The sequence below is a fragment of the Tiliqua scincoides genome, chromosome 1 (assembly GCF_035046505.1).
Source record: "Tiliqua scincoides isolate rTilSci1 chromosome 1, rTilSci1.hap2, whole genome shotgun sequence".
In the NCBI taxonomy this organism is placed as follows: Eukaryota; Metazoa; Chordata; class Lepidosauria; order Squamata; family Scincidae; genus Tiliqua; species Tiliqua scincoides.
Genome location: NC_089821.1, coordinates 171,098,162 through 171,226,249, shown reverse-complemented (window position 1 = coordinate 171,226,249; position 128,088 = coordinate 171,098,162). Strand labels below are relative to the sequence as shown.

Here is a 128,088-nt window from a genome sequence, read left to right as displayed (position 1 = left end):
ACCTTAACTTTGCTGGTCTGATGTTCAGCTTAGGACACATTCCTAACCCCTTATGTCAGTGCTTTCCAGCACTGGCATAGCGGTGCCAATGGGACGTGTGCTGCATCCTGCAGTTGGGTGTCACTCATGGAGGCCTCCTCAAAGTAAGGGAATGTTTGTTCCCTTACCTCAGAGCTGCATTGCCCTTATGTCAATGCTGGAAAGCACTGACATAAGAGGTTAGGATTGTGCCCTAAAGGATATAAACCATGCAGTTAGTCTGTGGAGAAGACAGAAGTCAAAAATGGACAAAGGCAGGAATGGTGGGGCCAAAAAAAAAGAGAACTGTAGATGAGCCTTGGAACAGCGGTAGCTATGTTTTGAGGACAAGAAACGAGACACTGACACACCAGATTTCATATATTGCTTGAAACTCAGCAGACAAAAAAAATTGTCAGTCTACAATTATATATTGACTTATAGTAAAAAGGAGTATTATTCTGATTGCCAATAAAAATAAAACATACCCAATCTTATGGATGTTAACTAGGGAAGAAGGTCTACGCTGCTGAGTGGAGTTTACTTCTGAGTAAGTGTGCATAGGGAAGCAGTTTTAGCTATTACCTAGTATTTCACAAGAGTTCCCTCCGAGCAGAGTGACATTCTTTTAAACATCTTGTTTGGTTAATTTCTATAGCACAGTCATCATACTGAACTTTCTCAAGTACCGATAGAAAAATATAAAATGTGTTTTAAATATATTGTAGATAACTTTATGAATCATGAATAATGGTAGAACACTGGTGTATAAAATGCCATTGTAAAATCAGGTATGTATGTGAAACTATTGTTTTGCTTTGAAAAATTAACAAATTTTCTAATATGATAGGATTTAAATGTTTTTTTTCAGGCTTGTTCCTGAAATCTACCATAGTTTTTAATATTTATTGATGAATAAATAATATATATGTATATTTAAAGTAATATGGTGAAATTTTTAATGCATATTAATATAATTTATTAATATAAATGTAGTTTATATGCTATATAAATATTTGTTAAGAATAATATCTAAACCTTGAAATAATGATGCAGTCTTTCTGTGCATAATGAAGGGTAGCTGCTTGAAATGCTCTGTGCTATGTCATATACGATATCCAGCAGGTGGCAGCAAAACAAAACCCTTCTGCACACATTTTATTGGGTGAAATGCCATTATTGTAAATAGCTGAATATTAGGTCACATTTTCTTGGAGATAAAGAAGCAGGCATTCTTTATCTCTGGAGCAGTGCCTTCCACAGAGATAATCTGCTCATCTGGGCTTTTCCTATCAAAAGTCCGATTAAGTATCACTTAGAAATATCTATGTTTAGGCCTTGGATGATCACAGATGACCTAGGTCTAATTTAGATGTTATCCTAGGTATATAGTTTCCACCAGAGTTCCAAACCACATGGTAAGGTAACTGCAGATAGGCACTATGCCACAGAAGCAGCTGCATGGATCAAGTGATTTTTTTTTAACTATGCTAGAGATACCTTCTTGTTATGAGGGGTTTTCCAGCCATGGTTGAACACTGCTTGAATTAGGTCAGGCCACTTCACATGCTGTCTAACTGCACTTGTTAAGTATTTTTTTGTATCATTTGAACATTTTGTATCATTATGAACCTTTTCTAGCAGCCTCTGAAACAGTGATTCTGAAAACTGGGTGAATTTAAAGTTAAAGAACATGATATAGGGGCCCCTGTATGCACGGTTTCCCATATCTGCAGATCCCATATCCACAGTTTCACTTATCTGGTGTTCCATGAATGTGGGAGCCCCCCTCCCTGCACACCCATTAGTCTTTAAATTAAGACCCTGCATGTCCCTAACTCCCAGCAATCTGGTCACTTAAAAAAAATAATAGATGGGGTAACAGAAAGCGGAACGGAACCTCTTCCTGTTAGAGTTTTTTTTAATGACCAGGCTGCCAGGAGGCAGCCTAAAGGTCATTATGACCAGCTAAGCTTGTAGCGACTTTGTTTAAGCAAGAATCTGCAGCTGCATGGGGTAAGTCTTTAACTAAAGAGTGTGTGCAGGTGCAGGGTGGGGTGTCCTGAGTATCTGTAGTATCTGTGGGGAGTACAAGAACAAACCCCCACGGTTACCAGGGCATCACTGTATAGAATGGGTTTGGAATTCAGGGATCATGATTGCAGACAAACAATGGCTATGATGAAACCTTCTGAGAGATGAACCCACCAGAATAGTAAGATCAGCATAGTTATTGCACAAGCATACCATGTGTTTTCAGGCTAGCACATGTAGATGGGGTCAAGATACATCCACTGACTTCATCAGAATGAAGCCTAAATTACCAATTTTTAAAAAAGTTTAACTACTTTCCAACAAATTTCTGATACTGTAATTAAGATATATTTATTCATTTTTTTACAGCACAATTCTGTACATGCTTACTTGGAAGTAAGTGCCACTGTTTAATGGGTTTCACTCTCGGGTAAACCTGTATGTGATTGCAGCTGGGCAGCACAATCCTAACCCCCTCTCCTGAGCATTCACAGGTCCTGTGTACTGGTTTCGGCTATCGCAAATGTGCTATAAAGCATGTTTGTGCCAACTTGGGAGGAGGTGGGGCTGGCGCTCAGATGTACGCTGGCCTGGCTGCACTGGAGCCATTCCAGGATGGGGTAAGTTTGCCAGCGGTGTACCACCAATGCAGGGATTTGGAGAGGGTGTTCCAGGGGCGTTCCAGGGCAGAGGGAAGGCAGGCAGGTCAGTGGGCAGACCGGGCCCAACGGGGAATGGGACCAGGATCTGGCACTTGGGTCGGATCCTAACCCCATTCCCAAGCAGCCTGGCATTACATGGACTGCTCAGATCTGCACCACTGATGTAGGTGGCACAGATCCAAGTAGCCCCAGAGAGCTGCCTGGGAAGTTGCTCAGAGTAAGGGGAAATAAATTCTCTTACTCCAAGCTGCGTACCAGCCTGCACCAAACCAGCATAGGCCAGCTGGCCTGCCTGTTCCAAGGCACGTTAGGATTGTGCCCTTAATATCATATTTCTGCCCCCAAAAAGGTGTTAAACATGGTATGCACTATAAAATTAAAATATAAACAATACCAAATTAAATATCAAACATTTGTATGAAAAATACACTAACCAACCTAAAGAAATAGTAACTACAGATCACAGCAGGAAGAATACAAGTTATAGGACTAGAACTCTTAGAACAAGCCATGTATACGCACAGTAAGAAGAGGATTTTCCAACACTCTGAAAGCCAATGACAGAAGGGGCAAGATAGGCCCCTCCCCAGCAATTCCTTGGAGTTGGAAATGCAGCCTGCAGCGGGAGGGAGAGATTTCTTCAAACCAAATGGTGATGTGGGGGGTTTAGATGATATCAGGCCTTGACCAAGAGTGACTTTTGGCATTCACAGGGGTGAGTCAGCAAAAGGAAATGCATCATGACTCCAAACTTGCAATCAGTGTATATATTAACAGTGAGGGCCATCTGCACCTTGCCAACAATCTCACAATTCAAGAAATGCAACACAAAAAGCAAACATTCACGTTCTTTGGCAATACCAAAAGAACACAAAACAGGCAGGCAAGCCAACTTTTAACAGCAAAGAGAAACATACAAAGTCATAATGAAAATGTCATCTATGAATATTCCTATTTGTGTTTTCTTTATACGTTTGCAAGGTCTGAGTCGCAACATAAATGTTGTTGAATCGACTTTTGTGTTTTGTGAATTAGATACGAGTGCCCAAATAAGTACACAGATTTCCCTTCTGCTTCTTAGCATTTCGCCCTTTTTCCTGGCAAACAACTCTTCAGTGGAGCAACTTGATACTCTCCCACAGCCATTAAAAGAACACAAGCTTTCCACTGCAGGGATCATGAGGAATTATTTCCTGTAGGATGGTGGGTAATTGCAAGTCTTTGGGGAGAGTGGTACTGAATGGGAAACATGCCATTTCCACAACATACACCTCCTTTTCTGATATTTATGTCTAATTTTTTCTTCCTAAAACTTTTAAAATTATCTGGTGTTTACCTGGAGTGCTTGTGATAAAGCAACAGTGTCTAAATGACAAAGCGAGGTATCTAAAGTTTTTAACAGTTCAGTTTAACAAAACAAAACTCAGACAACTAAATGTTCCATTTCAGCCATAATTCCTGGACTCTAAAGACACAGTCAAACCATAAACTCAGAAAGCATATTGTGCTTTTTGCCATTTTGTTTAAACCACACAATTTTTTAACAATGTGAAGATTTAAATAAATATTCCATTTTTATCCTTGCCCTTAGACAAAGTGTGCATCTGTGATGCAGCCAGAAGATCATATGAAAAGAACTAGGATTATAGTTTTTATAGAAGTTTTGTAAGCCTTTGTTTTTTATAGGAGCTTTTTTTCCCCCAAAGCACCGAACCAAATCAATCCATGGGATTCTTCTTTCTGTCATTATTTCACATGTACTGCACATTGTAATTCTGCATCACTGAAGTTGTTCAGCCAAAGATAGGCGCTTAGGATAAGCACTTACAAGTACCTCTTAATGGGAGGTTTGAGCTGGGCTTAACTCTGTTCCATTGAAATGAATAGGTTTTAGAAGTGGCTAGATCAACATTTCTCAACGTTTGTCCCCTGTTGTACCACTACTCATGGCCTACCTATTTGAAGTACACTGGAAGTAACTAGCAATGATGTCATCACCAGTTACTTCTTGATTGGGAGACTAAATGCAGTATGACAAACACTAGTAAGAAGTTCAGGCCAGATGGGAAGGCTTTTTTCAAGTGTGCAAAAAGTGAACACTGGAGCTTTGCCCTCCTACTGCTGCTTGTCGCATTGCTTTGCAGGTCTCTCTACCAGGTAGTGGGAGCCTCAGGTCCTGTGGGTACCACCAAACACCACCGCAAGTACCACTGGTGGTACGAGTACCACTGGTTAAGAAAGAGTGGGCTAGATTATGCCCATTGACTGGAAAGGCCCATAGGAAGGGAAGTGTTCGATGTATGGAGCTGCCACACATTTGCTTTCAATGAGAACCAAGGGGCCTATCTTCATGCAGTAGTCCCCAGACTGTGCTACCACAACATTTATCTCCAAATCCTTTTCAGTGGGCGGACTTCATAATGCTTTCATGAAGGCTCTTCTTTTACGTTAATCCCACCATTGAGTAATGACTTGGAAACTTCAGTAAAATCTTGGACTGCTGCTGTTCCATCAAGAAGAGACTTTGATTTTGCTTTTTATTCCTATACTATTAACACTTTCTATTACATCAGCTACTAGCAGGCCCTGTAAAGTACTTAAAACCACTTTGGTATCAGAGGTTGGGACGCCAGAAACATTGTAATTGGAATTTTTTTAAAATCTTATTTTATGTCCCTGGCACTATTGTGACATGCTGTTTGTGTGGCCTTTGGCAGGATATTCTATGTAGTTCATGGAAAGACAAAAATAAGACTTCATTGGGCCTTGGGGTTATACTCCTGAATGTGTTGTACTCCATGTGTGCACAAGTCACATTTCTTCATGCCCTGGAAGTTTTATGTCAGTTTCCTGTCTAACAGATCCTCATGTTGAGCTCCTGAGTTCTATCATATCTCAAAAGTTGAGGAAAGGAATGTTCAGTACAGAACAGGGTGCGGCTTTCATGTGCCCTGGTATTCATGGGGTTTCCGTCCTGGAACCCCCTATGGATAGCTGAATCTGCAGATATCAAGGACGCCCTCCGGAGGTGAAGGGAGATGCATGCCTCTCACCTCTGGAGGGTCTTCTGAGCCTGTAGAGGCTGTGTGCATCCACCTGCAGCCGTTGTGGGCCTCAGAATGGCCATTTAGGCACAAAAAAGTCACTTCCGGTTTTTTCATAAAACCAGAAGTGACTTTTTATGCCTTTAAAAGGAACTATGAGGACCGAGAAAGCTCTAACTGAATCCATGAATAGGGGAGCTGCAGATATGGGGAGCCCCTCCCCCCATATGTCTCGGTATATGCATAGTGAATTTCCTTTTAACATACATTTGGAAAACAGAGCCACATGTAGCAGCATAAATGGAATGAAGTGAGGTAGGAAGACAGAGGATAATTCAATGACACATCTTTAAGGAATAGCCAGGAAACAGGGTGGCGAGAGAGGAGAAACAGGTCAAGGAGAAGGATTGTGTGACGTTGACCCCCCCCCCTTTTAGAGACTCCCTGCCTCTTCTTGTTCATGCGCCAGTTAGTTGTGCTAGTGGCAGCTACAGAACTGGCACAGGTCTGAGGAGACCCATTGTAGAGTGGGAAGCTTACAGAGAGGCAAGGAGAAACAACTCTCCTTTCGCCTCCTAAGTCTCCTGATTCCCCCCCCCCCACTGGATACAGCGCATCATTTTTGGAGCAGCTGCATCAGTGGGGAAGGATAGAATTGGGCTCTAAGAAATGATACTTTGGCCGCAATCCTAATCCACTTTCCAGTCCTGACATAAGGGCACTGCAGCTCCTAGGATAAGGAAACAAACATTGCCTTACTTTGAGGAGGCCTCCATGAGTGCCCCCCAACTACAGCATATAGCACACGTCCCATTGGTACAGCTATGCCAGTGCTGGGAAGTTGGTTAGGATTTGAGACTTTGTGTGATATGGCCAAAGATCAAGCTATATTGATTTGTTATTTGTATACCTCTTTTTTGGTACGTAGAGAAAGTCTGTACTTATTTTTAATTTGGACTATGTTACAAAATGTATAAGAACGTCTTAACCATTAATTTCCTATGAAAGCAGAGACAGAGACTAGGAGGAAAGACGAATGAAGTTTGAGCATTACATTTTCCTAACAGGAATTGAGAATTTTGCCTTCAGTGTGCCAGTGGATGGATTCTGTGGGAAGTTTCTGATACATATCCTAAGTGACAGCAGAGTATATGATTTTTTTGTGTATATGATTTTGGCAAAGTTTTGTCTGCGTCACAGCTCAAAATATAGCTCAGCTTGGAAACTTGTTTGTCATGCCAGCGAATGTCATTTGTGTGTAGAATTTTTTTTTTAATTTATAAACAAGCAAATGTCTTTTTCACACCATATAATTAGTCTATGAACCTGTGATTCCAAGTATACAAGTGCAGAGTTTAGTTTTCTAGCAGGGGCATTGCGGCTGGCTGCTACTCTTTCAACTGTGAGAGTAAATTTGAAAATGTGTAGACTTTGAAATTCCATGTACCTGAGATGGTATATGCATGCACTGTATCCTGTGGTGGATGGGCAGTCATGGAAATCTCCTCAAGCTAAAGGAACATCTGTTCCCTTATCTTGGGGCTGCATTGTGGCTGCATTGGCACAGGAAAGTTGGATAGGATTGGGCCTTGAGACAGTTTGTCATATGGTAGTAGAAGCCTGCAATTCAAAGCAGTCAGAGTACTTGAAATAGCTTTTTAGATGCTGGCCTTGGTCTATAACTATTTCATATTAACAAACATAAGAGTGTTTGTTAATACAGCAATAAAAAGAAGTCAGATAAGTGTAGATCTAAATTTACTTGACCCATTTAAAAGTCAGTGTCATGCCTTCAGTTCTGTGAATGGGAGAAACATACGTAGTCATCTTAAGGAAGTTTGGAATAAGAGTTTTGAACTGGCTTTTAATTGCATATTTGTGAATAAATGGCCAGATTTTGCAGCTGCCTTTCACATTTGTAGCACTGATCTGGCATACGTGTAAGTCTTAGTCCTCAAGTTGCTTATTGGAAGGAAGATATCTTCGCCACCCTATAAAAACCAACCACAGGGACCTTGGCCTACTTTTCAAAGTCCTACAAGCAAACAATTTTGTTTATTTCTTATTTTTATCCCACTCTTCAAGAAGCTCAGACATAGATGGTTTTTCTTCCCACCCCTTCTCTTTACAATGAGCCTGTGAGGTAGGTTAAGCTAGGAAACAGTGACAGGCCCAAGGTTACCCAGTGATCTTCATGATCATGTGGAGATTTGAATAGGAGTATCCTCAGGTTTAGACCAATGTTCTAACCACTAAACCACACCAGCTATACCACTATGCCTCTATAGCTCCCCTTCTCCCAAGTGGAGCAGCAGTGTGATCTATACCGTGGTCTAAATTGGCAAAAATGATTCATTCTATTAGAGTGTAACACATTCCACTGTAAGGTATATACCTAAGACCTGAAAGTGTGAATTCAGTAAACATGTATTTGGAAAAATCTGAATCATGCATACACACTTGCAAGGGAGTGAAGATTGGCCACAATTCCTGGGTTTGCACCTGCATAGTGTGTTAATGAAGAATTGAGTTGGAGAGATCTGACATCCACGTTCCAGGTACACCAGACCAGGGATCTCCAAACCCCAGCCTGGGGGCCAGATGCGGCCCGCAATAAGTCTCTGTCCAGCCAATGGCAAGCCTCTGGTCCCTGCAAGCCTTTGGCATGCTCAACCAAATATGACCAGAGCTGTGCTCCGGTTGCATCTGGAGAGTGTTCTGAGGGCCAGGGATGCTGTGCGTCTCCCCTCAGAATGCCCTCTAAAGGCCTAGAAACATCACTTCCTAGTTCTCCTGAAAAACCAGAAGTGACTTTTTGGGCCGTCTGACAGCCTTCGGCTTTCTGAGGCTGTCTAATGTATTTATTTAAACTTTATATTTAAAATTTATTTATTTTTCCGGCCTTTGACACCATACCAGATATTTGATGTGGCCCTCTGGCCTAAAAGTTTAGAGAGCCCCGCACCAGACTAATATAAAGCCAAGCTTACATTGACATATCTGCACCAGTTTCATTTTATTCAATAAGTATGCACAAATCAGGAGGACTAAAATATATTTTAAGCATACCGAAAAGGAATTATGTGTGTATCAGTTCCTCTCCGCTGGAGTATGTAGCCCTCTGAACAAACTCCTAATTCTCTTGTGCTTGTCTGTTTCCAGGAAGTTTCAAATCTTACCAGTGGTGTGGGAAGCCCTGAACCACATAAAACGGATAGCTCTTGAACCAGAGAGTTGCCTTTATTATATTTTGATCCTGCTTTTCAGACAAACAGAGTGGCTATCTGAAAGTGACAGCAGTAGTGTCCCCAAGCTTACAAAGGCAAAAAGTGCAAGCTAAGGCTCTGGGGCTAAACAGCAGAGGAGGGAGATTGTTTGACAATGTCAGAACGAAGTGACAGTAGGCCTGTTCATCAAGCTGGGATGAAGCTAATCTTCCTTTGTCGGAGTTCCTGCCTAGGCAGAGGAGATACAGTTACCCAGTGGCTTTTCTTCCTCTGGTCAGCGACACTGGTCAGTTTCCTTTCTTTTACATCTGTAGTCCCCGAGCAACTCCCCGAGCCATTCACCAACGAAAGAAGTCATGTATGACCCAGCAGCTCCCATTTCTACCAAAAGGTTGTTTATAGGCTGCTCTATCTTTACCCCTGACAACAATGTAGCCCACATTGCTTCAGCGCTCTTTTAGACGTTAAGTAAACACTTAAGCTTTAATTTGGCTTGGACTCACTAGGCCCCTGAGATAGCAAATTCAAAAGAAAATATCTCTGGGCTGAGTGCTGGGAAACAAGTGGCATCTAGGGATCAAGGTCTTGGACCATAGGGCACAAAATCATAAGCGCCCCTGCCTAAAATAATCTACTATCTTTGATGGAAATTGGCAGGAAAACACTTGTTCCTACATGGCATTTGTTTTTATAAAAGCCAAAAATGATTATTTTTTTTTTAAACGCTGCAAATATTTTCACATTAATTTCTTAGAAAAGTGGAGGGGCAGTCCTCACATTTACTGGCTTGGTGATAATACTCAAAACTTACATCAGACATAAAACAGAGAGCTTGGGTTTGCTTTTCAACTAAGTGTCCTTCTCAAAAATGAAATAAAATCTGACATGCTCCTTTATTCCAGTAAATCTGAAACTGATTAATGACTATACCAGCCTCACAATAACAGTTCTTTATAAGCTTTTTATACAATGCAGGTTACTATCTTTGGATAGACCTTTTTGCTGTACCAAGAGTGAAGGCTGCAGTTATAAAATATAGAATAAGACTATTGCAAAAATGCAAGTACTATCCTACTATTTAAATTGCAAACCATGGCAGAAACTGTTACCCTGCACATGCCGGATCTTGTCTGATCTCAGAAACTAAGCAGGGTCAGGCCTGGTTAGTACTTGGATGGGAGACTGCCTGGGTATACCGGGTGCTGTGGGCTTATACCATAGTCTTTTGAGACTGAAGGTTGCCAACCAACCAAAATTGCAAACCAAATATTAAATTGATGGAACTACAGCAGCCCAACAAAGGCATGCTAATCTGAATATTGATCAGTGATCATCTCTTTTCTCTGGTCATCCTTAACCCATTTCTGCCCAGCCCACAGGTGCACTTATTTGATCCCTGTTGTGTGCATGCAACAATGAGCAGAAATGGCTTAGGGCAGAATACGAACTCACTTTCCAGCACTGGCATAGCTGTGCCAGTGGGACATATGCTGCATCCTGCAGTTTGGGGGCAGGCATGGAGACCTCCTCAAGGTATGGCAATGTTTGTTCCCTTACCTTGAAGTTGCACCACCCTTATGTCTGTGCTATAAAGTGGGTTAGGCTTGCACCCTTAATCTGATTTCAGTCAAGATTTGACACTGCAACCCTTCTGGTTACCTCCTCATCTCTGGCTCCCAGCAAGAGTGTCTTGCCCTTCATCATAGGAGAAGTTCTTTTTTCTAGTACAGTATGACTCAGATCAAGCATCCATGCACAGTGGAGAGTCCAGCAAGCAGTGGGGCAAGCCCCCGTGCACATGGAATAAGGCAGGGTCTGAACTATATTACCTGGAGATTCCTTCAAAATACTTGCCTTAGGTGGCAAATACATAATTTCATCGCCATCTTTTAACCTGAAACTGTTGTTGTTGTTGTTGTTGTTTTTTTAAAAAAAAGGCACCTGAGGGCCAAATTAGATAAGATGAACACACTTTTGACTACATTGCCAACATTTTAAAAGTGGAGAGAAAAAAAGGTTCAGTCTTCTTCACCATCACCAGCAACCCATCACCAGCAAAAGGTAGTGCAGGGCAAGTTTAGGAAAACTGCTTTTTTCCCATTAAATATAACAAAAGCTGTTGTTGTGAAATCTTCCTATAGGTACCTCATTGCTTTGCGCCCAGTCCTATTCAGCACTGGCATAGGTCTCCTTCAGCACAGGCTGGAGGTCTCCTTGGGGTAAGGAAACTTCTTCTGGTGCAAGTCCAAGAATGCCTATGTAGGATTTTCAGGCCCAGGATGGGAGTTAGGATATGGTGGAAGAGTTCTCCACTTACCCTGATCCCTCCCAGGCCTGATCCACCTCCTGTTCCACCCTGGCCCATTATGCCCCCTGCCCATCCTCCCCTGCTCCTGTGCCACCCAGGACAAAAGTTACCTGCACATGGAATGACAGTGCAGATCTTCCTGCTGGTGCTCTTTACTCGAAAGTTATCAAAAAAGTGCTTTATGGTGCTTATACGATGGCTAGCTCCATTGCAGTAACTGCTGCACTGGTGGTAGCAACCCATAGGATTGGGATGATAGTCCCCAATTCATCAGGCAATGTTAGTGATGGGATTCTCATTTGCTGTTGGGTAGCCAAAGGCCAGGAAGGTAGTCTGTTTTTTGTGGGGGTGTATGGTTAAGATCAGGCAATGCAGGGTGAAATAAATAACCCATCCTGTAGTGCCATTGCTAACATCAAATTTGGAGGCTTTCCCACTCCCTACTATTGCTACCAGTGGCCAGGTCTGAGGAGGGGGCAGGAGGGCAAAATCCCTGTGATCTGGGCTTTCAGGAGGCCCAGGCCATGACAAAATGTACTTATACAGTACAAAACAAATTTAGGAAGGGGGATCCAATTGGACATCTTGCTCCAGGCTCAGTGCCAGCTCTCGGCAGCTCTGCCATTAAGCCATTTCTGATTTAAGCAATTTCTGCCCATGTACACAACAGGGACCAGATGTGTACATCTGTGGGCTGGGCAGACATGGGTTAAGCCTAAACCAAAATGTTGGGAGTCTAATGGCAGTTGTCCACCACCGCATGTAATTTGGACCATATTGTAAAACTTTTCCCATTCTCATCTTGAACCTGTTGGAAGATGGGTTCCCAAATCTCCAATACCAATGACAAACTATTGCTAGTAGCAGAGAGCTTACTCCATCTTTAGTGCCAAGACGTCAGGTAAAGAAATATTGCAATTTGAAGGAATGGGACTTCCATTTCCAGGGGAAAAATATTTGAACTCATTACCGTTTATAAAAGCATAACAAAATGTTCTTCCATGTAAAATGCTTAAAACAAATGTTTCAACAAATCATTATCAGTTGCAGTGCCCTGATGGCTTTCCGGCATACAAGTGTTGACAAATTAAAATATAACTTACATTGTAGTTATGATGGTAAGAATTAGTTTCTGGGAACTGGTGATGTTTCAATATGTCTGTAAGAGTAAATGATTTCTTTTGTGTGGCTGAGTTGTGAAACAGCCTACCTCATTTCCCGCTCAGGTTTAATGTAATATATTTATTGGCTCTTTGAATCACAGTCCGAATCTCATATTTATCAAAACTAGGGAAAGCTATTTATATAGCAGTTTTAATTTGCAAAGTGCCTGAAGAATTGTTACTCCTTGTAGGAGGTGCAGTGATATGGGGTGGGGAGGGCAGGGGAAAGACAAAAAACATAGTAAATAACATATTGCGAATGCAAAAAATTCTGTCAACATGTTCAGTTTTGCAATTCATAGCTAGCGTGCCAAGCAGGGGCTTGCCTGTCATTGGTGCTTCTGAAGTCCGTAACTTGATGCTTATTTTTTTGTTTAAGGCCAGTCATAAAAATGAAACAATCACAGCCTAGATGTCATCATGTGCTTTTGATACGTCTAATGCAATTAGACAAAATGTTAGCACATGTACAGTTAGAGATAAAATGCAAAGTGTCTTCAGCTCATATGGTTGCTTAAGGCTTTCTGTGGAAAATATTAATGTACCACAGTGAGGCAAAGGGGGAAACAAGATTTATTGCTTAAAGATGTTCTCTTTGAGACTTTTTCAGGAGAACTTGGAGGGTAAGACCAGTATTTTATACTTGATGTGGATTTGCAGAACACAGGGGTTTCCAAATGTTCCATGGAGAAAATGTTGTTTACTCTTTTTCAGCAGGGAGCAACAATAATTCCGGCAGGAATAAATAGCTTGAAATGTCTTTAAAGCAGGAAAGTGGGAATGCCATCTGGCCTAACCGGACCTATTTTGCCTAATGCAAGGATTTGAACATAATGTTTCTAAACTTCAAACCATACTGTTATCTGAATATGACAGTGTATGAGCATCACGTCTTTGGGCCTAGTACAAGTTCTAACAACATATTCAAAGCAAGGCCAACCAAGCTAATCAGCATCACAGATCCTGGAGGTTGTTCATGTGATGTTCGTATCATCTTGTACCTGCTGACATCATCATGAGTGTTTCATTCAGGGCTGGCCCATCCATGAGGCCACAGGGCCTTAGGTAACAGATTGATGAGGGTGCACCCACCTCTACCTGCCCTCTCACCTCTGCTGCCCCTGTTACTCCCTGGGTTCAAAAAGAAAGAGGGGCAGAGACAGAGGAAGTGTGAAGGAGAGTGGTGAGCTAGAGTGCTTCAGCCTACCAGATCGCTCTCTACCACCTTTCCTCTTCCATGCGATCCCCCTCTTCCTTTTCCAGTTTAGGGTGTGAGAGGAGCAGAGGTTGCCACATCAGCAGGTAAGGAGGAGCAGTCAGGAGGTCATGGCTCAGTCCTGATTTCATTTGTACAAATCCCTTTTTAATTTGCCATTTAATACCTTGTTGATGTGAAAGTATTTATAAAACATTTCATCCAGGTCCCTGAATATCTGTCTCTAGCTCCTGGGGCTTTGTTATATATTACAGTTGTAAAATTTGAATTAAACTATTGTAAATCTCCCACTTTCCAGCTTTCATACCACCCTCAAATGGCAAAACTAACAAACAAAAGGGCAAAAAATTGGCAGCCTTAAGCGTTAGTGTCATGCCAAAGTTAAATATTGCTGTCTGCATCATTATTCTTCACAAATTAATTTAATGTGTTTGGATTGTTTTGACAAGCATTCAGCGGCAACATTTCTGACCGGTAGCCTGGATCCTTTAGAACCCATACACAACTGTAAAGTTCTCTATGTAGAGCTGTCTTTGAAAAGCCTCCGGAAACTACAACTGGTACAAAATACTGCAGTCAGGGTTGTGACCAAGGCTGGTTTTGGGAGGCACTTAGCTCCATTACTGGAGCAGCTACAGTGTCTTCTGAGCCATTTTTGGGTTCACTCCATGGTGATGGCAAATTCCTTTCAAAATTAAAATGACTGTTCAAGCCATAATTGGCTTGGGCTCAATTTACTTAGGGCCCAATCCTATTCAATTTTCCAATGCCATTGAGGCATGTGCTGCAAAATGTGGTGGGGAGGCAGTCATAGAGGGGTCCTCAAGGTGAGGGAACATTTGTTCCCTTATCTTGGGGCTGCATTGTTACTGCACCTGTGCTGGAAAATTGGATAGGATTGGGCCCTTAAAGGGCTATCACCTCCCACATGAACTTGCAAGTCCATCAGGTTGTTTACCTGACACCTTTGTTTTATCCATGTGCTTGGTGCTGGGTGTACACCACACCAGCATAGCCCAGACCAGTCTTGCAGTTGTTTCCTTGGGCTGACAGCATTGAAGAATCAGATCCCACAGGCCTTTAGGGAAAAAGCCAAGCTATGGTTCTTCAGAGCACCCTGGTAACACTTTTGTATTCGTATTCGTCGCGACTTGGATGCCACATTGACAATGTCTGTTGATGTCCCCTTGGCAACTGCTTGTCCAGTATTGTGGGATTCTTTTCAGCTTGTGCAGCCTGAGGATGTGGACAGACTCCTTTGGAGTGTGAGGCCGTCTGCCTGCCTGCTTGACCCTTGCCCAGCTTGGCTGATTAGAGCGGCCCGGGGGGGACTGGCTGAGTGGACGGGGAGGGTGGTCAACTCTTCTTTGATGGAGGGGACATTGCCGCTCGCCTTGAAGCAGGCAGTGGTTCGCCCCCTCCTGAAGAAGCCCTCCCTGGATTCCACTGTGTTGAATAACTATCGGCCAGTCTCCAACATCCCGTTTCTGGGCAAGGTAATTGAGCGGGTAGTGGCGTCCCAACTCCAGAGGGTCTTGGATGAAGCGGATTATCTGGATCCTTTTCAATCTGGTTTCAGACCGGGCTTTGGGACGGAAACTGCCTTGGTCGCCTTGGTGGATGACCTACGCCGGGGACTGGACAGGGGGAGTGCGTCCCTGTTGGTCCTGCTGGACCTCTCGGCGGCTTTCGATACCATCGACCATGGTATCCTTCTGGGCCGATTGGCCGAGTTGGGAGTTGGAGGCACTGTTTTGCGGTGGTTTCGCTCCTACTTGGAGGGTCGGTCCCAGATGGTGGTGCTGGGGGATGCCTGTTCGACACCCTGGCCCTTGAGGTGCGGGGTGCCGCAGGGTTCAATTCTGTCCCCCATGCTATTTAATATCTACATGAAACCGCTGGGAGAGGTCATCCGGGGGTTTGGAGTGAGGTGTCATCAATATGCTGATGACACCCAGCTCTATCTCTCCTTTCCTCCAGACTCCAAGGTGGCGGTTGAGGGCCTGGAGCGCTGTCTGGAAGCAGTGAGGATCTGGATGGGGGCTAACAAGCTGAAATTAAATCCGGATAAGACAGAGGCTCTCCTGGTTCGGAAATCCTCGATGCAGGTGCTGGATTATCGACTTGCTCTGAATGGGGTTGCACTCCCTCTGAAGGAGCAGGTTCGCAGCTTGGGGGTCCTCCTGGATTCGCAGCTGCTCCTGGATTCCCAGGTGGCGGCTGTGGCTAGGGGGGCCTTTGCTCAGCTTCGGCTGGTGCGCCAGCTGCGACCGTACTTGGATCGTGCAGACCTGGCCACAGTGATCCATGCCACGGTGACATCGAGGTTAGATTACTGTAACGCGCTCTATGTGGGGCTGCCCCTGAAGACGGTTCGGAAACTACAATTAGTACAGAATGCGGCGGCCCGTGTGGTCACCGGAGCCAGGCGGTTTGACTCTGTCAGCCCGCTTCTCCGGGGGCTGCATTGGCTGCCCATTCGTTTCCGGGCCCAATTCAAGGTGCTGGTTTTGACCTTTAAAGCCCTATACTGCTCTGGGCCAGGATATCTTAGAGACCACCTACTCCCGTACAATCCGGCTCGCCATCTCAGGTCATCAGAGAAGGCCTTTTTGCAAGTGCCGCCACCCAAGGAGGTCCGGGGGGTGGCTGCAAGAAATAGGGCCTTCTCGGTAGTGGCACCAACATTATGGAACTCCCTTCCCCTTGACTTGAGAATGGCTCCCTCTCTTGAGAGCTTTCGGCGAGGCCTGAAAACACTGTTGTTTAAACAAGCCTTCTGATTTCTGGCCTTCTTAACTTTTTATACATCTTTTAGTTTTACAGGCTTGATTCCTTGGTGATCTGCTCTTTTACTCTTTTAATCTGACTACTGTTTTTATGGCCCTGTAGTGTGTTTTTAAATGTTTTTATCTGTTTGTATTAATGTTTTTTAAATTCTATTGTTTTTAATATGTTGTTAGCCGCCCTGGGTCCCGTTAGGGAGAAGGGCGGGATAAAAATAAAGTTTTATTATTATTATTATTATTATTTGTGCCTCCTACCTCCTTCACAAGTAAGGCTAATCAGGGCATTTTCTGGGCAGTATGTAGGAAGTGGACCACCCTGGCACAGGAGACCTGCTTTGCTCCTTCCGTGATCATGTTTTGCTGCCGGATGAAGACCTAGTTCTACCAGGAAGGCTTTGGTGTTTCTGCCTACTGGTTTATCTATTAGGCACAGATAAGGAGAGGGTCAGAACCAGCAGAAAACAGCTAGTGGGATTGGAGGATAAAAGCAAGCTTTAAAATTCCCAGTGCATTTTGCTTGCAAACAATCTTTCACAAAGGAATACTGTACTGTAATCACAATAATACTGTTGTTCACAGTATTCTCTTAAGAAAGATGGTTTGCGGTTGAGAACATGTCAGGAATTAAGACATACCCTCCAATCCCACCAGCTGTTTTTTGTTAGTTCTTATATATCTATTCTCTTAAGTAGTTTTCTGTGTCATATTCTCTGGTTTTAACATATGTTGGTTGTTTTTATATTACTGTCTTGTTGTCTTGTGTGCTCCCTGAGGCATTTGGTGGGCCACTGTGAGATACAGAAAGCTGGACTAGATAGGCCTTTGGCCTGATTCAGCAAGGCTCTTCTTATACTACTACTAAGTAACTTTATTGTACTATGCCACCATGTTTATTTTCAAAATAAACAGAAATTATTTCTAATTAAATAATGGCCCAATCCCATGGGCCACTTATGGCATCAGATCTAGTGATTCACTGTCAGAGGTCACTTTGTGATGGTGCAAACTTTGAGCTGGCATTGCACACAGCAGAGCCACCGCAGAAATGGCCAGAGGCTCCATGCACACACCCGAACTGCCCGATGCTCCTTTTGTGCAGGTAAGGTGGTGGAGAAGGTGGTTAAGGGGAGAATTGGAGTTGAGAATGGGCTGAACCTGAGGGTGGGAGGGGGTAGGTCTCCATGGCAGTCATGCATACCAGATCGTATCCTCCTTTCCTGACCTGGACTTACACCAGCCAGATAGTGACTAGATGGCCTACTGGGATGTAAATAAACAATATTTTTATTTATCTCTTACTGGTCATCTGATAACCCCACCCCATGCATGCAGTGCAATATCAGTGCAGCTACATGGTGGAAGATCATGGGAAATAGGATTGGACTGTTATAAAACTAAGGGCGCAAATCAAACCTGCGCTGGAGTAGGCAAGCCAGAAGGTTTGCACTGCATCCAACGCAGGTTCATTGGCTGCAGTGGCTCAGCCAGAGGCGAGGGAAAACTCTTCCCCTTACCCCTGGATAAGAGCTGCTGGCCCCAATGAGTCTCTTCAGACCTGTGCCACCTCTGGAGGTGGCGCAAGTCCAAGGAGAGCGGAGCGGCTTGAAGCCTCTCCATTCTCCACTGGGACAGGGGTTGGGATCCGGCATAACGGCCGGGTCCCAGCCCCCGGGTCTGCACATTGCCCAAACTCCCTTGCCCAGAAACATCTGCCTCCTCCCTGCCCCCTCCACGCCTACCATTGCCGCTTGTGCCAGGCTCTACAAACCCTGATAAGAGATCTCTAAGACCTATTGTCCTGATAATCCAATTGGTGTGTTCCAGGACACAGATTTGCACCTATGCCCACATAAGTTAGTGTTTCAGTATGACATCGTGGATAGTGTGTTGGATCTTGAGCATCAGGAAGTGCCTAGTTCAAATGCCTCCTCAGAAACAGTACTCACCTGATAGTCATGGCAAAGTTGCAACTTTTTTGCCTCATGTATCTTACAGGGTCATTGCTCAAATGTGATATGATGCAGAGGGAAGAAAGATGGGAGTACCAGCTGCCAAACTAGCATGCATGGCTGTCTTCACATTGGCAGCCTGAGAAGGGGAAAACACCATATAGTTTACAGTAGCTTGTCAGCTTCTTGTGGCAATGGACCAATCAAATATCTATTACAAACCCGGTACAGAGGTTTCTATGCCTCCATAATCTGCGTGGTGTAGATTGTGCCCTTCCAACCTACTCTGTGAAGTCACATGGGGCAGGACAGGGTTTGGTTCATGCTGGGCATATACGGAGGCTACCAGCGTTTCTGAACCTGCTGCAAACAGCTTCTCAATGCAAATCAAGTCTCCAGACGACTCTTTCTAAGTGGCAGCAAGGGGTTAATGTGAGCTTGCAGAATTCAACTCCTTTATGCATTGCGGACCTCATTAAGCCATTTCTGCCCAACGTTGCATATAGGGTTGTACACTATAGGGTTGCATATAATGAGTACACCTGTGGGCTGGGCAGAAATGGGTTAAAGTGCATCAGAGCTAAAGGCTTTGGGCAGGATGAGGCCTGATGGACTATGGTATGAACCCTGTTTTGTCCAGAATCTACCAAGCCTCCACATTCCATGGAATATTCTACAGGATTCTTTTGGATGGGTTCACCCCTCTCCAATTTCATCTTGACATCTTAACTTTGCCTTTCTTCCTAATTGTTCAAACATATTGATTAAAAAAAACAAAAAACTAGAAAGTTGCTTGAAGGTATTTTGTTCCAAGAACTTTAAATTCCAGGAATCATCTCCTATTCTGCCAAATGATTTGTGCAGTGTGTCGAACTGGAAAAAAAATCCATGCAGCGGAGACAGAATTAAATGGCTTCTGTGTGCAGCTGATCTTGAGGGATTCTGCTTTGAAGCCTTGATACTAATAGAAGCACCACATGTCCTGGTTGGCAAAAAAACAAACACAAAAAATATCTTGTTGCTAAGGCCCTTGCTTTTGGAAACTGACTTTCCTACCTAATGTGCAAACATCTCTCCTTGTTTGTAAACAGGGAAAGCAAAACTGGAAACTCCTTTGCTAACAGTAATTATTTGTGGCCTGGGTATATGCATTCAACTGCTTCAGCTGGACATCAGCCTGGTTCTATAGGGCATGCTTTTCAATTAGAACATCATTCACAGTCTTCAGCCCAGAAGTTTAGTTTGTTGAAATATTTTCATCTGTGGAATATTGTCTTCTATGAATACAGTTCCCTGATCTTTTGGAGGCTTTCGACGCAGCACTGAGAATGATGCAATATGGAGCGACCTGGATACCCTGTCAAATTCTGATTGGAACTGGAAAGGCCAAGCAATGCTGTTAGGTGTTATTGTACAGGGCTGTGGAGAGGAATAACATAACTGAACAGCAAAGCCCTTCTTCTAGTCAGTGACATAGCTGTGCGATCTGGCACCCAGGGCCACAAAACCTAACACTCCTCTGGGCCTCAGAGGGCTTTAGAAAGGCACTTCTGGTTTCAGCAAAAAACCAGATGTGCCTTTGTAAGGCTGCCAGCAGGCCTCCTGAGGCCCAGCAAGGCTGCATGTGACCTTTCCAAGCCTCAGAAGCCCGCTTTTCCCCCTCAAAGAGGCATACTGTGCTTGTGACATAACATGGTGCATACCATGGGCGCCGTCAAGGGGGGCACCAGAGCTTGAACTCCAACTGCTTCCCCATTGGGAAGCAGTTGGAGTGCATGCGCCCTGTCAGCAGCTGGTTGGGTGAAATTGCCTGGCCGGCTGCCAAGCGCATGTTCATACTCCCATTGCTTCCTTGTCGAGAAGCAGTTGGAATGCAAGCGCACTTATGATGTCATGACACTACCTGGCATTATAACGTCAGGCATTGCCCTGGGTGCCAGAAGCCCTGGGTACACCACTGCCCCTTCAGGTTCACCATTGGGGATGAAGGTTAGCACCTCCTTAAGGTGTGGTAGCCAGGATATTGTACTCCCCATGTTCTCCTTAGCTGCACCACTGCTTCTAACCTACTAGCTCTTGTGGGGATACCGGAGAAACGTACCCCTTTCTGATATGTCCTTGAGTCAAAAACATGAATGTACAAAAACATGAATGTAACTTAACATTCCCTTCTTTTAAAGCATTTATGACCCACCTTTCCCCTTTAAGAAAGGCAGCTGACAACCTTAAATTGTCAACAATACCATACAACAAAAATATAATAAGCAGTCAAAGAAATCACAACCCATTAACAACAGCAGCAAGAACAACTCAAAGTGGACAGAAACAGAAAGTCTTCAAAACCCACTGGAACACTAATAGCCCAATCCCAGCTAACTCCCCACAGAGAGATACAGGGTGTCTGCTGTATCCCACGTGGGAGTTTTGGCCTCTTGGGGCAAGAAGGCACTTCAGTCTAAATTCACTGTAACTGTCAACTGAAAAGATGGGAGTCCACACAAAGCAAAGGAGGTCAGAGGAACAACAGCAATCCAGCAGGACAGCTTCATCAGTACTAATGACGTGCCAAAACCACCACCGGTAGGGAAATGAAACTGAATTGTCAATCTGTTGCCAATCTGCCAATTTGCCAATTGCCAATCTGAATTGCCAATTCTCATCTGGACTTATGCAACAGTGACCAACAGTTGATCTACCCACCCTCACAAGGGATGAGCAATCTCAAGCCTAGTATTTGGGGGCCTTGCCCTTGTGACATCTCAGAGGGACAACTTCAGTGGTGACCTGCCACTGAGGGTCAGCCCTGGGGAAGACCTTTGCCCTGAGAGTTGTTTAGTCCAAGGGGTGGGGTAAGGGCTGCCTCACAAGGGTGGATGTTTCTGCTGCTACTGCCATCCTGCTCTCTCTCCCTCTTACCCAGCACACTGAGGCCCAATGGCAGAGCTCCTGGAAGGTTGCAAGTTGCTGGAGAGGGGCTCTGCTGTTTTGCAGGGGGCTGTGGGAAATATTTCCACCCTGGAAGTGGTTCAACCCAAAGATGGGGCTTCCTCACCAGGTCAGGTGATGTCACTTGTGCTGTGGGGGCTATTGCTGCCATGAATCTGTTGCTCTTCCTCCTTCAGCATTGTTCTCTTTCCTTTTCTGAGTGGTAGATGTATCAGGGATGCATGCCTGGCCCATGTGCTGAAATGCACATTTCTCAGGCAATGCCATCTTTGCCATGCTTCAGCTGCTATGCCCATATAAAGACTGCAAACCAACCAAATAATAAGTTTGAATATGAATGGGAACTAACTTAGACTGCAAAACTACTGGACATCTACAAAATGGGAAGGCTGTAAAAACCATCACTAGTGTTTTGAGGCATCCGTAAATAGCCACTTGGACCTGGATGTGTTTTATTGAAAGAAGCATTTCATAAATCATGTACTCGTTTTCTTGGAGTTCACATGGGGACAGAAAGACAATGCAAGGGAAGTCTCCCAGAAATAATAAATGTCAAAAGTTGTCTCCACAAATTGTTACCAGAGCTGTTTGAAGGGCTCTGTGGTCTGCCAGGGATTTTATTTTTCTCACCTGTTTTATTCAGTCCAATGACCCTTTCATTTCTCTCTATAAATGGACGTTGAATGGAGACTCCACAAACTGTTTGATTGCATTTTTTTTTGTCAGAAACTGGGAAGTTCTACATGGCTGAGTAGAAGATTTATAGAGCAGGGGTGTCAAACATAAGGCCCGCAGGCCAGATGCGGCCCCCGGATGTAATTTCTCTGGCCCCCATTATAATTGGGCTTTCCCAGTTTGATAATTGGGCTGTCTCATCTCTTGAAAATATGAACAAGATTTCCACATTTTTTCTTATTTGCAGCTAATGAGTTTCTATGTGAGAACAAAGCACTTATTTCTGGCCATCATCTGCTAAATGAGGTCACTTTCTTCTTAATGATGCCACTTCCACCCTCAGCAGGGACCATGAATGCTCACTTCAGCTCTGTGTATGACACAAGGTTGACATCCCTGTTATAGAGAGTCCTTCTACCCTTGTCGTGAGAGATCATTCATCAGCCAATTGTAACTCAGGGCCTGATCCTGTCAACTTTTGCACCAATGCAGCCATGCCAACAAGGCATATGCTGCATCCTGCAGTGGAAGAAGTAATCATGGAGCGCTCCTCAAAGTAAGGGAATGTTTGTTCTTACCTTAGGATTGCATTGCAGCTGCATTGGCTCTGGAAAGTTGGGTAGGATTGGGCCTTTAGAGAAGTTACCAAATTCTGTCTTTGCTGGATTTGGGACTGGATTTCCAGGTTCTGGTTGATAAAGATGGGTCCAACCTTAGACCCACAATTTTGGGTAGGTATTAGATCTTTGAGAAATATTATCTGAGGAGAGATCTAGCCTGGATTGGGGATATGCTAGGCCTTACCTTACATCTCCAAGACCTACAATATATCAAGGTTTAGTTAGTGCCCAGCCTGGCCAGACCTTGATGACATCCTGGCTATACACAACATACTGTGTACAAGAGAGGTGCTCACCTTTGAAAGGCTTATTTTATCCAATAGGTTGCAATTCTTGAATAATGGAAATATTTTTGACTGTAAGGAAAAAAAAACACACCTAGAAATAACACCAAAGTATAATGTTGAAAGCCGTGCGTAACTACATGTAATATGGAAATAAAAGTCATTCTTGCCCTTGGAAATGTTACACTCTTCCATCCACTGGCTTTGAAATTGAATAACTAAGCGGAAAACTGGATCCAATAGATTTTACAATGCAGAACTAAAGGAATATACCAGCATAATTGGCTGGTTCTTTGTGGGTATTTTTTTTTAAAAAAAATTAAATAAAGTGTTACTGTTTACCATTGCCAACAGTTGTTTTAATCCTCCTCTGCCAGTCTGTATACAGTACTTTACTAATCAAGGTCAAATAGGCTCCAATTTAGTCATTGTTTCTGAAATATGTCAAATTTCAAAAAAGTTAATGTTTTTTAAAAGTGTGAAATTGTGTTAAAGGTTATTGATTACCATATGGGTATCGATTACAGTATGGGTTGAAAATATAAAAGATAGTCTCCCGGACAGTAATGATCCACAGTGTTAATTCTTAAGGTTAGAGCTAGTATAGGGATGGGCCAAATTGGGCACAGACCTGATGACCCACCTGTGATCTGGTTGACCACTTACAGTGAAGGTATGGTCAGCGAATAGGCTTTCACAGCTCTTGTCAGCCAATGAGAGCATTCTTCAGGCCCCTGCATCATTATGAGACCTCTAGATGAGGTTCTCATTGGCTGATGGTACCGGCAGGATAATTGCCATGCAAGTCTCAATTCATGTTCTGTTCTTTTGCCTTACCATCCTTGCCAGCCAGTGGGCTTTCTCCCAGGCCCCATGTCATCACAAAGGCTTGGGAGAAAGCCAATTGACTAGTCTAGTGAGAGTTGGGGGGAGCAGTGAATAATTTTCTTTGCTCTCTCCCTCAGAGGGCTGGAGGGGAAAGAACTGCAGATTCCTCCTGCCTGGTAAGTTCTGGAGGAGGAGTGCAACATGAAGGTGCCAAAATGCTGTTGGGGGAGGGGGCCTAGCATTGTATGGCATCGATCTGGCCTACCAGATCTAACACATCCCTGATGTCAATTCAAACCTCTTTGAAGCACGAATAGATTTAAACACACACACACACACACACACACACACACACACACACACACACAGCCAGACAACTTGCGTGAATGACATCTCTTTATCTGAACTGATAGTAGCACCTGTGTTTTTAAATAAGATTGTTTACCAGGCTGATTTCGCTTGTGTAGGCGCTTGTCTAAGCACCTTGGGCAGGCAGTGTTCTACTTTCTCCCTTTCACTGTGCTTAGACTCCAAAAAAGTGCCTTGACTTTCATGTGAGAGCATAAAATGGAACTAGGGTGCCATTTCAAACAGTGGAGGGCCATTGACCCCTTTGTTGTAAGCGTACAAAGAGGCACCAGTTAGGGACAAATGTTTTACACACTTTTAATACCACTTTGCAGTCAGTTATGTCCCGAAAAGCTTAGGAGAGCTAGGCAAAGTGGTAGGTTGGCATAGCTACAGTTGCAAGGCTGCTGGAATTCTGTTGGAAGTTCATGCAAAAGTCCAGAATGATTTGGCCTCTGAGGCATATGGAGAATACATGTATACATTGGCTTAAAATGAATCGTTTCCATTGCCTTCCTACACAAGGTGTTTTGGCAACTTTTCTACTGATGTTAGTAAAAATCTTATTTTTCACTGAGAAATCCCCACAGGTCACTGCTTATTGGCTTAGCAAAAGAATATTCAGCAGTTCGTCTACAGCAACAGAACAATATGTACTAAATGTGTTATTTTACATTTTTTTCAGGGGCAGAATTGTTTGTGTACTTTGTATTAAGGAAGGGGCAGCCAACGTCTGGAGCCTGGGTATTGGCCTTCCCTGGCTGACTTGCTCATAATTTGAACTTTCCTTAGTTGGCTATGATGCCATCACATATGCATCATGGCATCTGACACAACATGGCTGGGATTTCATCTTTGCCAGAAGTGGACGACAGCATCCCAAATGGCAGGACGGCATGCTTGTGTTACATAGCTCACCCAGGCAGTCTTCTGTTTGCAGCACTACCTTAACTTTGCTGGTCTGATGTTCAGCTTAGGACACAATCCTAACCCCTTATGTCAGTGCTTTCCAGCACTGGCATATTGGTGCCAATGGGACATGTGCTGCATCCTGCAGTTGGGTGTCACTCATGGAGGCCTCCTCAAAGTGAGGGAATGTTTGTTCCCTTACCTCAGAGCTACACTGCCCTTAAGTCAGTGCTGGAAAGCACTGACATAAGGGGTTAGGATTGCGCCCTTAGTTTGTTTTAGGCTATAGTCAATTTAGAAGCAGTGACAGACAATCCTTGGACTCCTCTTCCTACCGATCAGTAAGGGTTGCATGTGCAAAGTTAGAAGAGGAAATGGTACATTTACATTGTTGAGGAACATTAGAAAGGACTAAAACACACTTCCTGCCAGGTTCTCACCAGCACTTAGAACCTGCAGGGAGAGTCCAGAGATGATGTGTGTGAGGCACAAGAAAAAGAAGCATCTTCTCCTTGGGCTCAGTGGCTGCACCAGGATGGCCCAAGCCCTCAGCCAAGGGATGTCAGGACTGCTACTCACCACCATCCTTCCCTTGTTCCCTTGATCTAGGGCTGGGGTGAGCACATACTTGGGACACCCCCACTCTTCCTACCAGGTTGCATTGGCTTCTGGGAGTAAGGGGGAGTGTCTGGTTAGGTACTTTCTCTTCCTTCCCTGCCACCAGAGATCAATTGGATGCTCCCAAATGACAGAAGATCCACTACTGGAGAGCACCCTTGACCACAGTGGCCTCTCAATTATGAGAGGGAGAAGGAAATGCCCAAGCTGATATTTCCTCCTCTCTCCCTCCCTCCTCCACAGGCCAAATAAAACCTAGAACTACATTTGGACTCTACGTTTTCATAACTTTATATGTGGAACTCTAGATATTTGGACTTGGGGGCATTTGGGAGTCAGCAGTGGGCCCTCAGGAGTGCATGGGTCCTTGGCCTGTGCTTGAGCTGAGCAATCCCTGACACCACCCATGTATGAACCCCTGGTTGGTTATCTCTGTACGAAGTTTTAAAGGAGCCCAAACCTGAGTTGTTTCCTTGGAACTTCACACTGCCTGGAGAAGTAGATCATGAGCATATCACAATGTTTTTGCATGGTTTATAAGCTACTGTTACATTTTTAATAGGTTTTCTGATTATATCTAATGGTAAACAGCAGTGGTGTATTGTCTGTTGTCATTGAAATTGGCTGTGGTTTGCATGCCCTGAGGTGTCTTTTTTTAAAGTACTGGGAAAAAGGATGCTTTCAATAGAAGTACTGATTTCTGGAGTCTCCAGGCTGATCCTGACCAATTGTGGACTTTCAGGAGTTGGCTGGTGGTATCTGCTTGGCTGATGGTGTTGCAGGGGAAAGAGGCAAATTTGAGGGTCAAAATAGGGATAACTTATTTTCTCGTAGGTGAAGGAAACCGAAAGTTCCAGATTCTGGGGGAGCAGGTTGAAAATAGAACAGTAGCTGAGGAAAATCTGGGAATGATTGTGTGCAATCTTAGTTGTTAGTTGAAATGTACAGGAAGCTGGGAGAACTGCAGATAAGCTGAGAGGTGAGTGAGGTGTTGGTGGAAAGAGTGTGGCAGAAAGGCTGACTGAGTTGGGAGGAGCTGATGGCAAATGTGGTTCTGGGCTTAGATCAATAATAATAATAATAATAATAATAATAATAATAATAATAATAATAATAATAAACTTTATTTCTATCCCGCCCTGCTCCCTAAAGGGACCCAGTAGGTTTAATCAAGTAGGTTAAATCACATTGCTGGAAAATTCTTTGGAGGCTGCTTTTGAAATGATTTATCTAAAAATAAGCATCCTGAAACATGCTCAAGGAGCCAAATGAATAGCCCAAGTTTCATACAAAATACAAAATAATATTGTACAAATGGAAGAGTCGGCTACTAAATATTCTAAAGTAAGGATTGCCCTCTAGTGTAGAAAATATGGAATGACTGTTTTGGATTTACTGCAAAAGAAAGTAGTACTGTAGTAGGTTGAAGTTTACAGTTTCTTGAATCAAAAGGGTTTGAACTGTATGTATAGGAACAGCTGCCTTCTGTTTGAGTCAGATCTAACTTAGGCTGCAATCCTGTGCACACAACTCTAGGGGACTGACCTCTGAGTAGACCTGCAGAGGATTGCTCTGTGAGTATTGTCGACAAGGGCTGGCAGTGGCCCTTCCAGATTTCAGGCAGAGGTTATTCCCAGTCCTAGGTGGAGATGCCAGGGATTGCATTCGGGCACCTTCTGCATACAAAGCTCTGCAGGCAGAAAGTCCCGATTCAATCCCTAGGAAGGGCAGGGAAACAATTTTGAAATTTGGAGAGCCACTGGCAGTCTGTGTTGAATACAGAGCTGGGTGCATGAATGATCTGACTCAGTGTAAGGCCACTTTCTATGGATTAGTTTTTCATGATGACTGGATTTAAGACTGTACACACACATATCCCCTTAAAGATCAGTAACTAGTGTTGTCTCATGGGAGCTTCATCATGGCTAGGGCTGTTCTTGCTGACGCAGTAGAACACTGTGAGCCACTCATCGTGATATTGCATGTGCCCATCCTAATGAACATGAGGCTCTAATTAAGGGCTAGCTATCTAATTACATCTTTTCAATCCACTACAGACTTCACAGTTCAGACCCCGTTCATTTACATGCACAACAAATCTTTAATTTAGGAAATAAATGCTACTAAATTACCCTCTTGGGGGAAAAAAAATCAGATGGGAATTTGTCTTTGAGGCATCCTGGTTTTGTTTTAAATCAAACTAACTTGTCTCTGCAATTAACTAAGTGGCTGTTGAGATCAGATTTGGCAGGGAATTTCATCTCTTGGGACCTTGGGTACCCTCTCAGCCCCATCTCAGTGTTTCCGGTGAAGCAACATAGAAGGTTATTGGGTCAGGCTATACTCCTACTAATGTTTGATACTGATTTGTTTAGTTTTTCTGTCAAGATTTGTTTGCCTTAGCATAATTACTTCCTTGGTTGTCTCTGGTCACGGCTCACATTAGCTATGACCCCCTTCGGTAATGTTATGTGAAAATTCCTCAGTGATTGTTGTTTGCTGTGCTCTGGTGTGGTCTTCATTACAAAATTCAATTATATGTTTGAAAACTCATTTCAGGGCAGTCTTAACTTGATTTTACAAGTGGCTTCTTGTCTTTTTTCTAGTTCACTGAAATCCCCTAGGCATGTTCAGTGTTCTTCTATCCTAATCTAATATTGTCAGCTTTCTGCTCAGTTTGAAAAGATGTTGCTAGTGTTCCCTACCTTTATATCTCACAGTGTATCTCACTGTTGTGAAACAGCTAAATGGAACTTCCACATACAGTGATTCTGTAACTCTGATTAAGAATATACTTGCAGAGACAAATCACAGAGAAAACTCTCTTCCTTCATGCCCTCTCTTATGAGATTTCAGAAAAACTATGGTTTCAGACATGCATAGGATTGCACTGTCCTGTGCAGGAGTGGGATAGTTTAATAGCCCAATCCTAAAGGTGGTAGCGCTGCTGGGTGCAGCAGTGCCAAAGTGGCTATTGTTGTATTCTGCGACCCCACAGCAGCTGCCAGAGGTTTCCTTGGGAGGCTTTTGTCCCTCCAGGGAAAGCTCCAAGCCCTGCAGTGGGGCTTCTCAAGTCTGTACTGGCTTGCCTTCTGGCCCAGCATGGAGTTCAGGATCCGGCAGAGCATAGCTCAGCCAGTCCTGCCCCTCCTACCCTAGTTTCTCCCCCCCACCCCGCCCTCCTCCCACCCTGGAATGCCCTCTACACTCCCAAACCCCCCATTGCTGTTCAGAGCTCTTACCTAGCTGCAGGAGGAGTCTGGCTGGAGCTGGGCCCAGCACTAACTAGTGTTGGGCCAGCGCCAGCACTGACTTGGTGCAAGATGTTGCGGGCATACCTTACAGTACGTTTGCAACACACGGCACTGATGCTGGCCCAGCTCAGGGTTGGATTCTAAGGCTCTAGTCCTATGTACACATTCCTGGGAGCAAGCCCCATTGAACAAAATGGGGTTTACTTCTGAGTAGACATGCATAGGATTGGGCTAATACTGTATTGAATTAATCAATCAATTCTTTTTTTATCAATCAAACCTTTATTAGGCATAAACTGTATTGAATCTATCTGGGGAGATCATCCATGGGCAGCCCAATTCCACCTAAGTTCCCCTGTGGCAAAGCAGCAGGGCCGATGTGGCGTCCACTGGATCCCATTGTTCTCCATTTTAGAATTTCAGCTGCTGGAGATCTCCTTGAGGTAAGGGGACATTTGTCCCCTTGCCCTAGGGTAAGTCCCAGCAGCTGGAATGGGTTAACTTGGACCTGTGCCAGCTCTATAGCTGTTACAAATTTACGTTGATTTGTGTTGACAGATCCAGCTGGTGCTGCTGATCCCACCCCCTCCCAGGCCCAATCTATGCACCTTCAACCTCTGTGGCCATCCTTCTCCACCCTTACACCCCCTCCCTTCCCGAGTTTCACAAACTAAGGCATTGCAATGCTCCAAGCAGGGAAATCTTGACTCTGGCCCCTGAACGGGCAGGGGGAGGGCAAAGGCAGCAATGCGATCAGGAGGATTGTGTCACTGCCAGGGTTCAAAGGGGCTTTTCCTACTTATAACAAGCAGTGCTGGCCTCCAGGGGTGCAGGGAGCCCCACGGAGCCCTCTGCAATATTCCCCAACCCTTAGAAAGTCTAAAAATAACAATCACGACCCACTTCTCATTTCCAGAGGCTGGCGCTACTCAGTGTAAGTAGAAAAAGCCCTTTTACTCCGGGTAGCAGAGTGATCCTTCTGATCACACCTTTGCCCCTCCCCTGTAAGAACATACCCCCAGTTGCCAAACACCTGAGGAGTTTGGGAACTGCTGCTCTCCCTGCCCTTCCCCTGCCCTTCCCCCACTCCTGTACTGCGTTTACCTGTTCCAGTGGTCATTGCCCTGGGCACTGTAAGCCAACAGTAAGCATTAGGATTGGGTCACAGTCTTTAGGTATCTTGCACATTTGGAGGGATTAATCTCTGGAAGAGCAACTAGCTAACCAACTGATTCTGATCCTGATGAAGCGTTCCAAGAGGATCCTGGGTCAAATGCCCCCTTCATCTGTTTTTAAAAAATACAAGTCCTCTAGATAGATTCAAATACAGTTTAATGGATTCAAACTGAAGGTTGGAAGTCTGCAGGCAACTTCTGAACGAATTCTCTCAGGAGGTTGTTGCACTCCGAGGGTGAAAGGGGGAATTGATGAAATCAGTGATAGTTGTTGAAACTTTGTAATGGCAGGAGGTCTGGTCTAGAAGGTAGAGCCTCCATTTGCCTGAAGATAACATCCGAAGGTCGCCAGTTCAAGGCCACTGGCACCGTGCAACCTTGAAGCAGCTGACAAGCTGAGCCGAGTTATTCCATCTGCTCTGAGCGTGGGAGGATGGAGGCCAGGATGGAGGCCAGATCAGAACGATACATCTGAATTGTTGTAGCTCTTGAAAGATAGAGCCTTCTTTTAATTGTAAAAATCCCTATGGGGATTTAATAAGCCTGCCTATGTAAACTGCCTTGAATAGTCTTGAATAAAGACCAAGAAAGGCGGTATATAAATACCTGTATTATTATTATTATTATTATTATTATTATTATTATTATTATTATTATTATTATTATTATTATTATTATTGGTTCTTAATGGTTCTTAGGTAATGTGGTTGACACATCTGGTGCGGTATCTAAATGTTTGTTGATCAGAATTTTGCATGACCGTGTGGCCTGACACTGAGCTCTCAGATTCTGCAGCAGCTCCAGAGCTGCCGTGGAATCAAATAGCTCCATTGCGGGGCTACTTCCTTTACTCGGAAGAAGGGGATGAATGTCCCCTGCTCGCAAAGAGGCAGCGGCGGCTGCCCAAGGTGTGCTGGATGCGGTGGCAGCTGTTTTGCCGCCGCAGCAGCCCTGTACTCCGGGCAGCTCAGGACTGAACTGAACACAATGGGCTTACTTCTGAGAAAAGTAACTAGCACTGTTTTCAGATACCTCTACTGATAAGTGTTTGCTTTCTGCTGTTAGAAGTAAATTTAAGCTCCAGCTCTGCATTTCCAAAATTTAAGCTCCAGCTCTGCATTTCCAAAACCTGTAAAAGTACAAGTGGTATTAAGTAGCATTCTGAACAAACTATTTGTTTTGTTGTCCAACACTGAATTTTCTGCCTTATTGTTCTTGAATGATTTGCATTGCTCTTTCTGTAGACAGTGGTGCTTAATGGATTAAATAAATAATGTTGTTGCATTTTCTGTTGTTCACATTTTCTATTCCTGGTGTACGTTTTGTATTTCACCACTGAAAAACAGTTAATAGTACAGTTCAGACATGTAGTATATTTTAAATGTTTAGGCCCCCCCCCATGGAGACCAAATTCCGTGGATAATGAAATCTGCAGGGGCGCCGCATGTTATTGCAATTACATACCTGGGGGCTGCACCCTGCCCTCTGGAGGTCATGAACCAGCCTCCCCGTGCGTGGCCTCCCTCTATCTCAAAATACCTTCTGGACGCTACTAAAAGTCACTTCGGTCATAACTGGGAAGTCTTTTTACTGGTCATAACTGGGAACCCTCCAGCTGCAGGTTCAGCACCTGCGGAAATTCAAATTTAGGGCCGCTTTATAACATATGCTACAGACCCTGCACTAGCTTTATCTGGCCCTGCCAGAAAGCTGTGCCCCAATTTTATTTATTGTGGTGATGGTTCAAGCTCTTCCAATGATGGGTGCTCACTTTGATCTCAGCGGGTTTGACAAATACTCTACATCTTTATTTGTAAAGTATTTGCCAAACCCGCTGAGATCAAAGTGAGCACCCAAAGAGCTGCTTTCAGAAAATTATTATTCATGGAGCTTGGAACTTACTTTTCAAGTTAATCCAGTTTGAGATTGTTCCTTACTGGACTTTGTTTGGCTGGTCGAGCAAAGTATGTCCCAACGTAGCTAGGGACACGAAGTTGCCACAAGTCTTATCAGGAGTCTGTAAGGATAGGGGCAGAACTGGTGGAATTCTTCATTGATCTGAGAGAAAGCCATTCACCACATCCAGCAACTGGTGTCCTTTGCCAAGGGCCAGCTAGGTTGAGCAAAGCTGCTACTGGAGTTCAGAGGGAGGAGACAGCAGCTGGTGGAAGATCCAGCTTGGGATGTGGATTTGCCCAGAAACTTTGCAAGAAGGTTATAGTGAGTGAATGAACAATTGAATGAAAAAGTGTAACAATTCCAGACTAACAACCATACACACTTGATCTGGAAGTAACCTCACTTTTTGCAGGCTGTGGTGAGAATGTGAGGTTCTGAACAGAGGAGCACCATCTGTTTGACTATAGTAATTTGCTGTTTATCCACCTTTGAAATAATGTTTCCTTCAATTAAGGTGCTGGCCTATTAGAGGACAGAAGAAGACTCAAGTCAAGTGTGGGACATTTATTTCAACTTTTCAAATGGGAATGGGGTGACATTGAACTGACAGTATTGTTGAGACCCAATGATTTAAAAGAGAGCTCATTTTCTTAGCCTGCAGATTAGTTTGTACAAGACCTAATTTATCCAAACCCATTCTGTCTGATAGGCTGTGATGTAGGAAGAAGCAAACACAAAGACAACATTAAGTTTTGTATGGTATTGCTAAAAGATCCATTTTACCACAATCCTGGACCAGGGTTCAAGAGTGCCAGTGGTTGTATCAGTACTGCAGCTAAAGCACATTAACAGAGATGGCTGCTGTATTGAGCTAAAAAGGTTGAAATTGTTTGCCTGCTCAACTACAAAAGCCTTTTTGGAATGAGAGCCATGGTCTAAACTAGTTTAAACCATGGCTCTCATCCTGAAAAAACTTTAATATCCGAAGGACTTCTGAAGGTCACCAGTTCGAGGCCACCGGCACCATGTGAACTTGAAGCAGCTGACAAGCTGAGCCGAGTTGTTCCATCTGCTCTGAGCGTGGGAGGATGGAGGCCAGAATGTGAAACCAGATCAAGAAAGAAACATCTGAATGTTGTGGTTTCTTGAAAGATAGAACCTTTCAAATTGTAAAAATTCCTACGGGGATTTAAAAATTGCCTGCCTATGTAAACCACCTTGAATAAAGTCCAAGGAGAAATCTGAGGACCAAGAAAGGTGGTATAGAAATACCTGTATTATTATTATTATTATTTCTTGCATGTTGAAAAGGTGACGAAATGTTAGCCTGTCTAGAAATCACTGCTCTGTTTCAGGAAAGGCTTTGTTTGCCCTTTGTGATATCACCACATAGTGAAATCTGGTTGGTTATATAGAATCTTGATGTCGTTTTCACTGATGTTCCTTCATTGGCTAAGATCACTCTAGAAAGAAACCCTAGCCAGGAACAGTAGCAGCACACAGTTGTGAAAAAAGGTGAACGTTCATATAATTAAGGGGGTTGGGGGAAAATATTTCTAAAATATTTTCAAAACAGTTATGCAGTGAAATAGCGCTAAATTGAGGGGTGGGGTGAGGTGGGGGATAGAACCACATGGCCTCAAATGTTTCTTTCCTGCATGAGGGACCAATGATCATATTGTCTGAATCAGCCTAGAGCCAACCCAATTCCAGAACTCCCTAGCACAGTGGTTCTCACACATTTAGCACTGAGACCCACTTTTTAGAATGAGAATCTGTCAGGACCCACCGGAAATGATGTCATGACCGGAAGTGACATAATCAAGCAGGACAATTTTTAACAATCCGAGACTGCAATCCTACCCACACTTACCCAGGAGTAAGTCCCATTTACTATCATTGTTAAAAGAATGTACATAGTAACTTGTTAAAAGTACAGGTCTGTAACACTTTCAGAAATGCAGTCATGTACCATGGTAGCATCAAATCTAATATATTAAAAGTAAAATATTGAAATGAATGGGGACCCACCTGAAATGGACTCGTGAACCACCTAGTGGGTCCTGACCCACAGTTTGAGAAACACTGCCCTAGCAGATGTTGTTGCGGGCTTTGACGGCTGCTTTGGTTAAACTGTAGGAAACCTGGTTCACTCACTTTCAGCACAACTGCTCCCAGCTTTGCCTCTAATATGCTGAGATGACTAAAACCCAGGAGGTCCACAGTTTGAACCTATCCTGATTGCAGCATGGATCGTTTTGAAGGAGTATACCATATCACGGGGTGCTCAACACGTCGATCCCAATCTACCAGTCGATCGCGAGGCAAAATGAGTCGATCACGGAGCCCTTAGTCTACTCTAGTCTATAGACTAAGGGCTCCGCGATCAACTCATTTTGCCTTTAGCTGCTAAAGGGTTGGGCTTGACTTTGCAGGACAGCCCTCACTAATCGACTGCGGAGCTCTAGCTAGACCTCTCCCAACCGGGCCACGTGGGAGTGGAGAGGTTGCTTTGGGGGCAGCAGGCAGGCTGCGGATTTCTGCCCCGAGGTACGTGTGGGAAGGAGCCTGGCTGGGGCTGCAGTGCTAGCCACTTACACAGGAATAAGCCCTGTTGGCTCTAATGGGGCTTTCTTCTGAGTAGACATGCCTAGGATGGGGCTCTGAGGCTGCAAGCTTGTCCACACTTTCCTGGGAGGAAGCCCCACTGGCTCTAACGGGGCTTACTTCTGAGTAGACATGCATAGGATGGGGCTCTGGCTTCGTGGAACTAAAACTGAGCCACATATTCAATTCAGTCCCAATGGAACTGCGAGGTTGCTTTGTACCATCACTTCACACTTCCCTGGAGGTGAATCCTTTGAACACAGATTTACTTCTCAGTAAACATGCAGAAAACTGTACTGTTAATCGCTTTTTCCCCACTATAACTTTTTCTTTGTATCCCCCTGTGCATCTGTTTGCTAAATGCAGACACTTTATGCATCTGATAAAATGGGCTTTGGAGCCCAATCCCATGCATGTCTACTCAGAAGTACATCTCATTATAATCAATGGGACTTGCTCCCAGGAAAGTATGGATAGGATTGCAGCCCTACAACACAGTCCTATGCTTGTTCTACCCTGAATTAAATTCCATTATAGGCAATGGTGCTTACTCCCAGGTAAATGTGCATGGGATCAATCCTATGCCTGTCTACTCAGAAGTAAGTCCCATTATAGTCAATGGTTCTTACACCCAGGTAACTGTAGTGGAGCTAAACAAGGGTTGAGCTTGACTTTGCAGGGAAGGCTCGGAGCAGAACTTCGGTTGTGCCTTGGAGAACCTGAGGAGTGTCTCCAGAAGGGCTCGGGACTGTCTGGAGGAGTTGCTTGGGGCCACTCAGAAGTGCTGCTGATGCAGGGTGGTGGCAGCCTCCGGCTGGGGAAGTTCAACAGCAATTGAGAGATGCAGGTGCCCAAGGCTGAGGTCCTCTCCTCACTTACCCGGGAGTAAGCCCCATTGACTAGCATGGGACTTACTTCTGAGGAGACAGGCTTAGGCTTGGGCACACAAGCTGCAATCCTCTCCACACTTACCCAGGAGTAAGCCCCATTGACTAGCATGGAGCTTACTTCTGAGGGGGCATGCAAAAGATTGGGCTCTAAAGCAGGGGTGCTCAAACTTTCAACTTTAGGGATGCTGGACCTTTAACAAGTGTATAGAAGAGAGAATTTCAGCAGGTGCAACTTGTCATCCCACAGATGACAAGCTGCACCTGCTAAAATTCTCTCCTACACAATTTTAAAGGTCCAGGATCCCTAAAGTTGAAAGTTTGAGCACCCCTGCTCTAAAGCTGCTATCCACACTTACCGGAGAGTAGTCCCCATTGACTAGCATGGGACTTACTTCTGAGTAGACACCATAGGGTTGGGCTCTGAGGTTGCAATTCTGTCCACATTTACACGGGAGTAAGCCCCACTGACTATAATGGGATTTTAAAAAAAACTCTGGTAGATCTCCGGGCCTTGCTGGGTTTCAAAGTAGCTCTCGAGCCAAAAAAGTGTGAACACCCCTGCCATATCATGGTAGAAGTGAAACTCTGCTTTCTTGCCCTGCATTTGCAAAAAGACTATCCAGTGAAGCTCTTCCAGGTGCTGAATTCCTGGAATGTTCTTACTACCCCTGACCGAAGGTTGTGTTCATCAACTGCAGCCATCTCTGGGACAATTTTGCCATCTACTTTACTGGTATAACCATTCATGTTTGACTGAAGCTTTTATCTACTGATTTTAAATTTGAAACTTTGCTTGTTTCAACTTTACCTATTAGTAGTGGGTGAAATGTAAGATTCCAGTTTTTAGTCTTTAGTTTTCAATTTTTAGCTTTTATTTGCTAGTTTGAGTTTTTAGTTTTTTTTTAGTTTTTACTCTTAGTTTCAGTAGCAGACCTCCCCAGCCCCATGCCTGGGGCAAAGGTCCACGATGGCACCCCCCCCCAAGGCTACCACTGCCCCCGCATGCAGAAATCCAACCCCCCTCACCTGAGGCTCACGGAGCCTCATGTGACCCAAGAACACGTCGGAGAAACCTCTGTGAGGTTCCCTGACATTTTAAACTGTGTTTTTGGAAAACTGGAAGCACAGTTTCCACCCCAGTCGGTAGCCTCAGAGAGGTTTCCGTGGGGTTCTAGCGCCTCGCGCCTGGGGCTTTTGCCCCATCAGACCTTATGGTAGGTTCGCAACTGCTTAGTTTGTTAGTTATGTTTTTAGCGTTCACTTGAGTTTTCAGTTTCAGTATTAATCCTTAGTTTTTAGCTTTGAGTGCAGTTTTAGCTTTTAGCTCTTTCTGTGTTTAGTTTTAGTGTTACATTATTATTTAGACCAGGGCACTTAGCCTGAAAATCTCTGTTTTAATTAACATGGACTCCAGCTGTGAAAGCCTCAGTGTGTTTGCTTGTTTCATATCAGTTCTTTTGCTTGCCATACTTCACTGCTTCTAAATGATTACAGGGTGGGCTTGCCAATGATGTATCACAAACTATTCTCTTGGTTATCATGACTGGTTAAAACTAGTTAATGGTTGGTAACTGGACTCCCTTTTGGCTGTGTATAAATGTATCTTTCCGAGTTATTACAAGGGCATGCGTGCGTACACACACACACACACACACACACACACACACAAAACCAGGTTCATTGAGTGTCGGAAGTGAGGCTGAGGCACACAGCTCCATCATACTCAGTGCTAGACACCCCCCCCCCAGTTCTATTAGGTACAGGGGCTGTTGCGATGGTTCACAAAAGAGCACAGGAGCCACTGCGGGTGGGTTGGTCTAGCCAGCAGTGTTGTCTGTTGTGACTGTCTGTAACTTTTTAAATCCTGCTCACTTATTCTTTTCACTAAATATATCAGGGAGTCTCATAAGAACATAAGAACATAAGAACAGCCCCACTGGAACAGGCCATAGGCCCATCTAGTCCAGCTTCCTGTATCTCACAGCGGCCCACCAAATGCCCCAGGGAGCACACCAGATAACAAGAGACCTCATCCTGGTGCCCTCCCCTGCATCTGGCATTCTGACATAACCCATTTCTAAAATCAGGAGGTTGCGCACACACATCATGGCTTGTACCCCATAAGGTCTCCCATGGACCTTCTGCATGCAGTGCATATAATAGAATCAGATTGCTGGAAGGAACCCACAAGGTCATCTAATTCAACCGCTTGTCTGTAGCAAGAAATCTTCCTAGAGTAGGGGTGGCCAAACTGTGTCACAAAAGCCGCATACAGATTGATATATAATGTGCAGCTCTTGGAAATACATTGACTGAGTTCTTTTTTGCATCATAATTTCTATGAAAGGTAAATAAGAAATTTTCAAGCTTTATAATTATTTACTGTATATAAACTGAGAGTCCACTGGATTAAAATGTAAATTTTAAACGTTCATGGTGAGTAAATATATTTGAGAATTTAAATGCTTCTTAAATATTGTGGCTCTCAAACATCTGAAATTTATTGTGTGGCTATTATGTTAAGCAAGTTTGGCTACCTATGCTATATCACAAAGAATGAATTCCACCCACAATAAAAATAACAATATTTATTAACAATAGACAAAATATTGAAGATGTGTAAAGCAATCTAGAGAAACAGTGAAAGTGGTGTATGTTTCAAGGCCTATGGGGACAGTTTAATAGTGACCCTTTGATCCTGTCTGAAGATCTTGGTCTGGAGATACCCCTTTCTCTGTGTAAAAGTAGTATTCAACTCCATATTGGATCTTGAGGGATTTCACTTAGGAATTAAAATGGTGAGCCCAGCATGCTTCCACTGGAAGAAGGAAGTATCAAAGCAGCTTCTTGAATGACATTGGTAGGCTGTATTGCAGGGACAGATCCCTTTAAAATATACCTCTTTGGTCTGAGCAGTTTTGCTCAGCTGATTTTCCATGTTGCAGATACACAGTTGACTTTGCTTGCTTCCTGGTCGTTGCCCTCTGACTTGGCAGGAGCCAAGTCTGGCAGTTCCCTGCCATCAAGGCTTCGGTATATGTGAGTAAGAAATCGAAGTGAGGCAAGTAAATAACAGTTGCTACTAATGATTCAGTGAACCTCTCATATTGGACATCCTTTCATTTATCTGCCTTTCTTTCCTGACACGAAAGCACTCACTAGTGCCTGTTTCCATTTCAGCTGCCTGTTTTCAAAGGAAGATGGTAACCAGATATTGCCTGGGATCACTAAAGGCAGAAGGCTCACCTGACATTAACCTCAGATGGTTGTTTGAAACCTGACTGCTCCAGGGAAACCACAGCTGTGACGAAAGTGGCAACAGGAAGACCGACATCTAGCAATGTTCGTTTCAAGGGCTTGTCTGGTCTTTGTCTCTCATTCAGGATTAGAGAGAGTTCAACAGATGGTCAACAGACTACCAGCATTTAAGCGAGTGAGAAAATGTCAAAAGAGCATACTGGATATATAAGAGTGGGCCAATACAAGTGTTATAAGTTGATTACAAATAAAATACATAATTGGGTGGATATAAAGGCCATGACTTAGGAGAGTCAATTTTCTTCCACACCATCACTTCCTCTCATGTTTATTTCCTGCATCTGAATCCCAACCTGAAGGATCTGCTTGGGTCTAAGTGAAAACAGTGGATAATTTTGGTGCTTTTTGTGGAAGGGTGGAGAAGTTTAGAATTCTAATCCCTTGACACTGACACATAGTCAGGTAGTCCACACAGTTCTTTCCTTGTAGTTCGGGGATGTTGGTACTACGTTGTGACTCTTTTTGCAGCCTCAATCAGCTGTAGCTTCTGAATCAGTTTTTCTTGAGATCAGCAATGTTTTTCCTTTCAACAGAGAATAGATTCTGCCATCGCTCTAAAATGGCCTCCTTTGTACGTAGTGATTGACTTTCTGACAGCATCACTTGCACTTAGGACCTGTAAAAATTCTTGCATCAATACCATTTACTGGAGATAATCTGGTTCAGTCTTTTTTCTGCTCCCTTGCTTATTGTGGAAATAATCATCATCATCATCATATTTGAATGGGGAAAATTGCTTTGCCTGTTGTTAGTGGTGATGCCACAGGAACTATCCAGTAGGTATCTGAGCCATTCATACAACCCTATTCTACATAGGACTCACTTGTACTAGCAAAGTGTTGAGAGGGGAAAAAAAATCCCAATAACAAAATATTGCATTTTGAGCACTTATGGGATGTATCTGCAACAGATAGTTTTCTTCAGGAAAGATGCCTGGATCTCGTGCCACAAATGACAAGCTGTCTGTTTATCATGTCAATGTGCACATGTGTACAGGTGAAAGTAATAAAGAGCTATAAACCAGTGAACAGTAGGTGGCAGAAAATGCTTGGGACAAGAGCACGAAGTTTCTTTTCAGCAGAAGAGTGAAAGCATTGTTAAGTTGTTTCATTCCAATGGCTCACATTGATGAAGTGGACATTTTAGAAATGACATTGGGCCATTGGTACAAACAGAGACTTGTACAAATCACATGAACTTGTACTCAGAATCATGCAGAAAGATATTCATTCAGTTTGTAGCCCTGATCAACATCGGTCTTAGATTTTTTCCCCACATCTGGGTATGGAAGGTGTATACCATTTTCAAGCTATTTTCTTGTGAAAGAAAAATCAGTATTAATTAGATGGGAGGGGAGAACTGGGAGCAGGGTGAATGCCAAGTTGCACCTGGAGCACACACCCCAAGGCCCCCTTCTCCCTCCCACCACCCGGACTTGCAAGTTTTCTTGCCTGTAACTTACAGGTCCAGGTAGGACCTGGTAGGTGTCTCCCATGGACCTTCCACATGCAGTGCATATAATAGAATCTGATTGCTGGAAGGGACCCAGCAATTTAACCGCCTGTCTCTAGGTCAGGAAATCTTCCTAGAGTAGGAGTGGCCAAACTGTGGCTCAAAAGTCACATACAGATTGATATATAATGTGCAGCTGGTAGCAGCCTGGTAGCTGAGAATGTACTTGTGTCCAGCAAAAAGGAAAGAGGTAGTGTCCGCATGAATTTGGCACACTTGTAGTTCCTCCTCCATTTCTGTTTCTCCCAGATGGTGGCAAGTTGCAGGACAGCAATGACTGAAGATAGGTAGGCTTGTGGGCTTCCCAGAGGCATCTGAGGGCCACGGTGGGTGGGAAATGGGATGCTGAACTAGGTGGACTATTAGCCTGATCCAGCAGAGTTTTTCTTATTTTCTTAAGACTGCTGGGAGTGAAAAACATCTCCAGCTCATTGGCTGATCAGCAACTGTTACCCTGCACATACCTGATCTCGGAAGCTAAGCAGGGTCAGGCCTGGTTAGTACTTGGATGGGAGACCCCCTGGGAATACCGGGTGCTGTAGGCTTATACCATAGTCTTTCGAGACTGAAGGTTGCCAACCGTCCGTCATTGGCTGGCAGGGAAAAGAGGAAGGTGAATGTGCATCTTCCTCCTTTTCCTCCCCAGTGATGGATTGGGTGGTACTGTCTAGTGGATGGTCCATCTGAGGTCGTGGGCTCCTGACCTGTGCCCTGGTAGGCCAAACTCTAGAACAGTCCTGACTGAGAAAGCGACCTACTAACTTCCCCTCCTGCGTCCCTATCTCTTGCTATCACCTAAGCCCAGGTCTCTTCATTTGGTGTCTGCTGATGCCTTTTTACTCATAACAGAACAGCTGTTCCTTAAAATCAAGGAACCTTCTATTGTAGCCAACAATGCAGCATGAGAACCTACAATCAGAAGAAATCTGTCATTCCTGGATGTGTGGCAGGTCTTGAGTGCAAAGGTTCTTTGGATCTCAACTGTCTCTTCAGTAGGTGGGGAATAAAGTGTTTGCCTACAAAGTAATAATTTATATGATTATAAATAACAATGCATTGCACAATAATGTGCACTGCGGAATGAGTTTTTTGGGGTGTTGATAATGCCAAGGAGGACATAAAAACTGATGTGGGTTTTTCAGGAAGCACAATTTCTGACATACAGAATGGGCAGTCATTTGTTTAGATCAGTGGTTTTTACTGAATTTGTATGTTGCCCTGCACTGTTGCTACTTTCTGAAACATCAGGGCAGAGCACATTTTTAAAGACATGGGAGTTGGGCAGGATATAACACTGCCTTGGATTTGTAAGAGATGAAGTGACGAATATGACTAAAAGGAAATATTTAGAAGCACAGCAGTGAAGCTAAGACTTCTGAAGTGATCGCACCTTAGAAGAAAATAATGGGAAAATTAAAATCCAGGTCTTTATTTTTTCTACCTGGTAATGAAGAGGCAAAATGTCATTATTATTATTTTTACATCTGAGACATCGTGTCACAGACATGGAGGTGCTATTTCCCCTCTGTAGGCAATGATGATAACAGACTGCCTATTTTTGGTCACTGCAATACCCAAATTGTACAGAGTGAGAAATCAGAGGAGATGAATTACCAACACGTGAACATGTGAATCAGAACAGAAAGAAAAAAACGTGCAAGTGTCCCTCTAAGCTGATTTCCTAGTACTCATTCATTAATCCTTTTAATATAATCCTTTTCACTTCCAGCCACAGAATGTCATAGGCTTTCAGTGCAACTCTATACATATCTACTCAGAAATAAGTTATGTTGAATCAGCGGGACTGCAATCCTATAGACATTTACCTGGGAATAACAACCCAATTCTACCTAAATCACCATGTGGTGATGCAACGGTGCTGCTGTGGCTTTCACTATGTTCCACAGGGATTTTTGGCTATTGGAAGTCTCCTTGGGGTAAGAGGACATTTGTCCTTTTGCCCAGGAGATAACCCCAGTAGCTGCAACAGGTCAACTTGGACCTGTTCCAGTGATATCACTGGTGCAAGCCTGCATTGATTCATGCAGGTACGAGATGATCGTAGATAAGACCTGGGAAAGGGATCCAGACTCAGTGTGCGCCACCACTGCAGAACCAATTCCCTCCCAGGTTCAGATCCACCCTCATCCCCTGCCCCATCACCACCCCATTCTGTCCACTCCTCCCCAGTCCCTCCATCTGCCCCACCCCATTCAATCCCCCTCCCTGTCCTCTCTCTCCCCACTCCCTGCATGGGCTTACCTGTGTCAGCAGGCCTCCATCGATTTGCTCATGCCTACAGGAAGGCTCCAGGCTTCCCACTGGCGCACTAGCTGCTTGCATTGTTGCAAAGCGCTTTTGCGGCAACCAGCAGCGGTGGAACATGAATCCTGCCAGCTCTTCCTTTAATTAGGATTGGGTGATAAGTCTCATTGAACTGAATGGGATTTTCTTTTGCGTAGACGTGCATAGGATTGTGGTTAGCATTGCTGAAATGGTGTGATTGTAGACAGTGAAAGAAAAAAACACAATTTTTCCTTCAGAGCATTGAGTGTGAGTAACTGATCGTGTAAAGTCCATCTAGGCTTAAAAGTCTCTGTGGTTCTGTCTTGAAGTAGTGGTGCTCTCTGACTGCTTAAGCAGTGGGTGCAGTGGCGCTTTGTTGAAAGTGAGCAGAGGACTTTCTCCTAGCAGCAAGCTATGGGACAGCAGGAAAAGCCAATTCACAGAATGTTGCTTTTGGGGGGGTGGGGGTGGAATACAGCCATCAACTCCTTGCTAAGGGAGAAACCATATGTGGCTAGGGTTCAGCTATTTTAACACATATTTTACAAATATCAGTGGACAGTATCTGTATGAAAGGTTATTTGAAGCAGTATGTTAATAGCAAATTAATCATTGCATTGGCATCCTTCAGTCTCGAAAGACTATGGTATCGCGCTCTGAAAAGTGCTTCTGGAACAGCATCTAGTGTGGCTGAAGAGGCCAATTTGGGAGTGACAATCCCTTCCACACCGGGAGCAAGTGCAGTCTGTCCCTGGTCTGTCTCCCTGGCTATGGGCCTTCCTTCTTTGCCTCTTTGCCTCAGTCTGTTGGCCAAGTGTCTCTTCAAACTGGAGGAGGCCATGCTGCACAGCCTGCCTCCAAGCGGGTCGCTCAGAGGCCAGGGTTTCCCACCTGTTCAGGTCCATTCCTAAGACCTTCAGATCCCTCTTGCAGATGTCCTTGTATCGCAGCTGTGTTCTACCTGTAGGGCGTTTTCCCTGCATGAGTTCTCCATAGAGGAGATCCTTTGGGATCCGGCCATCGCCCATTCTCACGACATGACCAAGCCAACGCAGGCGTCTCTGTTTCAGCAGTGAATACATGCTAGGGATTCCAGCTCGTTCCAGGACTGTGTTTGGAAATTTGTCCTGCCAGGTGATGCCGAGGATGCGTCGGAGGCAGCGCATGTGGAAAGCGTTCAGTTTCCTCTCCTGTTGTGAGCGAAGAGTCCAGGACTCACTGCAGTACAGAAGTGTACGCAAGACACAAGCTCTGTAGACCTGGATCTTGATATGTTCTGTCAGCTTCTTGTTGGACCAGACTCTCTTTGTGAGTCTGGAAAACGTGGTAGCTGCTTTACCGAAGCAAGAGAAAGAGTGTCAGAGATCATTGAGCCAAGGTACACAAAGTCATGGACAACCTCCAGTTCATGCACAGAGATTGTAATGCAGGGAGGTGAGTCCACATCCTGAACCATGACCTGTGTTTTCTTCAGGCTGATTGTCAGTCCAAAGTCTTGGCAGGCCTTGCTAAAACGATCCATGAGCTGCTGAAGATCTTTGGCAGAGTGGGCAGTGACAACTGCATAGAGGAAGTCACGCAGACATTTCAGCTGGACTTTGGACTTTGCTCTCAGTCTGGAGCAAATTAATCAAAGGCCACCTGAATGAGACTAGGGCTGTGCAAATGGGTCAGATTTGAGTGGATTTGGATTTGAACTCCAATCAACTTGGAAAACTCGGATATTGGGGTTATTTCTAGTCACTGCCTGCTGCTTTCATCAGCACTTCTCTGTGGTATTCCTCATGTCTGTTTGTGTTGCCACTGCCCCCTTTCAGCAATCACCACTCTTTAAAGCAGAAGCCCTCTCCTAATCAGAGACCCCATCAGGGCATTGTTTTGGCTTTTGGTGGAGAGGCAGCAGGATTCTCAGTAAGGATATAAGGCCCACCTTTGGCTATATTAAAGATTAAATTATGTTGAAAAGAAGAAAAAGAAAAGATTTAGGGTGCAATCCTAAACCCTGGGTTAGGCTGACACAAGTCATTTGTGCCAACCCAGGGGTGTCGCAAACGTGCCATGAAGCATGTTTACATTGACCAAAGAGTTGGGGAGGTCAGTGCAAGGAGTTGTGCTGGACTCCCTGCACCGAATCCAGGCCTGGCAGGGAAAGTTTGAGTCAGCTGAGCTTGGCCAATGCAGGGGTCGGGGTGTGTGTGTGTGTGTGTGTGTGTGTGGGAAGGCTAGGGAAGAGGTGGAGAGGAGATGTTTTGGGGCGGGAGAGGGAGGGCGGTGGGCATTCCTGAGGCAGGCGGGCAGGGAGTGGGAGGCGGGGCTAGGATCCAGTGGTTATGCTGGATCCTGACCCTGTTCCTGGGTGGCGTCAAGCGGTCTCTGGCCACTCCATTCTGCTTGAAGTTGTGCCATTTCCTGAGTAGACTCATTGGGGCCAGTGCAGTGTGACATGGGGTAAGCGGAAAGTTTTCCCTTTGCCTTGGGTTGCGCCGATTCTGGCCCCAAACTTGTGCTGTATACAGCATAGACCCGCTGGCCTGCCTGTTCCAGCTCAAGTTAGGATTGGGCTGTTATTTTATCATTTCTCTTTTACTTCTCTGCCTCCCAAGATGTTGTGTGCTTCAGTTTTGCTGGAGATGAAACAGAGGGAACATTTTTCTTGAAATGGGAACATATTATTATTATTATTATTATTATTATTATTATTATTATTATTATTATTATTATTATTATTATTATTAACAGTATTTATATACCGCTTTTCAACTAAAAGTTCACAAGCGGTTTACAGAGAAAAATCAAATAACTAAATGGCTCCCTGTCCCAAAAGGGCTCACAATCTAAAAAGATGCAAAAGAATACCAGCAGACAGCCACTAAAACAGACACTGCTGGGGTGAGATGGGCCAGTTACTCTCCCCTTGCTAAAAAAAGGAGCACCCACTTGAAAAAGTGCCTCTTACCCAATTAGCAGGGCTTATAACATGGCCGTTTCATGGTTGTCCTTCTTCCCAGAAGCTCTCAGTGCAGCCGGAAATAATCTTGCAGCTAAAGAAGATGATAAACATGAGTCTGCATAAATCATCCTGGCTCCGCTCAGGACTTTTAAAAAATGCAGACTTTTAGGGGCCACTTCATAAGGTCCAACTTGTACCCCTACCACTCTGTTTTTATTACTACTCTGCCCACAAAAGTTTGCTGCACGAGATTTTGTGTCATTTTGGTTGGTCCTTATAATGGTCTCACTAGAAGTTGATTTCTTTTTTCTTATGGACTTACATAGTCTACCGTCTTGATACCCTTTGATGCCTAAGTACTCAGTATAAAAACTAGGAACATAGGCCCCTGTCCTCAGTCTATATGATGAAACAATGAACTGGCCAGAAATGGAAATGCTTCTGAGGAATCATCCCAACCTGTTCCCCCCCAACCTTTCTTAAATAGCTCTCCTGGACCTGATCTTGATAGCCATTTCAGACATTTTAACTCAAAACCCATCCATTTTTCCTTGTTGCTACATAAGTTTCCATGGCAGGCAGCATGACTTTCAGACATATTACCTGATGCCCGGAGTTAAAATACATAGATCTGTCAGCTCCTCTTTTGTAATCTGTCTGTTAGCAAAAGAGATTAACTCTCAGCTTCAGCTGGAACTAAATCAGTTTAGCAAATTAAGGTGTTTTGATAAAAGCTTATCCAATAAATCAGGCGGACTTATTGGATTGGGCCTGACAGCAGAACAAAGGGAGCTGAAACAAAAGCCCTTGTCTGCTAATGCCTCAGGATGATGCCAGGAACAAGTTCAAAATCTTATTTAATATGAAAAAACACTCATGCTAATAAGTCATCAACCACCTGGGAGAATATAAAACTGAAATGTATGGTGTCTGTGGAGACACCACAATGCTGCCAAGCAAGAGGATTTCATCCAAATAAAACATTACAGTAGTCTCAGGTGATAACATCGATAGACATTTCGCCTTTATTAGGGAAACTGAAAAGCTTAAGTTGTTTCCAGCAATAACGCTCCATTTAGCTGGCTAAATTAAAACCAAACTAATCTCCTTTCCCCAAAGTGCTTGAGCAAGCTGAGGTAAACTCATTTTGACTCACTGGAGAAGACGTTCGGTTTGCTAGCAGTGTGGTCTGCCCTGGGCTTAGTCTTCATTGCAGTGAAACATGGTGGCCCATTTCTTGGACTGAGCTCACTGTACATTGAAAGGAAACATGCTCGTATGTGCAACAGGCTTTTGTAAAGTGTGCTTGGCTTCATCTATCCACGTTCAAGAAAAATGCCCCTTCTCAACCCTTGGCCTATACCAAGTGTGATGATGTCTTTCTAGATGAGATGGTTTCTCACAGACACAATCAAACATGACTTTAGAAGAGCTCTGCTAGACCAGGCCCAAAGCCCAGCTAGTCTAGTATCCTGTTTCCAACAGTGACCACCCAGATGCCTCTGTGAAGTCCACCAGCAGGAGATAAAGGCGCAATCCTAACCAACTTCCCAGCGCTGGCATAGCTGTGCCAGTGGGGCATGTGCTGCATCCTGCAGTTGGGGGGCAGTCATGGAGGCCTCCTTAAGGTAAGGCAATGCTTGTTCCCTTTTCTTGGATCTCCATTGCCCTTACGTTAGTACTGGAAAATTGGTTAGGATTGCGGCTGAAGATACACTGTAACCTCTCTGCAACTGGTATTCAGAGGCATATTGTCTCTGGGTTGTAGCCTAAGATCTTCTCTGTAAGTGGAAGAAACCCTGTTTGCTCAAGGGAAGGAAGGACATTTTTGGTCAATTTCCCCGTTCCTCTACAGCTCCCTCCAATACTTGTTCTTAAGGGTCTTATGACCCTCAGAAACTTTTTTTGGAAGGGGGGGAATACAGTAGGCTGCACAGCAAATGGTAAATCAATGCGAATCATACACTCCTTTGTGCAAATAGAGCTTCTTCTGTTCACAGAAGAAGAGCTTAAGCTACAAACCTTTGCATTTGGAGGTAGGATGTAGTCACCATAACTAGCAGCCATTGATCAATGTGCCCGCTGTTTATTTATTCCTCTTTTAAAACTAGAAAAATGTTAAGTGAAATTCTAGTATGAGTGTCATAAAATGTCTGTGTTTTATATGCTTTTCCGTGTATACTTTGTCTATTTTCTTATGTGGGAGCAGGTTTAAGGCTCAGTGGTCCTATTTGGGTCATTCAGAGCTGGGATGTTGTCTACGGCCAAATCAAATTGTGTGAATATCTAATTTTTGGGTTATCTACAGCACATCTCAAAAATGGTTTTCTCACTTCGCCCTCACTCATAACTTGCTTGCCATTTTATATATCTATATATAGCTCTTCTAAAACTGTGAGCAATCTAGTTGGAACAAGTGTGCTCCTTCTGTTGTGCTCTGTCTAGTTATTCTAGACCCCAAAAATGTTCCAGACATGTAATTGTAGCCATCTGTTGTGTTTTAAATCCAAGCTATCTAAATAGTCATGCTGTCATGGCAACGGATTCTAAAAACAATGGTAATAATAAAAGAAATTTACTGTGGATTTATTAGGGGGCTAAATAAAATTGCTTTGTGAGCTGCGTTTGGAAGCCATTCTGTCAATATCCACCCAAGTCTGCCTTATTAGGGTCAGTTCAGGACTTCACAACCATCATAGCAGTTAGGAATTTTTCCCAGTTGGTGAGTAGATGTGGATGGGCACTTCTTTGACCTGGTGTGGTCAAAGGATGGTGGTCTGATATATTTACTAAATTGATAACCCACCTTTCCCTCACAATGTGGGCAATTTTCTTTTTTTGCCATTGCCACAAACAGACCATTGTCTGGTCCAAGCACAGGTTCTGGAGGCTTAGAATATCTGCAGACTGAAAAAGATGGCCTGCCTCCTGGAGGCCAATTGAGCCATTCCATTTCCAGAATACCAGCTGTCCCTAACAGCTTTTCTATCTCTTGCTTACTGTCCAGGCTGATAACTGAAATTAACTATTGTAGGCATGTGACATGATCAGTCCTCCAGCTGTAGCTGAGCATTTTTTCTTCATTTATTGAGGAGCTCTCCACTGCCTCTGCCACTTTTGAATGGCAGATCTGGAACGGTTGCCAGTGGCCCACTCGTTGCGACATCACACTTGGCCCTATAGAACTTGGCTGTGAGCTAGATGAACCAGTGGTTTGGCTCAGTAAAAAGTGGCTTCATATATTCATGTCTCTTTGGGCTAGGATTAGCTTATGTGCATTGCAGTTCCCTTTACAACTTGGAATGTTCTTTGGTAACATGAGAGAAGCTGAGATTTCACCCACTTCGTTTTGGGGGCTTTTTCCCGTGCAAATTCTGGAAAGCCAGAGTGGCATCTGGAGGATATACTGTTACTTCCACATCTCCTTTGTTTGCAATCAAAATCAGATCTCATTTTATCAGCAGAAATGTAGTTCCTCGCCAGATGGATATTACATGATCTGACGTATTTAATTTGTTTGATCTGTACTACTCTTTAATGAATGGTACGGTTTTATGGATTTCTTGCTTCTGTTTAATATATTTTGACATGTTTACTTTGAATTGATATTTACTGCACTTTTATTGATTGGGTTCGGGCCACCCATCCCTTCCAAACAGGAGATCGACACAGCCAAGGTTGACAACTGCCAATCAACCACAGTTTAGCAGCTATGCCTGGGCAGATGGGCGCAATCCACAGATAACATTTTGCTGAACATGCATAGATCTGGATGGGAACCAGCAATATTGTGATTTAGCAAACAAATGCGAAATGTCATGACCCCGTAAACACAATGAAATATACTGACAGATATAGGTAACTGTATTTTTCTTCCCCTTGGAAAATTTTACATATGGGTGTTTAGATAAGGAAAATGGTAGGAGAATGGGTTAAATAGCCCCCCCCCCCCGTGCTGTTGCTCTGAACAATTCAGAGCCCACCCCCTGCAACTGCTTTAAAGTAAAACAAGCAAATGAACACTGAGATTTAATCAGGGAATCTCCTGCTTAAAAAGTAGTTTGGCTCTTGGGTATTGAACAGACATGGCAAGGCTGATGTTGCAGTATGGCATAAAGAATATGTTATTAGATATACCATGTGTGCAATCTTGTCGTGTGTTATGCCACTGTTAATTAATAAGTACAGGCAGATACATTGTAATAAATAGGATTGTGGCATAGATGCACTTACATTGACTCTGTGGCTGCATATAGATGACATCCTGGTACCTCTAGAGAAAGTCACCATAAACATAAGTTGCCCCATGCTGCCATGGGGCAACTAATGTTTATGATGACTGTCTGTAGAGGTGGCAGGATGTCATCTATATGCAGCCACAGAGTAGTATATGCAGTAGTATATGCAGAGTAGTATATGCAGCCACAGAGTAGCCCCATGCTGCCATGGGGCAAGACAGGCAAGACAACCCTTGCTGCTATGTGGCAGGGGTGCAATGGCTGCCTGAAGAAACAACCAATCCATACTTTTTATCAGCAAATGTGTTCATGAAGGCCATCCTTTGTCTATGAGACTGTTATTGTTCAACCACAGTCAGCCCCCTTTCTAATGGCTTAGTAAAGGAACAGCTTTTGTGAACAGCCTGCAATAAGTCTTTATTGAACTGAGGCCACAGTCCTTGTTGTGTCATTATAGACATTTGTTGCCAGTCTTCAAAACAGCTGCCTCCTTGTAGTCCTGGCTCTCAAAAATCTCCATGGGTTTACTCCACCCTCTCTTTCTGACTGTGTATTTACTTCCTCATCCTCTAACTTTCTCTGTTCTTCCAATCTTGACTTCTCCGCCCCTTGGTTGGTTGTGCTCTTTCACTTATATTGCCTCATCCAACAGGAACTATCTAAATGAGTGAGTCACTTCCACATTTGAAATCTCACCTAAAATGGTATTTCTCCTAGGTAAAGCATCTGAAATGGGTGCCAGTTTCATTTCTTGCAAGCCTATACTTAGCTAGTGAACTGGGAGATGGGACCCCCTGGGTCCTGTGTGCCTATATACTTAGAAAAAGCCTGTAAAACAGTGGTTTGTTTCTCAGATTGCTGTTTTTATTCAGAAAGAACAGCAAAATTAGCCATTTGTCTCCATTTATCTCTTTGCCTTCTTCTGTCACCATATATATTCATGGTGTTTTACAACACAACAGATGAGAAGACAGGTTCCTTCCTCAAGGGGATCAATCAAAACAAAGGGGATCAAGCCTAGAACAAAACAAAGGAGCCAATGGAGCAGGAGTAGATCAGGGGTTGGCTAGGCTGGTCACTGACTAAGGACCCAATGCCCATCAGAGAGTTCACCTGGCTAGATTGATCCTGATTCCTCAGTACCAGCAGCAGTGCTAGTTCTTGATGCATTACCTATACTTGATGCAAGCTTCATGGTTCTTGATGCACCTTCATGGGCTGAGTGAGTGGTGCCAAAGGAGGGGCTGTAGCACCAGCAATGCAACAGAGATATGGGAAGGAGAGTGATAGCAGGATCAATGACAGATGATGTCATCATTTCATATATACATATGGAAGATTAGTTGCAATCCAATGGTAAAGGGACTGGGTGATCAAAACCTTCCTGGAAAAGGTGGCTTCTGAGAAAGGATTTGATGGAAGTAAGAGACAAGGCATCACAGTGCTTATATTTCTCAGAGCTTAATGCCATACAACTTAGGAGCACTGTGGCTTCCTTGAAGTCTGTACAGACTCTGAATCAGCCCCTTGACCTGAATACAGTTTGTTATTATTGACTTCTGTGGAATTAATGCTGCTTCAAACATTATATAGTTGCAAGCCCACCACTGCCACCATTTCTACACTTGGCAGGGACTCTTACCCATAGCCAATCCCAGCTGACATGTGTATCTCTGATATGTATTTGAAAGTGTGTTTGTCACACACTGATTGTACACATGAAACAACTTATGGGTGCATCTAAAAATACAATGTGTGATGCAGCCCAAGAACTCAAGCTTAAGTTGGCCATAGATCAAGCTCTTAGGAATATAAGTACTTGCATTCATAGCAGGAGATAAGAATGTAGAAAAGTAACTAAAATCACAACCCCTTTTTGAGTAGAAATGAAAATGTGTAATCCAACAAACTATATCTGATATAATGATATATGAAAGACTTGGGCTTCTATGGGCTTAAGTGCATCTAACTTTGTACTGGATGATGGCCAAGATGTTCTGTCAATTCTGCCATGGAAAGAAATGCTGTTTTTGGAATGTAGTCACTGTGGAAATCACATACGGGAAATCTCATGTAAGTAGGCTATGCAGCCAGAAGGTGGCAGCATCCCATGCCAGATTGCCAGTAATTTGGATTATGCATGTCTCCAAACTCATTCTGTAAAGCAGAAGGAATTTTCATTACATATGAATGCAAGGCATAATTGGTTTTGAACGCTGCACACCGAATGATATTATTAAGGAGCAGTAGACATTCATTCAGAACCAAAAGAAAGAGGCATCCATTTGAGACTTGTAAGCTATGCATATCATCTTGTGTACATGGCTCCCCTAAAGTAGTATATGAGAACAGCATAGATAATTTGGTGCTAGCTTTCAGTATATGCCTGTCATAAAGGTCAGCTTGAACAAAATAGAATATGGACAAACAGATTTGGGGGGACACAAACAAATCATTACTTTTTATCCTTTTTATTTGCATGGAACTGATGTCATGTATGGCAATCTTTCTACTTAAGAATGGTTAGCCCAATCTTTAACAGACTTTGCCATTTGACACCCAATTCTAACCCTCTCCTCTCCAAGCACTGTTGCCAGGTTATCTATTATCAACTTATCTATAAATTTTTAAATGTAATTTTGGGTCAAATTTTCTAATTTCTAAAGTAGGATATCAATGTGTGGACGGAAGTGTTAGTGGGTTCAGTGCGGGGGGGGGGGGAGGTGAACATGAATAGCTAAGATCTTTAGTAATAGTAGAGAACTTCTGCCTGTAGAGAAAAATAGTAAGGATCAAATATTTCCCCAACAGCTCCGGAACTGGGCAGCAGAAAAAAACTGCTGCTTCTTTCCAAGGAAACCTGAGCATAAAGGGAGAGCTTGTGCTTTGGAGTTCAAGCCCAACATCCCCAGGCGCAAAAGAGCTGAGAGAGCTACTGCCAGTTGCAGAAGACACCATACTGGCCTAGGTGGGTCAAAGTCCAACTCAGGACAAGACATCTTCACATATCAGTTGATATGACACAAGAAGACAGGGCCAGAACTCATCATTGCTGCAAGGCGAAAAAGGACTTTTTGATTCAGGTTTGGAATTCTGAGCCCAGTGGTATATTTTCTGCAACCCCCTGGAATCTTTTTGAATGAAAGGATTAAATTATTGTCTTCTGGCTTCAAATGTGGCTAAATGCAAAATCCCATTGTGGAAAATCCTAAACACACCTGGAAAAAAAAAGAGATAGCTGATAATGAGGTTTGTAATGCATTCAGAAGGCTTCCTTTGCTCAAACTGTTTCAGCAGGAATGACCACTTAAGGCAAAGCAGTTTCTCTTACAAGAGCATCCTGGCAAAAGGGGGAGCATAATAGTCAATTATGACAAACAAAATCCAGGTTTCTGAATTAAAACACCAAGTCCTGGGCTCTGCTGTGGAGCCTGTAATAAGTTATGTCTTGAGGAGACTGTAATTATACTGGCGCCTGCCGGTGCGGCCATTGTAAAGTCTGTCACCGATTCCATTATAAAGCCCATTGTTAAGCAACTTATAGCTTTTTTTTAAAAATCATGCCGGACTGAAAATTGGTAGAAAAAGGTCTCAGGCCAAGACCATTTGATGGTTATTTATTTAAACTGCTAGTCCATCCTGTCCCTAGGGCTTGGGTGGGCGCTACACTGTGTACAGTAGTTAAGCACCTGAGATACTAATCAAGGGGTTTCTGGTTCAAATCATGCTTCTACCAGGAGCCCACTTGGTGGCCTTAGGCAAGACACTCAGCCTTTGTCTCTCCAGTGCAATATGGGAATAAGAATACAGGCAACTTCTTGTTAAGAGTTGAACAAGAGCATGTCCATGAACCTCTTTGAAGGCTGTGCAGGTGACTCTATCCAGCAATGAGTGCAGGCATCTTTTATGGGGTTAAAAGATGATTTACCATGGGAAGAAATGCTTCTCTGACATCTGGATGTGATTTTCACATATTTCAGGTAAGTTTCTCTGTTCTCCTCTACAAATCAGACACTTCCTTGCTGCAAGGGTGGTAAGGTCACTGAGGCTGCAATCCTATACACATTACCTGAGAATAAGGGTCCGACCTTTTCCTCGCAGCCCAATGGTGCCAGGGCTCCTCTGATGGCACTGACTGCAGAAAAGCAGTCAGCACCTGTGGCAAAAGGCGCTCCAACAGCATGTGAATCAGCATGCTGCCAGGAGCGCCAGTAGGCTGGCCTGTGCCTTGCCGCCCACACTGTCAGAATCCCTGCTCGCTAAAGCAGGTAGGCTGATGGGAAAGGTGGGAGGGGGTGGTGGCAGGATGGAACAGAGGCAGAGAGGTAGTGAAACCGGGTGGGCAGAAGCGTGTAACAGGGGTGGGGAAGCCATGGGAGGGGGAGGATTTGTTGCTGATGGCCCATCTTATCCCCTCCAGCAGAAGCCTTGCCACCTGCTTTCTCTCCTAGCACTGGCAAACTTGCTGGCACAGGTCCAAGGAGATCCATTGCAGATCAGCAGGTTTACGCTGGGGTAAAGGGAATTAAAATCCCTTTTCCCTGCTGAAGCCTCCACACACACACCCTCACTATGGATACCAGTTTGGCATGGCTCTGATGGTGGTAGGGGAAAAGAATGGGGTGGAGGTTCTGTTGAATTCAGGGTCCAGTCCTACCCTCCACCAGCTCATAGTATGCAGTACCACTGGCTGAGTACATGCTGCATGCTGGGGGTGGGGGGGTGGGGATCCAAGTGACCCAGGAAAAGTAAGTAAGAATCTTTTTGACTTATCTCCCCATAGGCTGGCTGACCTCTTATTTAGCTGATATAAGTTTGAGGAGACTCAGGGGGTGGGTTTGAGCCGGCAACCTTGACATGCATAAATGTTGCTGTTTCCCTTTACAGACAGGACACTTCCTTGAGAACCAACTGTTTTTAAGGGGGAAATCAATAATACGATGGGGACATTTCACTTAGAAGAGAATAATTCATAAGTGTTGTTGGTGATGGTAGTAGTAGTATACAGTACACATTTTTATTTTCTTAAATTAATCACTTTTCCGAAAGGAATAATTCTGTCCCTTTTCTCCAGTAAATAAAGACAGAACCAAGACAGATTTGGAAACCCAGAGAGTGACTCCTGGAGAGCGGAATAAAGGCAGCAGTGCCGGACCAAAACAGATGTGCCTGAGGAAATGGTATGGCCAAAGAACAATGAGTTTAACAGGTACTACTTTGCAGCTGGAGCTCCATAAAGCTCTTTAATGGTGAGGCCAAATATCAAAATAAGAGGAGTGCTCTTCTCTGCTACTTGCAAATGCTTTCTCCAGCCAAATGTTTTACATTTGCCACTGTGCAATTCCAGAGCGTAGCCTTATTATAAACCAAAGAGGATTACTGGAGTCTCTTTAGTTAGCAAAACTTGCAAATCACGGCAGGATGATGATGGATTGCATTATGAATTGCGAGGGATGGAAGGTCAAGTGTGCGAAAAAAACACTGAAGATAGAGCCTAATGATTTTTCCCATGAATCATCCAATTTCAGGAAACCATATTCATTGTAAACAAATCAGGGCATTTCCCTCCCTCCCTTTTCATTCTCCTGCGTTTAAAACTGCTTGCTATATGGCGTCAAGGGAGAGTGAGCATGTGTGCTCCTGTGAGTTCTATAGTTTTTGCAGCGCTGCAAGGTAGAAGAGAGGGTGTCAAAAGACAGGGCAGCTTAACCAGAAAAGTCTCTTTAGCAGCAGAAAGAGCTGGTTGCACTGCTGCAGTGTAAAAAAGTCACATCCAACAATGCAATGACTGATGCCTCCTCCAGTGGAGAGCCAGACCTGCTGGTGATGATGTTAGAGCACTGGTTCCCAACTGTGGTTCCAACTGTGTAGACCAGGGGTGTCCAAACTTTTTGGCATGTGGGCCATATCATCTCTCTGACACTGTGTCAGGGGCTGGAGGAAAAAAGAATTAATTTATATTTAAAATTTGAATAAATTAACATAAGTTAACATAAATTAATATACTAGAGATGGAACTTATATGAATGAATGAAGGTCTTGCAATAGCTCAAGGCCTATAAAAGGCATCACACAAGGCAAGGCCGGCCTTTTCTTTGCTGCCGCTACTGCATCACAGATGTGAATCAGCAAGCAGTGGAAGAAGCCCTCATCCCACAGCTAATGTGAGAGATCAAACAGTCACCAAACAGTCACCCTCATGCTGAGAGCGGTTGTGTCGGGCCAGTGCGGGCTCTAGCAAGTTTCCGGAGGGCCAGAGGCTCATTGGAGACTGGAGGCTCCCTGAGGGCTGCATTGGGAGTCCTCGAGGGCCACAAGTGGCCCCAGGGCTGGGGTTTGGGCACCCCTGGTGTAGACCAACAAGTGGCCTGTGAGATCCTGAGACGTGGTCTGTCAGGAAATATAAATCACCTTTGATCGCTTCCAGTGTCTCACTGAGCAAGCAATGTCCCATGGATTACCAATAAGGGCGGAGAAGACTGCCCACAGCCAAAGCCACTGAAGTGTCAGCTTTGACTGTGGGCGGTCCATTCTCCATCCTCTCTGATAGTCCTTGGTGGAGCACTTGGGGGATTGACCACCAGAGTGGGTAGAGACCAGAACAACTATAGCCACATGTGGTCTACAACAATTCCAATTTTTGCCCCAGTGGTCCACGGGTTCCTAAGGGTTGGGAACCACTGTATTCGAGAGACATCAACCCATGCACTGTACTTGCTTGTTTCTTTTGCTCCATTGTTTAGTTAGAGCCCTTTCCTTGAATGCTTCGGAAAGGATAATAAATATCTCCTAGTCTCTTGCCCTCTTTTTTTTTTTTTAACTTCTACTGGTCTCTATTCCACATGTTTGTTTTGTTCTTTAGTTATGTTTCCAGTGTTGCACTAATTTAAGTTCCTTACTCAACTATCTAGTTTATGGATGCTATGGGAGAAGGGCAAGTTGTAGAGATTTGGAGTATATGGCTGCTTATTGAGTATCCTGTATTGAGTTTTCATGAACTGTGCATTTTTCTTGAAAAAAAAAAAAAATCATACAGAAAGTATTGTATGATATTTGACAAAATACAGGCATTCATTTCCTATGTTGATTTTTGTAGAAAGTTCCCCCTCCCCGGTAAAATGTTAATAGCAACCCTTCCTCAGATTTTTCTGGGTTTCAAAGTACTACAAACAAGGGTTGACAATAGTAGACTCTGTCATCACTGGCAATGATGCCATCTAGCATATTACCTTCAGCAACCTGGGGGGGGGATCCATCTCTAGCCTTTCTAGAAAGTCACAACAACATCACATAACTGTTTCTGTGGTATCAAATGCTGAAAGGATACCTGGATGTCATAAAAAGAGATGCATCTCATGAAGAGGGTTCTAGTCCATGAAAACCTATGCCACAATAACAGCCCAATTCTATAGGGCCCTGCTGCCAGTGGACATAGAGTTCTGGTGGAAGTTGATGCCATCACAAAAGGCTATCTGGTGGAGCCACATGCTTCTGGGCTGCCACTATAAATGTCAGGGAGGACCCTGCACGTGGTGGTGAAAAAGAGAAGGCCTGCTGACTTTGGTAAGTTGGCAGAGTGGTGTAACAGGGTGCATGGTGGGAGGGTTGGGGTAGACTAGGGGATGGCTGGGGATGGGTCAGAGGTGGGAGGGGGTGGCACCCACTGCAGGCAACATGTGCTATTCCCCTCAGGAGCAAGCAAACAAATCCCTTTTGCCTCCTCACACTTGTGCCTGCTGTAGAACTGGCACAAGTCTGAGGAGACCCATTGGCAGTTGAGGGAAAATATTTTGTTTCCTGTTCCAGGCCTCCCAATTGCTCCGCCCCCCCACCAGTATGCCACACCGCCTGTTTTGGCACAGTTGTATGCTATGGTAAGGAAAGGATAGGATTGGGCTGTTAGAGCCCAAGCCTATCCAGTTTTCCAGTGCTAATGCAGCTCTACCAGTGGGGTGAGCACAGCATCCTGCGATGAGGGAGGTGGTCACAGAGGTCTCCTCAAGGTAGGGGAACATCTGTTTCCTTACCTTGGGGCTGCGTTGTGGCTGTATTTGTGCAGGAAAGTTGGATAGAATTGGGCCCTTAGGTGGCAATCCTAACTAATTTTCCAGCACTGACACAAGGGCAATTGTAACTCCAAGGTAAGGGAACAAACATTGCCCTACCTTGAGGAGGACTCCATGACTGCCTCCCAACTGCAGGATGCAGCACATGCTCCACTGCACAGCTATGCCAATGCTGGAAAGTTGGTTAGGATTACACCCTTAATCTTTAAACTGGCACAAGACTCTTTATTGCAAATTCTCAGAGACGCTCCTGATCTATGGGACTGGAAACTGATTCCTGGACTAGCTAATTGCTGCTGATCAGTAGCTCAACTTAAACTCTTTCTTTCTCTTTCTCCATGCTGCTGCTGATTCTGGAAATGTTTATTCCATCTCTGTGTTCTCATTTTCCTTTTCATCCTTAATTATAATTGTTATCGGCAAGAAGCTTTTTTTAATCATCACCCCCAAACAAGGAGATAGCAGTTTCACTAACAGAAAGTGAACCTTCTGCTTTCATATGACACAAGTTGCTCTCTTGTGGCATAAAGATACAGAATGATGGTCATTATCTTGCAGTTGTTTGCACTGAGATGATGGAAGGGATGAAGCCATTGACCTGTCTTCTTACTGCTGTCTCTTTTAGGTGGTGTAAACATGTCTTAATGCTTCTGCTTTGCACAGTGGAATGTTCGAAATAAATTTGATAAACACCGGAGTCCTGACCTTGTTGGCTCAGAAGTTCAGTGAAATCAACAGGTCTGATTTGCAGGTCAACATAACTAGGATCAAACTGCAAGGCTTTTTGAGGTGCTGTTGTGCAGTTTACAACTCAATCCCATGCATGTCCAATCAGAAGTCAATTGATTTCAATCATACTAGATAAGTGTGTATAGGATTGCAGCCTTATTCTCAGTCTCTATATAGATATTTTTGCATTCTATCTTGCTTTTTCCTAGAGGAACTTACATGGAGTTTCTAATGTTCTTCTCCCATGAGAGCAATGATTGGTTCCATCACAGTAAAATCCCAGTGCACTAAGATGTTGCACCAAAGTGGTCTGGGGCCAAATTAAAATGGGACTTGAATCTCTCACCTAAAGAGTTCAGACATCATTAGATCTTAGACATCAAGTGTAAAACTCACATTGTGATAATCCTATGAAGTTTGCTTAACTAACATTAAAGGGATTGCAAAAATAATTTCTTACAAATAAATGTTTGCATAGACTGAGATATAACCACACCCCTGAGGTTTTACAACAAGTCCATAAATCCAAAAGAAAAGGTAACCCTAATAAAATATCTAATAAATGTGATGGAAGCAGATTCAAAACAAGGCCGTCTACCAGAGTCACTGCCACCCTGATGTGATGTGATCCACAGGCGGACAGGAAAACAGTGTCTATCAGGTGTGACCAAACTGTGGCTCGGGAGCCACATGTGGCTCTTTGACATATAATATGCAGCTCTCTGAAATATGTTGGCTGAGCTCCTTTTTGCATCACAATTAATATAAAAGGTAAAAAATTTTCAGGTGTAAACTGAGAGTGCACTGGATTAAAATGTAAATTTAATGTTCATGGTGAGTAAACATATTTAAGAATTTAAATGCTTCTTAAATATTGCTGCTCTCAAACATCTGAAGTTTGTCATATGTGACTCTTACTTTCAGCAAGTTTGGCCACCCCCTGGTATATATAGATATGAAATATAATTCTAGGACTGACTTAGAAGCAATGTGTACAGCCAACTGTGTAATCATGGGATTCAGGCCACTGTAGGCAATGTCTAAACAGCTCAAATCTTACCTGCAGCATGTCATCCCACCTGCCCCCCCCCCTTCTAATGACTGGAAGTCTTGGAGTATCTCAGTGCTCCAGAGATAGCCCAGATGCTAACTCAAAATAGTGTATCCACACTAGATAAGCTGCTGGTATTTCTGTTTTCAGAGATGCTCCAGGAAAATTCTCATACACCGTTCTGAGCATTCCCTCAGGAAAAATGCTTTGACTGTCACCCAGCAGGAAAATTCCACCCTTTTCCTTTGGATAGCACCCAAGGCTGGTGCAGCCATTAGGTAACCTGATACAGCTTGTGTCAGTGGCAGATGGGGGGGGAGGGGGAAATGCATAGATTCACTGTGTCTTTCACCCCGAGTCTGCTGCCACCTCCCTCAAGCCCATTGTAGACACAAGCCGCATTGATCCACTTCCAGCTCACTTAAGTGGAAAATGGATCATCTGCTTCCTTACTGTGCTCCTCACAAGGTTTTTCTGCAAACCCAGATTTGCAGGACTTCATTTACATCCTCAAACTAAGGACCTCCTTCTTTTGCATGGTGCCTTTAAACACTGGCATTCCTGCAAGGGCGAAGGGGAAATGCTAAGTTTTTCAGGTGCCTGAATGCTACTGTAAAGTGGTGCCTCCTCCTCACCATCAGAGCTAGTCTTGGCTGCATCTCTTCTGCTTTGCTTTCAAAGCTGCGACTGACCCTAAAGGCAGTACAGACAACTGAAAAACTCGCGTTTTGCACCCCCTCTAAGACTGCCAGTGGTTGGCAACCTTCAGTCTCGAAAGACTATGGTATAAGCCTACAGCACCCAGTATTCCCAGGCGGTCTCCCATCCAAGTACTAACCAGGCCTGACCCTGCTTAGCTTCCAAGATCAGATGAGATTGGGCATGTAAACATGTGCTTCCAGGTTTACAAAAACCAGAAAGAAGCATGATAAGGGGCTTTTCCCCCCACAGAGCTCTGTGGCTCTGTGGAAGAGGCAGGGTGCCCAAGTCACACTGCCCTCAATAGCACCTTATGCACTTATCCTTCTTGCTGCTTATAGAGCCAGGCACATATGATGCTAACTTATATCCAAGGAGTATTGTTTATGCTGACTGCCAGCAGCTCTCCAGGGTGGCAGTGATGGCTTTAAGCCAGTTAGACAAATTTCTCCAAATTGGACCCTGCGCCTAAAGGGCCCTCACATCAGGGTAATCTAGTTTTTTTATATTTAATTTTATATTAAAATATTTTAATCTTATATTAAAATATAAATAGATATTATTTCTATAATATATAAAATATATTCTATTAAGTACACATTTTGATTGGTTTCCGTTCTACCATAGCGATGTAAAGTCTATAATACAGTGATTCTCAAACTTTTAGCACCAGGACTCCTTTTTTAGAATGAAAATCATCAGAACCCACCAGAAGTGATGTCATGACCGGAAGTGACATCATCAAGCAGGGAAATTTTTAACAATCCTAATTGCAATCCTATTCATACTTAGTCAGGAGTAAGTCCCACTTACTGTCATTGTTAAAAGCATAGTAGCCTGTTCAAAGTACAGATCTGTCACGTTTTCCCAAATGCAGTCACACACCATGGTAGCATCAAGCCTAATATATTAAAAATAAAATATTGAAATGAATGGGGACCCAACTGAAATTGGCTCACAACCCACCTAGTGGGTCCCGACCCACAGTTTGAGAAACACTGCTATAATACATTTTATTTATGCAGTGGCGTCACTAGGGTTCGCGTCACCCCCATGCAGTGATCGGGGCAACACCCCAGGTGGGGGGCGTGGTGATGCACCATCATTCCGTCCCCACTGGTTTTTGGCTGTACCTTTTGATAGAACACATTCTGCATGAAATTACGCACTGATTGATATATAACATGCTGGTATTATTCCTCCAAACTGTGATTTTGGTCACTAGTGGTATCACACACACACACCCCAGGTGTCAACTTACTAACACCTTATTGCAGCAGTTCTCAAACTTTTAGCACTGGGACCCACTTTTTAGAATGACAATAAATTCAAGACCCATCAGAAGTGATGCCATGGTGGAAGTGACATCATCAGGGAAATTAAAATAAATAAGTATAAATAATTAAAGTAAAACAAATAATTAAATAAGCAGAAGCCAGCCCTGTTCCACCAAGTGAATTTCCTCTGTAGCCTGCCTGCAGTAACAACCCCCCCCCCCCACCAAAATCAGTAAGATTTTCAGCACTGCCCAGTGCCCAGTTCAATTTAAGAACTTCGGCTTAGACCAGATCACTGGCAGGATCCAGCTGGCTTTGCAAGTCTTAAAAAGGTTCACCTTATCAGCTGAAGCCTCCGTTTTGATCCTTTTGGGGGGGGGGAGGCTGCCTTCTGGAGCACTTGTTGAGCTCCAGGTGCATAGGATCAGGACCATTCTGGTAGCCTTGCACTCTCCTTCACCTGATCTTCCACACCAGCCAAGGCACATTTGCTTACTTGTGAGTAAACGTGACCATGAGGCTTAGTTTCGCTTTCCATAGGGCTCAATATATTTATCTGCTTGGAGGGAGGAACTTCCTTCTCAGGTATTTTTGGGAGCTGCATTTATTGGATCAGGACCATTCTGGTGTCGTTGGATTCCTCTCAGCCTGCCCTTTCCAATGGACTAAGGCAAGTTCACCTACTCACAAGTAAATGCGCGATATGGCTCACTTTCACGTTTCATAGGGATCCATGCATTTTTTCACTCAGGTTTTTTGAATTGTGTTTAGCTCGAAATTCCGCATCCAATGATACATAACATGATGGGGTTACTCCTAACCACCGTGATTTTAGCGTGTCACCCCCAGTGCGTGTCACCCCCTCGTGCGCATCACCCACTGCGGCCCACACCCCCTGCACCCCCTAGCGACGCCACTGATTTATGTCTCTAAGAATTCTATAACCTTGGCTGTGAACTTGGGGCCTCTCTGCAGGGTGGGGTCTCTCCCCATCCTAGTTGGTGCCAGGGATTGAACCCTGCAAAGAAGCTTTTCTACAGCTGAGCTAGGGTCCTCTCTCATATAGCAGCTGATGTGCCACAATGCTAAAGTACTGGGTACTTCCAGACTGCTCAGAAGGAACGATAAGAGTCCAAAGTAATTCACTTCACATCAGTGCTATAGATCTCAAATGGTACCATGGGATAAGTGTGCACAGCTTATTTCAATTCCACTCATTTCATGTGATTTATAACGTACGCTATCCAAGAGGCTGAAATTGCAGGAAGAACTTCTTGGGATCAAATAGAACCATGCTTATTCTTGAAAGACCTGACAACCAAAAAAGATATAAGGGCCCAGGGAGCAAAAGAGGAAGACTTTTGGGCCAAACCACCTGGCCTAAATGCTTTGGATTTCATGCACTTACTCCTTTTTTGAATGTTACACCAACATGTGAACATCAGTGGTTGGTCCAGTGGGTGAAGGTGTGCTCTTACTTCTCCAATCACATGTAGCAGACTGATGGGGTGTGTGGGTCATGGACAATTCTGGGTTGGCTGGCCCAATGGTCTGTCCCATTGTGAGGAGTTTCATACAAATATGTATATATTATCATAGCTATAAAGTCTCATAATCAGGTGGCTTCATATGTACATTGCACCCAGGTCCTTGTGAAGTGCATGTCAACAATCTGATTAGATTAAGTAAGAATTCCATTGGAACGCTAAGGCCAAATATGGATGAAAATATTAATTTGGGCAAACAATGTACCAGATAGTTCGAGACTAGTTCCCAATAATTTCTTTGCCTGCAAGATCAGTAAATACATAGTAAATACAATCAGTAAATACATAGACTGGCTGAATAAGTGATCATCTCCTGGGCCTGAAGGCAGCATATGAAAACAATTTCCTCTAGATATCAGTAACTTTCAAAGAGGTCCCAGTTTTTTTGGCAACATTATTATTATGTTTCCCTTTTCTTTTCTCAGTCATGATAGCCAAATTGAATTCTGCTGCCTACAAACCTTCTTGTGAAAAAGGCTTTCAGTCCTGGGAAGAAGGGATTTTCTTTCCTCTCTCTTCCCTTCCTCAGCTTCTGTGGAAGGGAAGGAAGGACTGAGAAAGGGGATAGAAGCTGGTGGGCTAGGCCCAACACCCATTTGGCCTGTAATTACAGGGGCTGCAGGGCCAGGTGATAGCAGCTGATCGGATAACCCAGGACCTTGGGGGCCACAATACCCTCCATCATCTCTCAGAGGGTAGGATGGCCTTGATCTCCACAGGCTTCTCTTCCTGCTGGGAAGAACCCATCCTCTGTCTGAGGAAAGGCTTTCAGTCCAGGGAATAAGGGGTTTTCTTTCCCCTCTCTCCCACTCCTTAGTCTCGGCCCTCCTCAGCTTCTACCCCCTTTCTCCTTACTTCTCCAGTCCACCCTTCCTCCTTGCAGTCTTCCCTTCTAATGTGTTGAGAATGTGAGCACATGTAGTATCAGTGGGGAGAGGAAAGGATAGCATTGGGCTGTTAGTTAACATACTAATGTGCAAAGAACTTTCTAAGTGGTTAATCTGCATGTGTGCAATCAGATTTCACATGCTGGGAGTCAAGCATGAACCTTGGCTACAACAATGAAAACTGTGGTGAAAATAAGCCCTACATTCAGTGTGGTGAGGAGTACATTAGACTTCTCCAGGAAAGGCAGTAGTTTCTGTACTGGTTCGAGAGAATAAGGTACTTTCTTAGACCAATGTCATAATAACCTTCTTGAATCACTAGAACAGTCTCCTGTTCCACATCTATCTGTTTGTGTGTGCGAGTAAATAGGCACTTACTAAAGTGAAAAAGAACAATTTCACCAGTATTGAATTTTGGTATTGTTCAAAAAAAGGCGTTCTAGGCAAGTAAAAAGATGTACATCCTGAGCATCCACTGAAGCTACTCATACATGATCAAGGCCTGACTTTGCTCACATAAGGATATTCATTACTTGATGACAGACATCATATTGTAGTGATTTGCATGTGTGAAATGGTTATAGTCGAATTGAACATCACAGACAGAATCTCAGCTCAATAACTTTTCAATGGAAGATGTTCACATGTTCAGCTGTGACCCATCAGGTGTTGAAGAACTGAGTGATTCTACTCAGACACCAGACACCATACATACATGTGTAAATTAGCATTGAACCAATCAATTCAACCAAATGAATTGTGTGTGTAATTCAAAAGCCTGCATGCTTCTCTGTAAGTAGTTGATTGCATTGCAGATGACACCTCGCCACTTCCTTTGTATTCTGCTTTCAGGAAACACACCAAAAGGAGATGAATTACAAAACAAATTGTATAGTGGTCAATTTATTTGTTTAATTAAATTGGATCCAACAACAAGCAACATATTATGAGTACAAAACATCAACAACAGTTACATGATAGCAAAGATATTCTCCCAAAGTTTGCAACAAATAGCTTGAATACCGGGTAAATAATTCCTATTTTACAATCCAAAGTCTAGCTCATTTCAACTCAATTTGAAATGAGTTTCAAGTTAAAGGAGTGTTCACCTAAGGGACAGTACAGTTCGCCAAGGTGAAACACGTCTTGTTAAATCCCACTGGTTTCAACAAGGGAATTAAATGTGTGTCTAAACCTCCACGTGAAATCAATGGGATTTAGACATATTGAATGTGAGGCAGATGTTGCCCTGGTGCAGTACATCAAGAAACATGTTCCAAGCACCTCTTTCCCACTTTGGTCAATAACACTATAAAATACTTAATGTTGGGTAGCCCCTGTTGTAATTGCACAACCCGTATAAAAGAAGGTTTTTTTGTTTTTTATTTTAAATTTAAAATGTTATGCAAATCAGTGGGATGATAGGCTATGGGTGTTGAGAATATTAATATTTGGTACATGCAGATATTTAAATTAAGTTCAGTACCACCATTCCTTAGAAGAGGGCATTATCTCACCCTTGGAGAGTTAGAACTGTAAACTGAATAGGGGAAGTAGCTTTGTCTGGCAGCTGAAGGGTTAAGGCATTTTCCCCCTCACTTTGCCCGTTTCAAATTACAATGAGAAGCCTCTTCTTTCCCAGCAGGGTTGTGCTTACATTAGCTTTAAGATCTCTCTTGAAGAGAGCTGCTATGTTTTTGCCTGCTAGAGGTGGAAATAACAGTTAAAGAACTGAAAGAGGCTGGGTTGGATTTACAGAAGGGGCTTTTTTTCCTCTGAGTGAATTTAGGGAAAGGCCTTTAAGTACTTAGTACATGTTTCAGATTTACTGGACATTAAGGTGCGCCTGAGGATGTTTCAACTCTCAGCTGGTGATTGGGAAGACTAGATGCACCCCCAAGTTGCAGCTCAAGGCAGGGAGCCGTGACAGATTACAAGGTGGGGAAAGAGTGTTAATGAGTCAGTCAGTTAAATGAATGAGGAACCACAGCCAGAGAAGAGTCCTCTGAGAATGCCAGCGTGACTGAAGATCCTCTCTCGCTCTTAGACAACCACATCCCACACTCTGGGTATTTCAGATTGCATACAGGAATGCCTGTGTCAACTCATCAGGGTCTAGCCTTCTGCTCCATCATTGCAGAACAAGCCATAGCAACAGTGGAAAATTGGAAGTCTGAATTTCAGCTTTCGTAGAAAGAGCTGCGGCCTGACACATTGAAATAAGGGGAGAAATAACATCCGAAAGATGCCATGTGCATAGATGACAACGCTGACATGAAGACTAGGTAACCATCCACTATTCACCTTTTCTTCTTCTTGGGAAAAGTAGACCTCATAGGAGATCAGGACAAACAGAGAAAAGGGAGTTTTGAAATATATATATCTATAGACACAATATATATATTGAATCTATTGTGAATTTGATTTAAAAAAATATGGACCAAAGTGTGCTCCAAGCTCTGGTGACTTTGCTCTGGAACTATTGGATTTTCATGGGTTCTGCGAAAGGCGGCATAGGAGACAACCACATCCATTCCAGTTTTATTTACAGGAGGTTGCGGAACCATGAGAGAAAAGAGATCCAGAGGGAGATCCTCTCTATCCTGGGCTTACCTCACAGGCCCAGGCCCTTTTCACCTGGGAAACAAGCTTCGTCTGCGCCCCTCTTCATGTTGGACCTCTACAATGCGATGACCAATGAAGAAGACCCTGAACAACTAGAGTATTCACTGCAGGGATCGCTGGGAGGAGAGGACAGAGGGCTAAGGAAGGGATATCCTGCCTCTCCCAATGGATTCTCCCGGAGAATACAGTTATCACGCACAACTCCATTGACCACCCAGAGTCCTCCCTTAGCTAGTCTGCAAGATACCAACTTTCTGAATGATGCAGATATGGTCATGAGCTTTGTCAATCTAGGTATGTCTCCATCATTTAAAATCCATTTCTATCCTGTGTTTGACAGACTAGGGGCTGGGACCCTCTGCTCTGGCTTAGGATGGCCAGGTTGGATGCTGGAAGATGTTTTAATAATACAAGGTGATGTTGTACTAATGGTGAAGTAGTGACGTTGTAGGTGGCCATGGAAAAAATATCTCTCTCACTGTTTATATAAAGTCAGCTTCTATAACTTCCCCCTCATGGCTTCTGTTTTCTTTCTTTCCTTGATGTAATGAAAGTTGTAGCCTTAGGCAAAAGTCATTTGAAAGAAAGCTTTTTAAGAAATAAAATGCATATGTTGGGAGGTTGTTCACTTAACGTGTTTGAAACACAATTGCAAGGGATATACAGTCAAGGTTTGAAAAATAATATGAGGAGAGAAACGTGAAATTGTTTGGGAGAATTTTTCACTTTGCAAACTGTTTTCTCATAGGTGATATAGATGTGGAGCTTGATCTGATGTGCGCTTGCTTGGATTTAAATCTTACTGAATTCAGGGGAACTCATTCTATAGGGGTGCATCCTTGAACAGATTCTAAACAAATCACTGGGTTTGGTTGCCTTTGCTAACTGTAATAGAATTCTAGGATGGATTTTCTTATCTTCTGGTCTGGTACTATTCTGCCTTTGGTATTATTTTATAGCAACTGATCTCCTATTCATAAAGTTTAATCAGAAATTTCGCTCTGTTTAGTTTAGTTTAGTCTGGTCTAGTTTAGCAAGTATAGAAACTATTTGTAATTTCATGTTTTTGAAGAAAAAAAAATTAGCAACAGAACCATGGTCAAGAGAGAGTGTTTTACAGACTTCCTGCAGTTTTTGTAACGTATGTGATTACTGAGAGAGGTATATGGTTACAGGCTGTTCCCCAACTAAAGGATGAATAACATGCTCACTTTTTAATAGAAAAGGTCATTTAAAGGGTGTTGTTAATAAGTACTCCATACCTATAGTTACCCATTTTAAATTCAAGAGGAAAAAAAGGGTTTGCCTCTGTTCTGCTTTAAGCAGTGTCTGTTCAACTTTTAAAATTATTTTTGCGAAGGATTTAATTGAAAACCCACAAGTTTCATAAAAACTGCCACACAAGGTGTGATGAAATCTTGTTTCCCCGCAGAATATACATTCCACACAAATTTTTAAACCATCAGCATGTGTTCTGAAATACCTTCCAATGACTGTGTTTTCAAATGTGTGCCTTACAAATTCCCATTCGCTGTAGCAGGTTAATCCTTCATTGCTAATGCTTTATCCTCCAGGAGCAGCAAAAGGCAGACTTTAGGGGCCATTCGCATAAAAATGGCTAGTTAGCCATTTGGTCATTGAATTTGTCTTCAAAAGCATCTCCAAACGTTGTGTGCTTTGAGACCAGTTCAGAAGAACAGGTTAGAGCAATTATAGACTTTCTACGGAAGTTTCATTTCCATATCTCTTCCGACTGTCATCCTAATAATCTTTGCTATTTTGTTATCTATGGGTTGGTTTAACTGCTCTTCTTTCCAAAGTGAAGCAGAAAAGCCTACATTTTATATTAAGAAAACATACCTACACGCTAAGGAAAGACCAGAATCCAAAACATGTTGAATAAGTGCTGTACTCACTACTTTTACACATTGTCATGGAGATCCTTGATGAAGGTAAACTGACACAGTACATAGCACAGTACTGTGCTAACTAATCTGATTATCTAACTCAACTCAGGACTGAGCCCCATTAGTTTAAACAGGAAACACCAGTGAGTATGATACTAAGGAAATATCTATAATTTTTCTCGAATTCTACACAGGTCTTTGATCCTACAGTAGCTACATGGCAAAACTCCCATTCAAACAAATTCACATTTTGCCTTGGTGTGTCTACTGTATGTCCTAGATCCCCTGGACTTTCTTTTTATTCATCTTCCAATCACCTGTATCTTTACTATAAAAACACCTTAAGAAACATTAATATGTGGTCTTTGAAGAAGTTGGAAATGAGGGATTTTCCACTGGTTAAAATGGGCAGATGTTATTGAAATTTTAAACATGCTATGTAGACTGCCAAGCTTTATTTGGTTTCTATGAACTATAAAATGTGTATTTTAGCTCTCAAGGCAGCTTAATTCTACATAAACTACAACTACAGAACTGCATTCTGTAGTTGTGCATTTTGTAGTTGTGGCTTGAGGCATCTTCTCCTTTGCAACTGTTAAGCAAAATGTTAAGTTGCAATTAGTTGCAAATGTTAATTTGCAATTAGTTGCAAATATGAGCGTTTCATGTAGACCTGCTTAACATTTGTATTGAAACAAACACATATTCTAGCTTAATTATTGTTCAGCTACACTGATTGCTCATGCAGGACATTTATATTTTGGCAACCCCTTTTTGTGTAATTTATTTTGACAGGCAAATCTTTTTGAGGCTCACACCTAAAAAAGAAAAAAAGTGCCAGTCTTTATTTTCATCCTCAGACATTGTTGTATGAAATCATTGATAAGATCTTCAAGGTTGCTTTAGATCTGAACCACCAAGTCATTTACAATCCAATTATTTGGTTCTGGAAGTCACATTGGCTGTGTATAAGTGGAGGGCCATTATCAACTTACAATACATTAATCCCCCATGAGGTGATAAAGAATTTGCATAAATCATTGCATTGCCAACAGTCCCTGTTTTAAAACTCATATGCTAAAAATAACAAATGGGAAGTGTTAAGTCCTAGAAATGCTATTTACTGTGGGCCTGAGGTAATAAAAATGAGGGACGTGTGAACTATAAAGGAAATCTATCCTCTTGAGGAACAAAAGGTAGTTTCAATCATCATAATTATTCTGGTAGAATAATTTTGATAGCTTTTGTTTGCTTAGCTAATAAAATTGAAAAATGCCTGAGAGGCTATTGCAACAAAAATGTAAAAAAACAAATCTACTGGTACCAGGGAAAATGTACTCATCTCAAATAAAAACTTTGATTGTTTCTATATCGTTCTAGAATTCTGAAACTTTTCCTCCTCAACAAAGCAAACAAATATCCTTTTATGTCATCCCCCCCACTGGTAGCATCTAATTTATTAGCAACTAATCTTCTCCTCTTCACTTTCAACTGATGTTTGTACAATAAAAATTGTCCATAAATAATCCTTCAGATTCATATGAAGAGAGATGTTCTAGACCGCAGAAATGGAACTCCTAATGAAGATACCTTATTGGTATTTTAATGCTTTGAGACATTGCATACATTATGAAAGAGCCTTCGTCCTGAATTTCCCCTTCTCCTCAAATTACAATTTACAATACTGGCAGTAAATTACATCAACTTAAATTTTGGAAGCTTCTTTCAGTTTTCTTGATAAGTAACTAGCATGTCTTCCTCAACAAATATATTAATTGCTTATTTATAAGATTTTATTAATATTGCTCTTGTTTGATGACAGTAGGAAAGGCTTAGCAAAACTTTCTCCAGGAGTGCACAATTTATCCCATAAGGAATCAGGAATGAAAGGAAAATTAGAGCATGTAACGTGGATTTTTAAATAACCATAACAATAATAATAGAGAGCCCACAGATTTTAAAAGTCTACCTTTGTTCTCCATTGGAATTCACATCAATCACTGAACACAGTTGTTTTGTCTTATTAAAGGAAACTAGGTTACAACACTCGATTCTGCTCTGTACATTGTTTTAAGGAATTTCCACATACTTGCCTTTATAATCTGAAACGCAAAACCCGTCTACCATTTTGACCTATTTTTGTTGATTTTGTGATACAAATCAGGGTAAAGGATGAGCTGGGAAGGGAAGAGCATCAGCTTTTGGGCATGGATTTTCATATGAGTGTTTGTATGCTTCAAACCTGGCTTGAAATGGTAATAATTTCACTTAATCACCATGCTGTTTTTCTTCTTTAAGATAAAACAGTCCACCTGGAAAAATGTCCTGTGATCATCTGGGGGTGAATGGGAATTAGGCTAAGTTTTGTTTTACAAATAAGTCATTGGATGCCATAAAATGTTACAGATGTTTAGCATTTAGGAATGGCCAATTGTTCCTTTCTGTGAATATTATCAGAGTGCAAACAATATAGCAAGGACAGCTTCTATATCATCTCTATTAATTTTAGTGGGGCTTGTTTACGCCTCCTACAAGCACCATGTTGAAATAAATACAGGTTTGAGAACAGCAATGCTTGGCATTATTGTTCCAGCAAAAAATTCTGTAGAGGGATACTTATATGATTTCTCTTGATCCTCTAATAAGGAACCCCTTAATTCATGTGTGTACTTGGGCAATCAAGGTAGATCTGAGGATGAAATCAGTTAAAGCAGAATTACTTTTTCAGCATAAACTATTGAGGGTTTTGGACAAATAAATAGAGCAGGTGGATCATAGAGCCCCTTTCTGAATCTGAGTTTTCAGCTGTATAAATGGATTTCACTGGGTATCTGGGATTGTGATTGAGTCGGCACCAGGGGTTTGCCAGGTTATGCCAGATGGGCCATCAGAAGATTTGCCTGGCCAGGTAGGTCTTTTGATGGCCCATCTGGCATGATCTGGCAAACCTTCAGGATGAAGGGGGCAGAGTTGGCAAGGTGGTGCAGGCCTCCTGGCCAGTGCTACTTGCTCCTCGGATGCTGCAAACATGCTTTATGGCACATTTGTGACACCCTCTACTGGCGCAGGGACTGCTGTGCCAACAGAGGGAATCCTTTGGATTACGCTGTCAGATCCGTTAAAAACCAAGCCAAACACCTTCTTGTTTGTGTAATATAGTATACTGCCTCCTATAAACCCTTCTCTGAGGTCACATCCAAAACTGTTGTTGAAAATAGATATTTTACTTGTGTTTTCTCATGGTTTTGAAGAAGGCTCAGCACCTTCTTGGTCCAACAACTCTGAGAGAAACCACCAATCTAACCATAGAGAAACTGATGTAGCAGATGGCTGGGAGAGTATGTTGAAGGGATGTCTATATGTGTAAAAATATGCACTGCTATTAATAGTTTTGCCATTAGGAAGGAGGCTGATATAGTTCCACTTGTTTTTTTTTCCGTATCAATTGCTTTTTCAGACTAAACACAGACTTTGGGTGGGAAGCTGTGGGTTATGCACAATACGTGTTTTACTAGGAAAACAAAAAAAACTCATAGCAACCGTGGATGGCAATTAAAGTCATCCATAATCACACCCTTTGGCTAATGTAATTTTTTGTTTCCTGGAAAACCATGTCATGTCCAGTGTTTGTAACTAGAAAGTTCCCACACAAAGACTTCTGGGAGGCCACTCCTTGCTCCTGTGAATAAGTAGGTAGACTGCAAGGTATTTGCTATGAGAGGGGGAACTACTAAGTGAGCAACACACTGTGGTGAGGCTTCCCTACCTCTTCTTCTAGCCTCCAGATTCCACCAAAACGGCCTAGATGGTGCTCTTACAGACATAGCTATGGTGATAAACGAGATATGGTGATATACGTATGCAAATACGACTCGTATTTGCAGTCTCCGACTTAGATCATTTCACAGTGTGGCAGCTTGCAAAGATTTTGTCACCACTTCAACCTAGCTCACCCATGATATTGGCCGTCTTCATAATTCCTGTTGACATTATGTGGGAATATGATGAACGCATTGATGGGAAGGAGTAGGATCACACCCATTGATCCCACATCCTATGCATACCTTCATCTAGTGTTATGAACACAACTTTTATGCAACTGTGTTATATGAGTCCTGAATAGTATATAGAGGCCGCTATGTGCCTGTATAGGTCCCCTCCCCTGTCAGTACTTTGATATTCATATATGGATATGGTTCATATGTTGAATGAACAAGACCTCTTCCTTTTGAGGCCAAGGGCCTTGGGCTCAGATTCATTTCTCCCCCAGATGATTGGCATTGTCAGAACTTAACCCAGAGTCTAAGAATGTAAGAACTGCCTATATGGATTGGATTATGGTACGTCTGCCAGCCGGATCGATCTTAGAACCTCATAGGTGATGACCATCCTCTATTGTTATTTTCCAATGTCCAGAGGATTGGATTATGGTACGTCTGCCAGCCAGATCGATCTTAGAACCTCATAGGTGATGACCATCCTCTATTGTTATTTTCCAATGTCCAGTATTCAGAGGTGCCCTGCTTCTAAATGCTGAGGTTTCATCTAGGTCTCATGACCAAGAGCTGTTGACAGAGTTATCCTCTGTGAATTGGTCTAATCCTTTTGAAAAGTCATCTCCACCATCACCACGTGTTGTGCTAGTGAGTTCCACAAGTGAATGATGTGTCTTTGGTCTGTCCTGAACCTACTACAAATTAGTTTAATTGGGTGACCCTGAATTCTAGAAGCTGAAGCCTGGCTGCTGCCTTAGGCAGCCAAAGAGTGCCAACTTTGCCCTCCCCCACAAAAAACACATGTGTGCCCCCCTGGTGGATAAAAAGAAGGGAGGAAGGTAAAGCTAAGCCACCTTCCCTCCCATACCTTCCTTCACTGCCTCCTTCCTCCACACCAGTCCTATTTCAAATGAGAAGGCACTGCAGAGCATGTTGGGGACTGCTGCAGCTCTACGGCGAGTGGGAATGGATTCGATTGGAGTGATTCTGTGGGCAGCAGGCTGGAAATGGTTGCAGACAGACTAGGGGTGGCCATCAGTTCACCACCACCCAACTTACCATCTGACACAAGCCTTTGAGGCTGCTTTGCCAGAAGGCCGGCCCTGTCTAAGAATGGAAAATGATTCTCTATCAATTCTCTCCATTCTGTTTATGATTTTATAATCCTAGCCAAACCTTCTTCACAATCATCTTTTCTTCTAAAATGACCAACCTAAGCTCTGTAACTTTTGTGACCTCAAGTTTATTTCTTGGTCTCTTGACATTTTAGTCTAGTAATGGAGGGGGGGGGGGAGTGTGGAGAAGAAAACCTGTGTCTCTTTCTGAAGCGGCACAAGAGAGGAGAGCCACTTTCTTCCTGTCTCATGCTTGGATTGCTCCCTTTGCCCACTCTCCTGCTCTCTCCTCTGCTGTTGGGTGAAGCCTCCGCAGGCAGGATGCACAGGCTCCGCAGGAAGCTGTAGCAACCCACGGACAATAGGTTGGTTAAGGTTGGAGAAGTGCCCTGCAGTTCTGGGGCTTCTGCATAGCTGAGCGAACAGTTTATGAAGTGCCAAAAGCAAGTTCCTGCTCAAGAGTGGCTCCCTGGGGCTTTGAGAGATTTCTGACTGCTACTCGACTTTGCAATTACTTCTCACATTCTTCTTGCCCTCCTTCTTTGCCTTCATGGCCAGTCCACCCTGCTAAGCACTGGGAAGGTCACTGAACCTATTTAGAACAGCTTTAATTAGCCTGCTTAGGTAAAACAGAAATGAAAAAGGAATAATTGGATATACATTCATACAAAACCAGCTGACAGCCCCTGGAAGAAGAACTGTTGTGACAGGACACATGGACAAATAATGTAACATCTACATTAAAGTTCTTGCACCTGGAAAAAATTCCTGGATTCAAATTTAATCACTCTCCCTTTATTAATGGATGGATCTGGCAGCAAGCAGAGATTCCTTAGCCTGGAACTCTTCGGTGCACATCTGCTCTAAGAAAGATAAAGTTGCCCTTTCGTTCTATTTGGGACCAAATGTAGCCATTAGTTATTTGACTTTCTCTGTAAATAGCCTTGTGAACTTTATGTTGAATATATAAATACTGATACCGATAATGTGAACAAAATAGTATTGCAGCCAAAGACAGTTCTGCCAGTCCCATAGAAATTGATGGTACTTAAGTAAGGTCCCAGTCCTATTGGGGTCCTGTGCTGCTAGAACCAGTATTCCAGCACAGTAAGGACCTTTACGGTAGCACAAAAGTCAGGCAGCCATTGCATGCTTCCGGGTTACTGCCACAAACAGGCAGTGGTGCAGTAAACACAGCAGCAGCTCTAGAGCCCCCTGTTGTCATCAGTAAGTTGGTATCAGTGATGTGGGCAGGGAGGGGGAGTAACAGGGCATGTTGGAACCAGGAGTGTGTTAGGGGAGGGAGGGGATGTATCCAGTGGCAGTCACACACGCCACATCTTATCCCTCACTTTTTTTTTTTTTTTTTTGGCCAACCATAGGTATAGAGATCTTGGCATAGGTCTGATGAGAACAATGGGATGCTTTTACTTACCTCCTGCAGGCTGGCCAATTGCCCCCTCCCCCCCCACAAGAGCATGCAACATGTGCTCCTTTGTCCTGGCTGCCTGGTATAATGTGGTGGGGGATAGGATGGAAATTCATCATTAAAGATGGTGGTCATCTATTTTAGTGCATGCCTGACTGTGATATTTTTATTCTCATCCCCATTAAATAAACAAAGGTGGGGAAACTCTTCTTAATTTGATCTGGAACTGAATCAGAAATAAACACTGTAATCACAGAACATTTGGGGGCGGGGAATGCCTGTTTATGAGACGTCTTTCTTGGGCATGCAGTATTTTCTGCCTGATCTCCAAGATGTCTCCAGATTCTCCAAATTCTCCTTGAGAAAAGGAGTGTAGGGAGAGGAGGCACATTGCCTAGACAACCACAGGCAAAGATCATTCATTCGGCATCAGGGTCCCAAGCTGTGAGACACCTCCCCCCAACATAGAAAAGAAAAGAAGCAAGCATGTTACCCCCCAACAGAGTGAGAGGTGCCTTGAACTTCCTTCTGCTTGAGCCTGATCCTGCTCCATTGAAGAGCTCTGGCTCATCCACCCTGCATCCTTAGGATGAGACTACACAGATGACACTTTGGGGGCACATCAGCCTTTTTTTTTTTTTTTAATTCAGACTTGGCCATGCTCTGAGCCAACTGATAACTCAGGGCTGGAGCCAAGGTATTGTTCTGTAAATTGCATTCCAGTTTTAAAAGGCTCTGGTTAACCAACCACAGTTTCAATCTAGAATAACTGTTTCAAGTAATCTGCTCCTGAGCATGTAGCCAATGTTGACTGCAAGCTTTCAGCATGTGGTATGATGAGTGTAGATCATGTAAGTGCAAAACTAGCACATCAACTCATCATGCTCTCAGTGTAAATTATGACCAGAGGATGAATTTCAAGGCGAGGGAGCTTTGCTCAGGATATACGTATTCCAAGTCTGTTGTTTATTTTTTCTCTCTCTCTCAAACTTCAAATGCATCACTGGAAACTGATCATTATAAAAGATGAACTGAGCTGGAGAGTGATGTGGTTAAAGGAAGAGTAGCTTCAAATAAGACACAGAATGAGTCCCCCACAGGCTTCTTTAGAAGCCTGCATGGCTGAGATGAGATTTGAACTCAGAACTTCCAGATGTGTCTATATGCCAACACAAACAGCCACTTTTGGAAGCATTGCATCTGAGATGGCAGGAAGTGCTGCCTATGGGGTCTGATCTGTCGTTTCTGTTCTGTACTTGCAGTCAAGGCAACAGCAGCACGTGCCTCCGTGCTGCCTGAATCCACCACCCACTGCCACTTCTGCTGATGTGTGCCTATGGAGGGCAGGTGGGCGAACAAATGGGTGAGCCTCCATTCCCCCTTTAATGATAAAGCGCTCACCATGCAGCCTCCTTGATCTGCTGTTTGAAATGCTGGGAACCCAGCAGCCCTGAGCTACATGCAGTGATCTCACATGCAGACGGGCTCCAAATAGCCTTTCGTTGCCACCTTAATGCTTCATAAGCACCAAGTAGGTGGGGAGAAGTAATTTGGAGCTGGTTCCCCCCCATTCTTCCTCCAACAGCTCCACAATTCCTCCTACTGTGGTTATTCATTCTTATGAATGTGCCCGCATGAGGTGACGTCAAGCTTCCAGCCACAGGAAATTAGTTTTCAATCACTGAAACTTCATGTGGGTTTAATCTTAATTTTATTATGCAGATAGATACGCGTGTGTGATGGTGACGTTTCTCTATCACTAGTGAGCACCATATGAAATCAGACATGCAACCCTGCTTGGGTGGCTTGGCACACGAGTAAATGGAGTCCATTTGAACTTGAGAAAAATTAAGAAAAATATAGAGGAGGCATCACTGGGAAAGAGTGAAAGGTGAAATGAGCAGAAAAATAGAAAGCTATTTAAGGAAGTGAAGGGGGAAGAGATCCATTTAGCTGCTTTTGCAGCTCTGGAAGGGGGGGAAGGGATGCAAAGGGCTTAGGCCTATTCACAGCACAGTAACCCCCTCAGTTCCAGAGGCAAATCCTTTCATCCCAGTAAAGTAAAATATACACAAAAAAGACCCCATCTTGCCTGAGTATGTGTAAGTGCAGGGAGTACACAGTACGTCTACTAATGCTTCTGGCCATAAATAACATAGTAGCTTGCTTTTGGAAAAACCACAGGTTAAAGGATCAGGGCTGCCGTGACGCACACAGAGAGGCTGAGATCAGAAGAGAAGCAAAAAGGAGGTCAGCAGAAACAATGAATCCCATTGTTCAGAGTCATATTTATGAGGGCTTCGTTGCACCTAAAGTTCATATTTTATGGGTGAGGCCATGGGGTTTCCCCATTTGCTCATCTCTTAAAATAACACCCCTGGCTAAAGATTCCTATAAAACACACCAGTACTACAGCAGGCAGAGCCTGTCAATCCTGACAACCGGCAAGTTTGTTTTGGTGGGGTGGTGGTGGGACTAGAGGGTGGTGTCCGTTTGGCTTTGAAGATTGGGATTTTTTTTTGTTTGGTTCCCAATTCAGTCCCAGGGATTTGAAGTCTTTGTTTTTAGACAGATGTTTCTTACACATGGCTTTTTTGTTGGTGATTATACTAGTTATCAGTTTGTATCCTATTGTCAGGCTTTGGCCTAGATGTAGCACCGATAAATAAAGGGGGGGGGGGAAACATGCTGCTTTCATCATAAATTAGAAGGTAGTAAACAGAAGAATGATCGCTTCACCAAACATACATGTTTGGTGAACATGTTTTAAAAAAAACAAACACTCTTGGCCAGTTGCCAGCATCCCCTTCTGGGCAACATGTTTGATCAGCTGTTAGGTAAACCCGGTCACTCTGAGATGAAATGAATTATCCCAAACCATTTCAATTTGCCAGGTTGCTAGGGGTCCTGAGCCTGTCACAGGCCCCACAGTGCCCCATTCATGCCAGCTGATGGTGCATTGGGAAGTACCACTGCCTTTAGGACTGAGGGTCTAAAGATGGCCCTGGCTTGGTGGGCCCTCTGATGGGTATGGGTCCAATGGGCCAGGGCTTAACCTGGTGGACCCCTGCTACCACTTCTGCAGTCTGACTTCAAATTGGCTTTGCCAGAAATTGCCTCCATGGCAATCTATGACAAGAGAAGGACAGGTGGAGCACGACTCTGCTCAGTCTCTTATTGTTAAATCGTTTTAAATATACTTAATTCCACCCTGAGGAGTATTTTTTACCCCAAGGCACAGGATACTATACAGAAATCAATGCGTTAGGCCACTTTACCCACTCCTCTATCATTTTTAATGGTTCTTATCTTATTGCATGCTTATTTATTTAATCGCTTTATTGTTATATTGTACACTGCTTTAAGCTTTGGGAAAAGCAGTATATAAATAAATTAAGAATGTTTCTATGCTGTTTAGAACCTTTGTATTCATCTAGCTGCTTCTCTGCCATTATCCTTCCTTTTTGACTTAATACGTAGTTCTTGTGTTATTCCCTAACTGATGATGTCATTCCCTAACTGATTCCCTAACTTATTGGCTGTGACAATCCACATTTTTGTCTGGACTGTCAAGTCAGGCATAGTATCATGAGATTGACAAATATGATATATTTGCCTCAGCTGATATGTTTATGTAGCCACAGTACATACGTTTAAACAATAGTGCAGGCAAATGTGGCAAAGGGAAATCATGCTAGGAGGAACAACACTGAAAAAAAGCAACACAAACATAATGAAAAACTGCCGAAAATGGAGGAGCTTTTCAACTTAATACAAAACAAGTTCAGAAGTTTGGGCTCAACCATGCTAAGAAAGCGCACCCTCATAATTTTCGCAATAACCAATCTTCAGATGCCGTTTCCTCCAAACCAGAGTTTGTAAACCCATTTCAGAACACCATGGTTTTTATCTTTGGTTTGGAAAGAATCATTAACCTTACTTTGCTGATTCAGACATTATGGAAAACCATAATTAGTGCTAAACAAGAAAGAGAGCAAGATGAAATTATGGGCAAAGGGGGAGGAGAGAAAACATCAGTTAAACATTTGGAAAATCTGCTAAGCTGAGTATGTATGTGTTAGGTATACAGGTGCGCCCCTTTATTCTTGGGGGTTCTGTTCCTGAATCCCCCCCTGCCTCCACGGATAGCTGAATCCACGGATACAGGCGAATGCCCATTCTCCTGGTCTGGGGGCCACTCCCCCCCCCGGAGGCAAGGGGAGTCTGAGCTCAGCAGAAGCCAGAGACATCTGTCCCTGGTCTCTGTCAGGCTGAAACTGAGCTTTAGAGCTTAAAACATGCGACTTCCATTTCACAGAAACAGAAAGTGATGCTTTTAATTCGTTAGAAGGCATTAGTAGTTCCATGGAAGCCCTGGCAGGCGGCTGAATCTACTGTAATGCCTTTATTAGGATCAATTGAAAAAATAAGGTATCAAACAGCAATTGTTAAAATTCTATAGTTTGGATTATAGCATTGCAGAACCCAATCCTATCCCCCACGACCTTCTGTCATGCAGTCATGCTGACAGCGTGTCCTGTGTGCAGTGATGGGAGGGGGGAATGACAAATGGGAGAGGTAAGTAAACGTTTTTCTTATTCACCTTCTTATTCAACCACCTGGTTGTCAGTGGGTCTTCTTAGTCAACTTTGAGAAGGCGCAGGAGCTTTGAGAAGATGTGGAGCTGGAAAAACTGGAACCAAGAGGATGGAGCCCCCCCCCCCCAGCCTCTGAACTGTTCCCTGTGCCTCCCTGTGCCCTGCCCCAAACCTTCCCAAAATGGCCTACCACCAGCCTACGACACATTCCTGCCAGCACCTTACCTGCAGGCTGAGTCCATGTGTGGCAGGCACACAGAGCCTTCAGGCCATTTCTGCCAAGCTCCAAAGTGCACAATGGCCCTGTTGTGGCACAATGGCACCTGCACCCCCATGACAGGACTTATAGCAGCAGATCAGGAAATGGTAAACTTTCTCTGGGATTGGGCTGACAGTCTTCTAAAACAGGGTAACTTAAAACCTCTTTAACTGTATGCATGTCTAAGGCACACAATAGGACCTAATCCCCATATCGGTGTGCATCAGATTGCAACCTAAATTATACTGTTGAATTTTTCTTCTTCAAAATCAAGATTCTGCATTCATTATAGTCATGACCTCTGTGTGATGCCTTATTTGGTTGGACCAGTTTTTATCTGTTGATCATCTGACCCCTGCTGTTAATTCTGCTTGATTGCATCCTGCTTTAAAAATTCTTATCCTTATTTCAGAATGTTAAATTTTATGGAGAGGATATGAAGACTAATCATCCTCATCTTTACATTATCTGACAAAATGTTCAAGCATGTTTTTAGTCTGATGGGTGATTATACCTTGAAGATCTTGCAATGGCATGAAGCCTTTGATCAAGCACTTTTGAAGAAGAGCTTTCTATGTGATAAAGAGCTATCTCTTTGCTCTTTGAATGGAATGCTTTCCAAGTGCATTGCTCAGGATGTAGGTCCTTCATTTTATCAGCAACTGGAGGGTAGATATGGTAATCTGACAGGATTTCTTTCTTTCAGGAAGTCCACAAAGACATTTCTAGCTGCTGCTATTGTCGATATTCTAAATATTTAAAGCTTTTCAGCATGTAGTTAAGTCAGTGCTTCAACCAAACAGCAGTATTGTATATCTCTAGGACCCTGATCCTAAATTCATTGACTTGGAATTAAATCCCATTCATTTCAATGTTAATGGCTTCTTTCTAAGGAAACTTTCTGTCTACCTAAAGCAATGTGGATGATGCCCACATAGCTCCAGGAAGGTCAAAGAATGTCAGCCCATGTGTTTTTGCTTTACAGTGTGTTCACACAAGATGCAAGTGAACCTCAAGGAGGCACGTGTCACCTGCATATTATAGGAACACAACGTAAAGTGAAACCACCTGGATGGAAGTGGTTTAAAATGCTACTGGCTGGAGCAATGCAGGAGCAACTATGAAGGCAGCAGCCACTATATTGTCTTAGGTATGTTTAAAGAGAGTCTCAGTAAGTTCAGGATCAGGGTGTCTGAAAAATTTGAAAGATCTTCATGCATCAATGACATTTAAAAGAAAATTTTAGAATGGATTATTGTTGTTGCTGACTTATATTGGCTGAATAATAGGTTCACAGTAGTGATAAAGAATAATAGTCTCCCCAGTGATCAATTATACACTATCCTTAACTGCGTAATAATGCACTGCTGACCAGTGATCTACTCATCCACTGGTGATTCATAAGTTCAACCAATTATGTGTAATAAATTCATTTCATGATTATCCAGTCATCAGTTCATCCCAGTTCCGTAGTTCGGATATTCCAAACCAGCGTTCTTAACCATTCAAATGTTTAAAATCTGGCATTCTTTTTTCTTCACTCTTAAAGCATTTGGTATAGGCATGGCTAAGAGAAGGAAGCAATATACTTGACAACACAACCACTTAGTCCTGCTAATCAGAATGTCAAAGTCAATTCCCTTTAGACTGCAAGAATAGGGAAGGTACATTCCCAACACAAAGGGATGGTGTTTCTATCACAAGGTGATTTCTGAGCAGTTATCTTGTGGCAGAGAGCAGCATGGAACCTGTTTATGCCCCGGTCCAGTGATTCCCAAACTGTGGGCCCCTGGCCCACCAGTGGGTCATGACCCAATTTTTGATAGTTTGCAAAACTGACAGGGTAGATTAGGCTATGTGCATCAAGGGTTAAACAAGCTGCTACTTGGGGGGAGCACTGCTGCCCAATCACCAGAGGGTGATTAAAGCCACAGAGGCTTGAGTGGCTGGTAAAGAGAAGCTTTTTTTTAGGAGCGTCCTGAAGCTAAAAATTTGGGAACCACTGCGGGCCTAGGCAATTATAAAGTATTTATTAGTTAAAAATCCTTTTCTGACTTTCCATTTCATTAACACCAAAATTTCCGTTAATATCACCATTGCTAGAACACCTTGTTTTGCCTTGCCTGTCATGCATCAGGTATTTTTTGTACTTTGATTATTCCATCTAAAGTGATAACCATTTCAATTCGTAGTTCATGCTGATATTCTGAAAGGGAATACTTGAGAATGAGAGCGCTCCCTTAAAATGAATGGCAGACGCCAAACCTTCTCAAACAAGCTGGCCCTTGCTGCCTCCTCTTCAGCCTTCTTAACAAGCCCTTCCATATTCCATTAGCTTCAAAACTAGTAATCCTGATTTAAGACAATTTACAAGGCCATTCACACCTGACTTACATTTACTGATCTTCTAGCTCAGAGGTGTCCAAAGTTTGGCAGGACGGCCGCATCATCTCACTGACACTGTGTTGGGAAAAAAGAATCTAAATTTACATTTAAAGTTTGAATAAATTTACAGAAATGAATATACGTGTATTAGAGATGAAACATTTGTGAATGAATGAAGGTCTTGCGATAGCTCAAGGCCTATAAAAGACCTTATGCAAAGCAAGGCCAGCCTTTCCTTTGCTGCCACTGCTGCTTCACAGACGTGTAACAGCAAGCAGCAGGGGGAACCCTTGGCCCACAGATTGTGCGGAAGGTCAAATAGTCGGCCTTCGCACTGAGAGTAGTTGTGTCAGGCCAGTGGAGCTCCAGCAGGTCTCTGGAGAGCCAGAAGCTCATTGGATACTGGGGGCCCATGGGCCGGATTGGGGTTGCTTGAGGGCTACAAATGGCCCCTGGGCTGGGTTTTGGGCACCCCTGTTCTAGCTGAATGGAAGCCAAGGGCTCTGGTGAGGCACTGTGTAAATCAGGGGTGCTCACACTTTTTTGGCTCGAGAGCTACTTTGAAACCCAGCAAGGCCCGGAGATCTACCAGAGTTTTTTTTACAATGTGCGCGCCATCATAACATATAACATTTATGTGTACAATGTATGTTGGTGTACCTTGAGCCCCACTGAGTATAACAGGACTTACTCCTGAGTAGACATGCCTAGTATTAGGCTGTGAGGCTGCAATCCTAGCCACACTTACCTGGGAGTAAGCCCCATTGAGTACAATGGGCCTTACTCCCGGCGTTTCCTCCCAGAGGCACCTGAAGGGGGGGGGTCGGCACTCCGCGATCTACTCATTTTGCCTCGCAATCTACCAGTAGATCACGATCCACCTATTGAGCACCCCTGGTGTAAATCATTGAAGAGCTTGACTCTGAACAGTTCAAGGAAAAGGAGTTACGAGTATTATTGAAATCAGTATTTCAAATATAACCTGACACACTGAATGGCAGTGAAGATTTCTGAGCCTTCTTTGTATCCAGCGGGTTTTGAAGTGGAATTTTTTTTTTTTTTGGTGGTTCACTCATCTCCAGGCTGATTTGTACTGACATGCTGGCTTGTAGGTTTAAGAGGAACTCAGCTGTTAACTGTTACCGTTTCATTTTCAGCAGTTCGCTACTGCACAAAACTAGTCGGGTAGAACAGAGTGGACTGTAATCGAAGCATCGTAATGTGAATTTGATTTTCCTCTTATTTTTCAACCTTAGCAGGCAGAACAATTTATTAGGCTTATAGGCAGTTATAAACTCACCTTACCCTTTTACTGATCAGGAGCTGTATAGCAGAAGCTGGCTTCCTAACAGGACATGAAATAACTGTGGAAAATTTGAGTTCCCAACATGAAACAGGAGCCTTACTGTATTCCGATCAGTACCTTCATGATATTAATTTCCCAAAGCTTTCCATCCTGTGGAAAAGGTAGTGTTCACCCCATTCTTTGGAGGGCTTTCTGTTTTGAAGGAGTGAAATGAGCATTACAGTCTACAGGTATCATACATCTTTATGTATTTAGGAGCTAAGGAACTAGAAGATGATCTTGGGTCTTTTATTTAATTAAATATAAAATGGACCCATCTCCCAAGCCAGACAATTCAAGTCTAAGTGCCCAATCCTATCCAACTTTCTAGCACTCGTGGAGCTGCACTGCAGCCCTGAGGTAAGGGGAAAAAATGTTCCTATACCTTGGGGAGGCCTCTGTGACTGCCTCCCCACCGCAGATGCAGTGCATGCCCCATTGGTATGGCTGCACCGGCATTGAAAAATTGGATAGGATTGGAACATGTGCCCTTGCAAGGTCTGGTTTGCCAGGCTGCAGATCAAAGCAATCAGTAGATTTGCACAGTCTTTCAGTTTGCAAACAAACAGAGGGATTGCAAGACAGAGAGAGGAGCTACATGGTCAGGCCAATGTTTTCCCTTTATCTAGCAATTTGGCTTGTGGAAAACTTCTGCTTATTGCTGGTAGTATTTGCCCTCATGAAGGTTTAACTGACTGATACAAAGCAAGCCTGAGAGTGAGGGAAATCACATGAAAATTGGGAATCTTCTGCTAAGACTGGAGAATTTGGCCAACCTGAGTTTGACAGACTGTGATCTGTAGTGTCAACCTCTTGAGCAGCCATTTTCAGCCACTGTGTCATGGCACACTGGTGTGCCACAGATAGTCTGCAGGTGTGTCATAAGAGTTTGTGGGAGGGTCATTTGTTAGTTGGGCCACTGGAGGATGCAAGCCCTTGCTGTCAATGGGTGTGCCTTGTCAACTGTAAAAAAACTAATGGTGTGCCTTGACAATTTTAGTGCCTTGTCAGTGTGCCGTGAGATGAAAAAGGTTGAAAATCACTGATACATAGGATTGGGCAGGACAAGAAATAGCTACACAAACAAAATAGCCCTCTGAACCGTCAAGCCCCTTCAGCTATGCTTGATGTTTTGCTCTCTTGATGTTTTGATTTGAGAGTCCTTTGCTCTCAAATTAGCCCTAAAATGTGGTCTGACAGAGATCTGACTGAACCACACATTCTGACCAGTGTGCAATATTCAGCTACAAATACACACATGCACACATGACAACCTGCGTATACTAAAGCCTGCAGTCAATACTGACCACTTACTTTTCACAATCCGTAAACGCTTCCATTTAAAATATCCCCATGTGAAGAAAAAAAAAACCCCTACATATTTCAGGAAACCATATCAGCCCATAAAGTAATGTTTCGATGAAAAGTTAATTTGTAAACATGTGTTATTCATTCTATTTATAATTTCCTTAGACTTCCCAAGTCATAGGCAGTTGCTTTGCAAGTCAAAACAAGTGCTACATTGTAGCTGCTTCCCTAATTATTAAATTCTGGAAGGCATTTGAGTTGTTGATATTGTAAGTGAGGAAATGACACCTCGTCTTGCCTTCTGCTAGCTTGATCATTGCCAGTGAAGCAGATCAGAACATTTAAATGAATGAATGAATGAATGAATGAATGAATTGGCATGCTTTGTTAGTACAAAATGCCTGGCAACTAGAAAACAATGAAAATACTATTGCTGCAGCACAGAGGCCATAGAGCAAGGTATTTCCTAGCTCAGAGCCTGACTACTGGCTCTGTTAATATGTTTTAAAACAAAAAGTCTGTGTCATTGACAGCTCAGCACAGTGCAGGTCAGAAAGCAACTGGAGGTCTCCTTGGCGGTCTCTCCCAGTCATTCCTACGGTGCTTCTCGGACATGTGCCAGCTTCTTGGACCTGTGCCAGCACATCCAGGAAGCCTGTGTAGGGCTGTTCTGCCCAGGGATGGGGGCTAGGATAAAGCATATGCTCTTATCTGCTCTGGAGTGCGCTTCTGTTTGTACTGGCACCAGCAGGACAGCACAGACCTTCCAGCTGGCACTGCTATCTATCTTCTGCGCTGTCATATTTCGCTTTTCAGCACATTTGCGACAGTGTGTGCCAGCACAGCAGTCACTGAATTGGTGCACAGAGTGCTTAGGATTGTGCTGACAATCTTATGGCTAAATAATACATTATGATTGGTGAGTACCCATATTCTTTTCTTCTGGGATAGACCCCACCAATGCGCAGTGGGACCCCACTGGTCCTCAACCCAAGCCCATCCCCCAACTGGGATGATAATGAGGCCAAAATTGAGAGACTGGCTGCTGCCACACTCTCCAGGGTGGTCAGGACCTTCAACCTCCCCACACCCACTCAGTTTGCTCCCTCCTCCTCCATTCCTCTTGCTCATGATGAGGGTGAACCAGGTGCAAAGAGCCAGGTCTGAAAGTGGAGACAGACATTCTTCCAGGCCCCCACAGGCACAGCCCTTGCCTGAGGCTTTGGACTCAGGGAAGTTCACAGGTAGACTCAAGCCCTCCCATTATGCACGATTGCCATCATTTTTGTGTGCCATCCTCCCATCCCACATGCATCTCAGTGGTAACTGCATTTTTTTTAAAAGACAATGATGTCATTGAATCCAGCATTTCTCTAGCTTCATTCAATTTCACCGTCTACCACTTGAAGGAGGTGAGGAAATGCTAAACATGATGAACATCACAACACAGATTTCTGTTTCCAAATGCCACCAGCAAGTTGCACAGTGATGTGGATGCATGGAAGTGAATGCAGTCCTAGTTATTTTCTAGGTCAGTGCCAGGTCAGCTGCAGCCATAAAAAACAGCAATGTCATATTCTCCATCCCAAGGGCTCAGGGTGGGTTACAATATGGTTAATGACAATGTTTTCAGTTAAAGCACACCTGGTCCTATCGACCCTATCCTTCTGTAATACATTTCCAGAACATTGCATAAGTGGCTCTCACAATGTACAGTGTGTCAAACCCAGGCTATGCTCAAAAGTCCTGTTTGGAACCTAGAGATGTGAGAAACAAGGTGGAATGCTGTTCATTCTCTCTCTGTTCCATTCAGAAGTTGTTGCTTCCAGTTCTGACGTGGGGAGTATCACACTTCCAACATTCATCCTAGCAACTATAATTGCTGTAGAGCAGGGGTGTCAAACATAAGACTGTTCAATGACATCACTTCCTGCTTAATGACATCACTTTCAGTGCTCAGCAGGCATCATGAATGCTATTCGGCCCTCTGTATGAAATGAGTTTGACACTTCTGCTGTAGAGTATGATCTGCCTGCAGTTGCTATTACTGTGACTGCAATTTGTGAAGCTGGGATTGCCTTGCAACCAGCATAGTCATACATGTTCAGTTTATTCAGGTTACTGTCAGATTTGCGCATGGACGTCTGTGGGGCATGTGAGCAGAACCTGTCCCATGACAAGTCAGGAAATTTATATCTGTGGGCTCTGGCTGACCCATACTGAACTTGCCTGCAGCTGGAGAAGATGCTGGTGTGGGATTGTGGCATACACACAGCCCTGTATTTCTGGCCTGGATTCACAAGACTAACTTGTGAATGATTCTGCCTTGGAGAGGGATTAGATATGGTGGCATTTTGCTCCTCTTTTGCTATGTAATCCCATGAGTTAGAATATGTGTAGCATTAGCATACAACATCCAAGCGGTTGTAGCGCACAGAGTTTTGATTTAAAATGCTTACTTACAGAAGAAAGCATGCGTAGGTGTTTGTTCTGATCCAACTCTTAACTCTTTTCTTCACTTATTTTGTGGAAGTTCCGTCGTTCTCATGTCTCACTTTGAATTCACAAAGAAGAAGCGAAGGATGCGTGAGAGCAAGTTCCTGGCAGTTGGCTGGTGGAAAGTGGAAGATAGAGAAAGGAAGAGATAACCGTTTGATGTCTCTGTCTGGTCCCAGTAACACAATAGCTAATTCCTGGGGCCTCTGCCCTTTGAGTGAGTAGGAACCAGAGTCTTTGCATTTATCTGTGACTTATCTGTCACATCCCACATTTGATATTTCCAGCCTCTGCTTTCAATTATCAGTCATCAGAAAGAGCACTCAGTAATTTCAAGAGGAAACTCCTGGAACCTTTGACCTGCTCTTGTCAGATAACCAAAAGTATTTACTGAAGATAAACTATCATTTCATGGGGTTCAAGATGTAAACATATGTAGTTTGTTCTGTGTCAGTTTACAGTAACCTCCATCACTCGAAGGTGGCTGTAGTGGCTGATTAACTTCCCTGTTCCTGCACAAGATACAGTGATTCACATAAGGCACCCACTACTATCAGAAATATGTATGTCACACAGGAACATATACCTGCCTTAATAGTAGCTATTGACATCCGTGAAACTGTAGAGCATGTGAATGTGTTCTGGGTCTTGTTCACAAACTCAGATTTTATTAGTTTTACGAGGTTTAATAGTAAAAGATGCAAGTGGGGATATATGAAGAGTTCATGGGGTAGGGAAAGACACAACAGGGAACAGAGGGAGATCCTTTTGTCACCTTCTTCCCCTTCTCCATAAAGTCCTTTAGTAGTGAGCAAGGAAACCTTGGAAAGGCCAGCACTGTGACCCAAACATGCTTCAGGTATTCTCCTGGGAGTCTCCTTGTATGTCCCAGTAATTATTATATTATCATTACTTGAGATGGTAACTCAGGTGACTTTAGTACGAGTCACAAAAACATGTATTTTTTGCTGACTCATATACACGTGTCACCTGCGTCAATGACTCTGACACTGACTCGAGTCTGAGGCCATTGACTTGGCACTCAGTCCCCACACATGCAGACTCAAGACTGTCTGTGTTTCGGTATGCTTGCTTATTTTTTTTGTAGCATGAAAGACCTTGTGGGGTCATCATTCATACCAGGTAAGCAGCAGGAAAGTTCCAGCCAGGAGGCAGGGAAGGGTTATTGTTTTGATTCAGCTGTTCTGTGCAGCTCCGACCACAAACCAGAAGTGGGCTCCGACTGCAGATTGGAGCTAACGGCAGTGGAGGGGAGGCTCGTGGAGGGGGCTGCGAGTCTCCAGGATCCTCCAGTAGGCTGCTCTGTTGAGTTGTGTATGTGTAAATGCGCCAGCTCTGTGTAAATGCCCCTGGGTGCCTGCAGTGCCACAATCACTAGAGCGCCATCAGGACACCCATTTATGGGTCACTCCCCTTAAGGGAAAAGTGAACCTTTTAGGTTCCAATGGTGGGTTGCGACCCACCACTTTGACAACCACTGGAATAAGCTATTCTGAATAGTATGGAGACCAAAGCCAATATGACTGATAATCAGCAGCTTAATGCACTAACAATATGTGGATTAAGACTTTCCAGTTCAGTGTGCCTTTAATGAGATTAAATTGGGGTGAGTTATCCTGATCCAGCAAAGTAGAGCCTTATGGGAGCAGACTTTGGCACACTCAGCCAATGCAGGTGCAGATTTACATCTGGCTGTGAGATTATATCCGCATCATGATGCTTCTCAAGGTCCAATGATTGTAGTGCCTGCATGAACCTATAGATGCAGAAAAGGACGTGCATCCCTATCTGAGCTCACTGGTTGCTGCACATGAGTCGTCTGCTACTAGCACTGCATTGTGCCAGCCCTTTGTCACAGGAGCTCAGCTGATCAGCCGTGGGGTCCCTGTCATCACAGCTTATGCCCTTACATTGCACCTGGATCTGACACCAGCCTTAGTACTGATGCTGCTCCAAGAAGGGGCACTGTCAAAACCACACCAGTGTTGTACCTTATGAGTGCAGCCCCCAGTGTGATGCATGGATGTGCCTCTTCTTTTTATTTACTGAGGGGTCTCAGGCAATGTGTAGAGTTATCCAGGGTGGAAAGTGACTTTAGTTGCAGGGGCTGCAGTCAAAGCCAATTGATCGGTCTCAGCTGTCCTGTGTTAAGGTTGAGAGCCAAACTGAAACTGTGGGAGATATGATCGTATCTCTGAGGAAAGCAGAAGCCTCTCCAAATGCCTGGAATATATGTCTCCATGATATCTATTTATTGTACTGGATTCTTTAATCAAGCCAGCAGACTAATTCACCATCACATTGTTATCAGTTTTGTGTGAAAATATTGATTTATTTAGACCAGTCTTTAGAAGCCTTTTCTGAATTAAGCATTCAGAGCAGCTTACAATAACAAGGAATTACTTTGCACATGGGCAACCCAGTTCTGCCCGGGCAGGTCTTGCAATCCATCAGCGTAACTCATAAGAATGATGGTGTGAACGTCGCTCCATTGTTCTGTGGGTCATTGTTTGGGGAGGGGGAGGATCATGGTGGCAACAGCACACTCCAAGTTCCTATCCCCCCTTCCTGGCCTGAATCCACCTCCAGGAGTCTCCTTGGACTTAGCAAAAGAACTGCCATAGGTATGAGGAGACCCATTAGAGACCAGGCAGCCTAAGGGGAGGTAAGTAAAAAAAAAGCTTGTTACTTACCTCTCCTGGGCCATCTGGTACCTTTCCTTGAAGGCTCTAACATTGTTTCGTTGGCAGTTTCTTCTTAGCATTTGCATGCGCTTCGTATGTTCATATCATTGAGACTTTGCACACTAAGGTCACAGGATAAGAAAGGAGAAAGCATTAATGTGATTATAATGTATTTTGCCTTGTTATAGAATGATTGCTTCTGTCAAGACTTGGCCAGCTTCTCTTCCTCTTCCTTCTCAAATGCTGTCTTTGGTAATACACGTCAAGCTCATTTGTGAATAATTCCAGCTTGTGCACAAAGCTGAAGCAATTCCCCAAGTCTGCTTCAACTTACAACTATGTGGTGAAACCTCCAGAACTTCCCTTCTCTTTGTCCTAAAATAGAGTAGTGAATAATTTAAGATCACTACCATTAGGGGAATAGCACATTTTCCATTGGTTAGGGATCAAGCTCCTTCATCCCAGAAGGCATTCAGAGGTTGTGCATGGGCAACAGCGGCCTGCTGAATCAACTCCGTCCTTTGCTGCCACCACTAAGTCAGCAGGGGGTGGAGGTAAATCCCTCCTGCTGGAGCTAGTATATGTCCATTCTTGCCCACTTAACTAGGGTCAAAAGGCAAGTAAGAATGTTCAGGTGACCAGGACTCAATGAATTGAAATAGTGACATCATCCAACAAGGTTCAGCTGACGCAAGTGGCTCTTGGCTTTTGACCCTGACTCTAAGTGGGTAACCGATGCATTGTCAAGACCAAATCCATCACTTTTCAAGGACAAGAGTGTCATGGTGGGCAGGAATTATCATCTGGAGTAAGTAAAATTGGAAACTAAAGACCCAATCCTATGCAGTGCACACCAGCTCCCCGCTGGAATGCACTGTTGCAAATGTGCAATAAGGCACACTTGCAGGGGTTAACACCAGTCAAGAGCCTGCACTGGGACAGTGTCAGTTGGAGGCCGATGATCCACCACCAGGTGCTTTGTGTGAAGCACCTAGCAGCAGAGAGGTTAGTTGGGGCATGGGGGGAGGTGGGAAGGAGGTGCTCCGGGGCAGGCGGAGAGTGGAGGAAGGCATGGCGGGGGAGGGAGCAGGGCGGCGGGTAGAACTGGCAAAACTAAGCTCCATGGATGCAGAGCCCTATGTCAGGCTGTATGGAATGACATGGGACTCCTTGATTCTGCGCAGGCTAAAGAGCTGCCACAGAATCAAGTAGCCCCAGTGCAGGGCTACTTGCCTTACCTGGGGGAAGGGAATGAATGTCCCTTTCCCCTGAGGAGCTGCCAGTGGCTGTCCAGTTGTGCTCAGGATGCCATGTTTGGCACTGCGGCAGCCCCGTGCACCGGGCAGCTCAGGATTGGGTTCTAAGGGCCCAATCCTTTACTTTTCCTACCCCGCTGATGCAGCTTCTCCATTGGAGCATGCACTGCATCCTACTGGGGGGGGGAGTCTCTGAGGTCTCCTCTGGGTAAGGGAACATTTGGGGGTAAGCCTGAAGGTAAGCCTCTGGCGACAGAATGGGTCTATCTGGATCCACACCAGTGATTTCACTAGCGCAATACCAAGAGGACCTGGGAAGGAGGATTGAGGCTTGGAAGGGGGATAGGATATTAGCAGTGCTGTTGCCACCAATACTGCCCCCTTCCAGCCCTCGTACTGTCCCTGATCCCGCCTCCATCTTCTCCTCATTCGTTCCTGCACCATTTTGCCCACCTCCTGCCTCCCGTGCGCTCCCAGCCTGACTTATCGGCACCAGGGAACATGGTGGATTTGCTGACAGGCCACCACTGCTGCTTGCTGCTTGTGGCAATAGTCTGGCTGTTCCCGACAGGGCTTGCATTTGCCACTGCCATAAAAGGCTTTACACCACCGGATGGCATAAGGCCTGTATAGGATTGGGCTATAAGTTTAGGAAGTCATGTCAGATTTTTCTGTTTATCTTTCATGCTTGCCTTCTACCTATTTGCTGCTGTAGTGTAAGAGCTGGGCCTAGTCCTTCCATTGCACATGCCTTTTTAGCATTTGCCTGCCTGTAAGTACAACTTTTTACTCTTTTTGGTCTGCTACCCCTCTTTGAGTAACTGACCTTCTTATTTTGGTCCTTTATCTGCCTGGCCTGGTTGAGTTAGTGGAGAATATGTTGCTTTATCCCCAGGACTGCTAGCCCTACACTATTGCATCTGTTTATGAGGACCCCCTGGGACTTTGGGGCTCCCATCATGCACAAAGGAGGGAGGAATACCAAGGTTTTACCAAATACCAAAGTCTGGTTTCAGGCTCAGTAGTGGCAGCAGCTATTCCCAGAATAAGGGTCTGCTGGGCGTGTGAACAAGGACACCAGGTGCTCGGCCCCCTCTCCTGGACAATTAAGCTTTTAAAGACAAAATTTTTCCACATTTCTGGGTCTTCTTTTGCTCTCTGGCTTCCGAAATGTTGAATGCAACCACTAAGGGTTTTTCTGTTTGACCTCATGACACTTGGCTTGTAGAGTGATGTTTAACAGGAAGCATGTCAGGAGTTGTGGTTTGACTATTGGCCTAGTTCCCTGTCATCCTCATTGTTTGTTTATTTTTAAGCGCATAGCGAATCTGAAGTAACCATGGAGCATGTACTTTTTTTTTTTTACCCCTTTATTTTTATTTCATTTTCACAGTTGAAAGAGACAAGGATTTTTCCCACCAACGACGGCATTACAAAGAATTCAGATTTGACTTGACTCAGATTCCCCACGGAGAAGCAGTGACGGCAGCTGAATTCCGGATTTACAAGGACAGAAGTTACAGTCGGTTCGAGAATGAAACAATCAAGATTAGCATTTATCAGATCATCAAGGAGTACCCAAACAGGTGCTTTTTCATGATTGTATTTCAAATTCTGTTTTCATTTCAAAGGAAAAGAGATCCAACGTTTCAATAAGGGATGCAACACGAGTTAGATTATATTTTGTATTATAATCTGTCACTTGTAGTCACATGTAGAACATAAAGTTTCAATCCCTGCCCCCCCCCCCCCAATATTATGGTTTCCCTTATTTTGAAAATCTAAAGTTATTATGGTTAATACAGTAGAATTAGCAGCAGGGGCAGCAGTCTTTGGTCCTGCAAGTAATAAATGTTAAGTCATCATCCAATGCGTGCTAACATGAAGTGTATTGAACTGGTGTAGGGATTCACTGGCACTCAGTACCGGTGTCAGAGAGACGGTCCACCTATGCTTGTGGCAGGAGCCTGTGCCCTCCAGAGACCAAGTCTATCTACCCAATGGCTGTTGTGGCAGCTAAAAAGTCCACTTTTCAAGGAGACCTTGTGATTTTTGATTTTCTTAACTCTTTGTACAACTCATGTGAACAAACTCTATGGACTGCTGGGGTGCAAGGGAGGAGAATGTGCCCTGCTGAGTGCATTATCGCTCCCTCTCCTCCCCAGGGTCCAATAGTTCCCAGGCAGCAATCCTATCATCTGAGAGCATTGCAGAGTAGGAGGGGGATAGACTGCCCTTCCCATGTGCCTACCCCATCTGCGCAGAGGTTGCCACCCAGACAATCCTTAGGTAGGGCAGAGGAAGGAAAGCAGTGCTGAAGTGGGGAGATTCAAATGGGGAAAGCCAGGAAAAGGAGGAAAGTAACATGGGTGGAGGAGGGTGAACTGGGTGGCAGGTGCATGACTGCAATTTGGCTAATGTGCTGGTAAAGAAACCCCAGTCCTCCACAATCATGAGAGGAGGATGCATATACACATATACAAGAAATATACAAAATTTAGTATGGAACCAGAAGGAGCAGAATGAAATGCAATGCAATGAGGCATTGGTATACACACAACTTCAGATAAATGGCAGTGTGATCATCATTCTGGCTACTGAGCATTTCAATAGATTCAGTTCCTGAGCAAGTGAGCATTATCATGGGAGCCATAGCTCTGATCTGTATCCACCAAGAGTCCATGCCATGCTTAAATTTGTCTCCTTTAGCAAGGGAACCGAAGAGTGAAAAATTGGTCTTACCTGTGAATTTTCCTTTAAGACCCGCTAACTGGACAAATGTCCGTCCCATCTGTCTTTGTGATTACTTGCATCATGCTACTGCTTTCATGTTAATAAATAAGCCTTTGTTTTTACTCATTAAGAAGACTTTTTTTAATGGCATACACAGAGTAGCATACACAGGAACAGAACCAGTGGCAGGGTGTTGTAAAGAGTGGGAGTGACGATGTGGTGAGATGTCCCATGGTCCTTTGGTTGCTTCTCAAAGGTTCTTCCAGGAAAACCAGCTGCTGATCAGAGCAGCAGTACATAGTGGGACAGTTTGCACAGCTCTATCTTCTTAACAGTTGAAGCAGTAAAAATCCATAGATAATGTTGGGGGGGGGGCACCTCTGTTGGAGGAGCACTTCCATCTGTAGGCCAATGGGAAACCTGCTACGATTGCTAGGGCTTCCATAGCTCCTTTCAGTAGTTGACCTTAAGGTAGAAAGTAGTAAAACTTCCTAGCAGAGAGCCTTCCTTATAAACTACCCCAAACCTTCAGAGAGGCCTAAGGGGCTTCCTATAGGCCCTGGCATTCCCTTGTAAGGAGCTAGGTCTTGAGGTGTCCCCTTCTCTCCAAGGTTTCATGCTTCTTCAATTGTTGTGAGGACAAAAGGAAGGGAGCAGCTGTGTACACCATCCTGAACTCTTTGGAGAAAGGGTGGTATAAAAATGTGAACATAAATAAATAAATAAACTTATGGGGTTCCATGTATTTGTTCACTTGTGAACAAGAAAACAGGTTGGACTACAGGATTTTGATCCAAAGAGCTATTCATGGGGAAAGAATTAATTATCCCTGACTTAGGGTTACTGCTGCAATTATTTTTTCAGTCTGATCAGCCTGCTAAACTAAATTTCAGGAGACCAACCCCAGTTCTCTGGGTATCATGTATAGCTTGAGCCTCACTGACATGATTGCCTGTGTCTGGGCCAAACCATTTCAGACCACAGATAGGGGACTTACATGGTGGAGGCTGCAATCTTATGCACACAAACCTTGGAGCAAGTCCCATTGAACCAACTGGGACTTATTTCTTTGTAGACATGTATACAGGGCTGGCCTAAGACCTCCTGATGCCTGAGGGCCCAATTCTATCCAACTTTCCAGCACTGGTGCAGCCACAGTGCCACCCAAGATAAGGGACGAAACATACCCATACCTTGAGGAAGCCTCTGTGCCTGCCTCACCACCACAGGAAGCAGTGCACACCCCATTGGCACAGCTACACTGGCACTTGAAAATTGGATAGGATTTGGCCCTGAGTTGTCATGCCAAATGCTGCCCGCTTACCTGATGATGTGCCATCCTCTGTTCCTCCTACTCTCCAGTGTCTTAGCTTAGCACTCTCCACATTTCCTCTTCCTCTCCTTACCCCCTCTTCCTTTTCCAATCCAGAGAAGGGAAGGAGAAGTAGCGAAGGGAAGAAGGCGGACAAAGATGGGCGTCCCCCCAACCTGCTGTCTGAGGCACCCACTTCAGCTGGCCTCCTGGATGGGCCAGTCCTGCATATAAAGGATTGTGCTGCAAAGGTGCCACTGTACTCCCAAACTCCCTTCATGTGGGCTAGGCTACGACCTTTGTCCTTGACATGCTAGGTTTCTACATGAAGGAGCATAAAATTCTTTGAGGCTGAAGTGGTACAGCCCAGAGATTTCCAGCCCAGATTTATCCCGTCTGTGAGAATTCTGAGGCTTCTGTCACTGTGGCTTTTGTCACACTTTGTGTGTTTTCTTCAAGGGGGCATATTCAGGACTGTAGCATATGAACAAGCTCATTGCAAAAAACTGAAGTCGGTGCTGTGGCAATCATTGATTTACCCTTTAGAGGGGATTTTAGATCTTTCATGAAACATGTGGGAAAGTTTCAACCCAACACTTAAACACTTATTCTTTGTAGTTATCATTTAAGCCCTGAAGCAAAGTTTGCATGACCCCCCCACCCCACCCCCACCCCAGCAAGCATCTCACATTGAGACCAGCACTTTTGCAAATAGGATAGAACATTGGATTCCAAACAGAGCAGTGGTTCCTAATACCCGCATGTCTGTTTTCAGCCTCTCCCTGGAGTCTTTTTCTCCTAGTGGTTGGAAGGCTGAACAACCCATCTGTTGTACTGCTGTCCAGTGAGGTTGCCAGGAGGAAAATTCACAGGTATCCAATTTTCCAATTTCATCATGTAAATGATTAGTTAAGTTAACCGTTATGGATGAGCAAATGTAGGGATTACATGCACAATTTAAATGACCAGTTTTGAAAAAATACACGCTGCCCTGAAATATGAACGCGACAAGCCAAGTTTCATTTAACTACAACAAGGAATATACTATATAGCTCCACTCTATTTATTTTTACAGAACCAAGAGCTACATTTACTTTCTTAATCTCTATACTGTGTAGACCTGTTGTGCATGAGCAGTGATGGCTTCTTGGGCACATTAAGCCATGAATGGACTTTAAGATTAGATTTGCCACATCCATGCTCCTCACCATAAGTAATCTTTAATGCAAATATTGCATTAGTAAGAAGTGGATAAAGTGATAATCTTGGGTTTGGTGTTTCCAGAAATATCTGTGAGTTATATATCTAAAGCATAAAAACTACTGACCAAGTTTGGAAAAGATTTGTGCTTGATTTTTCAGTTTTTAGAGGGTCCTGCAGTAAACCAAAGACATATATAACTTTTTTCCTAATAATTATGAAAAAAATATTCTTTAAATATCATTGCTGTGCTCCAAAACCTGATGCATGCAGGAGTTCCCTGTCTCTTTTCTGTGAAAGAAAATCCTCCACACGCAGAAGGGAATCCACCATGGCCTGTATGGAACATTTCTTTACACATAGAATTGAATGGGTAGGTGGAACTCTGGGCCTATCAGGGCTGCTAAAACACAGGAGATAGACACAATTCAGCAGGCATCCTTAATTTCCAAAATGAATATCATAGATTCACAGAAAAGTGCCTTAGATGAAATCAGTCCATAGGTCCATCTAGCTTCATATTGTCTTCCCTGATTGGTAGAACTTTCCCAGCTCTATCTGGAGATGCCAGAGATTGAGCCTGGAAACTTCAGTATGCAAAACATGTGTGCTATCAGTAATCTATGCTTCAATTTTCTATCTTTGTCAGAAACAAAAAGCCTAGATGTAGCCTTTCCTCATAAGCAAGGTGCCCCAGCCCAGCAATCATCTTAGCAGCTCTCTTTTGCACCTTTTCCATTTCCACTATATCCTTTTTGAGATGTGGCAACCAGAACTGGACACAATACTCCAGGTGTGGCCTTACCATCGATTTGTAGAAAGGCATTATAATATTAGCCGTTTTGTTCTCAATACCTTTTCTAATGATCCCAAGCATAGAATTGGCCTTCTTTACTGCCGCCGCACATCGGGTCAACACTTTCATCAACCCGTCCACCACCACCCCAAGATCTCTCTCCTGATCTATCACAGACAGCTCAGAACCCATTAGCCTATATGTGAAGTTTTGATTTTTTGCCCCAAGGTGCATGACTTTACACTTACTTACATTGAATCGCATCTGCCATTTTGCTGCCCATTTTGCCAGTTTGGAGAGATCCTTCTGGAGCTCCTCACAATCACTTCTGGTCTTCACCACTCAGAAAAGTTTGGTGTCGTCTGCAAACTTAGCCACCTCACTGCTCACCCGTCTCCAGGTCATTGATGAAGAGGTTGTAAAGCACCGGTCCCAGGACAGATCTTTGGGGCCACACCACTTTTCACCTCTCTCCATTGTGAAAATTGCCCATTGACACCCACTCTCTGTTTCCTGGTCTTCGACCAGGTCTCAATCCAGGAGAGGACCTGCCCTCTAATTCCCTGACTGTGGAGTTTTTTCAGTGGCCTTTGGTGAGGGACTGTGTTGAACGCCTTCTGAAAGTCCAGATATATAATGTCCACGGGTTCTCCCGCATCCACATGCCTGTTGACCTTTTCAAATAATTCTAAATAGTTTGTGAGGCAAGACTTACCCTTTCAGAAGCCATGCTGATTCTCCCTCAGCAAGGCTTGTTCGTCTATGTGTTTTGAGATTCTATCTTTGATGAGGCATTCCACCATCTTACCCGGTATAGATGTTAGGCTGACCGGCCTATAGTTTCCCGTGTCCCCCCTCTTTCCCCTTTTAAAGATTGGCATGACATTTGCTATCCTCCAATCTTCTGGCACCATGGCCGTTTTGAGGGACAAGTTGCATATTTTAGTCAAGAGATCAGCAACTTCATTCTTCAATTCCTTAATAACTCTTGGGTGGATGCCATCAGGGCCCAGTGACTTATTGCTCTTTAATTTATCAATGAGGTCTGAAACATCTCTTTTAACCTCTATCTGACTTAATTCCTTGGTCAGGAGGGGCCGTTTGGGCAGCGGTATCTGCCCAAGGTCTTCTGTTGTGAAGGCAGATGCAAAGAACATTCAATTTCTCTGCCATCTCTAAGTCTCCTTTTATTTCCCCTTTCCCTCCCTTGGCATCCAGAGGGTTTCCTGTTTCTTCAACATATTTGAAGAAGCTTTTATTATTCTCCTTAATGCTGCTGGCCATGTGTTCCTCATAGTCTCTCTTGGCGTCCCGTATCACCGTCTTACATTTCTTTTGCCACAGTTTATGTTCCTTTTTATTCTCCTCATTAGGGCAAGACTTCCATTTATGGAAGGAAGCTTCCTTGCCCTTTACAGCCTCTCTAACTTGGCTGGTTAGCCATGCGGGCACCCTCCTGGACTTAGTCGAGCCCTTCTTTCTTTGCGGTATACACTTCTGCTGGGCCTCTATTACTGTTGATTTGAGCAACCTCCATGCACTCTGTAGAGATTGGATTCTTTTACCTTCCCTTTCAACCTCCTTCTAACCAGCCTCCTCATTTGAGGGAAGTCCGCTCGTCGGAAGTCAAGGGTTTTTGTGAGAGATTTGCCCGGTATTCTTTCCCTGACGTGCATGTCGAAACGGATCGCAGCGTGATCACTGTTCCCCAATTGCTCAGTAACATTGACATCTCTGACCATGTCCTGAGTACTGCGCAATATTAAATCCAGAGTCACCTGTCCTCTGGTGGGCTCCATGACTACCTGCTCTAAGGCACAGTCATTTAGCATGTCAAGAAATCCGGTCTCCTTATCGTGACCAGAACACAAATTGACCCAGTCTATATGAGGATAATTGAAGTCCCCCATGATTACAACCCTGTCCCCCCTTGTCACCTCCCTGATCTGTTTCCTCATTTCAAGATCACCTTCCAGTTTCTGGTCTGGAGGACAATAGTATGCCCCCACTATTATATCACTCCTCAGGCCTGGTTATTTAACTCATAGAGATTCTATGAAGTAGGACCCACCTTCAATCTCTACATTGCTGGATTCTATCCCTTCCTTAACATAAATGGCCACCCCACCTCCAACACGTCCCTCCCTGTCCCTCCTATAGAGTTTATAGCCTGGGTTTGCGGTATCCCACCAATTCTCCGCATTCCATCAGGTTTCCATTATGCCCACTATGTCAATGTTTTCCCTAGTCACCAGACATTCCAGTTCTCCCATTTTGCTCGGAGACTTCTGGCATTTGCATAAAAGCATTTGTACATGGAATGCCCCAGGATGGGCTGCTTATTAGCTCCTTTATCCCTGAATCCTCTCATTGTGCCAAACCGTCTATCACATCCCATCACGCTACCATTCCCAATTTCTTCTCCTACTCTGTCTTTGCTCTGTTGTTCTCTAACTTCCCCATCCTCGTCCCATAGGGATGAGGAGTCCCGAACCGGATGCCCCTCGGCTCCTGTCGGCCTTCCCCCAGGGATCAGTTTAAAAGCTGCTCTGCCACCTTTTTAATGTTATGCCCAGCAGTCTGGTTCCATTCTGGTTCAAGTGAAGCCCAGTCCCTCTTATACAGGCCCCACTTGTCCCAAAACATTCCCCAGTGCCTAACAAATCTAAACCCCTCCTCCCTACACCACTGTCTCATCCACACATTGAGACCCCTGATCTCCACCTGCCTAGCTGGCCCCTGCGCGTGGAACAGGTAGCACTTCAGAGAACACTACCTTTGAGGTCCTGGCTTTCAGCTCCCCCCCCCCCCCCCCCTTCCCCCCCCCCCCCCCCCCCCCCCCCCCCCCCCCCCCCCCCCCCCCCCCCCCCCCCCCCCCCTGCCACCACAACCGCTACCTCCTCCCCAGCACTACCTACTAGCCTGTCTAGAAGAGAAGTGATCGCAACCTTCGCACCAGGCAGGCAAATTGCCATGCGGTCTTCACTTCCTTTGCAAACTCCCCTCTCTATGTTTCTAATAATTGAATCCCCCACTACAAGAAGCCCCCGACCCCCCTCCCGCTGAGGAGTATCCTGAGTGCATTCAGATACGGGCCCGTCCCCTGGAGAAGGGGTCCCCCCTAGGGGATTGTTTCCCTGTTCTCCAGGATGATGTCCTCCAGCCCCGAAACTTCCCACACAGGCAGCTGAGGAGCTGCGTGTCTGAGGTTGGGACGAAGCCTGATCGTCCCCGGAAGTCTCCTCACGGTCCTTCTCTGCCTGCCTCTGCTTCTCCAGGTCAGACACCAAGGCTTCAAGGGAGCGGACGCATTCCCTGAGTCCCTGGAGCTTCTTGCACCGAGGACACACCCATGACTTATGCCCCAGAGGCATACAGTCATACATGTGGCACTCGATGCAAAACACTGGATAGCTTTTTTTATTTTGTTTGTTTTTGTTTAGGGATACTTAAAAACCCTACACCAGTTAGCAGACCTCTTCTCAAGGGAAGAGAAAGGGCGGTATCTGGGGCCCTGTCTTCCTCACCCTGCTGCTGAACTCGCACAGATGCTAAACTTGCGGTGCCTTACCTGACACTTTGTTCCTGAGGCACTTGGTGTCCCAGAGGCCACGCACGCTTCTGCAGAGAGGCTCATGCGGTGGCAGGCACTAGCTTTATACCCCTAGCTAGCTCCTCCTCCCTCCCTCCTTGCTGATTGAAAAGGGGCTGGTCTTCCTAGGTGAGATTTCCCTGAATGGGGTGCTTGGATTTGCCTATTGGGGCTCTTATGGGGATTTGCATAAAGGTCAATTGCTATGACCTAAAGGACAGTGACTGTGCTCAATTGCCCTGGCTGGGTGGGAACTGGCCCTTCCTAGGTTCTTACCCTCCTACTTCAGTTCTCTGTGGCTGGACTGTTTTTTAACCTCAAGCTGGTTTTTTATTTGAGTTTAAACTGCACAGGTTTAAGAATTTTTTGGCTTGGCAGAACTTACACACTAAGGTTTAAATCCTGTTTAGCCCTGCTAAAATCCTGCTTTTATTAAGTGTGCACCTTTACTTATATCCTATCCTTTCTCTTCTTGCTAATGCAGGAGTGCCAAAATGGGTTTGTGCTGCCCCCTTCTGAGACCTGATCTCCCCCGCCCCCTTCACACCCCTTCCACCCTCCACCAACCCCATCTTGTACTGCCCTCCCCACCCCTGTTCTGCCCTCTGCTGCCCCATCCTGATTCCCTTGCTGACTTAGCTTTCTCAGCTGTCCATCGCTCTGAATTGGGCTGCTTCAGCCGCACTGCCGTTGGGTTGGCAGCATGCCACACTGCTGGCATCCTGTTTGCGATGGCCGTAAAGCACTCCCCACTGTCATAACACCACCTCTAGCACTGGGAGAGGGGAATAGGTTTGGACCAGAAACTATATTCAGGAAATAGTAATGACTGTTATTACCTAATTGTCTACTCTGTTTTATAAACTAGGGATGCAGACCTGTTCCTATTAGACACAAGAAGGGCTCAAGCATTTGATATTGGCTGGCTTGTGTTTGACATCACTGTGACCAGCAATCACTGGGTGATTAATCCACAGAACAATTTAGGACTGCAACTCTGTGCAGAGATGGCAGACGGTAAGCTACCTTTTTTGTATCACATTGAAATAGGTCCTATTGTCACTTCCATTTATATAATGAAGACTGACCTTTGCATTACATCCCCCATGCAAAGACCTCTGTAAACAGTGTCCATGTGGTAGTGGGTTGTGACACTCATGGAGATTATAACATGAATGGTACCACTTTCCTCTGTATAAGTTGTCCCTGTCCCAATCACTGGCGCAGACCCGTGTAGGGCTTTCAGGCATGGGAGAGGGATAGGATCCAGTGACAGCCTCCTTCACTGTCGCTGCCTCCTCCTGGACCTGAGCCACCCTCCTGCCCACCCTCTCCACACCCCGTTTCAAACCTGTGCCACCTTCCCTCTGCCCTCTTCCTACCTCGGAATGCCTCTCTGCTGCTCAATGGGGAACTTACCACCAATGGCTCCTGGTGGTCCTCGGACTGGTGCAAAAGCCCAGCACTCACTGGCACCTCCATCCTTCTGGCCACTATAACATGCTTTATGGCATGTTTGCAACAGGCATCTCTTGGGCAGTGCGTGGGGGAACAACACAGGAGACCAGGCCATTAGCATCATCCACAAACTTGGCCATATTGCTACTGATCCCAAGCTGCATATTCTTTATAAAAAAGTTGAAAAGCCCAAGACTGATCCTTGGGGCACTCTGCTTTCCACCTCTCTCCACTGTGAAAATTGCCCATTGACACACACTCTCTGTTTCCTGGTCCTCAACCAGTTCCTAATCCAGAAGAGGACCTGCCCTCTAATTTCCTGACTGTGGAATTTCCTCAGCAGCCTGTGGTGAGGGACCGTGTTGAACGCCTTCTGAAAGTCCAGATATATAATGTCTACTGGTTCTCCCGCATCCACATGCCTGTTGACCTTTTCAAAGAATTCTAAAAGGTTCGTGAGGCAAGACTTACCCTTACAGAAGCCATGTTATTTCTCTCTTAGCGAAGCTTGTTCTTTTATATGTTTTAAAGTTTGTTTTTGATTAGATTTTCCACCATCTTACCAGGAACAGATGTTAGGCTGACCAGCCTGTAATTGCCCAGGTCCCCTCTCCCAATTTTTTTAAAGAGGGAGACTACATCAACCCAACTGCACACCATTCACACAACCTCTAACCTTGGTACCTTGGCCTTGGTACCTCTGGTTGGTTATGAGAATTGGCCTTAGGTCTTGTTAAACAAAAAGAAATTCTTCATGGCTATCTTTTGGAATTGTGGCTCCAACTGTAAATCTTTTGTTTTATCAGTGATGTGGAAAAAAATAGCTCCTAAAAAATAGCAATATATTGAAAACAACTATGGGAAAATGTCTGGTTGATAAAGTTCATGCTTGGTAATGTGAAAAGTACAAAAGGCCATATGACATTGGATTCTATTTTTTTTCCTGGAAAATGATATTTGGTATCATAGGCATCATTTTTTTAATGAAATGGAGCTGATTTTCTGCTAAAAACCACATTTTAGGGTCTAAAGAGCAACATAACACATATGGAAGCTGTCAACATATAATTTACAGTTTCCCTAGGGCTGTGGTAAATTAAGAAAGGATCATGTTGTTTTTTTTAATTCTTGTTTCAAATGTCTGCATATATCGTTGGAATACCCCACTGGGTTCTTTCACAGTTTACATTCTAGCCTTTTGATGGCTGAAAGCTTTGTGGTCTTATAGGAGGGATGATCATTTTCACACTGATACAAGAGGTGAGTTGATGAATTGCAGCATAAAATGTCTGAAAAACAGCATCATATTCTTTTCTCATATGCATCACTCATCCCTTAAGACTGTACAAATATTTCTATTATATCAGCACCTGTGTTTTAACACATATAATATAAAGAAACAAACTGAAATATGTTCTTGTGATACATATTTGGGGGAGAGGGTACTTGTAAGAAAACTCATTATGTTTCCTTCTAAATGGCATAAGTTTGAGGAACTCTATTGAAATACTATTATTAATGCTAGGGCTACAAGCCTTAAGCATAGGATTAATTAACTAAAGTTTGGATGGATGGATGGATGGATGGGTGGATGGGGGTCACATTTAATTGCAAAGCTAAGAGCCTTAGCACTGTTTGGCCCTCCTTTCCTTTCAGGCAATTGGAAGAACAGGAAGGGCAGACAGTGCCATGACAATAGTGTGCACTCAGTTTTAAAAGGTAGGATAGATAAAGAGGAAGAGACATGATTTCAGACTTAGAGATGGCAGAGAAATTGAATGAGTTCTTTGCATCTGTCTTCACGGCAGAAGACCTTGGGCAAATACCGCTGCCCGAAAGGCTCCTCCTGACCAAGGAATTAAGTCAGATAGAGGTTAAAAGAGAAGATGTTTCAGACCTGATTGATAAATTAAAGATCAATAAGTCACCGGGCCCTGATGGCATCCACCCAAGAGTTATTAAGGAATTGAAGAATGAAGTTGCTGATCTCTTGACTAAAATATGCAACTTGTTCCTCAAAACGGCCATGGTGCCAGAAGATTGGAGGATAGCAAATGTCACGCCGATCTTTAAAAAGGGAAAGAGGGGGGACCCGGGAAACTATAGGCCGGTCAGCCTAATATCAATACCGGGTAAGATGGTGGAATGCCTCATCAAAAATAGGATCTCAAAACACATAGATGAACAGGCCTTGCTGAGGGAGAGTCAGCATGGCTTCTGTAAGGGTAAGTCTTGCCTCACGAACCTTATAGAATTCTTTGAAAAGGTCAACAGGCATGTGGATGTGGGAGAACCCGTGGACATTATATATCTGGACTTTCAGAAGGCGTTCGACACGGTCCCTCACCAAAGGCTACTGAAAAAACTCCACAGTCAGGGAATTAGAGGACAGGTCCTCTCATGGACTGAGAGCTGGTTGAAGGCCAGGAAACAGAGAGTGGGTGTCAATGGGCAATTTTCACAATGGAGAGACGTGAAAAGCGGTGTGGCCCCAAAGATCTGTCCTGGGACTGGTGCTCTTCAACTTCTTCAGAAATGACCTGGAAACAGGGTTGAGCAGTGAGGTGGCTAAGTTTGCAGACGACACCAAACTTTTCCGAGTGGTGAAGACCAGAAGTGATTGTGAGGAGCTCCAGAAGGATCTCTCCAAACTGGCAGAATGGGCAGCAAAATGGCAGGTGCGTTTCAATGTAAGTAAGTGTAAAGTCATGCACCTTGGGGCAAAAAATCAAAACTTCACATATAAGCTAATGGGTTCTGAGCTGTCTGTGACAGATCAGGAGAGAGATCTTGGTGGGGGGGGTGGACAAGTCGATGAAAGTGTCGACCCAATGTGTGGCGGCAGTAAAGAAGGCCAATTCTATGCTTGGGATCATTAGAAAAGGTATTGAGAACAAAATGGCTAATATTATAATGCTGTTGTACAAACCTATGGTAAGGCACACCTGGAGTATTGTGTCCAGTTCTGGTTGCCACATCTCAAAAAGGATATAGTGGAAATGGAAAAGGTGCAAAAGAGATCTGCTAAGATGATTGCTGGATTGGGGCACCTTCCTTATGAGGAAAGGCTAAGGCGTCTGGGCCTCTTCAGCCTAGAAAAGAGACGCCTGAGGGGGGACATGACTGAGACATACAAAATTATGCATGGGAAGGATAAAGTGGATAGAGAGATGCTCTTTACACTCTCACATAACACCAGAACCAGGGGACATCCACTAAAATTGAGTGTTGGGAGAATTAGGACAGACAGAAGAAAATATTTCTTTACTCAGCGTGTGGTTGGTCTGTGGAACTCCTTGCCACAGGATGTGGTGACGGCATCTGGCCTGGATGCCTTTAGAAGGGGATTGGACAAGTTTATGTAAGAAAAATCCATTACGGGTTACAAGCCATGATGTCTATGTGCAAGATCCTGATTTTGGAAATGGGCTATGTCAGATGCAAAGGAGGGAGGGCACCAGGATGCAAGTCTCTTGTTATCAGGTGTGCTCCGTGGGGCATTTGGTGGGGCCGCTGTGAGATACAGGAAGCTGATGGGCCTATGGCCTGATCCACTGGGGCTGTTCTTATGTTCTCATGATACAAAACAAAGAGAAGAGGTAGAAAAGGTGTATGGGACATTGAAAGAGACTACTGAAAATTGGAAGGGGGCTTTGCCAAAACAGCCCATTCAAAACCTAAGACTCTGATCACTTAATTTAGGAGCCCAGCCTGGGCAACTGTTCAAATTGTGCTGAACTGAGTCTTAAGACAAAATGGCAATGGTATCACCTGAGGTTGTGTAACAACCTACTTTTTGGTTCTGACCCAACTGGTGGAAACCCCTAGTCTACCCTCCTGAGCAGTAGCTCTCCAGGGTTTCAGATGGAGGTCTTTCTCTATCCTACCTGGACATACCTTTGATTGAACTGGGAACCTTCTGCATGCAACCTGTGTGTGCTACCACTGAGTTACAAACTCCTCCCAAAAGCATTGTTTGATGTCCATGTCTTAAATTATGTGTGAACTCAGCCTGAAGTGATTGCGATATAAAGCAATGGGTAGCACAATCCTAACTTGCGCTAGAACAGGCAGGCCAGTGGGCCTGTGCTGTATCCAGTGCAGGTTTGGGGCTAACTGAGGCTCGGCCTGAGGCAAAGGGAAAAATTCCCCTTAATCCGGTAGAGTCACAGCAGTCCCAATGGGTCTACTCAGATGTGCACCACCTAAAGAGGTGGCACAAATCCGAGCAGAACAGAGCAGCCTGGAGCTGTTCCACGCTGCCTGGGAAGGGGGCTAGCATCCAGCATAAGTGCCAGATCCTGGCCCCACCTTCTGCCCCCTGCCCATGGGCCGGCCTGCCACCCACCCTCCCCCTGCCCCGAAATGCATCCTCCCTGCCTCCTCTCCACCCTCCTCACACACCCCCAGACCTCTGCACTGGCCAGACTTGGCCGGCACGAACTTACCGGTCTCTGTCAGCACAGAGGCTGGATCTGGCCTCTGCAGGCCAGCGCATATCCCTGTGCTAGCCCAGCCGACTCACACAGAAGTGCAAACGTGCGTCACGGCATGTTTGTGACCCTCCCAGACTGGCGCAAGGGACTTGCTCCAGCTGAGCGCATTCTGAGGATTACACTCTTAAAGGTATTTATGGATAGGTCTGCCTGGTGTCTATGCCTTGTTCTGCATATTTTATTTTGTGCCTGAGTTTTCTATTTATGTGAGCCATATCTTTCCTCTTCCTGTGTACTAGTAATTAATCTTCCATTTGCAGCAGTTTCTTAAATAGTGATGTGTTTCCCCCCCCCCGCTTTGGAGCCTATTCATAGAAACCCACCAAGTTTGCATTGTATATTTCCCATTTGTTTTAAACAATAATTTCCCACGCCGAATACATGTCTGTATATAGAATAGATTGTAAACATTTTGGGACATGGTCCAGATGCTAGTCTCTTCCTATACACAGCACCGAACACAACTCCAATATTTTACGTTGAGAAAATAACACTGGAAATTCCTGGCTGAATTGGATATCATCCTCCCAAAAGCCTCACTGTGGTCAAGGGAATGTTGAGCTTATGTGACATGATTTTAATACAGAATATTTCAGTATTTCCGATATGAAAAGGAGTACATTTGTTTGAAAAAAAATATTACCATTTGTGTTCCTTTAATGAAATAATCTGTTAAAAAACTTATTTCCTTTCCATGCTATTAATCCCTTGTAGCCAAAACCAAACTGGAATAAAAAGCAGGACTCCTACACATCAGTCATAGCTGAAGTGTATTAAGTCTGAATGGTAGGTCAAGTATTTCAAGAGCACATTTTCTATAATGATTACTACATTTTTCTCTTTTCAATAATACATCATGTTATACTGAAAGAATGTGTAAAACATTCTCTTGAAATATTCATAAATCTTTCAAGGGACTGGTTGTAAAGAGCTTTTCAGATACCATTTTCGACATGTAGAGATAAACCACAAAGCAACTCTGTGAAATTAATTCTACTAATTCTGACTTAGCCACGAGAGGGAAAACGATGTTAAAAAATATGACTCAAACTTTAGCTATGAATATAGCTTTTGGGCCTTTATTTTGATACAAAACAAATGAATTTTCACGGCAAGTTCACACACACACTACAAGAGTAACCCTCCTCCTGTGGAAAGTGCACTGTAATGATAGGTGACTGTGCATGTGCAAGGCGTGAATACACATATGTCCTGCCCACATGGTAAATTGTATGGGAGGATGTACACAACACGTACATCTACCTATGATGCTTGCTGATATTTGAGACAGGATGCCTCAGCAATAGTGTATGTAATTCTTGCTAGTTAAAGCCTGTGACCTTTCACAGATGAGGGGAAGTTATGGGGGGGCAGCCCAGCCCGTTCACCTTATGTTACCTTTGTCCACCACCATCCCACACCTACCTCCCTTCAGTCTCACTCAGCACCTCTAAGCCCAATATCTCTGCTTTATAGACCGGGGATAGAGCAGGGATAATGTATTTTCCACACTTTGTGCCAAAACCAAGAGGAGGAAAAAGGAGGAAGAGGCATACCTGCATTTGGGGTGACCAGAACAGGGCGGGTGGAATGAAGAGGAGATGGGATGGGCAGATTGGGAGGAGGAGATGGGTTCAGTGGTGGTGGCACACACTGAATCCTAAGACCCTTCCTGGGCCTGATCCACCTGCATGGATCAACTCATACTTACACCAGTGATATCACTGATGCTGTTCCAAGTTGACCCATAGTGGCTGCTGGAGACTACTTACCCCAAGGAGACTCCCAGGAGCTGAAAATTCCAGTGGTGATGGCAGGATGGCAATTGTACAGAAGGAAACAATACTGAACATATAACTGATTAAGAGCCTGATCCTGTGGTCCATGCCATGCCTCTGCGGCACGGCCCACAGTCACAAACACGCTGTAAGGCATGTTTGCGGGCTTATTGCCTGGCTCCCGCCGGAGCTGGCTCAGCTCCGGCCGGTGCTGAGCCAGCGCGCGATGAGCGCCCAGGTTCCGCGGCTCGGTGGTCTCTGTGACCACTGGGCTGCGGAATGGGAAATGGGGGCGTGGTTGGGGGCGTGGGGAAGGCATTCCGGGGAGGGGTGAAGTGTCGTCGGGGGCATGGGGGAGGTGTGTCGGGGGGCGGGGGAGAGGCGGATCTGCAGAGCTGAGCTCCGCAGGATCCAGGGCACTCAGGCAGGGCTGCTCACCCTACACAAGCACCTTCACTTTAGCGGCGACCAAACAGTCGCCGCTAAAGTGAGTAACCCCATTGCGGGGCTGCTTCCCTCACTCGGGAGAAGGGGACGGGCATCCCCTTCTCCCAAGGAGCCTCCTGAGGTAGTGCGGGAGGTGCTGGATCCGGCAGGAGCCCTCCGTGGAGCTGCCAGGTCCCGCAGCTCCAGGCAGCTTAGGATTGGGCTGTTAGACTTACTATTCATGTCCTTTTCTGGAAGTGCAGAACTATGTGAAAAATAGCCAGAGGTGCAAATCCAGAAGGCATGGAGCTGTGTGAGATCCCTGTCTGGGGTCGCACCAGAGTGAAAAAAGTGTGGGGAAAAAGAAAACAAAGCACATTGAATAATTCCTTAGGGCATTTAGCTAGGACATGAGCAGCCCAACCAGGACAGCACGTTAATGTGTGGTGGGGCACTCTTGTGAATGGTTGAACCCCTGTCTGTCTACCCACCACCCTAAGAACATAAGAACAGCCCCACTGGATCAGGCCATAGGCCCATCTAGTCCAGCTTCCTGTATCTCACAGCGGCCCACCAAATGCCCCAGGGAGCACACCAGATAACAAGAGACCTCATCCTGGTGTCCTCCCTTGCATCTGGCATTCTGACATAGCCCATTTCTAAAATCAGGAGGTTGCGCATACACTTCTCTAGCCCGCACCTCTGCTGGTTGCTTCAATCCTCTTCCAACTTGCAGGCAGGGAGAGGATCACAGCAGTGGCAGCCTCCTTCCTCCAGCACTGCTGGATAAAAAGAGACGGAGGGGGGGGAAAGCTTCCATGGCTCCAAATCATTTCTCCCTTTATTACAAAGCATCAAGTAGGCAGGAGAAGATTTTTTTTAGCCCATCTGGCCCTCCCTTATACTTATGAAGACTGCTGCATGCAGCTTCCCCATTCCGCCCCTTCGTCTGTTTTCTAATGAGCATGAGCCATTCATTTTGGGCCAGTGTGATCAATGCTGCTCACTCAGCCTCCCAATGGTGTGATGAAGTGCATGTGCAAGCATGGCACACCTCTCTCACTCTCCAAGCAACCCACCCCACAGCTGTGTCATGAACAGCTCCCGATAAAGAGAAAATGTGGAATACAAATCTTTTCCTATAGAAATTAAATGTAAAAAAAATAAACACACTTTACATGCAATTTAAATACTACTTTGAAAGAACTACACAGGGCAAGATCCAAAGAGCTACTGTAGGTGTACCCAAGGGCTAGATCGCTCACTGGGATTTTAACCTTCGTTGAACAGCTGACCTCCATGCCATATCACAACATACTTTTGAAAGGCCCCTCATGTTCAAAAGAGGTTTGCTTTTTGGTATGCGGGGCTACCATTCAGGAAACTCAAACCTCACACTCCCTTGGGTGCCTGGAACAAGTTGTACAGTTCATTGGATCCTGGCCATAAAAAATAAGCTAAGACTTCAGTTATGAAACCACTAATTTTGCAGTAGCACTGGGATCAATGATGCAATTCTGAATTACGTGCTTTGATAATTGCAGTGAAAAGCATTTTATGAAATTAATTAAGCAATTCTATTATTTCCATGGCAAACCAAAATCAGCAGTGGTAGTCATAAGCATTTAGCAGTGGTCTTTGGGACTTACTTCCATGTAATTCTTTTCAATACAAAATAACTATTATTGAATTTTTCATCAGAAGTGCTGGATCATAATTCTATGATGAAGGGCAAAAAGTCCTAACTCCATTCCTGACAGCTTACATTGACTGTTCAAAAGATAAAGTAAACAGCAGATAGAAAACCACATAAACTGTTTCAGTGTTTAAAGGGTGTTTGGGTTTAGACTAATTTTTAGAGTATGTTTGTATACCTTGAGGACTTAAGTAAACCTTAACTTGTGGGATCTTAATAGATATCTCATTGCTGAAGTCTAAAGGAAACCAAGAGGAAACTTAATAATATTAAACATTATTTTAAAGGAAGTTCACATTGGTTTGAATTTTCTATTCCTTTTTCTTTTTTCTTTTTTGCTTCTCACACAATATATATCTGTATAAATTTGTAGAACCTAATTAGTATCTTACACATATCTTTAGAGTACTTACCATAGACATTGAATGGATTTCTTAAAATGCCCGCTGCTAAACTTTTATCGGTAAAGTTAAATGATCAAAACTCTTGAGAACAGCCCACCCCCACGCCACTCCAAGAAATCTAGAAGAATAATGTCTGGAAATTATAGAAAATGGTTTCTAGAAAATGTTTCTAGAAGTTTTTAGGCAAGATTGAAAGGTTATGGTTTGGTTGAGTTTCTAAGAGGTGGCATATACATTTTTAAAAATATATACGTAAAAGATTTCTGCTTCCAGAAATGAATTGTATTGTTTCAGAGTAATTTAAACACATGCACAAAAGGTGGTTTAGCTAAACGCAAGGTATTTAATAAAGCCACATTAAAATGAAACTAGAAGCTGCAGAAAGTACATATTTTCCTTTCCAGACCACCACCAACAGAAAAAGAAACCCCTTGCAATTATCACAATTTTTCAGAAAATATTACTACTTATTGTGGTCCTGAGTTGCTTAATTTTTTCAGTTCTTCCCTTTTTGCCGTTGCCGAGCTCTCTGTCACTGGAAACATCTTAAACCAATTTAAAGTGCTACACCTGAATAAACATGTTGTAAAAGTGTTTATGTATTGAAGTGGGTCAGTTCAAGGTACGGTATTTGGCTGCGACTTCTAATTTCTCCTTTTTACTGCAAAAAGGCTGCCAGGAGGAGGAAGTCTGAGCTGAATTAATACATTTGTTACAGTGGAAGTAGAATGGAAACTGCTTTAACCACAAATCAAACTGCCTCTTTCATTTACGCAAATGATAGAAGTTTTTCTAAGAAATATAGACCCTGGCAGAGAGCCACTGTAAGTTTGCCTTTAAAAGGGAAGCCTATGTGCTTATTTGTTTAAGGCTTACCCCTATGATTATTAGTAGGTTCTTTCTCTGGTGAGATGGAGTTTAATGGCAGGAGACATTTGCAAGGCAGATGCTTCTGGGGCAGAACACTTTAACCATTTCACCCCTTCAGGTTTGTTGGATAGAACAATCGAGCAGAAGATTTCTGCTGCTGTTGCTGCCCAGATTAGCCCAATTCCACATCGCGGTACCAACACTTGTCCATCGAACAGGCCTCCAAATACCCTCCCATGCCTTTCCTTTTCTACAGCTGCAAAGCTTCACATGACACTGTCTCCGTTTCTGGTGGAAAGAGGGGCTCCACCTAATATGCCAAGACACACTAGTGTTTGAGCTGCCAAAACAGGTTTTGTTAAGAGCCGGGGGGCTTATTTGTTCAAAATTCACGGATGCTGCTTCAGTGACTTGTTTTTGGCATTCTTTTTCAACCCCTTCCTCTGATACGCTCTCCCCCCACCCGAGCAGCCCCAGAGGGTTGCAGTCTATAATCTAGTGGAGTTGCTATTCTGTCCTGACCGAACAAATATTATAAAGAAATATGTACATCTCTCGGGAGCAAAACCAGAGTCAATCATGTACATATTTCAACCACTATTATATATTATTCAGAGAAAGACTGAAGGCTCAGCTGTACCTGTACTTAAGGCATTTGGGTGAAACTTGAGTAATGCTCTGACATTATTTATGAGTTGAAGCAGAAATACTGTATATGCATTGCTTCCATTGCTTATTCTTGTTGATTTGCATTGGGGATATATAATTTGTAATTTATCCTTCTCATTAAAAAAAAAAAAAAGAGAATTGGGGCTAGTTAGGAATTTTCTTTGCCATCATGATGTGAAATTCTCAGGGTGCAACAATAATATTCTCACACAGTGAGGTTTGCAAACTGGAAGAAGTTCTTATATGTAAATGCAGCATATCTTCGGTTCACATTACATTACATAAGATTTCTAGCATTTTAATTTCAATACTCAGCAGTTTTAAATTCAATACTTAACCATTCATGGCCCAATCTGATCTCAGGCCAGCACTGTCCTCCTGCATGCTGTCCAAAAGACGGCTGTTGCAGACGGGCTAGAAGGTACATCGTGGTGGTCAGGAGAAGGGAAGCACCAGTGGGGAGGCCAGCACTGGTGGGCACGGGACCTCCACACCAGTCGGATGACTGCCAGGAACCAGGGAGGGGAGGTGTTTCAGGGCTGGGGTAAGGTGGGGAGGGGGAAATCTGGATAGGGGAAAAGTTGACAGGAGGACGGTTCAGGCTTAGATCCTATCCCCCCCATGCCTCCAAGCCCTGCCCCCCAAGTACGGGTCTACTTGGTTCTGTGCCACTAAGTGGGCTGGTGCAGATCCTGTAGGGACTGCCAGCACCCAACATGGGGTAAGGGAACCAATGTTTACTCTGTCTTCCTCCCTGATCCCACAGGATACAGTGTTGGCCATTTTGGACCACTGTACCTCATGAGGGATGGGCAACCTGGTTAGGATTCAGCTGCCTGTCTGAAATTGCCATCCTTTGTTCATTCCCTTTTTTGACATCTTTGAAAACTTAAAATGCAAGAGTTGTGCCATCCTTTTCAATATTATTTAATGTAATATTGAATGTAAAATTTCCTTCCTGCAGTTTCTGCCCTCCCCCTCCCATTTTCTTTTGCTTCTGGCTGAGTGTCGCAAGGAATTGCTGATTTAAAAAAATAGCCTGCTAATTGTTTTTTTGAATAATATTTCTTAATTGCCCCTTAATGTCAGTTTCTGTTCCTGTGAGAGGGTGGTGAGACTTTAATTACAGGTTTCCTTTCGATATTCTTGTTTTCTTTCTTTTAGGGGAAAAACAAATGCTGACATAAAGGGGCGTTAAGAAAGGTTTTTCCGAGGGTAATTAACAAGTAATTTATGAGTAATCATACTGCCACACTTGACAAGAAACAATAGAAGGGGCAGAAACTGCAAGATGGAAATTTTTACTTAACATTACAGGGCTTTTGCTGAATGCGATTTCCTTTTGAGTAAGCATTAGAGAGGGATCTTGGCATTGCTGGGAAAATAATGCTATATTTTGTGTTGCATATTTTAATCCCACTTTCAGCTGATTTTCCAAGAGGCCCTAATGTAGAAACAACTTTAACTCATTGTAGTCTTATGATAAATATTATTGTTCTATCTCCTGAATTTTGCAGGTCGCAGTATCAATGTAAAATCTGCTGGCCTTATAGGGAGGCATGGCCCTCAGTCCAAGCAACCATTCATGGTCGCATTCTTCAAAGCCAGCGAAGTGCTGTTTCGATCAGTTAGAGCTGCCAACAATAAAAAGAAAAACCAGAATCGCAACAAATCCAGCAGTCCTCAAGATTCTTCAAGAATGCCAAGTGTTGGGGGTAAGATGAAGAGAGGTCTGTGTAATAATGCTTACAGCAGAGAACTGGAAGATGGCACATCTCCAGAAGAACAACTTTGTACACTCAAGTTGGTTGGTCCATTTCAGACATTCCTATGTGATCCAGCTGCTTTAGTTTAAATAAATAAATGTTAACTTTAGTTCAATAACTAATTTGGACCAGTGTATATATGAAGCAAATGTAGCTGGTTGAACTTGGGGCTACACAGTTGCTTCTGTGTGCACCAGTGGACAGTTTAACCCACATTTACCATGTTATTCTGGAAGTGCATCATCTTATAATATGCAACGATGCGCTATGAATGATTTGAACTCTTTGGAAACTATAAGACTGCTTCACGAAACTTAACCCACATCTAATCAATTCATGTGCTCTCCATACAGTTTTGGTTGGGTGAATTTACCATTTGATCAGTTGGAAACGTTTGGAAGGTCAACTTTGAATCCATGCCAATGAAACATTTGTAGCTAGAACTCTCACAAAGCTAAAACTAAGACACATAATCAAGTGTACTGGACTGAATGTATGAAAGTGCCTGAGGCTGCAATCCTATCCACACTTAACTGGGACTAAGCCTCCTTGACTGTAATGAGACATTTCTGAGTAGACGTGCATAGAATTGGGATCTTAGACTGACTCAGACCATTGATTCATCTAGCTCAGTGTATCTTCTCTAGCTGGCAGTGATTCTTCAGGATTTTAGATGCGTCTTTTCCTGCCCTCCCTGGACTAAATGTGGGATCTTTTGAATGCAAACCATGTGCTTTTTCAGCTACATCCCCATATTATCCATAATCTACTTACAGTCCATTGACAGGCATTTTAAATATTATGACTTTCCTATAGGCAGTACTGCCATGTAGGAGAGCATGAAAACTGCACCTAGAGGGGTCTTATGTGGCAGGTGGCAGGAGATATGTTTCATGCAGCAACATGGACTTCTATTCCTAGGTTGGCTTCTACTTTTATAGCATAAGATTGAAGTTTAAACTGTCTGTGTTTTGTAGAAACAAGTTGTCTGAAGGCACAGTAGCCTTAACTTATGTCTATGTTTGTTTCCTATGTTTGTTTCCTACTACAACGCCATCGATTTATCCAGAAAACAATGTCCATCTATTATTATTATTATTATTATTATTATTATTATTATTATTATTATTATTATTATTATTATTATCAACAACAACAACAACAACAACAACAACAACAACAACAACAACAACAACAGTATTTATATACCACTTTTCAACAAAAAGTTCACAAAGTGGTTTACAGAGAAAAATCTACCATACTCTTCTTATTCCTTTTTCTACCTCTGCTGTTGGAAATAAAAGTGAATGCACCTTGCTATCTCTTAAATGTGTATGCTTCAATGGAAGCATCAAATGTTATTTAAACAGGAACACCAGCTATTGATATGTAAAAAAAGATCTGGATATCACTGGAGTGGTAAACCCGTATCTAGCTGTATTGCCATCCTGCTGGTGAGCGTGGCCTATCAGGATGCAGACAGAGAATGCTTCTCCAGGTTTCTAGTCTAGCCTTCTCTCTGATATGCTAGTTTTCTGTGTGTATCTGTTTTGCATGGAGGAGCGTTCAGTCATATGTTCTTGTCTGGAGGCTGAAGTGACACAGTCCAGGCTCAAGCTGATGCCTTTCATGAGAATTAGACCTTAGGGGCAGCCCAATCCCAAACCACAAGAAGCAGCCATACCAAAATGACCACCGCTGCATCCTGTGAGGCCAGGGCAGCTAACGGAGTCTTCACTACAAGGGAACAAATGTTCCCATACCCCATGTTGAGCTCCATGACTGGCAATGGGTCTCCTCGGATCTGCGCCCACTATCTTTCAACCATGGGCTTTCACACAGTTAGTCCACCCTATCTGAATGAAATTTAAACACTGAAATTAATATAATTAAACCAATATAGAGGTAAAACTAGTGGTTCCAAGAGGCAAGGAGCTGCCAGTTTTCAACATTGTCTCCTTCTCCCTGGGAACATCTTGCATAACAGAAGCTGTGAAATGATATCATTCCTTGTGAGTTCCCCCCCCCCCCCACATCTATCACTTTATGCTATTCTAGATGCAATTGGAATTGCAGCCATGCTCCTTAAATGAAAAAAGTCGGTGAAAAATAGTCATTAACACGTGTGTAAATGTCACCTTGAAAGCCAACTTCCTTCAGGCAATTCAAGACTAACTCATTCTGTTCGCAATGGTGTGGGATATCAATGGAAAATCATACTCAGATCTGTAATTAAGCATATAATATTCTGTGGTATTATATACAGGCAGACTGGTGGTATTATATACAGACTCAGACTGTCTTTGCTTCCATCTGTTTTTATTGTTTTAAAAATCTCAAATATTTTTTGTCAGTCATGGATGGTTTAAGAAGTTTCAAATCTGATTTCCTTGCCCTCCCTTCAAAGCTTTTTCTGTTGCGTGAAGATTTTATAAACTTGACTCCAGTTCCTAAATTATTTGGGTTCAAAGTTTATTCAGCCACAATACCCCATGGTTTTGATTCCTAGCCGAATAAGCATATGGACACAGAAGCCCTACTTAGTGAAACTGGATCTTTGGCACCAATTCCTCTACAGTAAATGTCACTCTAGCCACTTCCATGGAATGTAATATTACAGCCCACATTTGTCTCATCTGAGATGCATAAATGTGAGGAAGGAATATGGATTTAGTTTGGTATTTTTGTATTCTAGAAAGGTGTGTGGTCAAATGGCTTTTTGGAGATTGGGTGTTGAATGCCCCTCAAGTGTGCTGGAGCACTTTTTTTTCTCTTCACTTCTACACAGCACTCATCTGTTTTCAGAATTTTCATGACTATAGAAAAAGATGGAGCAATTCTGCTATATATTACAGAGGGCTTTTTTGGGTGTAAGGCAAAAATCACAATAAGCCCTTGGAGTAGTGGTTCCCAAACTGTGTGCTATGGCAGCCTCATAGGGGCACCACAGGATATTCCCAGCAGCCTCTTCTTACAGCTCTCCCAGGTGCCACAATCTTGAATTACGTGAGAGTGTGTGTGATCTCATGAGATTCAAGATGGTGGTCCATGGGAAATCCAGGCACTGGTGCCATCTCAGTGGAGCATCATGACCTCGGGGTGCCATGACTATGGTACATTTGGGAACTGTGCCATGGGAGGTAGAGATATTTCAAAGAGCCATTGGAAAAACAGAGTATGTAGGACATTTCTGCTTCTTTGCCCTGAGCCCTTTTATGGTGTTTTCCAAAATCACTTCCCAGAAGAGCCAGTACACTATCCTCTTTGCAAGTCATGTAGGTGAGATTGGCCTGAAAATCTGTCAAGCAGCAATCAAGGAAAGAAAATTACAAAAACCAAAGGTTACTCAGTTAGTACAAAGCAAGAAAGAAGGTGAATGCAACCAAAAATAAATTTTAAAAAGTCAGTAACCAATCACACATGGAATGTGTGTCACATCACAGCAAATAGGCTGCACATAAAATATGTACCAAAGTACCAGCCTTAGAATGTACGAGAAGAGGAGATGTGCCACTTTATCACAATTTGTCTTCTGATGATAAGGCAAGTTGGAGATGATGAAAAAGGTCTTCTGACTGCAAACTCTCTGGAATATTGAAAACAATACACTGCAAATCTGTGTCATGTCACATACTACAGAATACCCATTCCCGTGATTTGTCAGGATTATTAGATTAGATTGTGCTGCTGGTTTGGGTGGAGTACTCAGTGAATTCGGGGAAGCAAAAATGTTTTCATGATACTAAATGCCAGCAACCAGCCAGAGAGATTGGATTGTAAAAATACATGTTGTTGAAGAAGAACCTGTAATTGTTTTGTCTTCTGAACGCCCACCTAGGGTAACTGATGAGCATTATGTTTTTGTTTCTTTCTTTGGCAGCAGATATTAGCTAATGGGTGTGTTTTAAATAAGCTTGCAAATAGCAAAAAAAAAAAGACCCATCTCCCGCTCCCTCTGCCTGCCCCTGGGACTGCTCACTGCCCGCCTTCCTCTGCCCTGGAACGCCTCCCTCCCAACTCCTCCCCACCTCCTCCCTGCCCCCCAGACCCCTGCATTGGCTGAGCTCGGCTGACAGAAATTATGTGGGGAAAGCTGCTACAGAGGCTGGATGCAGCCTCCATGCTCTGGTGCACCTGTGCGCGCTGGTGCAGCTTCCTCCTGAGGAGGTGCACGCGTGCTTTACGGCATGTTTGCGACCCTCCTAAGCTTGCACAAGTGACTTGAGACAGCCTAATGTGAAGTTAGGATTGCGCTGTGACATACTTTACTGATATACTTACTTTGTTTTGGTATTTTTGTTTGATTTGGACATTTCTGGCAGTGGTATTTGCAACTGAGGCTGCAGTCCAATGCACACTTTCTTGGCAGTAAGCCCCACTGAAGACAATGGAACTTACTTCTGAGGAGACATGCATAGGACTGCTCTGTGAGCCTCTTTTCTTCCTCAGCCAGCTTTTGATGGCCACTGTGAGATGCCTCGCCAACCGATGCCACCAGACAATTCAGATAGGACTGTTCTTCTGCTAAGATTACACAAATTCCATGATATGCAATGGTCCCTAATATATTAAGAAAATTTTTCCAATTTGTATATGAATTATCCCAGAGCTACTTATAGATTCTGATATAATTATGCTGACAATATATAAGGAGGCTAGGAGTGGACATTCCATCATATTCATCTTGACTTCTGTCAAGATGTTTGTAATATCTATGAGGGAAAATAATATATGCTCATAACTCTAGAAAAGCTTATGAAACACTCTTCTGTCTGCAGATTATAACACAAGTGAGCAGAAGCAAGCCTGTAAAAAACACGAACTCTACGTGAGCTTCCGAGACTTAGGGTGGCAGGTAGGAACATTCTATCTTTCTAATTCTGAGATTTTAATCATATGTGTGTAGTGCCTTCACCCTCACATCCCTCTTCCTTCCCTGATCTTGTTCTTAACAAGGTCTCTCATTGTCTTGTGTGCTCCCTGAGGCATCTGGTGGGCCACTGTGAGATACAGGAAGCCGGACTAGATGGGCCTTTGGTGGGGCTCTTCTTATGTTCTTATACTGAACCACTGAATGGTGCCATTGGTCACTGCGTAGGGACTCGGCGCACAAAACAGAGTTTCCTAAGTGACCATAATAATGCATGTCTGAAAAGAACACCTGGTAACAAACCACAAATTAGGAATGATTTTAAACAGGAAGTATGGAGTCCATATCTAAATGTTCTGTGTGTTTTATCTCATTTAGGATTGGATAATAGCTCCTGAGGGTTATGCAGCATTTTACTGTGATGGAGAATGTTCCTTTCCTCTCAATGCCCATATGAATGCTACAAACCATGCCATTGTGCAGACTCTGGTACGTATGTGTGCCTAATTGTCATGGGTGCTATCCAGGTACAGTTAGATGAGTTTAGGTTTATGTTCAACTGAATCAACAGAACATAAGTACATCATTCCATAAATTTCAATTGGACTAAAGATCATTTAGGAAAGTGCACCCTACAAAGGGAAATGCACATACATTTAAATATTTTGGGGGATGGCATTATACATCCTGCACATATATCTGCACATATCTTTTTCTCTTTTAAAAATGAAAAGAGGAAAAATGGCAGAGATTTAACAATACAAAAACAAGAAAATATCCAGCAGCCTCTAGACTCTGTGCTAATATTCCATTTCAGTATATACATAAACTAACAGCAGAATCCTAGGCATGTTTACTCAGAAGCAAGTCAATGGGGCTTTGTTGTGCTTTGACCACCGTTGTATATGTGATCTGTTGTTAAGCGGAATGTCATTAAGCCACACATGCCAGTACTGTTTTTTTATCCGCAGATTAGACTCAGTGCTGATGGCAGATGTAGATAAAAAGGACTTGGCTGATCCCTGGAGAAGGGGGAAAAAAGCCCCTTTACAATCCCCATTCTAAAAACCACTTTTCTAGAGACTATTAATAGTCTATGGATTATTTCAGATGATTAGAACCTATGTCAGGCAATTAGTAACGCTATTTTGCAGTTTGCTCTGAGAAAAGTGACCCCTCTCTTCTTGCCCTAGCAGCTCAATGAACAATGGAATGCGGAAGTGATTAATCAACAGCCAGCAGCCTAGGTGAAGGGAGGGGGTTGCTTTTCTCCAAGCGAGCTGCAAAATAGCAGTTCTGATTGACTGCCTGACCAACCCGTGTTTGTTTTGTTTCAACTGCTTTTATTTTATACATTTTTGGTATCTGTGGGGAGTCCAAAACCAAACCCCAGCAGACACCAAGGTCCCACCTGTATAGGATTGCAGCCTAAGCAAGGGAGTGTGATTTTGCATCAGACTCCTAAGTAAGGATGCCAGCGCACCTTTTTGGCGCGCTAGCAGTGATTGCCAGGGCTTCCCCCCCAACAGCTGCCAGGTGCTTGCTGCCAGCTGATTGGCTGGCAAGCCTGAAGGGGGGCGGGACAGGAGAGCTGCCCAAGCGTGCAAGCGACCAGGTTGGATGCTTCGCTGGGAGCGGGGAGCAGGAGGCTGCTCGGTGACGGAGCTCGAGCGAGCGTGAGGCACTCAGTCGAGCCCCATCTCTGATGGGGTCCAGCAGCTGCTTGTGGAGTGGGCCCTTCCCCTCAGCCTCCTGTCGCCATGGCAGGCGGCTGAGCGGGGAGAGCGCGCATTAGCGCAGTGGCCATTTTGGCCTTGTGGCGCCTCATGGCCCTAGCGCCCAGTGCCATTTTCCCCCCTTTGAGGCTCAAGAGCTCAGGGGGGTTGTGCCTTGGAGTGGAGGCAGAATTGGACAGCCATTCCCCCTTCTGTTTTCCAGGCACAGCGCAGGCAAGCTGTGCGTTGGGGAACCACTCCCCCCCCCGTGGCACCTTTGGGTGCCAGGTAGATGAGGGCACCAGCTGGGGGCTTAGGAGGTGACTCCTCCACCACCCCCCATCCCTCTGGAGATGCGGGCTGCCCTGCTCGTGCCTAGGTGCTGGAGCTGGCACAAGACTGGAGGAAGCAAGGAGCGGCCGATTGAGAAGAGATCCGAGCTGCCAGAGGCCATCCTGCACCTTATGGGGCAGGTGTATCCTACCTGTTAAAGGAAGAGCACTGGGGGTGGTGGGTCCTCATTACACATTTTCATTCCCGGGTTAAGCCGTGGCTAAGAAGACCCTGACGTCGCTCACTGAGCTGCGCCCAGCCTGTGGCGGTTTGTCAGGTGCAGGTTTGTGGGATCCAGCCCACCTCACATTTGTGCTGGAGCCTGGGTACAAGCTCCTGCCTCCAACCAGCAGGTAACATCAGTGACATCACCTACAGCCTGGCAGAAGCATTAAGGAAATGAGCACAGCCATGGCGTCTGGCCTGGCAGCCCATCAGGGCTCTGTATCCTACCTGTTAAAACTAGAACACTGGTATGGGGGAGGCGGGCTCTGCTGGAGCACACCTTTTTAAGGGACTGTAGCACAATGGGTTGTGTCTCAGAAAGAGTACACTTATGAGGGGTGTGGCCACAGCACCCCTTTTACCTGCCCCTTCATCCCCCATTTCTTCAGCTGACGAGGAATATGAACTTAGAGCCCAATCCTGTGCAGGTAGACTCAGAAGTAAGCCCTGTTTTGGTTGATGAAGCTTGCTCCCAGTAAAGGGTGGAGATATTTGCAGCCTCAGGGCTTTGAGGACATTTCTTAATCGTTTTTGAAGCCTAACAGCAGGAGAAATCACTGGGAGCAGGTTGGGTGGAAGGAAGCAGGTGTCCAGGCATCTGTTCCCCCCTCCTCCCCCCACAGATTTGGCTCCAAAGGGTCAATAAGCACTCAAGAGAAATTTCCTCCCTCCAGGAAGTACGGGAACCGTGGTTTCCCATAATTTTCCCAATCTGCAGGTTGACAATGCTCCTGCAGTGCCCCTCCCATGGAGTGACAGTTGGTGACAGTTGTGGGAGGACAGGCACAGGAGATTTGACTTGCTCAAATCTCAGTTGCATAACATTTTGGGATAGCACCTGACTCAGGGATAGCAGAACTATAAGGGCATTCTGGTGGTGCTGGTGGCGTTTGCTTCTGGGTATATATTTAGGACCGGTGGTGCAGCTCCTTGGTCACCCAACCGGGAGAAAGAGGGGATCACAAAAATGACCTTCTGGGAGTTTTTCCTATGGTGATTGCCTTAGCGCTGATGAACTGGCCAAATCTGACAGCCTACTGCTAGTGCAACAACTATGGCAGTGGTGCATGTTATTAATTGCCAGACTTCTAGGTCGCCCCGGGTTAAGAATCTGGTCAGAGCTTTTGTTACTCCATAGCTGGCTATTATAAATGTTTCAACCCGGCCTGTTCTGGGAATATAGAACAGCATGCCGATACTCACTTTTGGGAGGAGCGTTTTCTGTTGCTAGCTCTGGAAGCCCACAAGAGGTCTTGAGTGCATGCCTTTATGGCTTTCAGAGCATGGCCTGAACAGGCATTTCCAGTTTCATTCACCTGAGTCAGCTACTTGAGTAAATCTGTGGCTTCATCACGTTTTGATAGTCCGCTCCCCTCCCTGAGCAAGGGAGTGTGATTTTGCATCAGACTCCTAAGTAATGTTATACTGTTGCCATGAATTTTGCTAAATTAAAAAACAATTGACTAGATACTTTCATTTCTTTCTCACGATAATAAACTCTTTTGGTGCCAAACTACACGCACTTGTATTTTTTTCCTGCTGCAAGTCTAATAACATATTCAAGGGAGGGGGCTGTTTAGAACTATAAAATACCACATGGGAAGGCCACTTTCCTTATCCCCCATTCCACTGCTCTAAAAAAATTTCAGAGTCCCCTGCATTTGCAAGTGCAAATTGGGAAAAGAAAAACAACTTTGGGAGATCCAATCAGTGATTTTCCACTTTATGTGTAGTTTGGCCCTCAGTTTGCATAATCCCATCTCTATGTATGTGGAAGCATTTGAACATGTTTCCAGACATTCTTGAGATTATTTACGTGGTAGCATTTCTTCAATTACAGCAGGAGTCTCACATGTTCTGTTTCAAATTATGAATATTGGAATTACTCAAGGTGATAGTTAGGAGCATGTGTGTGGGTGTTGAGGAACAACTACGATTCAAAAAGTAGTGAAGTCCTTTCCATTGTGACTACATTACTCTGAAAAGGCCCAGTATTTTATTTTCAATACGTTATTGGGATAACTTCCAGGCTAGACTGTCTCATTGTCATAAGACTGTCTTAACATGTCTGCTATATGGGAGATGGAATCAGGATTTCTCAGAGATGTGAGTAGGAACTAATGTGTTGAGAATACAAATAAGCTTGTTTTCTATGTAAAGCTTTCGAGATAGAAGGATGTATTATTCTTCACATAATACATAATAATTGATGGAATTTGTTGCCATGAGATATGGTTATAGCTACTAGCTTAGATGGTTTTAAAAGAGATTGGACAAATTCATGCAGGACAAGTGTATCAGTGACTACTGATGGCTATATTGTATTCCTGAGTTTATTGGCAGTATGGGGGATAAGATCTTGCATGCGCAACTGCTATCAGACATTCCCTTCCCTCCCCCAATACACCTCCCGGTTCCTCACCCACACACCCAGTTACTCTCTTTCCCACCCATGGCATGCCCCTGTCATGAACTTACTGGCACCTGTGGAGACTCCTGAAGTAGCTGCCATGCACTCTGAACCTCTTGCCATTTAGGCATACCTGACAACCTAGAACCTGGAGATTGATTGCTTTAGAGCCTAAATATTGTTCTATACATCACATTCCAATTTATAGGGGGAAAAAATCATCAAATGCAGTCCCATCAAGAGTAAGGGGTTAAAGCTATCAACATCTGAGCATGTGCCAACCATGACAGCTGACTTTGAGCACCTTGTACAATAAATATGGAATGTGCAAGAGAGGGGCATAAACATATAAAATCCTCAGTTTTAGGTGTAAAGGTAGAATTCTTGAGCAACCATACTACTTATGGAAATTATGAGCTGAGAAGTTTCAAATCTTGAGCCCATTATTTTCAGACTTGGGGAACACTATTACAATGCATCCCAACTGCACATTAGGCTGGCGCAAGGGACTTACCATAAAGCACGTTTGCGCCTCCTCAGGAGAAAGCTGCGCCAGCGCACAGAGGTGTGCTGGAGCATGAAGGCTGCATCCAGCCTCCGTGGCAGCTTCCCCCAGGTAAGCTTGGCTGACCCAGGAGTCTGGGGGAGGGGCAGGGAGGAGGTAGGAGGGGGGTGTTCTGGGGTGGGCAGAGGGTGGGTGGAGGGCAGTCCTGGGGATGGGTGGGGGACTGGGAGGCGGGCTGAGGTCCAGCTGTTATGCCAGATCCCAATCTCGTTCCCCAGCAGCGCGGAGTGACTTCAAGCCGCTCCATTCTCCTCGGACTTGTGCCACCCCAGCAGGTGGCGCAAGTCCAAGAACACCCATTGGGGCTGCAGCGGCTTACCCAGAGGTAAGGGAAGAGTTTCTCCTTACCTCTGGCTGAGCCACTTTGGGCACCTATCCTGTGCTGGATGCAGCGCAAGCCTCTTGGCTTGCTTGTTCCAGCACAAGATAGGATTGTGCCCTTAGTGACACAATCATTCTTCCTTCATTCTTCCATCTTCAGGAGAGAATGAGCTGAGAAATTATCAAATAGAAGATTGAATTTTCCATTGTTCCCCAGAGTGGGACTCACTCGCCCCACAATTTAACCCTGTATATTAAATACGAGGGTCCCCAATGTTTTCCTTTCTGTTTCTTGCACATCTCAGAAAGTGCATGTATTTAAACTTTTACTCAGTTGCTTTTGGGGGATTCATGATGGTTCCACAAGATCTCTTCATGGTAACAGTTATATAAAAGCTGTTTCCCGATTTGCCTGTTCTGTGTTCTCTGGCAAGGACTCCAGGCTTATATCACTGCTGGGCAGATGGCTATAACAGATTTTAACAGTCTTACCAAACAAATGAAACTTATTACTGCTGAAGTTTTTATCCAGGCTTTAATAATCTTTTGTCCTCTCTGTTACAACTCCCTCCTCTTATGGCCTCCTTTCCAACTCACCCAACATGTGCAGAATATTATTTCTAACCTGCTTTTAAGTACAAAGACCCTGTATTTCCTCCATTCTGAAATGTTTCCACTACCTCTCCCATTTATTTCAGGAAGCTGTTCAACATTGCCTCCCTTATGGTTATCCAAGCCCCACTACACAGGCTGGCCTTCTCCTCCCTCTCTGGTCTAATTCTTGTTTTTTCCAAGAAGTAAGGAAAGTATGGTTTTACCCTGCTTCTCCTGACCTCCTTGGAAATTGTTTGCATGAACACAGCAATGTACCTCCGTGCTTACTTATTTTTTGATTTAAATCTTATATAAATAAATACGAGGCATCCTATTCTCAGATCCTATTCTCAGATCTCATACCTAGGTTAGGCTCATGTGTTCTGTCTAGGCAGGTATAAGATGAAAGTGAATATTATTGAGCCGGACGGAAAGCAAAAGGATTACAAATCCTTGCCTAGGAACTTTCCTTGTTACATCTGGCAAGTGTGTTCTGTGGAGAGAAAACTTAGAGGTATCATGCACCACACTTTTTGTTTAATGTAACAATAATTATATTGGCATCACCTGGAGGGTGATGGTATGATTTATGCCCCAATCTTACCTGGGCAAGCCATCATCGCAGCACCTCTTCTACTGGCACTGACTGACTTCTCTAAAGAAGTCAGCACCAGTCGTAAAAGGTGCTCCAGGAATATGCTGCCGGGGACGCTGGTGGGAAGGCTCAAACACTTGCATTGGTGCCCGAGGACCTGGAGCTGTCTGCCACCCAAAGTAAGGTGGTAGGGGAGGCGAAGGGGGGCGGAGTAGGCCAAGGGCAGAACAGGACAACGATGGGGTCAGGTCTATGAGAGGGGTGTGTTTGGCAGCAGTGGTGGCTACTGAATCCTAACCCCCTTCCCAGACTCTGTCCCATGGCACGGGTCCACCTGCACCAGCTATTTAGGTAGCACAGGTCCAGGAGGACCCGCCATGCTGCAGAGACTTATCCCTGGGAAAGGGAAAATTGTTCCCTTACCCAGAGGAGACCTTCACAACTTCCCACCCAGAAAGCAGCAGTAGCCATTTTGGTGCCTCTGCATCGGCGGAATGGGAGGGGGAGGTAGAGTTGGGCTCTTTGTATCACAGATATTGAGAATTCAAATTCCCAAATCTTAGTTCAAATGTTACCCTGCAGATGCCCAATCTTGTCTGATTTCGGAAGCTAAGCAGGGTCAGGCCTGGTTAGTACTTGGATGGGAGACTGCCTGGGAATACCAGGTGCTGTAGGCTTATACCATAGTCTTTCGAGACTGAAGGTTGCCAACCAGTTCAAATTGTCTCTCCACGGTGATGCTCACAGGGTGGGATTGGGGTAGTGTAGTCATAATTAACTATATGGAGGGAGACCTGGATTCAGATCCCCACTTGGACCTTGGGCCAATCACTCTTTCTCTCTCTCTCAACCTAACCTATCTCACAGGAGCATGGTCAGGAAAAGGGGAACCATGTGAACTGCTGTGAGGATGAGTATGTGAATAAGGCCTTAAGGCCTAAATCCTAACCAACTTTTCAGTTCTGACATAGCTGTGCCACATAGTTGTGCTGCATCTTGCAGTTGGGGGGCAGTCATGGAGGCCTCCTCAAGGTAAGGCAATGTTTGTTCCCTTACCTTGGAGTCGCATTGCCCTTACATCAGTGCTGGAAAATTGGTTAGGACTGAGCCCTAATTCTGTAGTTTTCAACTGGTGTGCCACGAACAGTCTGCAGCAGTGCCATGGGAGTTCAGGGGAGTTCTACTAAAACATTTTTAATAGAGTTATTGGAGATGTGGGTCCCCTACCAGCAGCATGGTATGCCTTGTCAATTGTCAAAAAACAAATGGTGTGCCCTGAAAAATTCTAGTGCCTTGTCAGTGTATCATGCGATGGAGAAGCTTGAGAATCACTGCCTTAACTGACTTACCTGCCTTTCTGTCTTCCAGGTCCATTTGATGTTCCCTGATCATGTCCCTAAGCCTTGCTGTGCCCCCACGAAGCTGAATGCAATCTCTGTGCTCTACTTTGATGACAGCTCAAATGTCATTTTGAAAAAGTACAGAAATATGGTGGTGCGATCATGTGGTTGTCACTAGAATCCATTTGCAAACGAGAATGTATTCAAGACAAGGGATTTTCTGATTAACAATACAGGCAAGAGATCGTCTTTCCTTCGGAAAAAAGAACTCTGAACAATTTATTCCAGTTTATGTCACTTTTCATTTCATGTACAGTATTATGTACATAGTAGCTTTTATTTATTTAAAGGTATATAATTTCTTTTGTATGGATGACATTTCAAACACTTGATTATACAAGGTTTATCTTAGTATGTAATAGAACATTGAAGGCAGATTTTCAGTTAATCATGCAGAGATTTATTTCATTTTTTAAAA

At 44.0% G+C, this 128,088-nt stretch overlaps 1 protein-coding gene across 1 annotated transcript; it reads left to right on the top strand.

The window, feature by feature from the left end:
* Nucleotides 1-66,458: 66,458 nt before the first annotated feature.
* On the top strand, nt 66,459-127,788 carry BMP5 (bone morphogenetic protein 5). Its single transcript, XM_066640867.1, has 7 exons — nt 66,459-66,942; nt 92,840-93,032; nt 101,948-102,096; nt 114,394-114,591; nt 119,421-119,497; nt 119,891-120,001; nt 127,639-127,788. Exons 1-7 carry the CDS (start codon nt 66,459-66,461, stop codon nt 127,786-127,788), a joined length of 1,362 nt encoding a protein of 453 aa, XP_066496964.1.
* Nucleotides 127,789-128,088: the final 300 nt, after the last annotated feature.

Coding starts and splice junctions, on each gene's coding strand:
- BMP5 (XM_066640867.1), top strand. CDS start 66,459: ATGGACCAAAGTGTGCTCCAAGCTCTGGTGACTTTGCTCTGGAACTAT. Junction 102,097..114,393: donor CTGTGCAGAGATGGCAGACG/GTAAGCTACCTT, acceptor TGAATTTTGCAG/GTCGCAGTATCAATGTAAAA. Junction 114,592..119,420: donor AAGAATGCCAAGTGTTGGGG/GTAAGATGAAGA, acceptor TTCTGTCTGCAG/ATTATAACACAAGTGAGCAG.